This window comes from Diadema antillarum, unplaced genomic scaffold (assembly GCF_040938485.1).
Source record: "Diadema antillarum isolate AM-2024a unplaced genomic scaffold, OU_Dant_1.0 seq00001528_RagTag, whole genome shotgun sequence".
In the NCBI taxonomy this organism is placed as follows: domain Eukaryota; kingdom Metazoa; phylum Echinodermata; class Echinoidea; order Diadematoida; family Diadematidae; genus Diadema; species Diadema antillarum.
In genome coordinates, this window is record NW_027272260.1 from 83107 (window position 1) to 215000 (window position 131894).

At 37.9% G+C, this 131894-nt stretch overlaps 2 protein-coding genes across 4 annotated transcripts; both read right to left on the reverse strand.

Moving 5' to 3' along the window:
• Positions 1-48019: 48019 nt before the first annotated feature.
• Positions 48020-85677, reverse strand: LOC139710394 (uncharacterized). Of its 3 annotated transcripts, none has more exons than XM_071622308.1 (3): positions 85464-85677; positions 52262-52343; positions 48020-50420 (listed from the first exon to the last, which is right to left on the reverse strand). In XM_071622308.1, exon 3 carries the CDS (start codon positions 50288-50290, stop codon positions 48896-48898), a length of 1395 nt encoding a protein of 464 aa, XP_071478409.1. In that variant the 5' UTR covers positions 50291-50420; positions 52262-52343; positions 85464-85677; the 3' UTR covers positions 48020-48895. The 3 variants fall into 3 exon arrangements, with proteins under 3 accessions (XP_071478409.1, XP_071478411.1, XP_071478410.1); XM_071622310.1 differs by lacking the exon at positions 85464-85677 and adding an exon at positions 69133-69726; XM_071622309.1 differs by lacking the exon at positions 85464-85677 and adding an exon at positions 52813-52889.
• Positions 85678-89905: 4228 nt separating this feature from the next.
• LOC139710392 (uncharacterized) lies at positions 89906-119790 on the reverse strand. Its single transcript, XM_071622306.1, has 26 exons — positions 119572-119790; positions 118200-118358; positions 117446-117535; positions 113817-113947; positions 112540-112684; positions 111169-111279; positions 110571-110718; positions 108759-108881; positions 107589-107761; positions 106608-106689; positions 104934-104987; positions 103612-103831; positions 103102-103129; positions 102306-102398; positions 101520-101624; positions 100584-100787; positions 99110-99400; positions 97837-98244; positions 96634-97546; positions 95232-95540; positions 94629-94742; positions 93250-94076; positions 92615-92904; positions 91714-91952; positions 90790-90963; positions 89906-89934 (listed from the first exon to the last, which is right to left on the reverse strand). Exons 1-26 carry the CDS (start codon positions 119788-119790, stop codon positions 89906-89908), a joined length of 5679 nt encoding a protein of 1892 aa, XP_071478407.1.
• Positions 119791-131894: the final 12104 nt, after the last annotated feature.

Below are 131894 nucleotides of genomic sequence, written 5' to 3' on the forward strand. Positions count from 1 at the left end.
ATACCACGAATTACTTCAAACACTTCTTCATAAGTGACATGTTGCAATGAGAACGAAATCAACCGGTTCATACACATTGTCTTGTAAAATGTCATGAACATTCAGGATGTTTGCGGCCAAATCTCTACCAACATTGGCGAAGAATGTATCAAATTCATCGGATTTATCTTGATCTCAACTACCTGTAACTGATTAACACATGTCCGAAGCATCTTTCGGCAACACTGTTTTTATGATATTCCACATCTCACCAGATGTGTTAGCTACTGAGAATTTTTCAGCGAAAAAAGATCTCTTTCAAAGTAACAGCATTGACAAATTTCTTATACTCATTCAACAAATCATTCAATCATTTTCCTATGATATTACTTTATTTCCATCAGATTCAATCAATATCATCCTTTTAAGCTTATCCACTTTATCCTTGAGTTTATCTCTTTTATAAATAAGATTGATAATTTCACTACATATCCAAAAGGAAAAAAGATTTTTTAACTCGTTTCTCACGAATAGGCTACGATTATCAATCACAGACAATAACAATTTTTCAAAATGAAAAACTGCTTCATTTATATATTCTATATCATACATTTCGAACCATGGTTGAGACTGTAGGCTAGGAATGAATGAATTGTTGTAAGAATATGTCATACTTCTGTAATTAACAATACGGGCACATTATCTTGATCGTGACATTTCAGAACCATAAAGCATAATGAGTGATCACTTATGCCAGTATGTTTTACTCCATATTTATACAAATACAGTATTAGGAGCATTTGATAACATGATCAATGAAGGTAGACAAATTATTTGTTATTCTAGTACATATGTCACCATTTATTTGTTGTAATGAATACAAACTATTTATTTCATTATGATGTTTAGTTTCATTAGTTACACTCTTTTTCAAAATATCACAATTCAAATCACCCACAATGATAATATTTTTGTTAAGGCTGTCTAAAAAAGACACCAATTGCTCATTATAATTAAAAATACAAACTGAAGTGTTTGGGGGTCCGTACCATGATACAAAGATGAAATATTTCGGACATCTTTCTCCAACTATGATGGGTATAGCCTCTAAATGCCTCAAGGAACCATGCTGTAAAATTGAATAATTCAAATTCATTTTTATCTACATTGTATTGGTTTTCAACCGAATCGCAACATCATGTAATTAATTTATCATTGTTTAGCGAATTGAAATGAGTCTGAATGACAGGAAAATAAAATAGAATCCTCAGCCATCAAAACAAAGCAAAGTTTCCGTGCAGAATGTTGAATATCATTAAAGGGATGGTACAGTATTGGTTGAGATGAGAATGTGGCTTTTAACTTTTTATGAGATACCAAGAAAACACTTATGATATAGTACAGAGCATACCATTTTAAGAGGAATTCAAAGTTCATTTGATGAAAATCGGGTTTGGAATGACTGAAACATCCAAAAACAAAGGAAAACAAAGCGATAGAATCGCTCTTTTTTTTTGAAATATCAGTTATTTCAAACAAATTTTCATCAAATAAACATTGAATTCCTCATGACATTATGCATGCTCTTTCACATTTCATAAGAGGTTTCTCATTATCTTACCCAAAAATATTAGAAACCTGAAATTAGGTCTCAACCAAAACTGTACAATCCTTTCAATGTATGATGAGATTAGTAATGGGCCAGGGAGACTTCCTCGGGTTATTCGACATGAAAGATTGCGTGCTCATGAAATATTATCATTCAAGTAAACGTATCGTGGTTTTTTTTTTAACTACTGAATCCTGAATCTCTCCAAGGTCCTTCCTCTTACACCACAGTGACAAAACTTTGGTAAGAGTATAGGATTGTTATGATCAATATTGTCAAAGGCCTTGGAGAGGTACAGAAGGAATCCAAGACTTTGATGATGATTATCAATTGATATAGTTACTTCATGTATATCAGTATGACATGTGTAACAGTTGTGATGAGCCTCTCACGGAATCGGAGTCGGGTTTTATCAAGAAATACAGGAAAGAGTTTTGAGTTCGGGGAACATTTTGAGCCACCTCGGATGCCATCACGGATGCAATTTTAGAAAGACATAAGTTAAGTATTTTCAGATATCTGTTTATAATCAGTTACAATGTCATCGTTAAAGATATTGGCTTATTTCATACATCACTCTTTACTTTCCATGTCTTCGCGTATCACAATTTAATAAAGGAAAATGCTTTGAATAATATTACATTTTAATAAAAGTGTTAACATAGACAACTTTATAATGTAGATTTGTCTAAGTTTCAGACATGAAATATCGCTCAGTTTTGTATTAAATACTATGATGTCAGATCTTTTGTACCCCTTATAACTAAACCATCTCGAGTAACTAATCATTCAGCAACTCTTATGGACAATATATTTTTAATGTGAACACTTTACCCACTTCTGGAATTGTTTTATCGGATTTGTCCGACCATTACGCCATATTTACTCATATTCCTTTTAAATCGCAAACGTCTAACAAAATAAGTTCTTCTGTAGCGTATTTCTGACAAGTAAGACCTGATAATGTAGCTAAGTTGCAAGATGGTTTCAATGAAGTGGACTGGTCTGATGTATATGATACTGAGGACCCAAATGATACTTATGATTCATTAATGTAGATTAAAAAAACGTAAAAAAAAATGTTCTTTCTCAAATATTCCGCTGTGAAAAGTGAAAATTTTTCAGCAATCAGTGGTGTTTTTTTTTTCATGATATCCAAAATACTCGGAAAGTTATTGATATTGTCATTAATACAAACAAGGAAACAACCCCCTATGACTACAATCGAACATAATGGATTTAAATTTCCAATACAAGGTCTATAGCTGATATCTTTAACACTGTTTAATCAGTATTTTTCACAAATAGGAAATAATCGCCGAAAAGAAGTTTGTAGATATTTTTACAAACCCCTTTACGACTCCCTCGCTTTTGCTCCCACACAAAGAAATGAATTAATTGATATGCATGTAATTCGAAATTAAAAGAGTGAGAATGTGCTGGTCATTATGATATTGACAATGTTCTTTAAAAAAAAAAAAAAAAAATTAATTTTATTGTTGACCCCTGGTACATGTGTCTGATTTGTATCGAAGTGACGGTATTGCCCCCGAGGCCTTGTAAGTATCTAAGGATAGGGAAGACGTCTGTAATTATAGACCAATATCTTGGTTCTCCACTATCTCGAAAAAGTTGTTAACGTTATTTCTGATAATCAATTTGGTTTTCAGCAAAAGCACAACTCATGTCATACTGTCCCCATCGTTCTTGAAAAAGTCCCCAAAGCTATTCATGAATTTTATCTGATACCATATGTGCATTCCGGTACTTCTCCACGGCCTTCGATACCATGGACCACAAAATATTTCTTTACAAATTATCCCTTTATGGTATTCCACGTACATACTGCCTTGGAGTAGAGTGGCCATACATCTTTTATGCCCAATATCACTTGTGGTGTAACCTCATGGAAGCTAACTTGGACCACTTTTGTTTGTTCTCTATATGAAAGATAGAGAAAAGTCATCAAGTATGATTTCTTCTCTTTTTTTGGTCATACGCTGATGATTCAAATGTTGTTGTTTTTTTTTTTAACTCGGATCCAGAACTATTGACTCATACTTTGAATAGAATGACTCTAGTGGATAAGAGCTAACAAATTGCCAATTAATCTTAAAAAAAACTAAATGCATGCTTTTTAGTGAAACTTTGGAAAAATTACCCCGGAATATTTTCCTGGACAACACAGCCATAGAAGAAGTTTCCTCATTTAATTTTTTAGGTTGTGTCTCAATAATAAGCTCACCTAGATTTTAGATATTGAATCAATTTATAGTACAATTTCTAGAAATATAAGTGTAATCAATAAAGTCAAATTTGTTTTCCCAAAAAAAAATGTTTAATTAATGTTATACTCATTCTTTGAATGTCCCCTATTTGAATTATGGCATTCTCGACTGGGGTAACACTAATTTAGAAAAAAAAAATATCATTACTGCAAGAAAAAAAAATCTTCGTATTATTTGTTGGGACTCGTGGGGATATCATAATAATGACTTATTTTGCAAAAAGATATTTTTAAATATTCATAATTTGTATTGTTTACATTTAGGACAGTATATATGTCGCAGTTCCCTCCATTTCGGACGTATTTTCCTTGACATACGACTCCGTTACAGTTTGCCTTCGCACTTCCTTAAACTGCATGTATTTTGTTTTATTGTTAAAAAAATGATCTGCAGTGATTTTGCTTTAATATGAAAAAGTCACATTGTACTCTATTTTTTTGTATGGAAATGTCATATTGTATTATAAACTTATGTCGGAAATAAAATAAAATGAAATAAAAATGAAATAGGCTACTTTTGTAGAACCCAAAATGTAGAACCCAAATTGGATTGAGATATCCATAAAACGTTATTCCTGAAGAAATTTTTCATGTTTGTGAATTTATTGTTTTTGAATTTCTACGTGTTCCATTATTCGAAAAGTAAAATTACCATAATGTACTTCAAAGTCAACTGAATCAAACACATTAGCCCAACCTTCATTGCACAAGGATTTTGCACAAATTTTTAGATCTATTAAAAATAAAGTGTTTTACGTTGAATATGGTAAGTAACTTTGTTTTCCATATGAGGGCATGGCAAATGAGAAAAAAAAGGAAGATGATAAGTGACATAACAATAGTTTCTGATATGAGATGGACTTTGGTTAGGCCTACATATATATATTTTTTTATTAGTGTAGCAGAGTTTTACAAGATGTAAGGAGCAAAAAATACGGCTAAAGGGATCTTTCTTTTTCATGGTTGGGTATTGGAGTTAGCGCTACTCAACATGTTAATCTTGAAATCACTCATAATAAAACAAGTCTTATTATACGTAAATGACCATGAAGAACATTTCTTACATCTTACAAACAAGAATGTACATTCGATTATTTACACCAGTATTAATATTCTTGTGTATATTTTGATTTCTACTGTAAGGACTCTCGTACATCAGTCATAACAGAAGGACAGTATATTGAATGATATTTTTTGTATCCGACGCCATCTCCATTTAATCTATTTTTTTTTTTCAGTGAAGTCCACATTGCAACCACGAAAAGATAAAAACAAATCAAATCATAAGTAGTGGTCCAGGTTTCACTGAGGCCAGTCACTGAAGGTAAGATAAGGTAAGATACTAAAGATCATTGGGATCAAATTCAAATTTAAAATCTTCGGTTTGCTCTTTGATTTCATAAATGGCATTTTTATGACATATATTATATACTACCATAGCACCAGTGCTGCACGGGTGAACTCTAAATACAAGTTTGTGGGGATGGTTCAACTCTCCTGCATCCTCCCTACATACTATTCCTTTACGAATCATATTTCCATGAGCAGTTCCAAAAAAAAAAAATGATATCGATTATTTTCCGCCTAAACACGGTTAGCATGACTTCTACCACCTGCCTTCCTAAATAGTCGGACCCATGGAGACGGTTGTCATCACCGAGAATTACGTAATAGAATGAATGTCTCAGTCACATAATGGTCTGCGTCCGGCGTTGCGTCAAAAAAAAAAATGGACTTGAGGTAAAAATTTTCCCTGATGGTCCGAGTCCAAGCCACGGATAGTTACGTTTAGTTATCATTACTTGCGTATTAAGTAATCATTATGACAGACAGTTTCCCAACCTGTGCTACCAGCATATGCCTATAACGTGATTGAAACTTGAGGTTCATGAATGTGGGTTGTAAAATCCGGTTGTTGACTAAGCCGCCATTCCATTTCCTCTCGTATGCTGCCATCGAGGGGGAAAAATGTAGTCGCTATTAGCATCCTTTAGGGCTTTTGTTTTTCCCCATTCGAGTGACTTGAAGTGCATTTTCTAGAAGGGCAGTGATAAAAACCAAATAACAATTGAACCGAGAAAACTGGTGTGGTAACGACTTGTAACTAGATCCGATTTTAGCAATTTGTCACCCTCAGTGTGATTTTTTGAACTTTTTCCCGTTGGCAACTTTTGTAGGGTATCTATTTGAAACCCAAGAAAAAGCGCCGAATTTGTTGGCGTCATGCAGGACTTAATTTCACTGTTAACGACAAAGCCCAAATGTGACAAAAGATGAAAAACATAGTCTGTGTGCTAAATGCTCTCTCGACGTGAGTGAAAAGGAATTAAAATGTCGTCCAGGTAAATAAAGATTCTAATTCCTCTGCTGCGAATACCAGCAATCACACATTTCGTTACCTTGGTTAAAACACACACACACACACACACACACACACACACACACACACACGGGGCGCTGTACTGAGACCGAAGACATTGGAAGGAATAAGATTTTCCTTCCCAGAAAAAAAAGGAATAAATATCTCCAGTGATAAGGATGGATTCGGATCAAAAAGTAGGAGTCCTTTCAATCGAGAGAAGTGGGAAAAATCATTATTCTGAACCAAGTCTTTAGCAATTGTAGTATCTTCCATTTTAAAATGGTTGTAGTTGACAAAGACGCTCAGGTTATTAAGATTGATAACTGGTCTCGAACCTCCCGCTTTCTTTCGAATTGTGAAGATGGTTGAAACAAATTTGCAGACTTTTTGTTGACATTTTGCAATATTGTCCTTTTTTTCCCAGGAGCGGTTGATCTGAGCTATAAAAGCTTTATTTAAGCGGTAAATTATGTGGTAGGAAAGTTGGACAAGGTGTTCTCACAAAATCGATTTTGTAACTTGAAATATTATGTAAAGTCCATGCATCGGTTTTCATGAGCGACAATTTATCAACAAAAAAAAAAAACTTATGGGGTATTGACTCATACTCTTATGCTTTTGTTTGTTTGTTTGTTTGTTTTTGCTTTGTTTTTGTTTTGTTTTTTTTGGGGGGGGTGTTGTGTTTTTTTTTTTGTGTTTTTTTTTTTGCGCCAGGTTTGGCTGTGGTGTGGTTATACGCGGCCCTGTAGGTATGACTTGGAGGGGGGTCAACAGTAGGCTGGATCCTGGTGACTAGCTGGAGGCGTCCGATGTAGGTGAAGTAGGGAATTATGTCCGTCCGAAGAAACAGTCCAAGGAACCAAATCTCCATGTCCGATATTAGGATATTATGTCATAGGATCGAATATTCTGTTCACCGCTGAGGGGACCGAATCAGCGGGCTTACGAAAGAGCATTATGCTAACCCTCTGAAATATTTGTACGAGCGTAATGTAATGGAGTAATTCTTACTAATCTCTTTTGAATCTCTTCTGACTTTATTGGTTTGTTAGTTACAGTGGGTGGAGGTCACGAGACCGAAACCCATGAGTTATACAGCCCACAAGTTTTACAACTCACGAGTCATACAACACATGAGTTCGACACTAAGCAAACAAGGCCCACGAGACCGACACATGTGGTACTGTCAAACTCGTGAGCTGTTTTTACCTCCGTAGTTTCGAGCCCATTGGCTTTATTTGCCTAGTGTCGAACTCGTACTGGGCTGTATGATCCGTGGTCTGTATGACTCGTGGACCATTTTTCCATGTCGAACTTGTGAGCTGTATAAGCTTGTGGGTGTCGGTCTCGTGAGATGACCCGCCTCACCAGTGTTACTGCCGATCTACACAAACCTTCTTAAAAAATAAAATAAAATAAAAAGAGACTTGGAAATTTGTCAATTCTGACAAATTAGGTGATCCGATACGTCCGGAAAAGAATGTTTTGAGCTCCGAACCCGATTATGATTATATACTGAAATCAATTATTTGAGTCCTGGTCACTATAGGCAATTCGCATGACCATATCGGTTTTACATGTGTTTAGGGGCCTTTGGCCATGTGATGTTTGGATTCTCATTTAAAAAAGGGAGTCGGACCTCATCTTTGGTACTAAATTCCGTGTACACAAACGAAGATACAGAATGAAGTATATTTGACCTTTGACTCCACTTTGCACATCCATGCAAGATGGCATCTAAGCAAAAAGTGGTTATTTTATAAAGTGATTCATCCCACATGATCAATACGTGTACAAAATATGGCAAAGATAGGACAAGTATTTACCAAGATACAGGACGAAACATTTGTATGACCTTTCACCCTAATTTACCTGCACAAGTCGGTGTCTGATGAAATAGTTGTTCCTGTATTAAGCGATGTAAGTGACATGGACCAAACATGTGCAAAATATAGGAGTGAATGGGCTTGTTTTTCTTGAGCTATTGCAAAGAAAGTCCAGAAAGAAGACATATCTCCCAACATTGAAGCCAAGCGTCAATTTCAATCAGATTTTTGACGTGATTCCGACGTCCAATTAATAAACTGAGGGCACATTGACAATAACCGAAAATCTCAGCTACACGATTATAACATTTGGGAGAAATTCACCGAAGGGTAAGTGAGCTATTGCTCGATAAAGACAGTCATGTCAATTTTCATTTCCAGAAAAATGCACTCTCATAGTGAAAACACGTAATCTGATCAAATTTGACAAGGTTCCTTTTAATTGATTTTTTCTAGAAGATGACGTCATCAAACCAAATTTTGCGATTATAAGTCTGAAAGACCATTCAACAAGCTAAAACATACTGAAATCTGGGTGAAAATTGGCCTAGGATAAGTGAAATACGCACGAGTGAACTTGAAATTTGATAACGTCATTTTGAAAATGTACTTGTTTTATTTCATTGAGGAATTTGAAACTTTTTAATCATCTTGATAGCATCGGGCACCAATGAAATGATATGTACAGCTCACCAACGTGCAGAATATGTAAAGCAAATGGGGGGGGGGGTCACCATCCATCCTGACGAGTTAAATCGGATTTGAAATTGGCTGTTTGGGGGTATATATGCACTGTATATCGGCATTGACGCACGCTCGGAATTTTACCTTTGACTGGCCCGTATGACTTCATATTGACTTAATTGGACTTGAAAATTGGTAGGATTATTCCTTGACATTTTAGACATCTCATCAATGTGAAAAAAAAGTGTGAAAAAAAATGCATACGAGCTGCGCGTGCGTATATTTTCATTTTTTTTAATATAAAATTCTCCAAATGACCTGAAACGTGTGCACAACAATTTTGAGCTCGAATGGAGCATGTCAACATTTCAAGTGTAGAGATAAATTTTGAGAGTATGAGTAGAGAGAACTTAACTCGAGCTATATGAGATGTAAATTTCATTGAGAAGAATGAGAATGAGTTATAAGATAATGACGTCATAATGACGGTATGGTTGACCAATCACAATGATACATTGGATCTGTCCTCTTTGGGACATGAAACATATATCGTATAAGTTTGAAATTGATAGTGAAAGAACTTTTTGAGTAAATCTCTGCACAAGATTTGAGGACAAATAAAGAAGAAAGAAGAAGAAAGAATCAGTACAGATACAGTAGGTGGTCCGGGAGGATACCGGGATCACCTAACAAGAGGATAGTCGGATCACCGAAAAAAAAAAAATGCGAGCGCATTGTTAGCAATGACGTCGCATCTAGTGTCTATGCATAAACTTGCATGTCGGCCGATTGCTCATCCCGGCACGCGATTTGTTTTATCCCGTAACCTTCACGCCTAAGAGTAATCGATGGGAAGCGCGGTTCAATTATTTACAATCTCGCGCTCGATGACGAAAGTGCACTCTGCGGTATTTTATATACCCCTTTTATGTCATTCATTTATTTCCACATAAAGGAAGAAGGAAACACAGACATTACAATATTTGCAACTAACATAATGAAAGATACAATAAATATATTAAACGTGGAGGAATCAATATTAGTCCCGACGGCCTGTAGTGCCCACTTACGTCAAAATCGACCACTAATGTCATAGCACGTCGACCACGAATGTCATTAACGACCACTAATGTCATGACACGTCGACCACAAATGTCAAAATCGGATTAACCACAAATGTCATAACACGTCATCACAAATGTCAAAATTTCCAAATTTACTGCGAATATCATAACGCGTCACAGGGGTGGATCCAGGAATTCCGTAAAGGGGAGGCGCCTTCACAAAATCAAATGGTGGCGCAACCCCCCTTCACCTTTTTTCCCCTTTTTATTATACCCATGTAGTACTTATTACAACACTAATAGCGTTTTCAATGAAACACTTGTTTTACATTTTGGCAAAATACTTGATAAATATGAATATGCGCAAGTACAGGTAACAAATTGCTTAATTTCATTTTTAAACAAGGGCTCTGTCGGGGTTTGAGGCTGAGAGTGGGGGGGGGGGGGGAGTTAATTGCACATTTTTTTTTAAATGTGAATACGGTTTAGCACAGTTCCCCCAAATGATATTGCAATACATGAAATCGGGAAGGGTGATGGTGTGATGTACACTTAAAATTATATTACAAGGAACTATTGCACTTATTCTAATTATTGCTCAAATCTCCCTAGATACTTTGAAATTTATTTCCTCCAAATGATATTTTTCTATGTTAAGTGATCGTCAAAGTTACTCCTGAAAATTTTGCTACATTTCCAATTGGAAGGTTGACAATTGCAATACAGATATTGATCTCATTGACATCTATTACTTTATTTCTTACCAAATAAGTTGATAAGGATGGTTGATAAATATAGATAAGAGTTCTCTAGACACATCCAAAGTTGTATTTACCTGTGACAATTTCGACGATGGGCTGTCATCTTTCTCAAACGTTGCCTAATCATTATCAGGTGTGTGTGTGTGTGTGTGTGTGTGTATGTGTGTGCGCGCGTGTGTGTGGGGGGGGGGGGTCAGGATAAGTAGCGAAAGAGAAAACCCTCACAAAATGAACTGGGATGTGGGGTTGCTTACCGAACATGTCACCTACGCTAAATTTTGCTACATTGAGTGCAGCAATAAAGAATTGTACTGAAAAAGTGCGAAATTGGCCGGGAAAACCTATATCAAATTTGTCAAAGTGTTGTGATGCGCGACAAAACCGTAAAATGTACCCATCTGCTCACTGCCAATGCTCTGGGCGTCATGAATAACATGAATACCACCTGTATAAGACTTTATAAGGACTATAGTCGTACGGGAGATGGAAGACCTTGATCGGGAAAAAAATGAGCCGCAGATGAGACTGATTTTTGTGGTTTCCCAATTCAGTAAAATCCACTTGTTTAGCAATCTCCGTATGAGAGTAAAGTTTGTCACGTATCGATGTAAGCAAGAATAGATAAGAATTTCCGGGGTTTGGTTTGCCATTTTGGGGGCCATCATGAATATCTCAAAGCCCTCGAGGATGCAAGATTTGCATCTTCCAGATTCGGATTCAGCACCCTCATAATAGGGTTTTGGCACCCAGACTAATATCCTTCATCACAGACAGCTCATAGCTTTCCACAACCATGGCAACGCTCATCACTTTAGCAGATACTGCGACACACCAGAACTGCATGAACATTTGTGTAAGTAATTTAAACATTAATGCACTCTATTGCACTTTAATACTGGAGCATTTCACAGTAGAACACTTAAGATCCAGGATTTATATCATTTTAATATCGGGTCATTTATGTATCAATTAAACTCAGGTGATCTCCCTGATGTGTTTTCTTCGATGTTTGTCAAAAATACTGAAGTTCATTCTTACCCTATACTAGACAAAAAGATTCTTTTCATCTTTCTCCAGTACGAACCGTATCTGCTTTAAAAACAATAACCACTACAGGACCTAAATTTTGGAATGAGTTGGATAGAGAAATAATCCAATCTCAGTCTCTTTATTCATTTAAACATAAACTTAAACTAGTTTTTCTGAATTCATATCTATAGCTATTCTTCAATCCTCCTCGATATTCTCTGTTCATACTTCACATTACTGACATTATCGATTATGTAACATGTGCCTCGCTCGTGACTTCTGTATTATCTCCTGAACTTCCTTTGTACACATTTGGTATCTCTGCTATTGTACACTGCATCTGACTTGTACCTCGCTCGGGTGATCACGCAACACTCAAGAAGTCTGTGCCGCGGACATTGTTTTCATTGTTTTCTTTTTTCTTTTTCTTTTTACTTTTTGGCGTTTATATTTCTCCAATTCAGAAATTGTCATTCCTTTAATTACATACCCAAGTAAGAAATAATCTCACATCCGCATCTGGGAATCTACACCCTACAAGCAATGCTTCTATGTAGATTCCTCATATTTCACATGTTTTATTGTCTTATAAGCTGTACGTGACAATTCATCCAGGCTTTTGTATTGTGATGTTTATGTTTTATGTATTTGTTGAAATGTGGAATATGGAACAATAAAAAACAAACAAACAAACAAACAAACAGCTTTAAGAATGTTCATACACTAGAGGTAAATGGGACTTCTGCATGAAAGAAAAAGAAAGTTATTCTTACAGCTTAAAGGGGATGGCTAGTAACTGATCAATGGGAATCAGTGGGAATGCAGGGGATGATTGTTCCAATCCTTGTGAGATTCATTTAAGAGTACATTGTATATATTTTGTTGTGTGAAAATTATTAACTTTAGAATGGTCTCATATTCAAGTAATGTGCAGTTTAATGTTAACGATCGCCCAGTCACCCGGGCCAGTGGCGTACCGTGGGTCAAGACATGGGGGGAGGGGGGCACCTCGTGGAAAAGTAATTTTGAGGGTGTGTATGCTTGTGAGTTCATGCGTGTGTATGTGTGTGTGCGCATGTGTGCGTGCGCTGTCAGTCTGCAAACTTAATGGGGACTACAATACTTAAAGAAATGTGCTTCACAGCGCAGTCATTGAGCAATATTGTAAGTTTTCCTTACATGGATTATGGTATGACGGTGTGAAACGACAAATTACTGGCAGCAACATCAGGAGAATGGCCTAACTATTATATGCGAGCGAGCGAAGCGAGCAAACTTGAAAATGTTGACATTTTACAGTCCCCAAACTGCCGTTTGTAGGTATATTTTTTCGCTTTGGAAATTAAGAGGGGGGAGCACCGGGCGCAACTGCTGGCAATTACTGGCAGCAGCATCAGGAGAATGGCATAACGATTAGATGCGAACGAGCTTGAAAATTTTGACATTTTTACAGTCCCCAAACTGCCGTTTGTAGCTACATTATTTTTTCCGCTTTGGAAATTAAGTGGCGCACCAGGCACAACTGCTGGCAATTACTGGCAGCAACATCAGGAGAATGGCATAACGATTAAATGCGAGCGAGCGGAGCGAGCGAGCTTGAAATTTTTGACATTTTAAAGTCCCCACACTGCCGTTTGTAGCTATCTTTTCGCTTTGGAAATCAAGGGGGCGCACCGGTCGCAACCGCTGGCAATTACTGGCAGCAACATCAGGAGAATGGCATAACGATTAAATGCGAGCAAGCTTGAAAAGTTTGACATTTTACAGTCCAAAACTGCCGTTTGTAGCTATATATTTTCGCTTTGGAAATTAAGGGGGGCGCACTGGGCGCAACTGCTGGTAATTACTGGAAGTAACACCAGGAGAATGGCATAACGATTAAATGCGAGTGAGCGGAGCGAGCGAGCTTGAAAATGTTGACATTTTACAGTCCAACTACTGCCGTTTGTAGCTACATTTTTTTCGCTTTGGAGATTAAGAGGGGGGAGTAGCGGGCGCAACTGCTGGCAATTACTGGCAGCAACATCAGGAGAATGGCATAACGATTAGATGCGAACGAGCTTGAAAATTTTGACATTTTTACAGTCCCCAAACTGCCGTTTGTAGCTACATTTTTTCACTTTGGAAATTAAGGGGGCGCACCAGGCACAACTGGTGGCAATTACTGGCAGCAACATCAGGAGAATGGCATAACGATTGAATACGAGCGAGCGGAGCGAGCGAGCTTGAAATTTTTGACACTTTACAGTCCAAAACTGCCGTTTGTAGCTATATCTTTTCGCTTTGGAAATTAAGGGAGGCGCACTGGGCGCAACTGCTGGTAATTACTGGCAGTAACATCAGGAGAATGGCATAACGATTAAATGCGAGGGAGCGGAATCGAGCGAGCTTGAAAATGTTGACATTTTACAGTCCAAATACTGCCGCTTGTAGCTATATTTTGTTTTCGCTTTGGAAATTAAGAGGGGGGAGCACCGGGCGCAACTGCTGGCAATTACTGGCAGCAACATCAGGAGAATGGCATAACGATTAGATGCGAGCGAGCTTGAAAATGTTGACATTTTTACAGTCCCCAAACTGCCGTTTGTAGCTACATTTTTTCGCTTTTGAAATTAAGGGGGCGCATGAGGCACAACTGCTGGCAATTACTGGCAGCAACATCAGGAGAATGGCATAATGCGAGCGAGCGGAGCGAGCGAGCTTGAAATTTTTGACATTTTAAAGTCCCCAAACTGCCGTTTGTAGCTATCTTTTCGCTTTGGAAATTAAGGGGGCGCACCGGTCGCAACTGCTGGCAATTACTGGCAGCAACATCAGGAGAATGGCATACGATTAAATGCGAGCAAGCTTGAAAAAATTGACATTTTACAGTCCCAAACTGCCGTTTGTAGCTATATCTTTTCGCGTTGGAAATTAAGGGGGGCGCACCGGGCGCAACTGCTGGTAATTGCTGGCAGTAACATCAGGAGAATGGCATAACGATTAAATGCGAGTGAGCGGAGCGAGTGAGCTTGAAAATGTTGACATTTTACAGTCCAAATACTGCCGTTTGTAGCTATATGTTTTTTTTAGCCTTGGAAAGGAAGAGGGGGGTGCCGCGGTGCGCCCGCCCCCCCCCCCCCCCCCCCCCCATCCGCCACTGGTAGTCAAGGGTGTCGGTTTATGTTCATGACTGGGGAGGTATGATCAGCGAGGGGGCGGCGAAGTGACCAAGCGGAGGAAGGATGTCCAAATTCTGCACATTAGAGCATCCTCTATATTGTTTGTATTTGTGTGTGTGTCTGTGTCTGTGTGTGTGTGTATGTGTGTGTGTGTGTGTGTGTGTGTGTGTGTGTGTTTGATATACATGGAAAAGTTAGGAAATATCCCAGGTCAAGTCTTATTATTGGTAATGCAAGGCATTTTAAATATAGACTAGTATGTAAAGCAACACTGCAAAATCAATGACCTAGCTTTGATATAACGGTGCGTAAGGTACAAAGGTGTACATTCTACATCACATGGCGCAACATTGCAGCGACTCTTTTTGCCGTTCGGATATTCTGAGTACACTGCGCACATCCTGCTTTCAGTATATTCAGAATGCCAACCAGGAATCACGCTGAATCACAATCTTTTGTCGGCTCCGGGCTTTTTGAACAATGTTTCACAATATATGTATACCTCTTTAATTATGGGTAAAAGAAATCTTAGAAAAATATCTTATTTCTTGATCACCCTTTCATGGTAAAAGAAATCTTAGAAAAAATATCTTATATTTTTGATCACCCTATCATGTCGATTTAAAAAGCAGTTTACTAACCCTTGAATCACCATTTTGGTAAGTGTGTTTGTTTGTTTTTTGTTTAACCAGCGAATGGTGTCCCCCCCCCCCCCCCCCATAGTTACGCCACTACACATCACTGTACAAGCATGCTAACCTGGAAACAGTAAACTGCACATTACTTGAATATGATACCATTCTGAAGCAAATAATTTTCACACAATAGATATATAATGTACTCTTAAATGAATCCCACAAGGATAGGAACAATCATCCCCCAGCATTCCCACTGATCAGTAACTAGCCATCCCCTTTAAGCATGTCTTAGAACTCTACATCTCAAAAGCCGAAACCATTTCTTTGAGTGTTACTTTGCGTGATTGAATTTCCTGGTTGTGAGCTCTCGTAACCTGAAGCGCGTTTTCTATGTTTTGGGTTTTGTTATGTTTTTGTCGGAGAATTGAACAGAAACTTGGTTAGTGTATCAATAGATATTAACAACTAAGTCAATTATGGTAAGGGGATTTCGATGCATGTAAATTTCGATATTGCGAAATACAACTACCGAGACTGACTCTCTTCTGTTGTAATGTTGTCAACGTACGAAGAAGATAATTTACAAACGTTTCCCAACCAAACTACTGTAAAAGTGGTTTCTTTCGCGTACAGAAACTTTCGCGGTTTCCATCGGTGCCGACTTTTTCGCGTGTGTTTAAATTCGCGGTCGGTAATGATAGCTTTGTAACAAGCGACGAGTTCAAAACATTTTCGAAACCACTTTTACAGTATTGAATAGAAACCCCTGAAGACATATATATAATGTATTATATATATATATATATATATATATATATATATATATATATATATAAACCCTTCAAAAAAATTTGGAAATATGAGTTTGATCAATCATTCATTTCTCATCTTTTCTTAAAAATGATTCATTTGTGCTTAGTACCACAGAAAGATTGTTTAATTCTCTTTAAAATGATACCATACTTGTTATGACTATCGTATACATGTAGGTGCAATGCTTACAAAATGAGGTAAAGTCAGAATTGAAAAGCTGCAAAATGGCCCAATTTTTGACGTCCGTAATGCAGTTTCCTCGTAATGAGTGAGTTCCCCATTTTTTCTTTGGTGTTCATTTACTGTAACATCAGCATTTTTATGGAGTGAAACATGTATGCGTTCAACCAAACAGATAAACGCACACACACACACACACACACAAACACACAAACGATCATGACTCGAACCATTTCATCTCAAAGAACCTCGCCACATTAACCGCAACAAAGACATAAAGAGGTGAAATGGCAAGGTCTTGATTTTACTGGAATTTCATCTTTATTTTGTCTTCATTTTGTCGTTATTTTGTATTTACTTTATGCTTACTTTGTCTTTAAATCGTCAATGAACATGATCGGGGCTCAGCATCTGGTGGACGAGCCAAGTGCTTGCACCACCGCCTGGCACCGTGTCCTCATGCTGTTGATTGGCGTCAACCAGTATCTGACGAAGTCCTGCCTGTATGTCGTTGCATTTGTGACCCTCTTCCCCACAGCTCGACCAAGTTGATCCCAAAAATAATGTTCTATGGGGTTGAGGTCGGGGCTGCATGCAGGCCAGTCCATTTCTAATGATGCCCTCTCTCTCTCTCGAGAAAGTTGCGCACATGTCTTGCTTTATGTGATTTTTCGTTGTCATCTTTTTGAAGCATCTCAGCTTAAATTTGCCTTATGGCGCGGGGTTTTTGAACATTGCTTACAAGTGGCATGATGTACAACCATAAAACTTGATGAGCTATCAAAATTGCCTGGCATCCTTCCACTGAAAATTTGAATGTGAAGTTAAGATGTCTATTTAAATTTGCCTTCATGGCTGACCAGTTGAGAACAAAAGACATAACACAAAAGAACATGTTCTTTTTGTACTCTTCACGACCATTCTCATTCATAAGGACAGTTCTTGTTCGTATTGCAACTTTTCAATGCAGACCTTATCAGACACTTTTGAGTACAATTCTTTACTTGATAGCATAATCATAATTAGTAGGATATCATTTTAAAGAGAATTTAATACTCTTTCCATTGATATCAAGCATGTATTGTATAGTGCTTACAAACTGGAGGAATTTACAACTGAAGTCAGATTTCCAAACTTTTTTGAAGGGTTTATATATATATATATATATATATATATATATATATATATATATATATATATGTTGTAATAGCTCCATCTTATATGGTTTATTTCTATCATCTGCAAAGACCCAACATGCTTAGATAAAAGCTCCGCGGATGCCATCACTGATTGCCTGGTCAAAGAGGAAGCAACATGTTATAAGCTTCTACAGATGTTACACGCTAGTGCTCACAGACGCAACACACGACTGTGCATTTTACAAACTAATGAGTATCAACTCCAACATGGAATGTTAGTTCCTGATTGTGAGAAATTCGGTTACATTTCAATTTCAGAATCCACGTGATAGAAAGGGAATTTTTTTTAAGACGGTGTGGGGGTAGACAAAATTGAAATGTTTTTTTTTTAAATAGAGTTACATAAGAAGCAACCTCACGTGTTGTTCATAATAGCTGATATTCATAATCTCAGGACACTCCCATTGAAATACCCCTCAGTATAACAAACGGTAATTATCCACAAGTTGGTATTGTACATCAATGGTTTTTACTTGCTAAACCATGGCAACTTGTATGCACAAACCAATGGCAAAGTTATGGGTTAATGACAACACCTTCATCAACATTACTTTAAAATTCGACAGTATGGATTTTTTTTTTTTGGAAATACATGCCATTCGTGAGGTTCGTCGTGGAGATGAAGTGACGTGAGGAGGTAACATCTTCCATACAAAAGAAAATAAACTGTAGCTATCATTTCAGCTCCGCTTTCGGTTTGATGTGATACCGTGCCTATTGAATGCATGTGTGTCTGTGCGTGTGCGTGTGATTGTGATTGTGTGTGTTGAAATATACTAATGATGACAGGAAGATATATTATCATCTTCTTTTTAGTTGTCATGTTATGCAAGTATATACCTATCTTTTCAATCTTGAAGCGCCAGGAGCACTGAAAGGTGGACCTGCATGAGCGCTATACAAGTGGCCACCAGTATTATTATTATCATCTTTATTATGATTATTATTATTATTATGATATTCATGAAGTTTATCGGAACATCTGGTCAACTTGACTTACTTGTCGTGGAGTAGCGACGTTTCACGTGCTCTCCTGGTCAACAACCAATTGCGTCAAAGATCAGTCGCCCTGATGAAGCGCTCCGGAGATGACGAGAAACGTCGCTACTCCAAATTAAAAGTAAGTCCAATCGACCAGATTTACCGATATAGTTCATGAGACACTTTACCTGGACGACTGAGAACATTCACAGACATTATCAAAGGCGTAACTACGGGGGAGGGGGGGGGGGGGGGGGGGGGCAGGGGGGGGGGGGCAGGGGGGCACTCTCCCCCCCCCCCCCCCCCATCCGCTGGCCGACAACAAAAAAATACCAAAATGGTAATTCAAGGGGTTAGTAAACTGCTTTTTGAAATCGACATGGAAGGATGATCAAGAAAAAAAAAGTATTTTTCTAAGACTTCTTTTATTTAACCATACTAAAACAGGTATATAGTGTGAAACATTATTCAAAAAGCCCGGAGCCGGCAACAGATTGTGATTCAGCGTGATTCCTGGTAGGCATTCTGAACATAAGCAGGATGTGCGCAGTGTACTCAGAACATCCCAACGGCAAAAAAAAAAAAGAATTTTTGGACTGTAAAATTTCAAAATTTTAACCTCGCTCGCTCCGCTCGCTCGCATTTAATCGTTATGCCATTCTCCAGTAATTGCCAGCAGTTGCGCCCGGTGCGCCCCCCCCCCCCCCCCCTGAAAAGATATAGCTACAAACTGCAGTTCTGGGACTGTAAAATGTCAAAATCTTAATCTCGCTCGCTTCGCTCGCTCGCATTTAATCGTTATGCCATTCTCCTGATGTTGCTGCGAGTAAGTGCCAGCCTTTGCGCCCTGGTGCGCCCCCCTCCTTAATTTCCAGAGCAAAAAAAAAAAAAAAAAGATATCTACAAACGGCAGTTTGGGGACTATAGAATGTCAAAATTTTCAAGCTCGCTCGCATTTAATCGTTTTGCCATTTCCTGATGTTGCTTCGAGTAATTGCCAGCCTTTGCGCCCTGGTGCACATATTTGAAATTAGTAAAGTATCAAATTGTTTAAAGTCTAATAAACTTTCTTTGAATATAAAATAGATTCATTTCATTTATTTTAAACTTCATTCTCATAATGTAGATACGCTGATACATATCAACATTGATGATATCCTATTAGAAAAGAAAACAAGTTCAAAATTTCTGGGAGTATATATAGATGAAAGTTTGACTTGGAATGAGCATTTGCATCATGTTACAATGTGTATTTCTAAAAATATAGGGATTATTTCCAAGCTGAAGTTCTTTCTTCCTCGTTCAACTTTATTTCTATTATATAATTCCGTAATTCTCCCATATATAAGTTATTGCAATGTTGTATGGGGAACTTACGGCTCTACCAAAATAGATTCTATTTTTAGATTACAAAAGAAAGTTATACGTATTTGTACAGGATAGCATTTTCTGGCTCATACTGATCCTTTATTTCATGAACTTAAAACATTGAAGGTTTTTGATTTGAATATTATTCAAGTAGCAGTAATTATGCTTAAATGTATACATGATCAACTTCCATCATCGTTCAATAACACGTTTAGGTTTAATTCTTCTGTCCATTCGTACCCTACTCGTATATGTAGAAATTTCCATCTTTTGAATCCCAAATTATTAGTGACACATAAATCTATAAGACATTCGGGTCCGGACATTTGGAATAATCTTCCGGACAATAATAAAGTCCTGCTCAAGTATTTATTCTATGAAAGCTTCACTAAAACGATATTTGATACAATCATATTCTTCAAACTAATCAAGATAACAAATGTTTATGGTAAATGATTGTCGGGTTCGTGTTTTTTTTTTGTCAATCTCTATTTTCTTCCTTCAACTGCATCTTGCACTCACACCTCCAACTGCACTGCACCCACCTGATCACTTGCCTCCAAGAGAGTTGTGTCGTTGGATAGTCATTTTATGAGGCCTCCATCCATTTCAAGCTTAATCGCTTACGATGGTGGTCTCCTGCATTCAATGATCTCTGTTGTTTACTGAAAAATACTGTATATTTCATTTTATGTTTCTGTGTATCTATACATTGCTCAATGCAATCACCTATGTGGATCTATTTGTGTACTGTTATCGATTTATTTCACTGCACTTGCTATTCTTTGTCTTTGTACTTTTTGAAATTTGTATTCAAATTGTATTTGATTGAATGCAGAAATAGAAACAAACACATTATCATTGTTGTTATCAGTATTATTATTATTATTATTATTATTATTATTATCATTATTATTATCATTATTATTATTATCATTATTTCTATCATCATTATCATACATTAACATCGAACTCGAAAAGAAAATCCAACCGAGAAGAAATCAAAGCATGAATAAGTATCTCAGCTGCAGATTTAGACAAAGATTTCCTTATGAAACTTAAATTACGCAACTGATATCTAACATACCGCTAAATATGAGTTAATTTTAGTAAAATTGACTTCGAAATTACATTTCCTGATCAAATATAACACCTAAATTACGGCTATTTTTGACTGAGTAATACAAGTGATACTGATGTTGATATGACATGATTTGTAATCGACTTAACTTGACATATGCTTGGAACCCAATAACAAAAACTCAGATTTATCTTCAGTCACTTTTTAAAAGACCATTGCATGTAAGGCAAATGTTCAGGTTTTCAAGTTTTGCAATGGCGGATGACAATGAAGACACAGTAAGATTAAAAGACAAATAAAGTTGTATATCACCTGCATAACAATGATAACCAATACAATGCTTACGAAATGCTTTACTGATTGATTGTACATACAGGGCGTATAAAAAAAAAAAACACGTTACATTTTGAAAAAAAAAATGTCTATATTACATTTCAAAATATTTGGAAGATTTTTTTCATATTTATGGATGCCCAATAGTCTCATCTATCAATTGCAATCAACAAAACAAATATTTGTTCACGTTTGGTTGTACACTGACGCTCTTTGACCAGAGTGTGAAAAATGACTTGCGCCAAATTGAAAGAAGATGGAAAATTCAGCCAGCAGTCCAAATAAGTGCTCCCATTCAAACAAATTGCTCTTTTGCGTAAAGCTTTGATTATGTTATGATAGTCTGAGATTTTTTTGTCGGTTTTATCGTAATTCTAATGATTTCATTTCTAAATTAATTGGTGAGAATCAGAGTGTGTAATTACTTGAAGATCTTTAAAGCAGAGTTTTCACAATACACGGACACATTAATTGATTGATTCAATGAATGATTGATTGCTTGCTTACTTGGATTGATTGAATGATCTGAGGATGCATTTCTTCTTGACTGAGTGGGCATGTGGGTTCGATATGTCTGTGCATGATCTGTGATACCTGTGCTTAAAAGATCTTAAAGTTGTTAATCAACCTTCCAGAACACAATGGAATCATTTAAAACGTTACAGAAAATCGTCAGTGTTCATCCAAGCATGAACAAAAATTTGTTTTGTTGATTGCACTTGATAGATGAGACTATTGGGCATCCATGAATATGAAAAAATCTTCCAAATATTTTGAAATGTAAATTAGATCATTTTCTTTTAAAGTGTAAAGTGTTTTTTTTTTATACGCCCTGTATAGAGAAAAAAAAGCAGCGGGCGCGGGCCTCCAACAGGACCCTGAGGTACATCAAACTTTGTAATAGTTTAACAAGAGGTGGAATCACCAATTCTGACATGAGGAGATCGTTCTCATAAGTCAAATATAAACCAATCAAGGACAGTTCCTTTGACGCCAAAATATCTCAACCTTTGAATCAGAATTGTGTGATTGACTGAGTCAAAATCTGAGCTCATATCAAGTGCAATAAGAGCAGTGATGTTACCACCGTCTAATTATGGCTTCATTCTTCTTGTTTTCTCAATATCAACACTTGAGAAAAAGCGAATCGCTCGGAAAATTGTGTGCCGAAAAAAAAAAAATGTTGGTGAATACAGCATGAACTTTGATTTAGTTTTGTTTTGATGATACTATCACGCCAACACTTGGACAACTTTTATATTTATATGCATATTATATATATATATATATATATATATATATATATATATATATCAGTCTGAGTGTGTGTGAATGTGTGTGTGTGTGTGTGTGTGTGTGTGTGGCCATTGTTATGAATATAATGTGTGCTTGTGTGAGAGAATGCACCATAGCAAGTGACAAATGCCGTACTGTGTTAACGGTTCTGTGGGTGGAAGTTCTCCTGATTTTGATTGGCCAGAACCAGCAACGCCTCCTACTTCCTGCTGTGCAAATGCTGTAACACCACCTAGGCGCGGCTCGAAGCGATGTCAGTAACAACGATGTTCGTCAATTCAGTCGGTGCAAATATCGTTTCCGAACAGCGATGATAACACACGTGTCTCTGCTATTCCTGCTTATTCATTTCGCCGCGATGTTCATCTAGAGTACCCGTAGAAAACGTCAGGTATGTTGGAACACTCTTTGTTGCTTTACTTCATTACCTTTTTTGATAATATCAGGGCAATGATGCCTTATGTTCCTTCTTTATGGCCCAAACTTTTTTTACCGTCCACACAATTTGTATAATAGTTTTGCCTTATTTCGGCGATGTTGAGTTCGAATCAGGATGACGCAACTCTTGCATCCTGCAGAGTTTTGAGATGTTCAAGATGGTCGCCAAAATGGCAGTCAAAAGCGGATATCCCCATGTGTTTCCTTTTAAATGGTGAACAGCTGAAAACAATTGATGGGTTTTACCCTATTTCGAGTGTGCTGAATCCAATTCTGGATGATGCATTGCTTTCATCCTTGAGGTTTTTGAGATACACAAAATGAACGCCAAAAATGTCCGCAAAAATAACCGCCGAAGAGGGATATTCCTATTTATTTCCTTTAAAGGGTAAGAATTGAAAACAATGATTTTGTAATATTTCAAGGATGCTGACTCCGAATGTGGATGATGCAGCTCTTGCATCCTTGAGGGTCGAGATATCTAAGATGGCCGTCAAACTTGTCGCCAAAACGGAAATTCCCATGTATTCCCTTTTTAAATGGTGAAAATTAAAAGATAATATTTAAAAAAAAGTATGCAGTTTAATCACCCCGTCACTGTACAGGCACGATAACCTGGAAACATTAAACTGCACATTACTTGAATATGAGACCATTCTGAAGCAAATAATTATCACACAACAGTAGATATATATAGTGTACTCTTAAATGAATCCCACAAGGATTGGAACGACCATCCCCCAGCATTCCCACTGATTCCCATTCACGCAGAACTTTCGCTGGGTTCGAGCTGCGGTCGAGCTACAGATTCAGCCCCGTACGGGTGACGAGCGTACTCTGTACTCCGTACTGACTTGCGCGCACACGTTAGAACATACGTGAGCAGCACGTGTAAGTACGTCCCCGGTACGACAACGTGGCAATCGCATGGAAATCGTACGTTGTAACACGTTGTAAAGACTTACAACTTACTTGCCACGTGCACAACGTATGATGGACGCGACCGATCATGACATGTACTTAAAGCGAGTTTCCCACTTGTTTCTTACCTACTAGACGCGTGCTACTTATCTCTACTTGCGAGTATTCCGTGTGACCTGCGTGATAGCTTTGAAACCGATCCGTTTCCTGTTACGAGCGATTTACGGGTACTGAGAAGTAACTTGCGTTGGAGTTGCCTGCGAGGTGCTGCCGGTATAAAGGGTCTCCAACTGGTGTTCTGCGCATTCCTCTGCGAGCGAACACCCACGATTCACTCGGGACAAGTTTTGAGCATGCTCAAGGCCTTGTCATACCGTAGGCCTATCTGGGGAAGTTTTTGCGACTTGACTTGCTGGGAAACAAATTTGCTACCAGGAGCTCTCCGCAGTTGGTCCGCGCCTGACAGTACCTAGCGCGTATCTCGCCTGTAGTTGCCCGGAGATGCGCACGCGTGTCAGATTTAACCGCAGCCAAATTTTGAGCATGACCAAAACTTTTTCCGGGTGAGTCGCGGGGATTGCACGTAGAGGTCCATGCAGAACGCTAGTAGGAGGCCCTTAGAGGCAGCACTTCACAGACAACTCTCACACAGGTACTTCGCAGTCCCCGTATGCGGCCAAGATAATGACATTCTGTGGGACTTCTGCCAGTCCTTCCGATGAATTCTTTCACTGAGTTGTAAGCCCCAACGCGACTGGTATACAGGGCACACAGTATACCCGCCAGTAGAATTTAAGTAGAACGTGTCCAGCAAGTTATACACATGCACTGACTCGCCCAAATCCTTGTCCGCCCTCAGAAATTGTCCAGTGTGCTGGAAAATTCCTACACGCAACAAGCCGGCGTAGCTTGCCCGGAAAGATGAGACAGGGCCTAAACATGGTTGCGGGTAAAAAGATTTGCGTTTTTGGCGGCCGTTTTGGTGGCCATCTTGAATTTCCCTTAACCCTCAAGGATGCAAGAGTTGCATAATCCAATTTCGGATACAGCACCCACGATATAGGGTAAAACCATAAAAAAAAAAAAAAAACATTGGGTGGACGGTAAAAAGAAAAAAAAACTCAGACTCTGTCACAAAGACTAAAAGTAGTGTGCAACATCTAGATAATGGAAACATTTTTTACTGATTTTAACACTAGATGCAAAGTAGTTAAACTTCCAACTGAAGTTTCATCTAATGTATATTTGGTGACAAGAAAAAAATGCTAATTAGCATTTTATCCCGTGTATAATGTAACAAAATAATCCTAAAAGATTGTACAATAATGAATTGTTAAATGTAAAATAAATAATGAATTGAGGTCAAAATCGAAATCTCAAAAAACCTGTGACGATCTAAGGTGCTTTAAAAGGCTGAAAGCCAAAATGAACGCAACAGTGATGAATCTGGCAATAATGATAATGTCACTAATCAAAACTCGAAAACAATGAGGAAGCCAAAAATGCTTGTTAGTTAAACTACCTGTCTGCGCTGGTGTCGAAAGCTATGATTTTGTACGAAAAGCATTCTACCCACTGCTCACATCGTCGCTGTACTTTTTTGTTGATTCTACACACAGATTGGTCTTCTGACATGATGAGTAACCGGATTTCTAACGACCCACTTGAAAACACACCAAAATGATTCCTTGGATTATCCTGTTTCTCGGCGTATTTTTTCCGAAAGCGGTAGTGTCAACTGATATTAACATACCGTTGGAGCTGCGGGAAGAACTTTCTTTCATTTACACCGAATCGTGTCAACATATTCAGTACACGCTCTACCATGACACTATCGAAGTAGCCCAAGGTACCGTAAGAGAGGGGACACATGAAGTCCACAACTGGAAGAATCGACGGGTTCATACTTTGAAAGATTCCGCCGCGATCCAGCTGACTCTGGCCTTCGAGCCAGTGTCTCTTACTCATAAGGGGAATTATAATTGTTCCTTTACTTGCATTTCTCCAGAGAAAGAGCTTATTTCGCACGTTTACGACGTGAATGTGCTTTTCCCTCCTGGAGCAGCTGAGTGTAGATGGGTAAACTCTTTTTATAAAGACTCGACATATGCTGCTTTGGAGTGTAGTGCGAGAGTGGGAAATCCGTCGGGACACATAGCTTGTAATTCACACACTACATCTTTCGGTCCACTCAAGGAAAGTACGAGTCGCGATAAAATCACATCATTGTTCTGGCTCCCGAAAAATGTGACGATTGGCTGTTGTTCAGTTAACGAAATTAAGAATAGAGCAAGGCGTCACTGCCAGGAATCAGTGAAAAAATTCGTTGAAACATCCGTCCAGTCCATTTCGACAGACGAAGACAGTGCAACAAGTGCGAGTCAAGTACATGCGGCTCACAGAAAAGAACCTGTTATTTCCCTATCCTTCAATTCAAATACTCACGAATTCAACTCAGCTGGAAACCTCAGAGACTGCTGTTTGCTGAATGTAATCATTGCTGTTGTCGTACTACTGCATACATTCTTTCAATCCTGCTGTTGGTTTTAATGAAAATGATTCCATGACACATCAAGATCTGACTGACGTTCAGTTACTCAATTTGGAAATGACCACACTTGCATTCAAGACAAGTAACACACAAGTTTACGGGCTTTCTAAAGTGTGAACGGACAGATAGTCTATGCAATATACGTCATAATTGTGAGATTCCAAACGTCTACGCCACACTGTGAAAAATAATTCGACCGAGTAAGTATCAAGTCAATCATTTTCACAGCCCTCTCTCCCTATCTATCTCTCTCTCACACACACTCTCTCCCTCTCTCTCTCTCTCTCGTCATGTACTGTTGTATATATATATATAATTGTGTGTGTGTGTGTGTGTGTGTGTGCGTGCGTGTGTGCGTGTGTAGTGTTCTTCCCCAAAAGATGCTAGAATTTTGATAGTAAAGGGAAACTCCCCGGTTCTATGTCCTATGATTCTAAGTGCTTCATGCAATGGCTTCCTGTCCCATAATAGTACCCATTGGGAAAATGAAACTTTGATAATTCTACACGACTATCTATGTGGATTTAAGCACCTTTCGGAACAAGAATTTTAGTATGGTAATATACAAAACGTAGGTCCCTAGGTGTTGGTTTAGTCACTATGTATTTTATCTGAAAGACTTTGTTGGACTATATTATACAACACGTAAGTGTTGTTTCAGTCACAATCTTAGGTAATACTTTGTGTAGGCTTACTTTTCTGGGATGAGTTGTTATCTCTACACGTTCTCCTTCTATTGCCTCCAAATCTCCAAAGAATTTCCATACATAAAACGTTTACCATTCCAATTTGATGAAAATGGATCTAGCACCTTTTGGAAGTGAACACTTCATGAAAATGTACATCATTTTTAACATCATTCCAACAAGAGATTGGTGTAAATGTGAATTACCGAGAACTTCGATGCATATTTAACCATACCAAATTCAACGCATTCTAAAAAGCATTGAACAAGAAACACAGCTGCAGAGAAGACAAAAAACTGTTTTTGTTATTTTGTTTTGTCAGGGCACAGGGAAAGGGAATTTGAGTGCGTTTTGTGATTTATTCACGAGGGGTGATGTTCGTAAATTCGAAGGTTCGTCAAAAATCGTCTGAAAAACAAATAAGTTTCTTGGATGATTTGTTTTTCGGCACAACACTAATTCCGTACACCTAAACGTTATAGGTACTAAGAAAATTCAATGATGTTCGTAAAGCTGAAACACGACACTTTCTGTAAAACAAAACAAGACAAACAACAGTGCGTACTATACGAATGTTCGAAATTCCGTACCTAATTACATTTTCGGATTAACGAACCTTCAGAATAAAGAAGCTTATTTCATTTAAGAAAAAAGAAAATTAAACTACATATTTCTGGTACCACATGACAGTACCAGAGGGAGAAGATTCTCATTTTTGAGACACCAATTGTTAAAATGGCTCTCTCTCTCTCTCTCTCTCTCTCTCTTTAGGAAAGTCCCATTTTCAACAATACGGTTTCTGAGTTTAGATGGCTGGGATTCTTCAGGGCACCATGGTGCACTTTTTTTTTGTCACACTGCATCAAATACCCCGTAAAATTCCTCGGATGTTGTGAGTGAGGACACGTTTAAAAGGAGATTTTCAAGTAAGAGGGGCATTCCAGACGATTTCATAATTTCACATCATGTATGCATAAATCGACATCTCCATGTATAGATTTCTGGAATTCATTGTGGTCCTTGAGCAAAGAAATAGTACTTTGAAAAACCTAAAACAAATACACTGAAAAAAGATGATGACATAGGAGACTCACATATTTCAGAAATATAGCAGTGTAATTTCAATACAATACTGCTATCTTGCAAGTTCACCTGTGTAGAATCTTTGCCTGCCTTCTTTTTTTTTTCTTTTTGTTCTGCTTCCTTGAGTTCCAACTCATGCATCCTTATGACGAGGCTTCAATGTCAGCATCCTTGCTCATAGCAATATGTTATAAATTTTGACAACATTCTAATTCTTCATCCCAATCATTATTTATTTTGAAATTTCAGTATAACAATAAAGTTGTTTGAATGTAAAAAACTTAAAATAATTCGGAGGTCTCCTCTTAACAAAAATGACATGATTAGTAGAATAGTACATTAGGATTTTTTTTCATCATTAGTGCTTCATTCATTTTCATGTGCATGTGTGTGTAATGATCTTTTTTTTATTTCATTACTCACTCTTCCTACTCTCCTTGAGCACGTTAGTTATGATAAATTGACGTATTATAAGTACCCTGTATTACTATTATCATTATTTTTATTATTACATAGCTCAAACTTACTACAAAATAACTTTATCCAATGGGGTGTTCCTAACAAAATTAAATGATTGTAAAGAAGTCAATGATTGTATTTCAAATAAAGAGACTTCCATAAAGTAAATCAGTTTGTAGCTTAAATAAAACAAATGAATGAGTTTGTAACATGATTATGTAAGTTTTGGAGTGAATCTCAGTGTGATAAAAAGTCAAAACAAAGGACTGTTCAGTAAATCAAATAAATCTATGTAAACCGAGCAGCAAATGACTTTGAAGGAGACAACAATGAATTACCACATGTTTGAGAGGAACATATTTTTTTTTAACGATGTTAATGTCTTTAGCAGTAGTGACGTTTTGAGGACACAACTTTGCAAAAGTCATACAAACCACATGTTATACACACAAAGTATAACAGACAAAAACGAATCACTTTAGGCTGTAGTCTTATCATAATACCCTGAGTTATTGGTATCTCGGTGAACCCTTATAATGAACTCATCTACTTGAATAGTTACGGGTTTCTTTTCTTTTTATTATTGTACTTTTATTTACACACAGAACGAAAGATTGCCACTATGACGATAGTTTCCGAATCTACCCCCACTACTAGCAGGGATGGGTATGGGCACGCCGTAGATTAACGCTGACATGGGTCGTATTGGTCAGGATTAGCGTCAAAGGACTGTTGCGCCTCCATTCACGGAATTGCGTTCATGAGGAACTACCTATGAGGTCTGAAATGAATCCCTCTTGAACGAGTGGGATCTGATTAATTGTTTGCCTTAAGAGAAGCTTTGATATGCATTTGAACAACGATGGTACGCCTTCCAGACATAGTGCTCTTACTGTTAATTTTGAATCACGTGATCTGCGAGCCTCACTATGTCGCCGTAGGTGACGACGTCCAGCTCTTGTTCACTGCATTATATACCCCTCAAGTTATTTTCACTGTCACTCGCGGCTCTTCACGGGGACCGGTGTACTATACGAATGGCTCGATCGCTGCTTGTAACAACGAGCCATGCCGTTACACGGCACACAAGACTTTACTTGGAAATAACCTGACGTTGATTTTCAATATCAAGAACGTAACATTAGCAGATGGCGGAACTTACATATGTACCGTATCCAATGGAACAGCTCATCAGAGCACGAAGACCAAGATAACTGTTGTTGAACATCCCGGCTATCCCTTGTGCCAATTTTCCTCCAATTACATTGATAAACTTAAACGGCCTCATTGGGGGGCTGTCCTTTGTGCATGCACACCAGGCTCGTTTGATTGGACATTGGTTTATATAACTTGCTTTCAGGACACCATCGCCCTTCCCTCTTTAGAGGCAAAAACAAAAAATGATACTCACGTCTTGCAGAGAATGATGGCTAGATCCGATCTTCCTGTGACGTGCTGTTCATCGAGTGACCACTACCTTACTTGTGACAACTGCAACGACACATTTTATGAAGCACGTGAAAACGAAACACTTTCTGATTGTTTAGCCGCAGCCATTGTCAAGAATACGCCAAGGATCACCTTAACTGGAGAGGACAATTCGTCCTTATATGTTTACACTACTGTTTCTGCTTTAAATTTTACTGAGATGAATCAAAATAATACAAAGCAAGCGGATGATGAAATTCAAAAAACAATCATTTTGTCTGTGGTCATTCCATTTATAGTAGTCCTAATATTATTACTCGCATGTGTAATGTTCTGTTTTCGAAACAAACTAAGTACGCAGTGCAGACTTGCCGGCGGTAGAGAAGACATTAACTTGCCGGCCCGACGGTAATGTAAATATGTAAAAACTCTAGAAGTCGCATTTACATGCACAATTTGATTAATCCTAAAATACACTTTGATGACGATGCTACGAGATAAAAACAAATGTTCATTTGTTAATGTTAATGTGTCGGACTCGTGGGCGTTGCCCTAGGGCCTTTTTGGTAAGTGCCGAACTCATAGGTTGTAAGACTCGTGGACTGCGTGACTCGTGGGTGTCGAACTCGTGATGCTCCCCCTGTTAGACATCCGCTAATTATCATCATTAGCGGTTAAGCTATACGACATGTATTTAATCATTTAAGATTGTTTATACTCTGGTTATACGTAATACTGGTTATACATATCACTGAAAATTAATGGAAACGTGCATGCGGGAAGACGATAGTTGAACCATGAACACTTGGTGTTAATCGTGTTTTCTTGTTTCTTTTCTTTTTCCTTTTTTTGTGGGTTTTTAATTGTATCGGAGTAAGAGAAGTTGATGAGGATATCAAGAAGAAAGGAGAGGGGAACATCTATTGTCACCGACTGAAATGGGGTCAGCACCAGCACTATCACAAATGAAATGGTAGTAGTTCATGAAAGCGATAAGCGGTAATTATGGGGTGAGGGATGGGGTTGTTATTCTGCTACGTAGAAAGTCTTGAAGATTTCCTGACGTGTATTTTGGGATATTATCAACTTTTTAATCAAGGAAAAAGCTATATTTTCAATTTGGAATAAACGTGACCGACAACTCTTTACTAAATAAGGTATTAAAGTCCCTGAAAGTGACAGAGAGTGTGTTCTTTATTGCAAGGTGTGTATGAATAATATTATGATTTTGCTTGGTTCCGAAAAAGTGCATTGTGAGTTCATGTACATAGAAATCTCCAGTTTGCTTAATTAATGATATCTTTTATTGACAAACTCAATTTGTTAACTACGCTAGAATTCAGGTCATGAATAATTAGCATCATATCTTAAAGCAAATTTGGTTTCTGCTTGAATGGTTGGTTTCAATAAAGAATGTATTCACCATTATTTTTTTTTGCTTTTTAAGACATGAAATGCTCTATTCCTTTGTTCGACTTTATAGAATTTATGTTTTGCTTTATACATATTGCACAGAGAGAATGTCTTTATTGTAAAGTTTTCTATGAAGTTCTTTCACATAATATTTGTTTACTTCAAAAGAAATGTATTGTGGGATAATGTATGAAAGTCTACATCTGCTGTATTGACGAGATGTATAATATTTTATAAAAGAACTCCCGTGGTATAACCTTGGTCTTCAAAAGTTCAATCTGTTAACTGTGATAGAATTCAGGTCATGATCGGTTTGTGATAAAGGGGCTTAGAAAGCGTTTTAAAAAGGCAATCCAAATTTGGAGGGCTATTATTTCATAATTGTCAGTTATGGAGAGCACAATTTGGTCAGAGGAAAAGCAAACTATTCTTCTTTCCATTGATACCTAATTATGTTGCCAAATTCCATGTATGACAGAGCACAATATGAACTTAAAAGACAAAGTGCACTTTTTTCAAAGTTTGAGTATCACATGAAAGAACAATGGATGCTGATATGTCAATGAAAGTGGCCAGCCTGTAAAAATACAGGTTGGTGTTTTCTTCGGACATTTTATGATCCATAACGTTTAACATGGTCACGTTGTCGATGACTTTATCACTCCCACACAGGCCAACCCACTCTCATTGTACGTATATTTTTTTTTTGAAAAGAAATAAAGAAAATAGAAAAACTCTATGGTTACGAAGGACTTCAAACACTCAATTTCTTAACTGTGATAGATTTCAAGTTATGGATTTTATGTAATATACTTAAAAGCAACTTCAACTTGTTCACTTCACAGGGTTATAAAATAGTTAGGCTTGTCGGTTTCAGTATAAAATGTAACAGCAAATAATTTTGGTGCCTCTTTGATAGCTGAGCTGAATGCTCTACCCTTGTCTTTTTTTTCAGATTTCATACTAATTGGTTTTGCTTTATACACATTGCACTGAGAGAATGTTCTCTATCTCAAAGGTGTGCATGAAGTCATTTACATAACATTTTCCCGTTTCAAAAGAAATGTATCGTAGAAAATGTACGAAAATCTACTGCTGCTGTAGTTGATTGTATATATTTTATATCATTATTAATATTTTTGTGGTAGCCTTAATCTTTAAACGCTCAATATGATATCTGTGGTAGATAATCATGGTCCCATGAGTGGCATGTAGCATAATTTTAAGACAAGTTTTACTTGTGCGTGTGTTCTTTTCTTGTTGTTAAGAGCTGAAATGCTCTATTCTTTTGTTAGATTTGATAGAGTTTGTTTTATACACTAGCACTTTCACCATGCATGACTATTTGAGGAGTTAGGTCGCAGTGCCGGAATCTATTTTTGCCGGATTGAGGGGTTTCCGATTAATGTTGCTGAAAGCGACAGAACATACTATTTTTCCTCATTATTTCACAATTTTTCATTTATGCGCTGTGTTGTGGATGAGTAAGATATCATCTGACAAACTTGATTGGACAATTACATTCATGTGGGGCTTCTAGCCCAGTATGTGCAGGTTATTAAAGTATTTTCTGTTTTTTTATTCGCAGAGTACACCAATGTCTTTAGAAGCTCTTCTTTGTGTTATTCATTTCCTGTTGTTGTTTTGATGTTGTTTTGGGGAGTTTATGTTGAATTTGGTTTTGAGAGGTTCGACCCGCTTGTCTGGAGCAAGAGGAGTTTGTCTCCACTCCAATGATTTGTATGCTATGAGATTGCTAAAACATGTGATAGGAAATATCCCTAGTAAGTTGTAAGCAAAAATGTTGAATATATGTTTCATCCAAAGAGTGCTCCACATCGACGTGCAAAATTTCATTTCTGGAGAAAAATGTAAAAAAAAAAAAATCCTTCGAGTGGGACAGGGTATAATATCGTCCATCTTCCTCCATACCTCCCCAGCTTAGTCTCCTTCCATCATAGACCTATAGTAAGGAGACCTTAAGGGTTTGGCAATTTCATGAATATTCCATCAAAGTGTAGTTTTTCCCCCTTTTTTCTCTTTTTTCTCCTTTTTTTCCCCTTTTCTTCCTTTTTCCCTTCCCAATCATCTTGATGTCAGTTGACATCGGTTCGTTTTATTTTGTTTTATATTGCTGTCTTGTGTATTTTCTGAGGGTCCCATATCGTACAAGCTCTGCTTCTTAGTGGGACCCTCACTTCCATCCTCATCCGTAGTTGACTTGTATTATACGCTTTATGTATATATTAACAAAGATGTAATTGCATCTACTTCTCATTTTCATATGTACCTTGTCAATTATGTTCTGCAAGTATTACAAAAATCCTGTACATATGCAATGTATATCATTTCTTTGTTACTTCATGGAAGTGAAAATAAAGTTGAATCATTGAATCATTGAAAGTGTGCCACCAGGGGCCTGTTCCATAATGCTTTAAAAAAAGAAAAACTTTGGTTAGAAATTAAAAACACACACAAAAAAAAAAACATGAAGGACACTTTTTAATGACAAATTTCCAATATTATCCAACAAAAATGTGTATGAGACTATTTCCTTTCAGTGTAATCCAAAAAAAAAAAAAATATATATATATATACTTTGTATAGGAGGGTACAGTGTAGCAACAACCTTCCCTTGCCCCCGCCCCACGGAATAACTACACTCTGGGATCGAAAAACTTTCCGAAAGATTGGCTAAAAAGTATGTATCGGATTGTTACATTTCAATTCTAAAAATGCGGGAAGATAATCATGATGCCCCTTCCTCCCACACTCACTCCCCGCTCGGTCCAGTAAGTCGAGGGAACGACTTAGGAAAAATATTTCTTGTCATGTCCCGTTAAGGGCTCCGCACACGCATGACAAGCAGTGACAGTTATTGCTATTCCCATTCCGTGAAGATTTTAATTGTCTTATACTTTCTTGATGGAGAGAAAAATAACTGCGCACCACATCGGTTGATTCCGATTCTGAAAAATGCAATATCTACCTCGAGTGTGTGTATGTGTGTGTGTGTGTGTGTGTATGCGTGTGTCTGTGTGTGTGTATGCGTGTGTCTGTGTGAGTGTGTGTGTGTGTGTGTGTTTGTGTGTGTGTATGTTTGTAAGCGTGTGTGTGAGAGTGCGTGGACATGTATGCTCATGACTGTGTATGCTGAATTGCGTATTATTCCTATTGACAAGTGTGACATGATGCCGGCATTAATGCCAACATGTTTTCTGATGCTAGTTTCAGTGTGTGTTTTTTTTTCTGTGTCTTTCTCTGCTGCAGCAGTCTTCTAGTTAAAGGATTTACAAAAATAAACCTGAAAATATGAACTTTAGTTGTTGATAATTAGATATTTATCTGATTTATCATTTCAATTTCTGCAGCTGATTTGGATTTTTTATACCGATGACAATTCATTGTAATGGTTGAAGTTTTGTTGGCATTCTTATGTTTTATCTCAGGAACTTGATGAAAAACAGCTCATGCTGATCAAGCAATCCTGAATAAATATGTTTAAATAAAATAAAATAAGATAAAATAAAATAAACAAACATGCCCGTTTTCGTGCCTGCATAAAAGATGATTTTATGCGCCATGAATACTACAATTAAAGCACATATTGTCTGCAGTTGCGTACATTATTGAAGGCAAATAGCAGTATAAAGGAAAACGAAATGAAATAAAAGGTGAAATTGAGCATTGAAGCCTAACCAGAGCTACCTGATTAGTTAATATGCATCTCTTTTTTTTTTCTTTTTGACTTTCTAGATGAAAGCAAGGTGTGTGAAGCAGTTGCTGGTGATGGTACATTTTATCTTTCAACCAAGACAAGATCTATACTGATTAATATTTAAGGGGCCCTGAAATCCAAATGCATGTTGATCTGTGTTGATTTATGATACCCTCAACATCACTTTTGCGGTGAAACGAATATCTAGAAACATTACATATATTTTTAATGATTTTTTTCTTCTATTTTTCTTCAGATTACTTGGGAACGCCCACAAAAAAAAAAAAAAAAAATCCTTCCAAACCAATCAATATTCATATTCTTGAGATGACATCATCTGTCAATCATTGCCAAAGTGCTGAAATGTTTAACAAAAGACATTGGAATGCACCTTCCCCTCGACTCAGCATAATTTGCATGTTTCTCTCATATTAATGTGACTAACAAAAGACATGGCTATGCATGACTTTCAGGTTAGTTTTCAGGTTTCATGAATAAAGTTCAAAGACTTGACGTGTAAAGCAGGCTAAATAGTGAACTTCGAACGTCTAAAAACGTGACAATCAACACGAGATGGCGCCCGACCACATGGGAAGGCATATTCAATTTTGAAAGTGATGGGATATGTGGGAGTGTAGTGGGGTGGCAAAACCAGGACCACCAAGGTTCGAAGCAGGCCGGCATCGATCCACTCTCAAGATTGGGGTGGAGATGGAGGAGAGGTGAGGTGAGGCCAAAGATTATTATGTGCGAGCGAGTGGGTGTGTGTGGAGGTGTCCCCATCCCACACGTGGAAGACTATTTGAAATTTCATAAATCCCGAAAGTGTACTAAGAAAATGCTTTTGCACTTATAGAAAAGAGGGGGATACCCGCTTCCACACTAGGGACGGGTTTTCCGTTCTTAGAATAACTGAAATTCAACAAGCTGGTGCATACTTGTAGTTGAATAACTAAAAAAAAAGGAAAAAAATGTCAATCCCAGAGAGTACTGAGTCATTGGAGGGAGACCGATCAAAAGGAGGATGAGGGAGGGGGAATGGCTAATTTGATTAAAATGAAATTATTTCGTGCACATTTTTGATGGATCGTTTGGGAAATTAAAGACCTGAATATAAAAACGACCCAAGTCCAATTTTTGGCCGAATTCAGTTTGACATGGGAAATTGTAGCTTATGCATGGACTCATCTTGACTTTGTGTATAAATGATAAATCCTAATTACCTCCGGAAGTGCCTGAAATAAATGAGTTAAATCATATATGAATGTAAGAATGAAGGACTTGGGTCATTCTTACATTCATGTTATAGCGCCCTCTCTCATCCTTCTCTCATCTCTATAGCAGAATATCATGTATATGATTCAAAGAACGACCCAAGTCCATCATACAAAATGGCCTCTCCACAATTAATGTAAATTTTAATTGTCATAATAATATATGTTATGATTTGTATACTAGTATACGATGTTGTCTTCCCATCACAGTTAAATAGAATATTATTGGACAAATAAAAAAGATATGAAGTTTTTCTAAGTTTACTCGAAATGGTCTTCCATGGACTTCGGTCGTTCTTATATTCAGATACTCAATTGTAAGCAACAACAACAACAACAACACACCTGTCCAAATCTAGGGGTGCGGGGGGGGGGGGGTGGGAGGCATACCCCTCCGCCCTAACCCTATAAAATGAATAAATGGGTTAGGAACTGGTTGTTTCATGAATTTGCTAGGTAAGCGCGGGGAGAATGCTGTCAAAATGATAAATCTTTTTTTTTTTCAGTGTTGTTAAGCTTACTCTAAGCATTCTCCTATCTTCTTATAGAAGGCTACACCAAGACACAGACAATGAAAAGCATCGGGTCTTAGTTTCAACTTCATCGTGTCACCGCTAAATGGAAACACTGCCCTCAGTTGTTATGCCGCTGTTCAATTATAAGGGGTATTTGATAGATTCATATCTTAACTAAGATGTTCATGTCTTTTTCAATGAATTTAGTCTAGACACACTTTTGTCGAACATGCCATCTCCCATGCGGGGATAAGGGCCTATGAACCAAAAAAATAAAATAAAATAAAATAAAATCTTTCACCACACTTCAAACAAGATGAAAATCTCTTCACCATGTGACTATATCATACATTTACACTTGAAGAGTTTGTTTGCAAAAACCGATTAGTCCATATTTGCTAAATGGAGATATTTGCGATTAAAGATCAAGAAAAATAAAGAGAATAATCAGAAAATTGTTGCTTCTTTTGACCATAACTTCAAAAATGTACCTTTATATGTAGTGACCAATATATCATTTAAAGGGTATTATTTTGTACTTTATGACAGAGACCGTACTTCAAAATCTTCAAAAATGGACTTTTCGGTTTTTGCAAACAAACTCTTCACTTGTTATGGGAAAACAAAAAACAAAAAAAAAGTTATGCACATGCGAACACTGAAATAAATTAACAGTTGCTCTTTCGAGAGGTAACTCTCTTCAGAATTTGATAATACGTCATAGCTGCTGTCATTGATGACATCTCGTGTCAGAACCTATTGCTGACTTCGATGACCTATCTTATCGGTAGTATTGTAGTATCGATAGTTAACCAGCTTGCTGCACTCCCTGCGTCAAGAACAAAGAGCGCCCTCAGTTTTCTAAATCAATACAACCCAGACTCGAGACTATGATTGACGCCCCAGGACCGGACCACAGGTCTGGAGAGAAGATGTCGAGAACGCGCGACTGAGAACAAAGTCCCTCCAAGTCCCCCACCCCCCCCCCCCCCCCTCCCTTCTTTTTTTTTCATTGTTGTTATTGTCCTTCTTGCTATGAATGATTTGCAGATCACCTCTTATGGATGGATACTGCGTCTATTGGGAAGACGGACTGTAACCCAACACTTTCTACACTGGTATAATAAATTATGGTACATTTGTATGATATTGGTTGAAGAGAGAATTCAGCTTTTAAATTTTTGCGAGATAGTACTTAGAAACCACGTTATGAAATGCTAAAAAAATGTTAAAAAGCACACGATTCTATGATGAATTCAATGTTTATTTGGTGAAGTCCCTTTTTTGAAATTGCTGACTTATCAAAAAACATAATAAAACAAAGAAATCCTTTAAAAAGTGGGTCCCACCTTTTATTTGGGTCGCTTTGTTAGGTCATCTCAACCGTTTCAAAACCAATTTTCATTTTGATTTTTTTTTTTAATATCAAAAGAATTACCGTACTAGTATATTATTGTCTTTTAAAGTAACTTAAACAATGTTATCTATCACCCCCGTTGACTCCATTTTATTACATTTTTGATAGATTTTTTAAAATTGATATTCTTAAAGGGTAAGCCGAATAAATAAAATGGTTCCATTATCTTCCCTAAAGTGTAGAACAATGCCAGACTTCTCTTCCGTAAGATAGGAGCTCTCGTGGAACCAGATCGTCTTTATTCTACTATTATAGGACTACGGTTGCTTTGTGATATTCAACTCGATAATTTGGCCTATGCAGTGATTTTTTTCTTTTTAAGTTAAAAAAGAAAGAAAGATGTTTTATGCTTAGATCGTTGCTCGATTTCAAGACGGGAAGGTGATTCTACAGACGTTGAAATTACCTGAACACCTTGAATTCCAATAAAGATAGAGAATATTACCCGATTTAAATTGACCTGCCTCTTTTTGGCGCTATAATCATCATGATCATTGCAATTGAAGACCTGAATATACAACAACCCAAGTCCATTTTTTGGCCCAATTAAGTTTGACATGGGAAATTGTAGCTTATGCATGGACTCATCTTGTGTATAAAATTAATGATAAATCCTAATTACCCCCGGAAGTGCCTGAAATGAATGAGTTAAATTTTATGTTAATGTAAAAATGAAGGACTTGGGTTATTCTTACATTCATATTATAGCGCCCTCTATCATCCTTCTCTCATCTCTATAGCAGAATATCATGTATAGGAATCAAAGAACGACCCAAGTCCATCACACAAAATGGCCTCTCCACAATCAATGTAAATGTTAATTGTCATAATATTATGTTCTAATCTGTATATACAATGTTGCCTTCCCATCACAGTTTGATAGAACCTTATTGGACAAGTAAAAAAGATATGAAGTTTTTTTAAGTTTACTCGAAATGGTCTTCCATGGACTTGGGTCGTTCTTATATTAAGATACTCAATTTACAAAATGTCAGAAATCTTTGCCCAGTATCATTTTCCTTTCATTTTGCTTTGCTTTGTTACGTGTTGTCCCGTCTTGTGTTTGCATTGTGATTCTACCGACACCTAATAATCTTTTGTAGGAAAAAAAAAATGGCCTGCAGCTTTGCATTGTGTTCTGTTGTGGTATTTCGTTTGTGTCTGTATTTTGGACTTTTCTCATACACCTTGGCTTTGTACTTTGCACGAATTCATAGGGAATTTCTTGGATTTTTTTTTCTTCTAATACAAAAGTAATTTATATCGTAAGGGAATGTTCTCTACTTCGTTTGTACCTTTTATGATTTGATTGATGGTATTATCAGGTCTTTTTAATTTTGATTACAGTCGTATAACATAAGATTACTAGTTTAGATTTGATCGGCGCGTCTCTCCCTGATTTTGATTATATTGAGTTGAGTTGATTTCACTCCTACAGAAACAGCGCGATATGAAGTTACACTAACTGTTATTGCTATCATCTGTTATACAGTGTATCTCTAGCGAAAAGCAACGGGGGTATACCTTTCTGGAACATTTATTGGCGGATTCAAAACAGATGTTATACCACTTCACTGTTCATGGATAACTGCATTGTTGTTCCTGTTTACAAATAAAGTAAAGCATGAAAGACACCACACCAAATAATGACAACAAGATCAAGACATGACATCATTCAAATTGAAGCATTAATGCTTTCTGGAGAAAAAAAAAATATCTTTATTACGAAAATTCATTGTTTCTTTGTGAATCTGTTCACAAACACGAACAAGAGTACATGATCTTTGTCTTTAATAGGAATGATTATACTTCGTAGTCTAAATTATCCCAACAATTTTTACATCGCCTTGCTAGGGTATTAATTAGTACACAGGAAACTAAAGAAAAATGTCAATCCAGCAGTGACTACTTCATTAACAGTCGCATATCAAGTGATGATAATGATTTTCTCAATATGATGAGAAAAAAAAAGAACAATAACAATGCAACATGAATACATATGCACAGTCCATGTCGAAAGGAAACTTGTATCTAGACGATAATCTACTTACACTGGGAATACGGGTATTAAATACAGAGTGAAGAACATTGAATTGAGACCCAATGTAATTGATTCTGTATTTCAATAAAAAAATACATGTACTGCATTCTATATTATGTAATATACTTTATTATAAGTATGCTCCACCTTTGCAATACCTCTCACTTAAATTCATTAATAGATGTTAAAGACATAACACATGTATACAAACACTTCCCCTGTCTTGTTATACCTTGGTAGTTCTTGGGTGGTTGTCATGGTTACTATATATTGCCATGAAATCTACAAGATATACAGAAGGGAGGTCATGGCAGTCAAAAAATGCAATCCTTGCTATCTTCTTGTTTGTGTGTGTGGACATCTTACAAGAATTTTATCTAAAATACTTTAGACAGAAACATAATGGTTTGAATTTAGATGATACGATGTATTCTCATTTATATTCTAAAAATAAATTTTAGGACTTGGAACACTACTTTTGAAAGGCATATGTATTTGGTTTTCCAATGCATATGTTTTGAAGACTGGAAGTTAAAAAGTAAAGAAAGGTTATGCATTGCAAAATGTGAAGAGGGGAAATTTACTTTGAAATGTAACATGAAAATATTACATCATGGGTACATGCAGAAATTTTAAGCGAATACTGATTGAATCCATTTCTGACTATTTTGAAGATGTTTACATATGTAGTATATCTGGCGTAAAATGGCAAAATCGGACATTTATGCCTACATTGTATTTCGCCATTAATACATAATTTATACTACTAATAGCATCATTGTTTTCATCATGTTCACTGACATCCAACATTCATTCAGCCAAGAAAAGCTTTACCATCCTAGCATTGCCCAGCAAATCTACCATGCTTGAACATTCTAGATTTCACACTAAATAGGTGGGGGACAGTATTGCCCGACCGAATTTTGCAGGGTCCGTGTATCGTAAAACAAAACAACACCAACAGCAACACAACATATTTACCTACTTAACATTCCTGGGTGTATGAGTGTCAGGAAGCTAGGGCTCACATTCCACTGCGAAACTATTATTTTTGTTTTTCAATTGTATTTCCCCTCCAGTACAACAATTGTCAAAATGAAGAGAATTCAAGGACTATACCACTGATGCAAAAACAACCTTTGACATAAGAATCTACATGTACATACAGGGTGGAATTTGTTTACACTATTGTGAAAGTCTCTAGTATGTTCAATTTGATATTTTTAAAATATGGCAAGCTATTTGTTGTTCCTCTTTTTTTTTTCTCTCTCTCTCATTGTTCTCTGAACATGAAGAAAGGGAGAAGAAAAAAAAATATATGCCCAGTCCCCATGGCATGGTGACAGCAAGACAATACAAGAAATCATGTAACACACAGCAACAAGACATACCAGTATGTCAAATCTAGACATGTCAGATCACGTTTAGACTACCGACTGTATTACTATGACATGGTTTGTCCATCACAGCTGCTGTAAATCGATGTGGCTTGACACCATGACAACTTTTAATATAGGCAGTCATTGACCTGCTTTCAACATTTTCAACATTCTACGCTTTCAAAACGACATAAAATATGCCTTCTCTTCGGTTAAGGGCATATCAACCATTAAAGTGTAAATAGCTATTTTTTTTTTCTAAATTTGAAATGGAAGCTTACATAAAAGTTTCTGAACTCATCATGACAGTCTAACACAATTATAGCAGCTAGACTCAAAACGATATATATTTTATTCAAGATATTTTTAGGCTTTCAAATTCATAAAGGCGGTGAATTGTCAAACTTATCAACTTTTTAATGGATTTATCTTTTCATAAAAATACTTAATTATGCATTTTCATTTTCTCCAATATCAGAAACATGTAAGGAAAACTTATGGTACAGAGTATAATTCTCAACAACCCAAGGAATCACCTTAACTTGTTAATAATGTCCCAGCAGAAATTAGGTTTGATGAATACACATTACAATAAATGTTGTACGTCAATTCAACAATTTGATTATCATATGCATGGTGACTGCCTATCCATGGTCAAATCATACAGTCTTTACTTGAACCCAAGAATCCATACAATAAATGAATAATGATAATAATAATGATAATAATAATAATAACAAATACAATGTTTGCAAAGGTATTGAATGTAAAGTCACTTAAACAACTTTGTCAAGGTCCATTTATGTAGTAGACCCTTATCGTACATAGTCATTCCAATCTCATGCATTATACTAATCTTGCGGTACAAATATTACCCAATTCAAAAGCTAGCTATAGGTATGCGTGGCCTAGCCAGAACCAATACACCCTACATGAATTCCCAGGGATTAAGATAGCTTAAAAATGAATGTGTAACAGGTCAGAAAGGTAGTACATGTACTTAAGTAGGTTGTCAAGATGAAACAAGGCATAAATTTAGATACTTCATTAACTTATGAATTGCTAGTACGCATGTCAAATATCATTCAATGGATCTTTTCAACCATTTTCTCCCAAAGCATATAACAAACAGAACATACTCCATAACTTAAATTGAACCTGGTACACACATGGCTGAAAACCAAAATCCTTAAAATACACATCTGCACATCAAAATCTTGGAGTTGTATAAAATATGCAAGTATTACAATAGATACACATTTCGACACGACTCGTTTCAAAAAACTTGACACAACAAACGTCAATGTTTTCATCTATGATAAGGAATAGTACGAACACACATCGTTGTGACCAAAAAAAAAGAGAGAGATTCTAAATAAAATGTATGTACTGGCAACTCCCATAATAACAAAATCTTCGAGACTGGCAGTTTTCTGTCATTTCACTGACATTCTGTTGTAGCCCAACAGTCATAAAGATATACACTGTCATTTTGAAACCTGAATTTTTACTTCATTGTAACAAGATTTTCGATGTAGCCGTTGTTCAATATAAATTGCGGGAGTGCACTTTTTATCATTAACATTCACAATCAGGTGAGATTCTTGGGATTTGACATGTGAAAGTGCATTGACCTCTGTAACTCTGCCCCTACACGTCGTATCCTTGGCAACTCTAGGTCAACATAAAGTTTATTGAAACGAGTCAGCGCCTGTTTGTTGATGAGATGTCATAAATATATAGATGTCACAGATATAATGTCATACATTGAATGCACATTTCTTTCCAGGAAATAGACACACATCAATAGCACACTGGTTGCATGGAAATGGTAAAGCATTATGAAAAAAAAAGAAAAAAGATGCTAAACATCTGATTAAAAACAAATGATATACACACACTAAATGAATACATAATGACACTCATAGTAAAATACTTGTACAAGTATTCCAATACAGCAGAAAATATGAACACTGGAGTAGATATATCTTTCTCATTTCTTTCTGTTCTGGGTATATATGAATATATATTCTCCATACTGTATGTGACTGTCCTCAAAATCTCAGTTGGGGTAACCACCACATGGCAGATGGGACACACATGTCCAGAGCTGTGGCTACAAAATGGCTGTTTTCCAGCCTACAAGTCACAAACAAACCACCACCCTTTCTTCCAACTCAATAGGCCAGCCTTAATACATGTACTGATGGAGACAGCGTACAGCAGTAAATTAATACACATTTCATCCCTCTGTGAGGCAATAACTGTTGGACGTTACCACTCTAAAAGTACTGTAAACAAATATACAGTGTTACAGACAAAATGTTACTTTAATTTTTGATAAAAAGCAAGGTATGACTGATCTGATCAGTTGGGTACTTGGAATGCATTCAGCTATAGCTTCACTTAAGTACTTTTGACAAGACAAATAAAAGTGTTCATGACATTTACAAAACATGAACTAGAAAGGATATGGAAATATACTGCATGTCTGCTGACACACTGGTTTGGTCCAGGGAGGTGGGAGAGATCTATTTCCACTTCCCTGTTTGGTCAAATAAAACTGGAATTATCACACTATATCCTTCAGTGCGTAGCTTGTAACAGGGCACTCAGATTACAAATCCCCCCATGACTCTTGAAATTGGCAACTTCAATTATATGACATCATCACAAAAGTGTGGGTGACCTTTGAACCCTGAAAGCTCCCTACTCATAAACATGACTTGTCACTTACCTCTCATGGTGAAAAAAAAATGTGCAATAAAAACTGCTTTGCATCACATGACAGCTCACATTGTAGACAATTCAATGCTTATTGAACTTTGCTACCCAATCTTGAAATGCGATCCCAAGATATAAATTCTCACAGCATTGTTTCTTCAATTCCTTCTTTCTTTTTGTCTCCTCTCCACATTTTATTACCAGCATTCAATAATATTCTACCAAAACTTGCTCCCCCCCCACAAAAAAAAACAAAAAAAATGCAGAGGCTTGAGAGAAAATCTTTGCACAAACACATTTGCACTGATTCACTTCAAACATACTAAATTCCTCAAATCTGTTGTCTGTCCCTTCTGCATGACAATCTGAATCAGGTTTTATTAAGATAAAATGTACACTGCAGAATTTCCTTTCAAGTTGCCAACACATTCACACATACATTTGTAAGAGGTGAGGGGAGGAGGGTTCAAAGAACTTTGTTTTTCAGGGAATATTTGTGTGCATTACATACACTACCATAGGCCACGACTCACAAACCATGGAGCCTCTTAAAACATTTTTCTGTCAGGACATCCAAAAAAAAAAAAAAAGGCCCTTCCTGCGAAACCTGGGGTAAATGGCATGTACGCCTTCTCCTTTTCCATAACGAATGCCTTCAGTTTGCATCAAGTTCAACTGTTTGTGAAAATGAATGCGCTTAATTACCCACAACCAACTTTGTCTCTAATTCCACATATTGTGATGTCTTGTACGCAGTCCTACCCAGCTTCAACTACAACGGCTTTGAATAATGAACTATCACCGTTGCTTACAAGATCCTAATCTGCACAATTCTTTGCATTTGTTGTCCTAGCAAATCACTGTTCATTTTATATAAAACATAAATGTTTCTGCATCTTTGCTCACTTCCCTTTCACAAGGAAGGCAGTGGTCTTCAGGTGTCTTCAGAAATAGCTCTCATAATTATGTTTGCTATAGAGCAGAATACAAAAACATACAGCTTTTGAGTCCCTACATGCATCACAGCAAGTTCATAGATATCACACTGAATACAGAACAGACAGCCCTACTGGATCATTTAGGTAACTAGATCAATGTGGATACATACAGATACAAGCATGAATACAAACATGTATGACATATGGAATAAATAACACTGATATGGCTATATTACACAATTCATTATACTGTATATATTCTTTCATCATCATCTTTCATAAACATTTATACTTAGCTCTTCAAAAAGAAAATATGCTGGCAAAAAAAAAAAAAGAGTATCAGTCCAAAGTACAAAAATGCTTTCTCACAAAATATAAGAGGATACCTCTATATATCTTCTACCTGATATTAGGTGGGCATTTGTGGAAAACACTAAGAAGTGGTGGATCATGAAAATTGTGAGAAAATGCTACCCTACCGTAATCACACATTTTGCTGTAATCCAAGGGAACACTAATACTTCATATTCAAAGACGCTTCTACTGGAGTTGAGCCCATGCCCACACCGTGTCTAAGCTTACTTCGTTGAACGGAGTCAAGTCAATTATGCAGGATGGTACATGTTCATTTGATACAAGATTTTCACACAGTTACCGTAAAATCATAAATTTTTGCATGCATTTAATTTGTGAAATGTTGAAAATTACAATGCACATGGATGCTCTCATCTACACTACAGTGTATATCCATGCAGCGAATGCCAGTGGAATTGGCATAAAATTTCATGCCACAAAAATGTCTTGCTTCAGAGTAATGGTTTTATAAGTGTCTCAAACACGTATATTATGTAGAGGCAATGCTGTTTTGTTTGTTTTGTTTCGCTTTATTTCCTTTAGTTACGATGTAATTTCCAAATCGACTGTACAAGTGTACGTGTCCTTTAATACTAATCTGAATATCAGCTGCACATTTCCTGGAATCTTGCAATTCTACTATAGGAAAAAAAAAAATATTTGAGGCCATGTCTTTTAGACAGGTGACTGTTGAGACCAGACAAGTTACAGGAATCATTATTATATCTGTAGTCTGGTCCTGTATAATAATTCTTTTCATAATTCTTTACAATTCATTGTTAGCTTTTTACAATCAAAGGTAGAGCAAAAATGACAGATATTTCCCTTTACACTCAAATTGTTGCTACTGACAATTTGAACATTTCTGCAGAAAACAGGGGAAAAAATGGGAAAGTTACAGGGAAGTGAGTGTATAGAGCCTATTTATTTGTACATCTCTGTTAGTTTGTCTGTTCCTAGGATCCGACACGTAGCAGGACTCCTATTTTGTCCAAAATCTGAAACAGTCTTCAAGTTGATCTAAAATGCTGATTACACAAATGCTGATCATTTGACACAAAACTCATTCCCAATAAAACGAAATGCAATTATATGCTGGTGGTATTATTTTTTTTTTTCATGACACATTCATAAGATTGTTTACATTGATAGAAACTATAAACATGGATTACAAATCTATGCCACATAACACATAGATTTCCCATGATTCTGTAAACACTGTTTATATAAAAAAATTGTGTATCAATTGAATGCTGATTATTAATTTCATAAGAGCTCAGAAGCTCTTCAATAATGCAATTTTTGCCATTTCAAATAAGAAAGGAGGGAAAACAAACATCAAATCTCAAATGAGTCTAGATGTTCTTATTATACAAGTGTAAGACATAAACTGCAGCGCAGCTGAATACGATGCTTTTGAATTTCCAACAATTTTGTAATCAAGGGAGGGATAGTACTGATTCAGGGTTTATAGGGATGGCACAGTATTGGTGGAGATGAGAATTGGGCTTTTAACGAGATACCAAGAAAACACTTATGAAATAGTACAGAGCATACCATTTTAAGAGGAATTCAAAGTTTATTTGATGAAAATTGAGTTTGGAATGACTGAAACATCCAAAAACAAAGTAAAACAAAGCGATTGTAATAAAGTGTGGGTTGCACATTTACTAGAATCGCTCTGTTTCGGATATCTCTGCCATTTCAAAACCAATTTTCATCAAATAAACATTGAATTCCTCATGGAATTATATGCTCTTTCATATTTCATAAGAAGTTTCTCATTACGTTATTCACCCAAAAATTTTAGAAATTTGAAATTAGGTCTCAACCAAAACCATACGATCCCTTTTAAAAGTGTGGCAGTCCATCAACATGAATACCTCAATAAAAATGAGAGACAAACTAGATGTCTTCACTGGCAGTTCCTTCATGGCAGTTGAAAAAATTCTTCAGATGGGAAATGGGTGCAATTTACATTCCATGTCTCACAAGCACACCCACTTGATTACATGGACATTAACCCTGACAAGACCAACGTGTCAAGGCCCCAATCCTCTTGCACACCGTAATCTTCACCTCGGGTATGTAAAGGTTAATGCAACAACAGCAGCAACAAAATGTTTTGTCATAAAGATTCAAGTGTTTATACTGTCAATTACCAGTAAATGTGCGTGATGGTAAAGGCTTTATTAACCCGTTGAGAACGAGTCCCAAGTATATTCGGGCAAGTGACTATGGGAAATGCATGTTAAATCAAAATCAGTCATTCCTGAACGGGTTAAGCTATAAAAGCAGTCTACTGCCAAAAAGTTCAAAACAACACAAGTCCGCATGCCCCCTACTTTACTAACACAATTATGGGTCACAAATCTGATAGCAGCTAATGTAGTCAATTATGGTAACCCCATATTCTCAGCACTAATTGACTGTTACAGAAAAGTAATCGCAACTCTACTTTCTATCAAAGGCATACCAGAGCTAGAACTATTATGTAGTTGATATTCAAGGACACATTCCTCAAAATACTATTAAACAGATTCAGCAAGTACACTTTCTCCCACTCAGAATTCTTTATCCATACACATATTAATAGCACTACCGATATCATTTCTGTATTGGAACAAGAGCACATTATGCATTTGGTATTGTTGAACTTGAGGTATCTTTCATGGCATCTTCAAAGAACTGTACGTCCTGCACTGATCTCAACATGTGGGCCAGAATGGAAAAGCTGACGTGTGGTAGGGAATGTTACGTATACTCCCAACCCACAAGTGCAATGGGCCTTGCACACCACAGCTGTTGCCACCTCAGCACCCTGGCCTTGCTACCTATATCGCATTTCAATTGAAGTTCTACGGATAGCATTTTGGGGTTTTATGTTTTTTTGTTTTCCCGGAGCTCATTTGCTCAGGGACAGCTGCAGTTCTGCCCGTATCTCCTCTAGGATCTGCGAGTTAGGAGGTACCCGCTGACTATCATCCAATGGCAAGCTGGTTTGCTGACTGAGGCTACGTCTTAGCGGCGGAGGGGGCGGCCTCGGGCCGATGCCCTCTAGCTCCGGAAGGATGGCCGACTGCCGCTTCCAGGCAGGCTCCGCCGTCGAGGCACGCGTCTGCTCATTGTAGATCTTTACCAAGTTCTTCACTCCGTGACCGCGCGACGCCACACCGCTCCCGTTGCTCGACGCACTGTTCGAGGCACTGCTGTCGGAGAATATCCCTGTATCTATACTGGCAGTGCTGTCCCTATTGCTCAGGTTCCTCTCGAGGAGGTATCCTGTGCTGTACCTATTCCTGTGCTTCATTTCCAGCGGATTTGGCAAATCCTCCGTCTCCACTCGGTAGCTCATAACAGAGTTGTGTTGGTTGGCCCTCGCGGCCGCGCTGTGAGGGCTCATAAAGTTAGCATCAGGGAGATACATGGATGTCCTGATGACGTTGATGCCACCGCGTGAAGGGGCGTCACCGTTGGCTTTGTGATGCTGCTTCTCACTCTGCGTCCGCTCCAGCATCACACCAGGAACAGGCTTATCGAGGTTGCGCCTTCTGATTTCGGCCTTCATGAATGACTCTGAGCCCATCGACCAGTTGCCGTCCTCTGTGACCTTCCGTGCCGGCGCCTCCTTCACATCATCATCGAGGTCCATGCTCTCTGAGATGATGGAGTCGAGGAAGTCTAGTGCTTGCTTCTCCTCACTGTCAATACTGTCTGGTGGTGGCGACACGGTCCTTGGCATATCAGCACCGCTCGTCGGGGATTCTACTGGCGACTTGCTGGAATTCAAGGGTGTTGGCATAACTGGTGTTGCTGAAACCGACGTCAATCTATTAGAGTTCTCCTCGTCTATACTTGCTGATGCTTGATGCCCACTGTCTTCCTGCTCCTCGGGAATCGGCCGCGCCTGGGCCATCTTCTGCCGCACCTGGTTCCGGATGTCCTGCATGGACTCCTTCTGTTCAAGATTCCGCATCTCCTGGGCGGTGTCCGTTCCCGGCAGCAGACTCCGCGGGACGCCGCCGTCCGTCATGTCGTGGTAGCGGTCGGTCGCCACGTACTCGCGGCCGAACTCGCTCCAAAACGGGTGGACGTCAATGGAGTTCTGGAGGTGGGACGGCGGCCCCGTGTACGACATCTCGGTTTTCATCTTGTTCGGAAATTTGGACTCGACAAAGTCCAGTGTGTGCACTGTCTTGCTGAAGTAGCCCGGGGTGTCACTAACGCTCCCCATGAACGCTTCAGTGTTGAGGATGGACTTCTTGTAGAGGTCCTCTGACCTGGAGTATGTGCAGCCCATGGTTGCCTCGTTGCTTCCCTGCCTCAGCGCTCGGTGGAAGAATTCGTTGTCCTGATGGACGGCCTCTCGTTGTTGCTCATTCACTCAGTCCCGTCTCCAAGTGAGAAATGTGCTCATTTCATTTTCATTTCTGACAGATGAAAAGACAAAAGGAAACCAGATTTAAACACAAGAATGAAACATTTTACATGATTGCATGCACCAAGCTTCCCTTATCTGCCATCAAAGAAAGCACCCAGCAGATTTATAATAACAAAACACGGAATGGGGGGGGGGGGGTTCCTTTGGCAAAGACAGACTACACAAAAGAAAAATGAAATGCAGAAAAAAGGGATAGTCCACTTGTAATGTCACCAGCTCAAGAAAGCACCTGAACTAAACCTCCACTGTGCTGACAATATTGGCTCATCTGATTTGGATTGTCACCAGCATGACTGCTTCTTACATTTAACTTTAAATGCATAATTTACTATTTGCACATGAAACAAAAACCCAGCATTAGTGCTTTAAAATAGTTCTAAAGTGTGAGTTAGGGATAGGACAACCACTGTAAAATTTTGAATCCGTATTATAATCAATATCAAGTATTGTTAAATACATACAATTTGAACAATAGCTATAATAAAAATGTTTCCAGACTAAACCATCTACAGTTATGGTTTATTGAGAAAAATAATGGTATCTCCTTATATTTTTCGCTTTATTGCAAAAATGTTTGATATGGTAGGATGTTCTGTGATACAACAGACCTACACATTATGCGTCAAATGTGATATCTTGAACATCTTTTAAATCCCTGCTCCCAAAGGTAAACTGGACCTTTAACTCATTACCGATGATCTAAATTCCATAACTTCAGTCTCTTTGTCCAATATGCAAAAAGAAAAGAAATAAAAAAATGTTTGTCCTTCACTTCATACTGGCCTATGACCAGAGTCAGCTTGAGCACTAAAGCCTCAATTTTTCCCTATGACTATTTGGCATAAATGGTCCCATAGATGGAAAATCTTTGTCAGGTTAAACATACACATTTTCAAAAGCTATCTCACACTTCACACTGTTACACACATTCTGTAAAACTGAAGGATAATCTTTAATGATGAATGTCAATTGATAGAATGTTTGCTTGGAGGTGGAGAAATGGGGGAAAAATATTTTTGCCATAAATCACAGTACACCTTCCCATGAAAACACAAACTGCAAAGAAATGGTGCTGAGTACTGCCTGGTTTTGAATGTGGTTTTGCAGGTCGGTTTGATATCAGTGGTTGATTAACCGCATCTTTGAAATCAATCATTGGAATCAAATTAAAATATTGACCCTGCTGAACAAATATGTGACTTTTGATATGATTTTCTCAAAGACACAGTCCTTTATCAAAAACCAGAAAGATTAATGCTGTTTGTTCTTTCACACAGACAGACAAAGAGACAGCCAGACAGCCACATACAAAACAATGCTAATAACCATGTAGTCAAAAGTACTAAATATGTCCACATTGTTACAGTAGTTTGTATCATGCATAGCTTGCATTGATATCATCCAAAATTATATTCCACTCCACTTGTCCAAGCGAAAATTAGTATTTTTTTCCACTTTACAACAAGAAATCTTTTTTTTTTTTTTTTTTGTAACAGGCATTTCATTATAACTGCATTCGTTGGAGCACATTGTATATTATGAATATGAAATGCTATGAATGGAAATATTACGAATAAGTCAGCTAATCTAAGAGTAAGATAAATAAAATTATATTATAAAGGTAATAATTGAGATTGGGGAAGGAAAATTAGGAAATTAGTTTTAGAAGAAAGGCAAGAGAGTAATTGACATTTATTCCTTAATCTACAGATTTAAAGCATCCTAGTGTGCGAGGTCTTCCATAAGTCCTAATTTTGACGAAATGAAAAAGATTTCCCCTCTTTCAGAACATCTGTGCACATAAAGTCTGACTCGTACATGTGTACTTACTTTTAATACTTGTGTTGCCAGTAGCAGTGTCTTCAAGAAATGCTAGGCCATGGTTATCCTAGATCCTCCTCTCCATCCAGTCCTGTTTAGCAAAGAAATAAAGCAGAAAGAAAGGCACCACAAGTTTAGAGTGGGACTGCAACATATAGATTTATTGGTGATTATGAATCACAAGTAATGCACAGCTTATCACTTCATACAGTCCTCTATATTGTGTACACATGTATAATCACAAGGAGAAAATAGACAATATGGCATAAGAAACACTGTTTTCCAGCTATAAAAACCTTTAGTACCTGTGCACAAAAGTCATCCTTGGATGTCTGTGTGTGTGTGTCCATTTGTGTGTTGCGAAACCAGAAATATATTCTTAACCTTGGTAATATCATCCTATATTCCATCTTGTACGTATTTACCTACATGTACTGTACACTGCTTTGCCAAAATCTGCAAATCAATTTGTCCTTCCACACCAATGTAAAAAAAATAAAAACTAATGAAAAAGAAAGAAATCAAATAAAGAAATCAAAATAAAAGAATGGGGGATTCACTCCTTCCATGTGCACACAATACTGTCAGCAGATACATGTATGTCTGTCATTGCAAGGAATCTCAGCTGATATTTAAGGGTCAAGCTTCCACAGGCAGGTCGGAAAATACACGTAATTCTTCATCGCTGGCAGAGAAAACACTACAGCTGTATATAATCTTTACATGCGGGTGCACTGTCTTGCCTCCGTACATGGACCTTTTACCGTGCTACCCAAATGAATGCACAGGTGTTACGAGAACACGAGGTGGGGCTTGCAAACAACAGAGAGCTGTTCAAACACTGGCAGAAATTTGCCAAACATGTGAAATGTCAATTGCAAAAAGACTGCCCGTTTACCCAGTTTCTCTGTCAACAATTTTATCGGCGCGTCCCCTGTTCCAAAAGCGGACAAACAGCGGCCTGCAATATAGGCTCGTTTACAGAACATCAATCAAATATTTCTTTTATGGTAAATTCCAGACTTGACAGCCATTTTTTTATAAAGAAAGAAGAAAATGATACATATGAATAGAAGCATTAAAACTGTGTATATGAATACACTAATGTATTGGAGCAGGTTATAATGCATTTAATGCATGAATACACATTGATTCACTTTGCCTGGAATACCATGACATCACAAAATAAGATAACTCAGAGAGAACAAAAAGACAACAACAACAGTATTTCTGTTTTCTTGGAAAAAATATACTGATTTCATTGTATTGTCAACTTTAAGGCAGAGTATTAAGTACTGTTTAGAATTGATTTATTGAGAGGAAAGAGGGACAATGTCCCAAGCGTATAGAAGAGGAAGAATGGAGCTAGTCAAAAAGGGGTAAAGAGGTATGAAAAGCATGCAGGAAAGAAATCTACCTATATTTATAAGACCTACGAAGGACCGACTGGAAAATATGCAATGGAAGCTGAACAAGCGGAAGAGTTGAAGGCAGGGAATAATTTTTCTGGTATGGTATACAGTGTATAGCATTTGCTCTATGCATTTCCACTATGACTGCAATGACACAACATGTGATTTGTGTAGCAATTTCATTACAGAGAACACAATTTCGTCCATTGCCTCGAACTGATATTTTGAGGAGATTCCCCATGGGAAGGCGAGTGGAAAATGAATTGGATGAGAGGCAGGCTGGAAGAAGAAGGGTGATGAAGAATGCATGGAGGGGTTAAAGAGACTGCACAGTACTGGTTAAGAGGTGAGGATTCAGCTTGTAACGTTTCACGAGATATTTAGAAACTACTCTATGAAGTGTCAAAGAGCATACAATTCTCAGGGGAATCAAAGGTATGTTTGATGAAAATTGGATTTGAAATAACTGAGATATCCAAAAAACTAGGTAAACACAAAGAGATCCTAATATTCAATCATAAAAAGCTGTGGCCTGTAGATTTTATTAGGATCGCTGTTTTGGATATCTCAGCAATTCCAAGCCCAATTTTCATCAAATAAACATTGAATCCTTCTTGGATTTACATGCTCTTTCTTATTCAATATTAAGAGATGTTATAAACAAAATAAAAGATGTTATAAACCCGAAGATAAGTCTCAGGCAAATCTATACGGTCCCTTTGAGAACAAGAAGAGGAAGAAGGAAAGAGACTGGGAAAATAGATGGTATATGATGAACCAAAGAGGAGGGGAGGTCAAAAAAAAAAGTCCTGGAGGAAAATGAGGAGGAGATGGAAGAAGAGCAGGATGAGAAGGGAGAAACTGAAGGACGTTCAGGAAAAAGGGAAGGGGTACAAAACTGTAAGGCAGGGCTGCACACTAACCCATTCTTTCTTCCAGTCCGACCTGTCTGTCAGACTTGTAGGCACCCAGTTTTTCAATTTTGTACTGGGCCCTTCCTGAAAAAGTTACTGGTCTGACAGTGATTTTTACTGGTCATGGACAATTGGAGTTGGACCAGTGCAAGTGTGCAGCGTTGGGTCAGACACAGGGTAAGATGAAGGGGAGAGGGTGGGGGGGGGGGAGTGGGGCAGGGAAGAAGCACAAAAGAAATAAAGAAGGGATGGAAAGTTCAAGGAAGTTCAGGAAAAAAGGGAAAGGGTAAAGAGAAAGGGTTAAGAAGAAGAGGAGAGGGCAGGGGAGGGAGGGGAATGGAGTGGGGTATGGAAGGGACAGTAGAGAAAGAATTATAAGAAGGAATGAAAAAGACAAAAAATGGGGGAAGGGTATAGAGGAATGAGGGTGGGGGTCCATGGGAAGAAAGAATGGGAGAGGGTAGTGATTTAATATCAAGTCTGTACAATTCATTGACTTTGGCATACCAAGTTTATCCCTCTCATTGCACAAAAGCAGGTCTCTTTGAACCATTGACAAATTTACAATAGGAAGCTTGAAATGCGCCGTTGATAATCAGGAATTACCTTCATAGGTCGGTAGGGGAGATCATTCTTACATTCATTCACCTAGTCAAGGCACTCACAGTCTGCATTGTATGAGTGATAGCTAGCCTACCTTCCAGGCTGTGTTAATAATTTTCCACAACGGTAACAAATCTTATTATCACAAATGACTCAAACATGTATCATCAGAGGAGAGATTGCATACATAACTATGACAAACTGCATACACTGTATGCAATCAAAGTTTTATGATCAAACTTAATTGTATGTCATCATCTAGATCCTTGTCGAAGACTAATGACATGCAAGTCTAAACACTCTTCCTAGAAGTCATTTTGGCAGCCTTGTTGAAAGGCTACAAGTAGGAGCCACCTGCGTTTAACAGTAAAGTCAACATTCATCTGCAGGAAGAGTTGTGATGTCATGGATCTGAGAAAATCCACTGACAATAGCTGTTTTCACTGTGACTGATGGTGATTGGCATCATTTTGTAAATTGAATCATATTGGGGACTTCATGCAATAACATCAGCTGCATTCTGGTCATTCATTGATATTCAAAGTTAAATTCCAATTCTTAAAACATCCCCCCTCCCCCCCCCCCCCCCCCAAAAAAAAAAAAGTGAATTGGAGCCAACAGTCTTTTTTGCAGCATGAAAATTTCATGAATTGCCACCAGTTGGCATTCAATGCATGGAGTGTAGATCAGAACTTTTGCGTGCAATTATAATTTCGTGAATTTTGGCTCTTGCGAATTTTGCGGAATTAAAATGCACGCGAACATTCCTCGTTTTACAGTAATGCACATGTATGCATTGATGTACACAAGCCTATACTAGGTAGCCCTACATGTGTACAAATAATGCATGATAAACACATTTATGTAGACAATGATAAAATGCAATTTATCTTTATAAATTTAACAAGAACATAAATCAGGGAGATGTTGTTAATTCTTGTACTCTGTAGAAAGATTCAACCTGTATGTACATGTACACATTTAAGTCAAAGTCAGAATAGTATAGTACCATGGACCTACACAGTCGTACAGGTCTACTTTATACAATACGTGTAAATGAGAGAGAATCGTTTTGTAAAAATTAATGATCTAGAAACTGCTATTATTTCTGAAATCCCATGAGACCCATTAACACTGTCTTGCAATAGCTGGTGAATACAGCAAACATTCACATTACCTGCTGAACAATTACAACGACAAATACAAATCTGTAACTTCCAAAACTCAAGATTACATCCCAAATGCAAACAACCCACAGAAGACAGAGTCAGTATTACAGCAACTCAGCAAATAATAAAAGGGCAGGGGTTGACTGGAGTTGAAACAACAATGAAAAACATGCCTTGACTATCTAAACTTTACTCTACAATTTGGATGCCAAAGAATGTGAAATATTTTACTGTATGGGCTAGAGCAAACACAAGGGGGCAATTTCAGCCTGTTACAGAGAGTGAAAATTTAAGAAAAGTGAGTCTATAACCCAGTTTGAAAGTACAAACACATATATGAACACCACTTTCAGTTACAATTTTGGGAGACAATTACCCTTTTGGGAGATCATTTTAAAGGAGAATTGAAAAATTCCTGTACATCTCGGATTTATGTCAAAAGGATCCCATGCGTGCATTTGTCAAAAGGACTGTTTTCAAAACAAATCACGCTTGTAAATGTCTCCTTAGCTCAAAGCTATACTATCTGAAGGCAATGTTATGCAGCTCTGCAAAATGGATCAAGCTACAACCAGACTGATTTACTGCCATCGAGGAACATTTTGAAATTATATAAATTTACCACTTCTACGGTACATTGTACACAGTTTACCCTCCATGATTCCATCTTTTCACTGCAAAGGAACACTAGGGGGCAAATAGGTCACAAAATTATTAAATAAGATCTCAGCATTCTGTTCATAGTAAACAAATTTGCCATCCACAAACTTGAGGGTCGACTTTACTTTGTGATAAAATATTTCTGTATGTTTACATTTCTCTTCACCCCAGAGGAGAACTGACAATTTTATTCTTTGACAAACAAAATAAAATGATAAAATACTTCTTTTCCTTTTATTCCAAGCAAAGCGGATGCTAATCAAACTTGTGATGCACTTTAACCAGCACAATGTGCTAGCTTTTATCCTCTACAAGTCAATTTTTCTAGATGGAGCTGCTTTTATGGAGGGGGGCCTTGAATAATGCATTCTTTAAATGCTTTTCCCCTTCAGAAATTCATATCCTTGCAAAGGACAGACAATCAACAATCTACAATTGTTTAATTCCATGTAGTTGACAGAGAATGCTCCCTTTTCTTTTATCAGACACCTAGACAGACACACAAACAAAAAGAAAAAAGAAATGTTGAAATAGATGCCAAAGTGGGAGATAATATGTCTGTATTATTGGGGTACACAAGATGTTTGTGACATTGCTGTAAGGTACATTGTACTTTGCATCTCTTGGATGTACCACACAACATGTAGTTCCAGGCTCAACACAGTGATGCATTTACATGTATATTAATCAAAGTCTTCAACCACAGTGATTTACAGATTTCTACCAAAGGTAGACTTTAGTACGAGAATGAAACATCGGCAGTAGATACTTTTCAACCTTTTGCAGATTGGTATAGCCTCATTCCTATTAGCTGGCATCCCAACAGGGATTTTAAGTAGTCATGGACAACTACTATGTATATATTAAAAGCAAGTGGGTCTGTAGCTTCCCATAGTTCAAGTAAACTGCACATGTTGTCAAGAGAACACACTGCACCATAAAGGTGCTAACTATATAACACCACAGATATAAATTCTCTTCTTTTTGATATACCGCATACATTCATATTTACAGTAAAATGATTTTAAAAGTAATGGCATGGAAAATTTCCTTTGTACTGAACATACATGTAACTGTGTTTCTTTAACTTCAATTTTGACTGCAATATTTGTCAGGTACTGCTTTGTTTTGCTTTGTTTTTGTTTTATAACTTATGAAGAAAATAACTAATTCTGTGTTTAAATTCTGAACAGGTGTTAATACTCAGCAAGTCTGCTACATGTAGGCCTATATTTATAACAACACACATTCATTAGCAGGTCATCATGACACAATTGTTAATGTAATACATGATGTAACACATTAAATTCTTTCAAGGGGTAGAGCCAATTCATTCAAAATATGTACAATAAAGAAGTTTCTGCTCTTATTCCATATTCATGAGCAGAGTATATTATAATGCGGGCTTCTACTACCCTTAAAAGATCTGCACTGTACACTGTATTTGGGCAAACCTGTGTCCATGGGAGATACGTTATATAACAAAATCAGCTCATCCCTATGGGTTAATGTGTTCCCTAAGGACACAATTCTAGTCTGGGTATAAAATGGCAAATTTTGCATTGAACAGTGAAGGCTGATAGCCTCATTTTGTAACATTCATTGTATTGTCAGAAACATTGTGAAGAAAAAAAAAAACATTGGGTGTGTCATACTCATCCACGTCAGGCAAATGGTCTATTTTATGCAAAGAAAGGGGCTAGAAGGATATTTTTCTCCAACATGTAGATAAATCACTTGAAGTGAGCAAAAGCTAAGAAGACCATGTATTTATTGAACAACATCAAAATATCAAATCTGCTTGAATCCTCTTTCATTCTATTTATTAAATTGCTTGCAAAATTATGTGTTCACTTTCAACAGTATTTGTGTTAGTCTTTGTACCAACACATCCATTTAAAGACACTACAAAGTACAACATCATTCTCAGAGAAGCACATCTATTTTCTTCTACTTGATCGCTATTCAGCACAAACAGCCTAATATTTGCTTCAAATATGCATAAACGACTATTATAAGTACTACAACTATCATTTGAACAAGATCAGGTATGACAATTGTACCTGCAAAGAAAAATTGGGCCATAACTTGGAATTATTTCATGGAAAGTACATGATTACAAGTTCACATGTTGAAAATCTGAATAAATGTTTGTAACACAATGTTCAGCATAATAATGGGTTAGTCTGCAAAGCCCTTGTAATCGGTTTGGTTTTTTGTTTGTTTGGTTGTTGTCATTTTTTTTTTTGTCTTGAACATTTCTAATCTTGCATTAAAGAAAAGAATGTATAACAATTCATCATGATCAACGCAGGTTAAGTATCTGAGCTGCTATGCTGAACACTTCATTCCCATTTTATGGCTGGCCTGATGGTCTTTAATGAGTTAGGAGAGATAGCATAATTACATTTTACAGGGACATGGTTGCAGTGCCCTACAGTATCTACCAGTCATTAGCACACTGTGCAGTGGATGTTTCAAGAGTTAAAGGAGAATCTAATGTCCTTAATTAGAGGAAGCTTAATTTGTGGAGCAAAGATCCCTTGTTGAAAATCACCAGGGTGCAGTCTTCACCAGAGGGTACCTAACTCGGGGTACTACATAACTTTCTTTTTTTACCACTTGCCCGGTTGGGCAAGCAGATTTTCAAATTGCTGCAGAACATTTGCCCAAACATGAATTTTACTTGAAAGTGCAGGAATATAAGAAAATTATTTACAGAAAATCACTTGTTAGTCAAAGGGCTTGATAAAACACAAGCATTTGAATAAACAGAACACGTTGATTGACAAGCTTGAACACGTGTAGATCTAAAACTTGGTTTGATTGATTGTTGGTGTTGCATTGCATGGGGGTTTCTTCACATAAGTGTTGGAAAGTTGTTGAAATGAAATTACAGTGCATTTGTATCAATGAACTCTCATTATCTTTGGGTTTCTGTATGGTTGACTTTGTGAATTTTTTTTTAAGGCAAACTTACCTGACTTTGATTTTCACTTGCCCCAGGAAATTGGGCAAGCACCTACAAGGTAATTAGCATCTTGCCTCACTGCCAAAGTTAGTTTAAAAAAGGTCTCTTTCTTATGCCATTTTTGTGTGTCCATCCATTGTGCAAGCTGTCTCCTCAAGATGCATTAACATTCATTGTAGAACAGGCCACCGTTGTTTTGAATTAAAGGGCAGTGGCATAAAATAATTCACAAGGTACGTCATATGGGCTACACCATAACTTTCAAAAAGTGTATCCTTTAAAAACCATGAATTTCTATTTAATCAAGATGTATAATGTTCTATGAATTCTGAGAAAAGCATTAAAGCACTCAAATGTTATCAATAAGAACCTTTAACCAGGGAACATCAAGTTGGGCTGAGATGTACAGGCAAGCAAATAGTGTGACCGACACGTTCGTGATCAGTCCGAGGAACGCCTATCGCGAGTCAACAGCCTTGTTTGTCTTGCCTCGTGTCAAACAGCCATAATCAATTCTTGCAGGTAACCACCTTCATATTAAAGGCATTATAAAACCATTTGGAGATGAAACAAAAAACCAGCTTTAGTGCTCCAAAATAGTTCTAAAATGTGAGTTAGGGATAGAAACAACCAATGTAAAAATTTTGACCAGTATAAGCAATCTAAAATGAATACTAACATTTCATACAAAATGTAAATAATTGTCATGAAAAAAAAAATGTTTCTAGACTAAACTGTCTTCATTTATGGTTTATTGAGAAAAACAGTGATATTTATCTCCTTATACTGTATTTTAGGCTTGATTGTGAATTGCTTTAATGGTAGTACAAGGTTTTGTGATACACCTGACCTACACACATGAATCAAATGTGGTATCTTGAACATTTCTTTAAAATCACTGCTCCCAGTGGTAAACGGTACCTTTAAGAGCAATGTGGCAGCCATGGTATAACTACAGTGTACTCTGTGGAGGCAAGGCTTTCCAGGACACACACATCATTAGCAAATTATTGCCATGCAGGAACCCCCCCCCCTAAAAAAAAAAGAGCAAAATGCTTAAATAGAGTATTGAAATGGGCCTGTATGATTATGTCTGGTCTAAAATTAGATCTGAATGAAGGAGTGTAGAACAAATGAATAGCAATCAAATCAACTGGTATTTGATAATTGTCACAAATCATTGAAGTAAACTGCAAACCTTGTGCCAGAAGAAAAAAAAAGGGACACCAGAAGCTGTTAAATTGTAAGCAATCAGATGCATTCGAGAAAGATTCAAAGGCTTCTTCCCTATTCACCAAACACAATTTTTTAAAACTTTGAAAGTAGGGGGAAAAAAAGAAACATTTGTAAGAAATACATGGTAAAGGTTCATAACATTTCAAATCACAAGTTTGTAGGTAAATGTTAATCTAAATGAGTTCATGATATTCTACAGTACCCTCCAGAATAATAGTGTTCCTCTTAATACACACCGTACTACAGTAATCAATGCACCCCATTATTAAGTGTGCTTAACATGCTAAGGTTAGAGAGTATTCACGGGTTTGTTCTTTATTTTATTTTATTTTCAGATTTCCTCAGCTACCTTGAAAAAAAAAAAGAGCTACTGTCAATAGGAAGGAGTAATCTAATCCTCCTAATCCCTTTTGTTTCAATACGGCCTTCATGCAAGTATAGGCTCGATCACACACAAAGAAAATCAACATTACAATCGTGATCCAAATTTCGATTTTTTTTTTCTCGACCGTTCATACAGAGGGAAAAATCGCACTTCGCAGCAAGGTAACGATCAGTAGCCAAAATTGCGCATGCGCGAAACCTGCATGACCGAAGACTGACCCCGCGGTCCCAATAGAGTTTCGCACGCGCTACGATCGATGGGATTAAAAATACCGATTTCCGAATCTCGATCGCGCTCACACACACGGCGCTTGGCAAAATAATCACGATTTTTCTGAAAAATAGATCGCGATTAGGATCGCAAAAATTATTGTAGTGAGATTTTTCTGTCCACACAGGAAAAAATTTCCAAATTTTGATCGCGATAAGAAAATCGATTCTTAAATCTCACTTTTTCACTTGTGTGTGAACAGGCCTTATGTGTGGTCTGTTTGGGCTTACTACAGAAAATAATTTCCTCCTATTACTTCTCCTTTATAGGGTGTTGATGTTGTTGTCTAATTTTGTTTTTGTTTTGATTGTTTTTAAAGGAGCAGAAATTAACAAATGCTGCCTAAATCTTTCAACGGCACTTCAAAACTTGAGAAGTACGATGCCGAAACTTGAGGCTTACAAAATAGATGAAAATCTCCATATTTAAGGCTGTGTACAGTTCTGGTTGAGGTGAGGATTTACATACAATGTAGCTTTACGTTTTGCGAGATATTCAGAAACCACTCTATGAGATGTAAAAGAGCATGCAATTCTAAGGGGCAGCAAAAGTTTATTCGATTAAAATCGGTTTTGAAATGGCTGAGATATCCAAAAACAAGGTGACACAAAGGGATCCTAATAAAAAGCGTGGCCTGTCGCCTTTTATTATTATCACTTTTTTTTTTGATATCTCAGCCATTTGAAAACTAATTTTCATCAAATAAACATTGAATCCTTCTTAAAATTACATGCTCTTTCATATTTCATACAAGGTTTCTCATTATGTATCTCACTTAGGAATGTTCAAAACATGAATCCCCACCTCAACCAGTACTGTACAGTCACTTTGAGACAAGACAAGGCTTTAATCTTTTTGATAATCCCTTACAGTGTTTTCAATACTTGAAGGACACTACTAAAACCCAGAAACACCTTGAGATCCTCTTTTTTTTTATGCCAACCTCTGAGGCTCTTGGGAAGGGGAGGGGCAATCCACAGGGGTTTTCCCATTTTTGCGCAATCTTTGTTTTAGGTGCCATAGTACAAACACAAGACAAAGATGATAAACTAATTTCCCTTGGCTTATCAATCACGTCATATCTGTATGGCCTTTTTTACGATCAGTGGTGTAACTTTTGTACTCGGAGGGTCAAAATTTCAAACAAAATATTTTTTCATTATTCTGTTTGATTCCTATTTGAAAGTATTCAAATTTTTGAAAAAATAACATTTCAGACCTTAAAGCTGAAGGGTTATTGGTGTAATTTAAGGAAAACCCTGGCACCTGAAGTAAATTTAAGCAAAATTTTGCTTTCATGAATTGCGCCATATTGACAAAACTCTGCAGTCAAACTTCACCATGCAAAGTTTATATGGTTAACAACAATATATAGTTTGTGAATCAAAACTATTCGGGGGTTGAATATAAAGTGAATTAAAAAAAAATACATGAGATTTATAAATTTTTGCTAAAAAATACCAATTGACATGTAATTTTTAAGATTTTAACTATTTATTGGAGGGCAGGCCAGGTCAAACTCTTACTATAGCAAGTCTTTAAGAAGGGCTACCTTCCTATGTAGGTTAAATGAAATTCCAGTCATTTCTTTAAAACTTGGATTTTTCACACATGGATGTTTCGGAGGTGACAGTTAACATATTAGAATGTTTCGGAGGTGACATTAATATTAATACTCACTTATTTTGAGAATAAGTGACAATAACACAAAAACTTCTTCTTTTTATCAATGTTTTCAATAATTATAACTCGAGAACAAGAAATTAACTCCTGTTTCAAGCAGATAAACCACACAGAACAAGTGTTTTTTTACACTTCATTAATTAGCATGGGTACCGGTAGTTTGCACTTCCATTTGGACGAAGGATGTAAGCTAAATATTGTAATCTGAAGAAACATGGCATTCCATTTTCTACCTTAACTTGAGATGAGGGTGTGAGATCATTTTAGTAATGTTTCTTTGCTCTCTGAACATTTTATTCCACAACACCAGGGAAGAATCACTTCGTTTCGGAGGTGACATTCAATGTTAACATTGTGTTAAAATATTAATTTACAGTAAGAATATGATGGACATAGGCTAGATATTGTAACCTGAAGAAACATGGCATTCCATTTTCTACCTTAAATTGAAATGAGGGTGTTAAGATCATTTCAGTAATGTTTCTTTACTCTCAGAATATTTTATTCCACAACACCAGGGAAGAATAACTTTGTTTCGGCGGTGACATTCAATGTTAACATTGTGTTCATGTATTCATAGTATGTCCCCCCCCCCCCCCCCCAAAAAAAAAAAAAAAAAAAAAAAAAAAATTTACAATTAGACTTTTGCATTGATACATGTAGCACCCAATATGATTAAATCAACTAAATTCTACTTTGGGGTCTTAAATTATAACATCTTAGCCCTATTTTGCAGAAAGCCCCAGTCAATTTGGTTAAGTGATCTCAAAGAAATGTGGATTGTTATAAAGGATGTCAGGAGTCTGATTCTTCCAAGTTCAGCACTTGGATGCTCTTGGAAATGCATATTAATTTGTAAACACATGCAGAACTTGGAGGGAAGGGATTCCTCACATGCTCTACAAAAATCCTCAAGTCTCTTTGACCTCTGAAGCAAATTGAATGGGGTTTTCTGTAAGGCGTAGGCAATAAGTTATAGTTTCAATCCCTTACATTGTATTTTAGATTGATTCACTATCTTTAAAGTTATTGTTGCGGAGGGAACCACTGTAATTTTTTTGGCGGGGACATACGGTATGAATACCAAAAGCAAAAATTCTTATTTGACTTGTGTACGTTTTTGTTTGCACATAGTTTTATAAATAGATTAATTTAAGGATGTTCATGAATTCTTCATCATCTTTGATAGCCACCATACAAATGTTATAATACTGGTGAAAGGTGTTTGGTTCATCTGGGATAAATTTTCTATACACCAGATTCATTTAAACTGTTGACATTACTAAAATATATTTTACATATCATTTTGAATTGATTGAAAATTACCTGCAAATCATGCATATTTAACAGTCACTTTTGAGAGTAAAAAGTATATGATAAGAAAAAACATTTTATTGTTTTTGAGGTGACACAACATAGAGACACCCCAACTTCTCAGGTGTTAACTATTTAGTGAACATTCATGTCTTTCCTCATGGCTTTAATTTTCAAATAAGCTCTTTCTTTCAGTTCTTACTTGTTATTTTGTTTTGTTATTCTCTTTCATGATAATGGATACCAGCTCATATTTTGTTTGAGATTGTAATTCATACTAATCTTTAACAGGTTTTTACAGTTTGGTTAAGACAACAGTTTGTGTTTCCCAGCTGAAGAGAGCAGCGTAATGATTTTCTGTGAACTTGAGGGGAAAATTTGTTTTTGTTCAGTAATTTTCCCCATCAACTTCACAGAAGGTCCCGGACACAAACTGGTCTCAAATAAACCTATAAGGGAACGAAACTGGAAAAGGCCAAGTTCACCTCAGTAGACATGAGGGTTGAGTAAATATAGCAATATTAGTAAAACACATCAGTGAGAGTTTGAGGAAAGTTAGGCAATCCGTTCCAGAGTTATGGATTTTTAAAGTTTCTGCTCAGTCAAAGCTGAATGAGAAGACTTCTATAGCTTGTGATGTCACATGTGTACAAGAATATAGAGAAAGTATCAAGAAAATTCAACATTCTGTATTTTCACTTTTCTTGCATAACAAAAGAACACATGACTTCTCTCTTTTGGACTGCAGGGTGAATAATATTGCCCTAAAATACAGTACATCAGAAGCAAGTTGAAGAAATGTGTACTTTTTTCAAAAAGTAAAGTTTTGTGAAATTCACTTACATTTTCCTTATATCGTTGTATCCATGTGACATCATACACTGTCGTAGTCTTCTCATCCTGCAGTGATTGCGCAGATACTTAAAAAACCCAAAACTTTTGAATGGATTGTCCAATTTCCCCCAAACTTTCAATGATATGTTTTACTGTTGAACATTTGCATTCACTCAATCCACATGTATATGAAAGTGGACTTGTCCTTTAAGAAACCATTTTTTCCTTAAAATTCCAGTACTTAAAGCCAAATTCTAAGATAAAACATAATAACAAAACAAGGTAAACACCTCATCAAAAGTACTGAAATAGAACTACAAATGTTGTTTTTTTATCTTTCCCTTTCCAGTCCTTGGGACTTGTTCCTCTGTTCACTTTAGTTGTCACATAACTTCAATAATCTTAAAAAATACAATGTCATAAACAGTTGGTTCAACTTGGAAAATGTAATAATTGTCATATTAACAAAAAATCACATAATTTTGTTTATGATTACCACATTGCACATGGAAAAACAACAACTATGAATTCAAGAACAAGTTGTGCACCAGCTATAGGCATGTGGCCTTTTTGTGGAGTTTGATCATTTGATGATTTTTTTTTTAAACATTCTTTTTTTTAAAAGATTGTGGACTAGGGCATGCATGAACTGCCACATGTATTACCTTGGTATCAAGGGAATTCTGGTGAGCTATGTATACAAAAGTCACTTCTGTTGTGATGATTTTGTAGATGTTAAATGTATTAGAAAATAGTAATAGATAGTGAAAAGGAACTGAAGTCTTGCCTTTCACTATCACATAACAATATGGTGTTAACAGACAATGTCACCTCCGAAACACAGGAAAAAGCAACCTACATGGAAAGCTGTGATTGGTAAATCTTCACAACTAAATTGCTTGTTGGAAATCAAGCTTCTACGATGAAAGCATCTATATGTTTACTTAACTAAAGCAGGAGAAATGATCTTGATTAAAATATTATATATACAACAGATGGGTGTATTTTGTGCATTCTCATTGTTAAAAAAAGTGAAAAAATGTAAATTTGCCCTAAAACGTACAGTCTAGTAATAAAAAAAAAGAGTGAGAGTGTGGTAGTTGATTTCTCCACTTTGAGACTTATGTTACTAAAATAAATGAAACCATTGGTGTACATGATATGATTTCTCTTCAACAGAAATGAACAAAAAATCTTGTTAACAGTGTTTTGTCACCTCCGAAACAGTAATTTTTAGTTTTTATTGAATCTTTTATTAATCCCTAGAAAATTCTCACTTCCTGTTGCCATATTACTATTGTCATCCAAAAGAGATTCCTGTCAATTGGACAGAATCAAACAAAATTGCTTTGTCTTCGAGAAATTATCAAATATAATATGCCTGTTGTTTCGGAGGTGACAAGTGTTTCGGAGGTGACAAGTGTTAACGGAAAATTGTAAATTGCTCCGAAATGAAAACAACAGGCTATATTTCTACTACCTTCCTTCAGAGATAATGTGAGGGGTTATGTTACATTTTTGCAAATGTAATGTATAACTGATGTCAAGAATAAAAAAATTAAATACATAAATCTGTTGTCTCGGAGGTGACAGAAATGTTAACGGAAAAGTTACATAAATTTATAAACGCTCACCACATAATGATAAGTTATTTGAATTAAATAATCTTTGGATCAAAGTTAAGTCAGATTGATTACTATTCTGTTTTGATGGAAATTAGCAAAGTTGAATTTTATAATTGTGAACAAGAGCTAACTCAAAAGAGGGGTTAATTGTTAACGGAAAATGTCACCTCCGAAACATAAAGTTTGGACAATTTCAGTATTTAAAGAAGACAAAGCAGAACCTGGTAAACATAATAGTTCTTAAAGTTGGATACCTGTCTATCACAACAGCAACAAAAATAATGAAAAGGAATAAACAATTTAATATGCTAGCTCTGACAAAAATACTATGTCAGAGTGAGTACACCAAAAGTGTTGGATTTCAAGCATGTAAGTGCCTGCCACATCTGAAAGAAAAAGAGAGGAAAGTTCATTAAGGTACCCAAGGTAGACACTGTGGGTGGTAAGTTTATGAGAAAAAATAATGCATATCTGTCAGTGTATAAGAAAGTTATACACCAATTAGTGCCAATACTGCATTTTACACCACTGATTGTAAAAATGGCCGTATACAAAGTCTGCAGAGTTGATAATCTTTTCATCATTAAAGGCAAAATGCTATACATGCTGCTGTTAATAATTCACATCAGCACATTGCAATCGTGGGGGGAAGGGGTTATGTTGTATTGAATAATGACAGACTTAAACTTGAAAAAAAAAAATGACTCATCTTCTACTGATGCCCTGAGTGTACCCTCTATGAGTATAATACGGAGTCTTTGATTATTTAAACTCTTGTGTTTCGTCACCAAGGGCAAATATCAACTCGGTCTTATCACCACAAAACTGTTTGAACATCCAGAGAACAACACCCTTCTTCGACTACAGAGCAAACTACAGTGTACAGTGTACAGGTATTTGAGTACGCCCTTACGGCGGTCCTCCCATGTGCAAAGTCACACATCATGTAGTAATACACTATTTCATGTAATCGGTCTACTTTTGTAGGCAGAAACTCTGTGCACTCAAGATGGCACCGGTCGGTCAATACTGTACGAGCTGAAATTTTCGCGTACAGATATTTTCGCGAATTGCTACTTGGAGAACATTTTCGCGTGTTGTTAATTTAGCGGTTGCGAGGCTCTAACTGAACTTAGTTATTCGCGCATTGTTATTTTCGCGTGTTGTTATTTTCGCGGTTCAAGGGCGATTCGCGAAATTCGTGAAAATAACACCACCGCGAAAATTTCAGCTCGTACAAATGTTTTAAACTAACCTGTTACCAACCAGCTCATGTGATGACCATGGTCTTTACAAGATGTACTAATTAGCAGTTACCTCATCTTTTGGTTCCAACAGCCAATGGGTTAAAAACAATGCCCTGTACCTTTTAACACTATGCCTGCAAGCAGTGTAATGGGGACAGGAGTATGAATGCATATAACGTACGTACTGTGAAAGTGGAAATTTTCACGGTGTTAAAGTTTTCGCACATTTCTCACAACCAGAAGCTAGCACAAAAATAAAGGCACGCAAATATTTTTGCTTGCCATGTGTTCCAGTAGTTGAAGTCTTGATTCCGCGGAATTAAAAACATGTGAAACTCGACTGAGTCAGGTGTGCAAACTTGGCACATAAAGAGTTAAAATCAGACAGAGTTTGGCATTCTGTAGTATCAAAGAGCATGACAAGATATATTCATACTTTCAGAGACAATCTGGCAAAATCACAAAAACTTGGCAGGTCTAATAAAACTGAAGACATACAATGTATTATTCCAAGTTTTGAAAAAAAAAGTTCAAGACAAAAGCAATGCATAACTCACAAAGTATTCAATAAAGTAATCAAGACCATGCTGTTCTTCAAATCTGCGGTGCATCGTGGGCCGTCTCACTATACCTGCATATCATGTGTATACGATAGGTCTCCGAGATCAATAGACCTATTGCCGGCCATTAAAAGGCACCTCCATTCATTAATGGCCACAGTGCACAAAGCACTTGTCATGCCACACACTCAGAAAAAAGACCCCAAAACCCGCAGACTGCGAGACAAATCAATAATATAAAGGCCTGAGTAATATCGTGACACATCAATTTCACCTAATCGAGCGAAGCAGGTAGCCCGGTGCGGTGCCTCCCTATCAACGTCTAGGGCATGCGACGAAGGCGCCTTTTCAGTCGTGTCCAAACCCTTTGCTAACTTGTGAAAATAACTAGCAGAGATTTAAGTCAACTCTTCAATGTTTTCTCTTCCCCTCTTGAAAAAACTAATTCAAGACCGATTTGCTCTCATCCTTTTGTTGCTATTGTGTGCCGCTAGTCTCGCTACACAGACCCTGTGCTTCTTTGGGTCATGATGCCACACAGTCAATGGAAACTATCACCCATTGAGGACGAGTCTCGAGTAAACTCGGGCAGGTGTTGTAGCAAATCAGTCTGTCCTCAACAGGTTAATGTGAATGTGTAAACACAAAACCAGCGACCAATGCTCTGAGAGCATCATAAAGAAAGAAAAGCAAAAAATCTTTAACACCTCTGGTCCAATGCCCCTCTGGTCCAATGGGCAGAGAGCAAAAGCCAAGGTAACTATACATGTATCTCTACAAGCATCTCCTCAGAAGAAAAGAGAATGTTTGAAAAGAAGAGGGAGATTCCATGCTGCTTTGCCTCGAAAGTGCCGACTTTTCATACTAAACAAAAATTTTGTGAAAGAAATTTTATTTGAAGATAGAATTTGACAATTGGTGCCATCAAATGAGTGAATAAATTGTGTTTTCACAATATCTTGCTGTAACTTTTTTAATCCTAGTTCTCCCTATGAGCTCATACGTGTAGCTGCTCTATATGATCTAATATTGCATGTTACTTGAGTTTGTTTCTTCAAACTTAACAAAATATCAAAACAATGAATTAGTTATCAAACTGTACATGATGAAACACTTGTAGACCCCTATTTAAACCAAACTGGTGTCATAATGAACAAACTATCATTATTGTAAGGCACTGTCTTGTCATTTATAAGTGTGTCTGTTTACCCATACCTTGCTCTTTAATCTTGCAAAGAAAGTGGTACATTGTATCCCTCACCCCCCCCCCAAAAAAAAAAAGGTAAAATAAAAACAAGTGCAATCGTGTAGTATGTTTCTTACATGTACTTTTCACTTTCTTTGTTTTATCTTAATTTTAATTCTTTTTTGATAGTAAATAGTTGAATATTGTGTGTATTCTCACCAGACAAAGTTTGGAGGGAAAAAACAAAAAGGTAATACAACGTAAGGCCAGAAAATACGAGACTAGACATTTGAAGAGTATGCCCTCAGTGGCATGCGGATTACAGAGTGTGAATTACTGCCCCCAAAAGTGAGAGCCCCCTAGCCTTGTCTGCGCCAAAGTCCCATTCAGCATTCGGACAGAGAGGGGAACCAGACCCTCCGGCCAAACACTGGGCTCGCAGCGCAGCTACGCAGATAATGCAAATCCACTCAAGGGGAGCTGGGGTTGTTGAATTGTTCCGCTTTCTTTCTTTCCATATAACGGCCAGGATTGTTTAAGGAGGACACCCAAAAGGAAAAAAAAATGCATATGCACAAAAAAGAGAGGTGTCACTGCATACTGTAGTGACTCATTTGCCCTGACAAACGGGAGTATAAATGCCTCTGTGTAGTGGATGTGGTTTTTTTTTAAACCCACTGTACACTTTGGAATGTACACTTTGGAATGCATACAATGCAGGGCTTCCACATCCTCACCCTTCAAAATCAGGACGACTCCAGCCCAAGGAGCAGTCAGGGATGAACTTCAATAATAAGGGAGTTCATGGTTAGTGCATGTCTCACTTGACCCCTACACCACAGACTTTGAAATACATACCTTGTAGTGTTGTGATCAAGAATTCCTTCTTGAAGCATGTCATCTTGTATTAAATCAATGCTGAGAAAGTGCAAGGAGAGATTTTGCTATTAAACAGTGTTGATGAATGACTTTAACACCTGTATGTTCCAATTTAGTCTGACACACATACATTGTACTGACATAATTCAGATTCTCATAGTTGCTCGAGACTTATACGCTTTAAAGTCAGTGGCAAATACACATACATTCTCATTTGACCTTTGTTCTGCACATGTGCAAATCACAACCGTGAACTCCCTTATACACCACAAATATCATTCAATGGACAAACCAATTCATACAAAGTGTACATCAGGGAGATTTCTATATTCTCCATTACAATATCTTATAACGTATCAAGAGATGGGATATGGAAGTTTCCAAGAAGTCTCCTCCAGAATTAGGGAAAGTTTTAAAGTTGGCCATCAGAATGCCATGTCTGATGTAGAATTGACTATAGTACATCAGACTTTATTACAATAAATTAGCAGATTTGAATGTTCAGTGCCTGTTTGTATCATTTTTCAGAACAAAGATCTGTCATTCTTACTAGAACTTTCTCCTATGTCTACACTCAGGGTACTAAGCCTACATGTGTCTATATAGATCTACTAAATCTACCTCTTTTTAATAGGCCTACTTTCTACCTTTCAGTTGATTGTCAATCAATATATTCATTTACCATTCATATAGAGACATCTAGAATAAAAACACATGAATACTGTGTATGCATCTACATTGCATGTTTCTACTGTATCTTCCCATCCACATATTATAGCTATCTACACATGTGTACTACAAGTGTGATCTCACATCAGTATCACTATAATCCTACGCCTATTACATTTATATGCATTGCTATCAAAATATCAGTGATATACGTGTAGAATGGGGTCACCTAAATCACCAAAATTACAACACAGGGACACTTCCCACAAAGAACGACCACAACATAATCAGCTTAATGTATCAGAAATTCCACACAGATCCTGTCACATTAAAGACTGTTTTCTTCCTTTCCCTTTTCACTATACAGCACCTTTGCCGATCCCCCCCCCCCCCAAGAAGTATGCATGTCCGATTCACAAGTCTAATCTCAATAACCTCTTCAACACTGGTCTACCTGTTATGTATGTGGACAACGCAAACTGTGTTTTCAAGATAACATCATTTGCATTGGTGATTAATACCCAACAATTGAGGTACTTGTTGCTGTTATTTTTCTGTGTTTCACTTTATACAAAAGCTTTGTGTCACACTCCATTACAGTTCATTTCCCTCTGGAATGCGATCTGGCTTCCAAGCGGAGTGAGTTCTTTTACAAACGACGAAATCGTAGGGGTATAGAAAGAATTGTACGTGCCGACAACTCCATAGCACAAGCGGACCCATTATTGTTTGCTCATGGCCTACCACGGCAAGAAGTTAAAGGACAAGTTCACCTTCATAAACATAAGGATTGAGAGAATGTAGCAATATTAGTAGAACACATCATTGAAAGTTTGAGGAAAATCAGACAATCCGTTCAAAAGTTATGAATTTTTGAAGTTTTTGTGCAGTACCCGCTGGATGAGAAGACTACTGCAGTGTATGAATAACTTAGATGTCACATGCGTACAACAATATAAGGAAAATATAAAGGGAATTTCACAAAATTCCATCTTTTGAAAAAAGTACACATTCCCCTGACTCGTTACCGACAAATGTTATGGGTAATATTATTCCCCCTGCCTTTAGAAAGAGGCAAGTCAAGTGCTCTTTTATTATGCTAAAAAAGTGAAAATATGTTGAATTTCTTTTACATTTTCTTTATATTGTTGTACGCATATGACTCACAAGCTGTAGTAGTCTCCCCATCCAGCGGTTCCAACACAAAAATTAAAAAAAATTCATAACTTTTGCATCGATTGTCCAATTTTCCTCAAACTTTCACTGATGTGTTCTACTAATATTGTTGCATTTTCTCAATCCTTATGTTTATGAAGGTGAACTTGTCCTTTAATACAAATGTGATGGTGGGAGTAATCTCAAGGCACTATTGTTGCGCAATGCACCACAAGTTTGGCCTGAGTTCGACAATGATTGACAGGGAACTTCTCAGCTTTTGTTTCAGGACATTGCATGTACAGTGTATGTGATACTTCATAAAAAATGTACTCATGCATGTAAAACAAATAAACAGAAAAAGAAAAAATAGTGTTAACAAAACAATATGACTGCACTTGCAATCATATGATTAATTTCAACAAAACATTATGACAAATATGTTATACTCTACGCGTGGTCATGTATGGGTTTGGGGCATATTGAAGAAAGGCAGACGTCCAGTGAGAAATCTAGACTACAAAATACATCATTTGTCAACATTTCCATGTTGTGATTGTTAGAAAGTATTTTAAGACAGTAGAAACAGACCTTTTCTTCTACCTTTTTTCAGTAGAAACATATATTTGTCCTCTCAAGTAAAAAATAAATAAAAAAAACCCTTTTTTGTACTTTGTTCGTATGGTTTCATCCAAAATACACCACTTTTCTTTCACACAATAGACAGTATCAAAACTGGAGTACTAACAATGGTGAAAGTTGCTTTATAATATCCTAAAGTTTCAAAAAACTTAAAGAACCCAACACAAAAGTAAAAAGGAAAACAAAAAAAACTAAAAGATCCCAACATAGAAGTAGAAAGAAAACAAAATCAAACTAGTGATAATCTCCAACCCTTATCACAACCATCACACAACATATTTATAACTCTAGGCAATTTGTAAATTTGATCTTACCTTCCTTACAACTCCATGATTCTATTTATCACTTCACTCAAGGAATCAGTCGTGGTATGTTGTAGGTCTGTATTCTCCACAAAAGGACATTAACCCTGTCACAGAGACAAAATGCACTATTTTCTTTGCCTAGATGGAGATGCCGCTATTAACCCGCACGTTTCATTTTCATACAGTAACGTCCCCCTTCCAATCACCTCTGCAGCATGAAAGACACAGCATGGATTGACTCCCAGCGTGAACTTTTACACTGCCGAGCTGACAAGTCGTTACTGCCGGAGAACAATCGCGTCTCCACGTTAGGTGTTCATCCCCGAACTAGGCACAAATGGAACAGAACAATCGTATTCTCCTCTTTTCTTTTCTTTTTTGCCTGCGAGCATGGTGACACGCGGAGATAGCATTAATCTTCACTCAGCCGCGGAACATCGCAGATTGACAAAAGCTGAATAAGACCCTGCGATAAAAAGAACGAGGGGCAAAGAGTCCTATTGTGGAAAAATTATGATAATGTGTATGAGCCACTGTGCCCACATTAAAAGAAAAAGAAAAAAATAAACAAAATGGTTGGCATTCCTGACATATTTCCCACAGTGTACACTCAGTAATCAAATGGTATGCAGACAGCTCACCGCAGTATTAACGGTCACAGCACTACGAACTACTTTTTTTTTGTGAGGTCACAATTCACTGATTACAACATTGTGTTTAATAGTAGAAACATGTACACACACAAGGTGCTTTATAGTACAGGGTAGAACATGCACTTTAAGTCCATCTATAGTCAAAATATCTGTTGTTTTGATTTTGGGTTGTTGTTCTCTCTCTCTCTCCCTCTCTCTCTCTCTCTCTCTCTCTCTCTCAGTCTAAACTCTATGCAAAGTACAGTAGCCCCGCTTTAACAAGGTGTACTGTAGCTTCATCTCATGGGGAAAAAATATGGGGAAAAAAATGACTATTTCCTCGGATTGGAAATTACATACAAGTAGCATTCTTGGGATACTGTAAAAGTGTAAAGTTTCGCGGTGTTGAAATTTTCGTGCATTTCGCGCAACCAGACAATAGTGCAAAAATAAAAGAACATGAATATTTTTGCTTGTCATAGATGTTCCCGTGCGTGATGTCTTGATTCCGCGGAATTAAAAACACGCGAAACTCTTCTTACCCGTCCAAGCGCGAAAAATTAGTCACGCGAAAATATCCACTTTTACAGTACAATGAATTCTACAATGTAACATCCTGGATGAAAAGCTACACAGTAAGTTTGATAAGGAATATGTCATGTTATAAAGAAAAAAAACATTCAAGGTGTGTTATTATCAGAATTTGTTGAAAACAACAACAACAATAATAAAGATCAGCTTCTTATGTACACCAAGCAATGCCCAGGTATAAACTCAAAATACCGCTGCTTTCAACAACTTTCCACGTGTTGTATTAACAACTGAAGTATAGTTATTTAGATCAATGGCATTTGTACATAAAGTTAATTAAATTCTGTCAACACTCAGTTCTTACAATTTCACTTCATCGCTCAATAATTCAGACAGGCTCCAGTGGAGCTTTTAAAGGACAAGTTCACCTTCATAAACATAAGGATTGAGAGAATGTAGCAATATTAGTAGAACACATCATTGAAAGTTTGAGGAAAATCAGACAATCCGTTCAAAAGTTATGAATTTTTGAAGTTTTTGTGCAGTACCCGCTGGATGAGAAGACTACTGCAGTGTATGAATAACTTAGATGTCACATGCGTACAACAATATAAGGAAAATATAAAGAGAATTTCACAAAATTCCATCTTTTGAAAAAAAGTACACATTCCCCTGACTCGTTACCGATAAATGTTATGGGTAATATTATTCCCCCTGCCTTTAGAAAGAGGCAAGTCAATTGCTCTTTTATTATGCGAAAAAAGTGAAAATATGTTGAATTTTCTTTTATATTTTCTTTATACTGTTGTACGCATATGACTCACAAGCTGTAGTAGTCTCCTCATCCAGCGGTTCCAACACAAAAATTTAAAAAATTCATAACTTTTGCATCGATTGTCCAATTTTCCTCAAACTTTCACTGATGTGTTCTACTAATATTGTTGCATTTTCTCAATCCTTATGTTTATGAAGGTGAACTTGTCCTTTAAATAGCCTTTGGGGTCAAACTTAATATCATACCAAAACTTTTATCAAAATTTTGGAAGCATTTTCAAAAGATGAATAATGCAATACAAACCACAAATATGTCAAATAATTAGTTCACGGTCATTCTGGGGGGAAAAAATGAGGAGACTCAACGCAATGTGTTGGTGGTAAATTTCTAATTTAAAACTTTCTGTGAAAGAAATACAATTTTCACCTTTTGGTTTATCAGTACTTCTAGCAATAACGATGTGCCAATGAAGACGCAAGTACTGTTCTAAAACTTTCGAACTTATAGACCTACATTGTACAAAGTGTAGGGCCTACAATGTATGCAGAACGTCACCTACATCCATCGTTCCATGGGAATCTGGGAAAACTGCTTTGTGGAATCTTACAGGGAAACAGACCCTTGATTCTCATAAAACAGTCACAAAGTACAGCACAGTTTCAGTACCAGAATGTATACACATCAGTGCACGAAATAATGCAATACATTGGCACACAGTCTCCCTCCGATACCACCATGATAAACCCCTCCCACACCAGTACCCTCCCCTACCCCTTCCGCCACCCCCCCCCCCCCCCCCTCCCCCTTCAACCAAGCAACAGTAGCTTGTTTATCCCTCACATGGTATCCAGACACATTCGAGACCGAAGATGTTCTCCGATTACCACCAACAGTACCAAATCTCATTGCAGGGTTGCATGTCGGTGGGTGGAGGTGCATGATGGGATCAAGGTCAAAGGTCATATCACCCTGTACTGACAATGCACGGTAGACCTACATTGTGTAGCGTAGGAAGTGACATACGATGCCCAGGTATGCTGCAGACATGATTAATGCACATGTGTCAAGATTTCATGAAAACATGTGACTATAAAAACGACTATTGAATATCAACAGGGAAAAGGTATTGTTGCCCAGGACGACATGTGCATGACGTTTGAAACATGGCAATTTGGGGAAAATCTACGCTCGCATGAAAGGAAATTTGAGAGAGAATACATGTATGACTACCACAATAGCAATGTACAATTATAATGATATCATTGATGCTCACGATTACAATGATGAAAACAGTACAATAAAAGAAAAAGTTCTTTAAATCTGCTACATCTTGCATATCGCTGGTTGAAAACTAGCACATTCAGTGTACCTTGACATGTGCCTCATCATTATACATTGTATGTGACACAAATATTTTTATTTTTCTTTTCTTCCGGTTCTCATTGCCTAGAAATGAAGACTGACAGAGTGTGGATACACGTGTAGTTGCCAGCATGAGGCATAGGGCGGCTCGTCAAATGTCATTCTTTTCCATTCACATTAGGTTATTATCATTATTGCAATTATACACACAGAGTTTGTGGACACTTCGACTTAAGACCCAAACACCCAGAAAGCAGCCATCACACACATGGCTGGACGCATTATGAACGATTCTTTGGCAACGATGTTGACAAACTTTGGCAATTGATACTTTCACAGCTTGCTAGGATGACTTGTGTCAAGGTCCAATGAAAAAATACAATGCGAAATGACAAAATTTAATTCCAAAAATTTCTCTTGGGGTAACCAACCCCTGAACATAAAAGAACAATGTATATTTCAGCATTCCAATGGTTAGATCAATCATTTTCCCACAGTTTGCCTAAATTCAGACAAATTTTACTCTTAGATCTGGTGTTGGTTTCTGCAATTTTATGATATCACATTGTATTAGATTTCTAACATGTGTACAAGGTGTTGTAGTCAGCTCTATAACAATTTATCTGGCAGAAGTAGAAACAGAATTTAACTACAGGTAATAAAAATCTGACAATTCTATTGAGGTACAGTGTACAAGAACATTGTACACTTGTAGTACACGTCATGAAACCTCTGTATGTAAAGACCATCTCATTTTGTGTCCAGCTTCCACCAAAGTTTTCTATTGTATTTCTTTGAAAGATGTTCTCCCTTCACACCCCATCACATTTTATGGGCAAACATAATAGTCATGGTACTACATCCTCCATCAACTTGCAAACATCATATATCATCAGCATTTTATTGTGTATACCTGCAATGAAGCAGATTATTACAGAGAAGTAGGCCATGCACCCTGCTAACACTAAAATGTGCCACATCATCGATTGGTGTCAGAGGAGAAAAAACAGATTCCCCCCTACCCCCCCCCCCCCCAAGAAAAAAGGGGGGAGAGGAAAATTATTTCAAGGCATTATTTACCGATTGCAGATGAAACAAACATTAAGCTTTATTGCTTCAAAATAGTTCTAGACTGTGGAATGTGAGTTAGGGATGGAAACAACCAATGTTAAAATGTTAATCAGTATAAAGTTTTGTTAAATGTACAAAATGTAAGCAAAAGTTATGATATTTGTTTCTAGAATAAACTGTTTACAGTTGTGGTTTATTGAGAAAAATAGCACAATATCTCCTCATATTTTAGGATTTCTTGTGGTGATCTGGTAAACAACACCTCTAACCTCCTCAATCACAATTGTTCAACTTTGTGATTGAATAATGCATTGACATATGTACATTGTACAGTACCTCCTTGGCTACTATGACTGCTGCCAGTATCCAGCACGGTAAACTGGACAACAAACTGACGCTCACAGGAACTAATTACCAATCAGTGAAATATTTTCACCTCTCTCGCCCATAGGAAAAATAAATGGTTTTGGACCAGATTCCAAGAAGACAGGCTGGCTTGCAATTTGACACATTTTTTTTTTTAGATTGCCAAGTGCTCAAATGCCATTCTCATTAATATATTTGTCATCAGAAGCCGATGCATTCAACTGGTGCAAATCATCCATGAGTTCCACAGACTCCCACTGTTGTAAACAGCTCCGTATCCCCTTTGTACAAAACTATTCCTCCACACGAAAACAATGGGTACATTGAATTGGCTGGAATGCATCCTGGGGAGAAAAAAAAAATCACAATTAATGAATCCCTAAGGGTACAAATCCAGACAAATACAGCTCTAGAAGTCAAGAAATTACATACTAACAGATGCATATATTTCACAGAATTTATCTCTTCCTCCTACAGAAATATCATCTTTGTTCCTTCCGGCCAGATAGCAGGAAGTCTACAAAAGGAGGCAGTCAACTTTACCAGAAGGCATACTGATTGTAAAATTCACTCAATCATTCTGAAATGCCCTCGGGAACATTTGCTCACAGGGAGAAGTATTTGGTAATGTCTGGACACTTGCGTTCTATCCCAAAATGTATGGACAGACTTTGTGCAGATTGTTAAAAACACTTTTCAATCTCTGATTTCCTAGATTCAACCTTGTTTCTTTTCACGCTCGAAACTTATAAAGCCTAGATTCATTCTTGAGCGGCCGTCCTTTTCTATTGAACATCAAAGAAGAAGGTCACATTAATACAACTTAATACAATAAGTGACAGAAACACAAAGTTGAGACAACACAGGTACATTGTACACCACTCCTACCAAAAGAAAAAGAAAAGAAAATTGTCCAAAACAGATTCTTTTTCACCATCTCGGGAAGAACAAGGATTGCAGAGAAGTAAACATCAGGGTACGACTGCGAACAAGTACCAAGTACATTTTAATAGTACATTGTGCGATGGATAAACATTGGAGAAAGTTCAAGTGGATGTGGGGATGTTTATCCACGCCAAGTTCCACTTCATATCACACCCTAAAAATTCTTCACCCCTGCTACACACAGTCACGTACACCTTGTGTTTATGAAAGGCCCATGTACCCACTTTTAAAGATATTATTTTCTTTAATATGAAAAGACCTCTAAAGCAGTCTCTTGAGCACTTCTGCATACCAGACATGAAATATATTGTTAAAGATGTATGAATTTGATGGGCTCCCATCTAGACTCTTAGTACTGTCTGGCAGTATATATCACACCATATTTTATACTGTAACATCCCTAGGGTAACATGACACAAACACACAAACAAACACAACAACGGGGTATCAAATCCCAAGTGTAGTATGACACACACACACACACACACACACACACACACACACAGACACAGACACACACACACACACACAAAGGTTGCCTTGCTAACACACAAAATCATACTTATCTACACAAACACAATAAACACGCACATCATTTGAACTACACACAATACTAATTTTACATGTTTTATGTGCACTGTGAAGAGCTATGAAAAGCAAGGAAACATAAAAAGAACTTACTGTAATTGTCACACCTCCTTGCTTCCATACAGTCTTTCAGGCACATACCTAGGCAATTTATTCAAAGTACTTTAACCCTTTGCATGCCACAATGAATCAGTCCATACAAAAAAAAAAAAAAAAAATGTTGGTTTGTGTATGAAATTTGTGCACATTTGACTCACTGGCAAAGAAAGGGTTTTGATTTTTAAAGCAAACCCAATGTGCGTCAAATGACTTTGTCATTGTTTAATTCAATTGAGTTCATGGCTTTCTACAGTTGAACAGCTCATAGAAGAAACAATGTCTATTATTCTATGGAAGAATGAACCTGAATAATCTCCTCAAACTGGTTTAAGTGTTTTAACTGTTTTGGTTTTTATTCTTTCCAGAACTTCAACTGCATCTAAGTTGGCAGTGCATTTGATTATGGCACTATGATTTAAGGGCTTTTTACACTTGTGTTTCTTAACCCCGGACTTTCTCTGACCCAGGACTATCGTTAGTCCCGTACCAATTTTTTCAGCTTTTTACACTCGCCAATTAGTCCCGTACTATCTCTTGTCCGGGGCTAAGGAGAAAACTGACCTTTTTACACTTGTATTTCTTAGCCCCGGACTTTCCAAACCACATGAATATTCATAATTACGCTGTGTACTGTACACGTACACGCACGCACCGGCAGTACTTGATTACCTCGTTTCTGATTGGTCAGTGAAGGTCGGACTTCGTCTCCGTCGCTTAGCCCAGGATTATTTTTTCGTTCTGTTTACACTCACTTGCTTGGCACCGCAATTGCGGTGCTAACCCCTGCTATTTTGCAGGGCCAGATAGTACCGTACTATAGGTGGGGCTAGCCCACTTTGGCAAAAACGTGTGTAAACAGAAAGTGGGCTAAGGATAGTCCCGTACCAACGGTGGGGCTAAGGCCCCCCCTTAGCCCCACCGTTGGTCCGGGGCTAAGCAAAAATTTACAAGTGTAAAAAGCCCAAAAACCAAATCAAAATCAAATCAACACACACACACATGCACACACACACACATTCAAATATATACACAGTAATACATGCTCATTCAAGCACCACAATGTAGTTGTTTCAACGCTGAAAATTGCAAATTACATTTGGTTGACTTCCAGTAAATTTCTTAATACAAGATCTAAGAAACAAAATAAACACTACTGGTACTACTGATCTATAAAGACACGTTCAAAACAAACACATGCTATTACTACAAACATCTTTGAACTTCATGCAGTTTCAAATCAGATGCTTTCCTCCATGTTTCGTTTATATTGTCTTTTTGTCTGTGTGTGGGTACAATGTGGGATTACTTTTGCCCAGTTGCAGAATACAAATTAAACCAATTGTGACTGGACATCAATGCTTCATACATTGTACGTCGCTTCCGGACTGGTCAGCCAGAATTGATAGGGGATTATTCTGGCGTGTTATTGTGATAACTTACAAGAGTGTGCAAAGCGCACATAAACAGCCCTGGGAACGAGCGCATAAATAACAACATGCACTATTATATCAGGGGGTTTCTAAAAACACCAAAAGACGGTCAGATCTACAAACTGTATCACACTCTGTAGCATCTCTTTCAGTTCTTCCTATCCCTCATTCAAATGTGTACACACACACACACACACACACACACACACACGCACACACACTGTACTTTGTATGCCATTCATCTCTTGTTTGAAAGTCGCTGAAATCCTCTTCAGAAGTCGGAAAACTCTCCCTATGGGACAACAATCCCAACAGTTGGAACACAATGCGAGGAATAACAGAGTTTGGCACGGATAGCCGCCCACAAAGAGGTTCTCACCCGTCTCTCAACTTTCTTTTTCTCCCCCTCTCTCTGCTTTGGGACCCCTTGCACCACGACACCCATTACGAAGCCAAATAAAGGTCCTGACTTTCTTATTTGCTGACATAGGATTCTTCCACATCAGCAAATGTAAGGCATGCATAAACAAGGAGGCGGGTGTCAAAAGGACAGAATTTCTTGAATACGGTACAAGACAGACCTGAAGAGGACAAAATGAACTCCCCCCCCCCCCACCCAACAAAATAGATAAATGAATAAATAAATGAATGAATAAATAAATAAATAATAATGACAATGAATAGAAACAAACAAATAAATAAGTTAATACATTTCTTGAATACAAGACAGACCTGAATAGGACAAAACAAACTCTCCCCTCTCCCCCCCCCCCAAAAAAAAGAATTATGATATAAATCAATATATACCTAAATACATTAATCAAGTTATAAACACAGTTGAATAAACAAAACAAATCAACAGGTATAAAACATGAAAACACAATAAGGTAGCTTACTATTCACAGACTTGCCTTTTTGTCAAAAATATTAAAAGACACAGAAAAATATACTATAATTTGCTAGTCTGAGCATTAAATATTTTTGTGTACCAGTGATGCAGACTTTACACAAGAATCGTTGTTGTGGTCGTTCGGCCGTGAATACGGTGGGTAAATACGACATTAGTAAACATGTTCAGAGAAGTGTACAAGAATTGTGATGGCTGTTATGCATGGAAGACAAGCATTCGTCCTTTTGTTGTACGTATCAGAATTCAAGTTTGGTTCCCACAACTGTTTTAAATATTGTAAACACTATTTAAACAAGAATTAATGGAGACTTCTTACTGATGATTGAAATTTCTACAGTCAATAAAGTTTAGCAATAAAACCTCAATTTCTATTTTCTTTTTTTCCCCCTTTTTGGGGGCAAAGACTGCACATGAAGACTTACAATACATGTATGTACAATATATATTCTGTGACCTTTAGTAACTCAGTAAACATGAAATTTTGATATTTGATGCTGCAAGAATTCAGCACTTTCTTCATCGTTCATATAAAAGTAAAAAAGAAAAACATCTTCTTGGTGCATCTTAACTTATAATAGAAAACTGTCCTCATTCAAAGTCATACAATGTAGCTTGGAGAACAACTTTTATTTACATGTTTGTCCAATACAAGGTTGTACGCATGCATGACCAAATGTGCTACGCAGATGTGCAGTGCAGTGATCACTTGTGTGTGCACACAACTAATCTCTACAGAGATCAATGGCATGCGCTGTTTGACTGTACCGCCGCAGAGCTACCAAGTCTCACGCATTCTGAGTGAGACTCAAGCATTTAGGGGTCGTCTCACGCATGGCACCCATTTTACTCACGCATCGGGCAAAGTCTGCAATTTGGGCCCATAATAAGGAGCATAGCTCAGAGGATTAAAGTGATAGTTACAATTGAAGGTATATTTTCCTTTTGTCTTTCAAAATAAGTAAAAAATAGTCACTTAAGTATGCACCTGTAGCTGATCGCACCATTAAGAGCTAAAAATTGAAAAAGCTCCCTACCGTGGGAGGCCACGGGGCCGGGGGAACCCCTCCCAGGCTCCCACATCCTCGCTTGCGCGCACATTCGTTCGCTGAGATGCCGAGTCATGAAAATCTCACTCATAAAAAAAATTTTTAACTTGGCATCCCTGCTGCCGCAGTGTGACCTTTTGAAAAGTACAGAGCAATATCCATAATATGGAGAAAGGCGATCTACAGTGTGCAGATGATGCATTAAATCTTTGTTTTTAGTAAGTTACAGTACCGGTACATTGTGTGGAAAACCCGCACCAAGGTTCCACCTTCCGTGCTAAAATTCCACTGCATGCAATTATGCATAGGTTTCTACAGTAGCCAGAGGTTAAATTTTGGACGGTGTTTTGGTCGAATTATGCCTAGAGACTACTAGCCTAGACTGTTATGGGTGGTTTGTAAATGTCAATATAACACCAATTGGTAGAGCTCTACAAATTCATCATATCGCAAAATGGGACTGAGGTATTACAAACAAACATAATGTGATGAATTCAAAATAATCTGTGTGATCGTGCTGGGTAGGCTGGTGTTTGGACAAGGATTGGTACAGCAAGCAGTACATAGGTGTCCACACATCGACACTGTGCATAGAAACCGACCACCCTCTATTTATGACATTGCGCTTACAGAACGAAAATGTACGCATGGGACTATGCGCCATGGTGTTCGATTCTTCACTGGGCTATGCTACCGAGTGAAATTAAGCGAAAACATGTAAGAATTCGCTCTAAATTACCTAAATTTAGCAAAATCGAATTCATGTGCACTTTATATGTACCAGGGGTATTGTCGGAGGTGGTCGATCTCAATGTAAAAAAAAAGGGCAAAGCAACTGAATGCGAAAAAAAAATCACACCCCACACGTTTGAAGCCACCATCTACATGTAGAGCGCATAGCAATATGCAATAGGCCTTCCTTAGATTGCATTTTCAGTGTGCGCTTGTAATTCCAGAGTATTTTCTCCACATGTGAGTAAAATTTCAGGCAAATTGTGAGATTATTCACATTTCTATTGATAGAAAAATGTTACTGTAATTGTTAGGGTGTCAATGTGTTGGACACCCAACCATACAGCCCCAGCGCGACTTTGGGGTGGGTCGGTATAAAATTTACACTCGACTACAGCAACACTGGTTAGGCATAAGGGCCAGGGCTGTTTACTACACAACAGTACAGTTTATCATGTCATTTGCGCAGTATGTAAAATAATATAGCTCTAGGTCTAAGGTCATGACGTAAGGAAAATACACTAGATGTATGATCAATAATAGTCTATAGAAAGAGAATTTCACTTTTTTTTCTTTTCTGCCTGCAAAGTACATTAAATCTACCCGATTACTGGCGACAATGCAATGCCAATGGTCATAAAACATTCCTCAAGCTCAACATAGATAGGCCTAAAACGTTAGATCTACATTGTTAAAATTACGTAAGCACAGCACCATGTAGTGCCGAAAACACAGTGTCTTTAGGAGATGGCTTGCAGCTGAGCTAGAGCTCTATCATTAACGTACTAAAAACCGTTAGATGTAGACTTTAGACAATCTAGAGCGTTCTATTGTCATGATTGCATTGTGCAGTCCCACGCAGTGAGAGTAGTGTTGTTTACACACATCACCTCCTCCTCGGTCAGGCTTCGTTTTTTCATCTCACGCGATGGTACCGGGTAATGCGGATTTTTGTACAAACATACCTCACGAAAATACTCATAAAAATGCCATGAGATTACTTACCTACTTCTGCACTTTTCTCTGGCTTATCTGCCAAATCGTTGCATTGATAATGCTTCTCATAAATCATTGGATTTTTCTCTCGTACTTGGGTGTAAGATAGTGGGGTGCTCTTCGTCGCAGCGATGCATCTGGTGTAAGCACAAGCCAATGTGCGGTGCAAGAATGTACCATGAATGCACGGTGTACGGACGGAGCGGCAGCTGAGCGGTGCACACCGGGGGTTATCAATCGAAGTGGCGATGGTATCTCGCTAGCGCAGCTATCATCTCATCCACAGCGACGCCTGTTCAAAGTGCTTACCAATGAAGATAAGCAGGCGCATTCATCGGATACGATTCCTTGTGTATGGCTTCTTTGACTCTGTACGCCACGAGCACTCTCGTGCCGTGCAGCGCCTCGTTTCAAGGTATCTGATATATGACGGGTACTTAAAAGGGCGGAACGTGACGTCATTTATGAGATAGATTGTTAATTGACTAAGTACTGTAGTACCTTTCGAAGAAAATGGTGGGCGTGGTGGTTATATTTTATTTAATGACCCCTAAGATGAGAATGTTCTTCACAGGTTAACTTCAAACGAAGTCAAATATCAAAAAGGGAAGGAATGATATGCAAGAATCTTCACGATTTATCCGAAATATATTATGCAGATATGAAGAAAAAGAATTGTGTATAGTACGTATCCGTGGTATGTTTAGTTATGAAGAAAACAAGAAACTTACGGGAAATATGCGGTGTTCTCTGGCAAGCATACAACTGTGTGTGCATAGAATTTTCAAAACTGGAGCCAGGGGGCTGTGGGGGGGGGGGGGGGGGTTGTAGGCCTATCATACAAATGAGGTTCAATGTTTTTGTCAATTTTGTTTGTTTGTTTGCTCGCCTGTTTTGTTGTTCTATTTCTTTGTAAGCTTATAATTATTTGGGGAGAAAAAAAAATCATTTGCGTTAAAAAGTGCACAAGCTAATCTTTACAGGGGAATGAACAAACAAATAAAACAAACAAAATGATGGTCACGCATTGGCTGTTTATACCCGTCATTGTTGATTAAGCATTCTTGTGCAGCTAGCATGTATAGGATCGATGTCAAATATGAATGAGTATCATTAGTATGACAATTGTAATAGCTAAAGCGTTCAGATATGTCTCTACAGAGATATCCAAAATGATGATACACCAGATTTGATTTTTTTTTTAGATGCATGCATTATACAATGATATATACAGGATACTTTAATTGATATTTGAGGAGAGACACAAGTGACAACAACTTTAAGAAACATGCTAACAATTAGCTAAAGAAACTCAATCTAAGAAATGAAGAAATAAAAGAAAATACGGAGAAGATCCCAGATATCTATATTTTGTTTTCATGTACAGTGTATGTATTTATGTTTGTATGCATGTATGCTGTATGCACTTATTTATTTGTGTGTGTATTCATGTATTTATGTATTTATTCATTCATTTATTCATTTATTTATTTATTCATTCATTCATTTAGTTAGTTAGTTATCAATTTATTTATTTATTTATTTATTCATTTATTTATTCATTTATCTATTTATTCATTCATAATATGCTATCTGTCCTCCTTGGTTAGGCTTTCTTAAATACAACTTTTTTTTTCTGTTCTTTTTTTAACCAGGTAGATCTAAAATGTTGATATAGGGCTTACCAGCAGCCATATTTTCTAGCCCACAATTTGCTGTTTAATACCCAAATAAGACAAGAAAATTAGGCAAAGTAATACATAAAAAACAACTAGAACACTGACAGCCTTATAGATCTCATGAAAACAAGTAATCATTTATGTTCTTTTTGTATGTACCTTTTAAAAAAATGTCATTCAAATAACAGCAAACTCATTACGGTAGTCATTTTTGTTTTAATCACTAGATATGGACTGTAATGATACAAATTTGTGGCTACTGTTTTCTATTGGATAGGCATTAATACTATGAATCATTTTTCTTTTGTAATCTTCTCTCTTGCCATAAATAAATAAATAGATAAATAACTGAATGAATAAATACACACAAACATACATACATACATACATACATATTCTGGCATTTTATCAGTATATTCCTTTATTCTGTTGCTTGAATATTCCTTTATTTCTTCCTTTCTTGGACTGGGTTTCTTTGTTTAGCATGTTTCCAGGAGTTGTTTTCTCTTGTGTCTCTGCTCACATATACGTGTATATCATTGTATGATATGTTTTATCTATCTATCCATCTATCTACCCGTATCTATCTATCTATCTATCTATCTATCTATTTATACATCAAATCAGAAAAAAAAAAGTTTCTAATAAAATTTTTTAACTGCTCTGCAAAGTTTAATTTCATTGAGCCATATCACAGTGGTATTTCCACCTATTGATTGTTTAAATCTGTGATAAATGACGAGTCCAACTTCATATTCATAAGGATTGAGAGAATGCAGCAATATCAGTAGAACATATCAGTGAAAGTTTTAGGAAAATCAGACAATTCATTCAAAAGTTATGAATTTTTGAAATTTCTGCACAGTCACTGTTATATGTGAAGACCACTACTACAATGTATGATGTCACATGCGTAGAACGATATAAGGAAAATATAAAGACAATTCCACAAACTTCTTCTTTCTCTTTTTTTTTTTGGAAAAAAAAAAAGTATACATTTCCTGGACTTGCTATTGACTTATGTTAAGGGTAGTACTATTTCCCCTGCCTTCTGAAGAAGCAAGTCAAGTGCTCTATTATTATGTGAGAAAAGTGAAAATATCTTGAATTTTCTTTATAATTTCCTTATAATTATATCCCTCTACTACACACATGGCACCACAATCTGTAGAAGTCATCTCATTCAGCGATGGCAGCAATGAAACTTCCAAAATTCTTAGCTTTTAAATGGATTGTCCAATTTTCCTCAAACTTTCACTGATGTGTTCTAATGATATTGCTGCATTCTCTCAATCCTTATATGAAGGAGGACTTGTCTTTTAACTTTGAAGCAAATTTCAAAAATAACTTTGAAAGAAACATTCTCCAAAGGGACTTGTTTGATTTGTGTACAATTAACTTCCCCCAACAAAGAATGCTGAACTTCACTTACACACACACACACACACACACACACACACACACACACAAACACACACACAAGGAAAGATAGATTTGAAGAAGTATAATTCTGTATATCAGACAGAGATACAGCAAGATTAAGACAGATATCTAGATATATAAATATATGAAAATCTTGTTCATTAAACAGGTGAAATGACATTTTAAACATTTTAAAGTAAGTCCATCATCAGATGGGGCTAAATAAAACTACAATTCCAGCAATACCTCACTCGTTGCATATCAAGGAATATTCTTGATGTTTTAACTAAAAATAATCTACATTTTCCATTTTCTTCGTTTTTTAGCAGCTTTAATCGCAAGTATCTCCCATTAACAAGAATGGAGTTAACTCATTCTGCTATCAAACTCTTCATATTGACAGACAAAGAGAGAAAGAGCCAGATAGACACTATTTAATGTTATATTTCAAAGAGATGTCTTTGAAAGGAAAACATGGACACAGAAGAACAGTAAATATATAGATGCACAAACACACACTCTTCCTTTTGGATTCATAGACTTCTTTTTATTGCAAATGATAATATAAACCTGTTGCACTGAATATAAGGTTTGACCTTTAAATGTTTGATTTATATAATGTTAAATGATAAAATATAAAACCTGCTGCACTGAAGAAGGTTTGACCTTTAAAAGTTTGCTTTGTAATATGTTTGTGATATGTCTGTGGTACATCTAAATGCAATTATCCTGTGCTTTTCTTTGTAAAAAAAAAAAGAAGCAAATTCAGCCTTTGAATATTCTCCATAACCATCTCTTTGTGTTTTCTTTTAAAGCATATTATCATTATTGCACTATGATTTTTTCCCCTCATACTTGTGGGCTAAACAAATGTTTCATACAATTCGGGCAAAAATATGATAACAAAGATTCCACTCTTTCACAATGTTCCTATTCTCAGGAAGACAGAATACTCCTCGTTCATGATTCCGATGATCAAACTATTTGATGATGGTCGCATGACTTTGAGAAGAAATTACATTCAGGTATAGCACGTGATCATCTCCTATAACCAGTTTCAGAGCTACAAGACATGATTGCATCCAGTTGCTGTGAAAAATAATTGTTTCTAGGAAACTGCGGTTGAAATAGTTGGGACAGGCCTGCAGGCATCAAAGATTTCTCGCTGACTTTTGCTGACACGCAGAACTCTGCTTTCATCATTCCTCCGGACTTCGTTTACATGTTTACTCTGCTTCCCATTTGAAAGTGGGCGGTTGCTACTATCTGCTTCACAATTTTGAGTCACTTTAACATGCTTTTCATCCTAACCTATAATGCCCGAGTCTTTATATAAAAATATTGCCAGATTTATTCCTCTGGTCTCGCCTGATCATCACCTGGAGAGGGAAGACAGAAGAAAACAAAAAGAAGAAAGTTAAACTTCAAAAGGAAATGGCATCATACTCTGCAATGATAATGATAGTAGCAAGCTTTCAATTTCGGGACAATCGGCAAAGAAGATGTTAGGTGGAGCATAAAATTGATCAATATATGCATGAAACCGAGCATCTCTCTGTCCTATTGAATTTCAAGATGGCTCTTGGTGGAAATAGCATTCAGTCAGTAAAGAGGACAGAGTTGCTAGCTGCTATATGTTTAGGTAAAAATAGTAATAACACTTTTTGGGAATATAGCATTAATAATTGCTAGGAGAGTTTACCCTTTACCCTTTTCATTTTTTTTTTTTTTTTTGGGGGGGGTCATTTTGTTTCACTTTGTAGATTACTCATTAAAAAATGAATAAAAAAGATATCTACTTGTTACTCAATGGCGTCCATCTTGAATGTCCTTCTTGCAATATGTTTCGTACAATCAATGAAATTATTTTGCTCTTATATTTCATACATAATACAGACCTCTAAACCTTTCTGACTGGAAAATAGGGATGATTTGGCTCAAAAGTAGGAAAGAAGGAGTAACTCTCGTAGGAGTGTGTATTAAAATTATCAAGAAAAATAGGAAACTCCTGCATTAAAAAGAGCTTGGAATAGTTAAAAATTCAGATTCTTTTCTCCAAATTCAGAATGGTTGGGAGGTCTGAATCTCTCTGGTCACTGCCATTTAGTATCAGTGACATGAGACAGTATAAGGTGAGACAGTATAAGAAAATGAATCAAACTTGAACTCCAGCTATATCTGACTTGGCTCAAAAATGCCGAAAAAATCTACAGGAGATACAGCCAGGAACTCACCAAGCATTGCTTGCCCGCCCTCTGGAGGCTGCTTCTCTACAGTTGCTTCTGTGCCTGGTCCAGGATGGGAGCCAGATTTGTCTGATGGCTTGGGCCTATCAGGAGGTCGCGGGGTCAGGGGCTTCTTGATTGGAGGCATGGGGGCTGCAGCTCTCTCTGGCTGAGGGACTTCACCTGGGGGTACAAATGGCATCGACACAAAGAGAAAGCCAGGGAAAGTATGCAACAATTAGATAAGATGGGATAATAATGCATTTAAAAAGAAAAAAAAAAAAGAATTCATAACAGAGAGCACAATTATGAATTCCGAGGGTTTCAACATTTTAAAATTCATTTTACTTTGTCTCATTATATTTTTGTCTTATTGTTGTGACTCTCAAGAAACACTAAGACTACATGTGTAATGTGTATTTTGATAGAGCTAGTGAAAAAAGGGGGACCCCGCCTGAGATTTAAACTTCTGTTGTTGTTGTTGTTGTTGTTTTCATTTAGTCTTTTACAGATTGAATATCAAGTGTCACTTAGGGAGAGGGACGATACAAAAACATCAATGCCGAAGGGTCATGTATACATTAGATTAGTATCAAACTCTTTATGTGAAAGTTGTGCAGTCTTCACTTCTGGAATCACTGGCATTATATTTCTGGAACATTAATCTACACACAGCTAGAGCTCCCTTCCATATGTTATTGACAGCTAAACAGTGCAGATCTTTTCTGGCTTTCAACCACTGAAGCAAAACATGTTAGTGTTTATTGGCAGGCCTTCTTGCTCTTCAGTAGGATCTGTAAGAAGCCTTACGGACTTTCTGGCTCTGAATAAGCAAGATCATCTCGTAGTAGCTTTGAAGCATGACTACAAGATATTTGATTGGCTTACTATCTCCAGGCCAAGAGGAAATGATCAGACAAAACCTTTAGTCACCTTCTTCCTCTGCCGGTGGCTCACTTGAGGCCTTCTTCTCCACCTTCTCCTGGCTCGACCGTTTCCTCGTCACGTTTTCCGTCGACAACCTCTCCATCCTGTTCTCCTTCTCCAGAGACGGTCGCCGCGGCAACAGCCTCTCGGAGGAGGACCGGTGGTGGATGAGGACAGAGGAACCCCCCTTGGTGGTTGCCAGGGCGGGGTTGGAAGATGGCTGGGATCCAGGCTGCTCCACACCAGTGACTGATCATGTCCAACAAAACATGTATGCACAGTTGTTTATCAAAATCCACTTTAACAATTAGAAATTTTGTCATTCAGATTAATTTCAGTAGCAAAAGGGTACGATGATGGGACCATATACAGTGCATTCCCGTTATAGCAAACACGGTTACAACCAAATGAAAATTCAGTCGGCAACAATATCTGGTCTATATTTTGATTGTTTATTTGTTCAATTATAATGAAATTTCGATATAACAAAAGAAAACTGTTGGGCTGAGGACTTCGTTATAATGGCAGTCCACTGTACTACTTTTAAAGGGAAAGATAAATTTTACTTTCCAATGAACTCTATGTCACATAATGAACAATATTTGTGACACAGCATCATAAACATGGCAAAAAAAAAACAACAACTCTGGCTGATTTTCTAAGCAGCCAAGAATATCAGTTTTGAGTGGACTCGGCTAATTTGAGGTGTTTGCCATGTTGTCAGATCGATTTCCTTCGGCAGAAAAAAATCGCCCAAACTTCTCACTCATGCTATTATGACACATGTCTGTTATTATTGTCAGCTGAAGAAAGTAAATTTTTACAGATTATTGTAACCACATCTACAGGAGACAACCAAATTAGACCAAAACACTGACCTCCTGGGCCCGTGATCTGTCGTCCGGGTCGGTGACTGGACTGCGAGGACACGGCCGGCCTCGCCCCCTGGGGTGGGTGTGGCATCAGAACAGATGTCCCGCTGCCCCCTTTGCTGCCCTTGCTACCGCGACGCTGGAGGTTAGAGCTGCGGCTGCTCCCCCGCGAGACGAGATCCGTGGCGCTGACGAGGGTGTTCTGTGTCCGCGATGACCGTCGGCCACCAGACTGCATCCTCGAGAGATTGGCGGTCAAGATCTGGCTGCCCGTCACGCACAGGGCTGCTGGCTTCAAGCTGTTAGTCCCATATGCACTCATGACCTGTTTTATTAATATGCCAGGATTTTAAACAGACAAACATGGTGATATACCTGTTTATGTGGTTCTTATTTGGTGGTTACTAAAATCAACCAAGCAAATTATATAACATTTATGAAGCTTTAAAATACTTCTCTTTGCTTGTTTGATATTCAAGGAGGGAGTTTTTGAATGTGTGAAGCATACACATAAGGGACGAAAATCAAAAGTACAATTACATCAGCAAAATATTTTACCTTCCTTGTACTCCAGCAGATTACCTTCTAAAGAAGATATCAAGAAATGCCCCATCCGATACAATACATGTGGTCACTATAGCTTGCTAATCATAAACAACAGAACCCTAACCTTGCTTGCCGACTGGCTCGTCACAGATGATCCTTTCTTTGGTGATGTTGCCCTGCTGTGCTGCGAGCGAAGATTCTCGCTGCGACGAGTGGAAGGCAAGGACGATCTCTGGCCGATGTCGGATCTAACGTGACTCGGCGAGTTCCTCCCCGAGCTGGTCTTCTGCCTGCCAGTGGTGGACGATGCCGCAAGTTTTGCCTTGGACTTGGAGTTGATGGGAGTCAGGCCGCGGCCAGTGATGCTGATGGAAGGAGACGGACCGGTGTTGGATGTTTTGCTCCCCGCCTGGAGGAGAGGGACCTTGGGAGCTCCGCTGGACGTCCGGCTGCCGGAGCGGGCTGCTGCCGCTGTGGTACCACTGCCAGACGGAGTGGCGGCTCCCTTCTTGCTGCGGTTCGAAGTCCTGCTCGAGGAGGATGACGACGCAGCGCCGGTTCGGAGCTGGCTCGTCTGGATCGACGGAAGACGGCTCGGAGGCTTGCTGCCAGATTGACTGGCGCCCTCAGTGTTGGCATTGTTACTGTCATTCTCAGCCGGTGCCGCCTCGAGCAAGTTCTCCGGTGCTGCCGGCGCACTCTCTGTGACCTCTGGTGCAGTGTTGGCGGTGCCAGGTGCAGTGTTGGCGGTGCCAGGTTCAGTGTTAACGGCCTCAGGAGAAGCCTCGGTAACCTCCGGTGCGACACCATTAGTCTCGGAAGCAACCTTGGCAGCAGCAACAGAGAGGGCACTGGTCTTTGGATCTTGGTCTGAGGTCATATCCTCATCTTCTTCTTTAGGGTCAGGCTTCTCTCTTCCTTCACCATCACCAGTGTTCTCACTAGCATCATCTGTTGCCATAGAAACAATGCAGGTATCATTTTAATCAAAGCTAAAACTAAATAACAAGGTTTAGGTGAAGATGAGGAACATACAGAGTATTTGATGTTGAAATTCTTGGTGACAGCCAAAATAGATCAAATCAGCCATTAATCTTCTGTTTTTGTTTATCACTGCATAATGTGTCAATGTGTCAATGGATGAAACTTATTTTGTCATTTGTCCACGAAAATTGTAGAAGCTGGGATGCTGCAAGCTGCTATAATATCAACTAAAATAGATGAAATATTCTAACATGATCTGTAAACATTAATACCTTCTTTACTATCACTGTGGCAAAAGCATGGCAAGTTTCCACAACTTCACAAGATCTAAGCTCAACAACAATTACTCAGGAGAAAAATCAAGAACAAAAACAAAACCAAAACACAAACTGCCTAAGTCTGTAATTTTTTTTTTTTAATGGTAACTGTACAATTACTACAAAAGATAATTTGGTGGTGATTAAAGTAGTCATCAAGTATATCTCCTATCGGCAAAATCAACAATGTTCTCTGCCTCACCATCAGCAGGTGGTTTCTTGGCCTCCTCTTCATTGGCAGTTTCTGTCTCCTTGGCAACCGCATCCATGGGATTATCTGTGAATGAGATGGCATCATCATCATCATCAGCTTTGCCTGCATGGAGTGCACTGGTTGGACTTATCTTGAGTTATTTGGGGCTGTTCTTGGGTGCACGAGAGGTCTTTTATTACCATGAGCGTATTCACCGTGTAAGATTCCAGTGGCATTTGAAGTCAAGGTCTCGAAAAGTTAAACATTTTTTGTAACATCTAAACAGCTTTCAAATGTAATGTATCCATTTATAGCTTTATTAGGAGTGATGAATACGACATAAATGCATGAAATATGTCGCACGGTTCCTATCAGTAAGAATACATAAACCAAACGAATATATTTCCTTGTGCCAGTAGATGGCCAATGAACTTTAATTTCATTTCATTTAATTCATTTCCTTTATTTAGTCATCTATTATTTAAAAAAATATATAAATAACTTAGACTCCCATAGCTAAATGTGATTTGTATATAACTAATTTGTATATCCCATCAATATAACACATTAAGATAGCCAGCTTGGCATGTTATTCCGCCAATTACACCATACCTCCTAAATCCAATCCCACACCACTGGCCACATCTATAGAGAAGACAGGAACTTGGATAGCATCAGCAACGACGGCGACATCGCCGCTCTCCCCCTTCTCCTCCTTATCATCATCCACCCCATTCTCCTCTTCCTCTTCTTCCTCCTCGCTGGAGAGGGGTCTCCCCAAGAGGTGGGCTGCCACGGGGGTCTGGGGTCGCACCGACGCATAGATGCTCGTCTTCTTTTCGGGCGCATCAACCGAGATGGAAGCGAAGCGGACGCTGGCACCCCGGTGGACCTCTGCGATCCCGAGACCTCCCTGCTGATCTGGAATTTTTTATCGTAGCAGTCAGAGAGAACACCATGTCAGAGTAATTAATTTACAAGTTGGAAAAACCCCCACCCAAACAAACAACGACAATAAAATACAAACAAGTAAGACAAAACAAATCTCTAATTCCAGACTTCTAATTAATCAAACTTTCATCATTTGAATATGAAAGGCATATCACATCCAACAACATCAAAAACATAAATGCAAACTGAAATGTATGAAGCCTGTGCAAGGTACTCCTCTTTCACGCTAATTTCAAGTCAATGAACTTAATTCAAATCATGGATTTCATTTGAAATGTCTTCGTGAATTCGGCCCCATATCCTTGGAAATGCTTCAAGGTAAAGGAATTATAGGAAAGATCCTACAGGTCAGGTTTGATACAAAGTTTGCACAAACTTCTACATACAGTCTCTGCTTACTTTACAGTGTAATTAAACATGAATGCGCGGCCACACAAGCATTGGAAGGTGTTTAAAATCTTTATTTGCACTTAAATTAGCTGTCACTTGTAGAATTATTAACATTACCATTCTCTAAACAGTCCTCTCTGAAAATTAGGTCAGAAGGAGGGGAAGTCACACCATTCAAGTGCAACACTGAAATATTGCTACACAAAGGCCCCTGGGATGCAGTAAAAATAAATGGGATACCTTCGTTTCCTTTGTGATTGGTTCAGTTCAAGATGTCTGCAGTACAAAGATTAGATTTATCCCAAAGTTGAATTATCCTTCGGGTTTATGCCAGGTTCAAGTGTGTCCGTGTGTGTCACACACAAACACACTTCTATAGCTTCTGACCATTCGAGCATAGAGAATTTAGGGTTTCTGGGAAGAACACTGAACTAGGGCCTTTAGCTCAGTTGGTAGAACACCGTACTAGCATCCAGAGGTCTCGGGTTAGAATCCCGATGGAATCCCATTTTCTTTGTCCAATTTTCCCCTAATAAATAATATTCATTTCTGGTCAGTTTCTCTATTTCCCTTTGCTTCAGTATAAAGATTGACAGAGAAGCAAGACAGGTTTAGAGTTAAAGAGGAGGCAAAATTACTGTGAGAGGTAAAAGTATCTATTCATCATACACACCATGCTTCTCATTCTCCATCTCTGGTACTTCAGAGGAAGCCACGCCCGCAGGATCAACTGCCACCTTCTGGTTGGTGGCGGCAGAGCTGGTGTCGATGCTCTTCTTGGAGATCTGCCGGCTGGCTGGCTCCGAGGTGCTCTCGTGGGAGGGGCAGCTGGTGTTAGACTGCCTCCGTGTGGACGAGAAGACATGGCTGAGCCGCGACATCACGCCGCTGATGAGGCTGGAGGAGCGCGTCACCTTCTTGGAGTGCCGGCTGCCGCGCTTCTTGGAGCCGGAGTCCTCCCCCGAGCTACTACCACAGGAGGAGGGGCCCCCGTCCTCGCTGTTGCCCTGGGAGACAGCAAGGTTTGGTGAGGCATCCACCGACTGCACCGAGAATTCCTGCTTGGCGGGAGAATTCCCCCTGGAAGAGGCCCGGTCTCTCGCAGACGAAGCTGACATTGATTTTTTGACAGGTGCTTCTCCTCCCATATCTGTTTTGCTCTCATCAGCTAGTTTGTCTGCTGAGACGACCATATCATCATCCCTTGTTGCTATGACAACCTTGGTCTCCACACCATCATCATCCTTAGGTCCTCCAGGCATGGCATCACTCGCTGAAGCAACAGCTGGCACCGAGCTGCCACTACCAGCCTCCAGTGGGCCCTGATTATCCACCACAGGACCCTCTTCCTTGGCATCTACTTTCTCCTTGATCTCATGCTTGCTTCCATTCTCCTCGGGGGTGTTGCTAGGCGACCCCTCCGGTTGAGCAAGGGCCGAGATAGTTGATGACACAGCAGTGTTGGCAGGCGTGGTTGGACCGGCAGCGGATAATGAAGGGATCTTTCTCTTCTTTGGGAGGTAGCAGAGGCCAGAAGTTTCCTCCGTGGCAACAAGCGCCTCATCTGAGTGTTTCTCCATGATGTCCTGGGATGAACAGAAAGAAACGTTGTAACCCGTTGAGGACGGTTTGACTTCCCATTGATGTTTGCCCGAGTATACTCGGGACTCGTCCTAAATGGGTTAAACTAGCGATATTTGCAGCACGTTCACTAATCAACATCACACACAAAATTTTTCCCAGGAACACTACAACAAAACCAACAAAGAACTCCTTCTGTGCTAATACCTTCAGACAATGTGCACAACACTATTGGGTTTTCCGGCCTGATTGGCACTCGATACATACATCTGGTAGGGAAACAAGTACAACATACCTGCTCCTCTTTCTCCAGAACCTCGCAGATTGATTCCACAGCGGCCGTCCGACCGCCCGTGGTGCACCGGCTGGAGATGTCGCGCACCAGCGTGTCGCGCAGCGCCCTCGCCGAGCCCTGGCAGTACGTCATGTCCGGCCGGAAGAGGCTGCGGAAGGAGTTACGCGCCCCGCACTTGCCCGCCCCCGGAAAGCTGCCGCTCGCGTCGGGCTTCTGCGAGATGGCCGTCAGGTTGCACTCGATGACGTCGCTGCCGATGTTCAGCATGTTCTTCTGGTACATCGGGATGATGGAGAATGATGTTGGTTCCTTGGAGGAGCCGGACGAAGTGTTGATGACCTCCTCTTCCTCTCCGGAGCTACTGCTGAGATCACTCCTAGCGACCGTGGCATCTCGGTGTCCTCCATCCTTTAAGCAATACATTCAATGTCAAGCACAAGATCTAATCATCCATCACATCCCCAAAACAACATTTGCGTGGTTTGGTGCTGTGTCATAATTTTTACTGTTCATTGCTAGTGTTTCGTAAAGTGCCGAGTTGAAATATTCTTCCTCACTTCTCTTGTTCATACACAATTGTTTTGGAGGCAGGATGCGTAAAAGTCACTTATTATCTAAATCAAAATTTATTCTGCAATTGCCAACACAATTACAAGGAGAGATGAAATCTCATTTATTTTTCTTCTTCAAATTGGCAATATTCTTTTTGAAGTGTACACATTTAATGAACTTAATTTATTACATCTACTCTTCCTAATCATGTAATGTACGCAAAGAGATTTAGAGCTGCAATTTGATGAAGATGAGACAATAATTTCATCTTAGTTTGGAAGGTTTTCTGTGAGCATATCCTATATGCCCCATATCAATAGCGAGTCTTAATTTTTGGTGAATCCGGACTCCCCAACAATCTCGCGAGTGGTTAAATTCGTGATTTTGGAGTACAATAATGAAGCGAGACTTGTATGCGTTCCTTTCACATACATGTCAGGATCTGAGTTGGTATTTTCAGTTCATATGTTTTTAAACTTGCGAAGAGCACCCAACTCACAAAATTCACAAAAATAAAAACCTCACGAAAAATGGTAGACAAATCATTATAACATACACTGTACCTAATAAGATATTTATTTGGCCACACAGGTGAACATCGGGGTATCATAAATCCATACATGGCAAAATACTTATGTACTGCACGGATAATTTAGGCTAAAGTTGACGTTCGTGCATTGAATCTTGAAATAAGCGCACGAATTTGAGCAAGAACTCTTGCCTGCTTGTCGGAGAGGGTCCCCGAGCTTCGGTCCAAGTCGACGCCGGACATGATTCTTCCCGTCACGGTATCCTCGCCCGAGAGTATTGCAGAGTGCGAACTGGTCACGACTACAGCGCCCTCTATGCTCAGCAAGCCCCCTTCCAGCAGTGCCTGCCCGGACTCTGCGGCCCCCTCTCCTCCGCCCGAATTGTCCAGAATTGCGATCACCGAGTCGTCCGCCTCCTCCTCGCTCTCGCTGTCTTCTGACGCAAGTGTGTGACTGATGGATGGAACGCTCTCAGCTGGGTCCTGATATACAGCATGTTAAAAGAACATAATAATTTTTTTAAGCCCCGGCTTGAAATACCATTTTTTTTTCTATGGTAGTCCCCGGTTTGAGTCACTTGTGTCTTTAAATATAAAATTTTGTGGCCCACACAAGAAATGAGGTGGTCCCAAATAAAACAACACAAAAACATCCCTTTTAATCCTAGTTGTCCAATCGGGCCACCAAAAGACAACCTTTTAGTTTGGTAGCCTGACAATCTTTTTTTTCTTCCTTTTTAAAGTACTACATGTACATCTAATGTCAAGCCCTGCATAAGCAATACTTGCTGCAGCAATTACTTTTAAATCTACCGCTAATCATCTTTTTCTTGGCTACCCAAACAAAAGCTGCAATTACTGAAATATGCAATAACTTCAAACCTACCTATGTTGCAAAATCAGGATTATGGTTGCTTACCAGAAACACCAAGAAACCTATGGCATAATTATTACCAAATGCTGGATATCTGAAGAGTTTAATTGCAACGCTGGTCAAGTTTTATAGCATTTTCAAACATTCAAATTAAGTCAAACATACCGTAAACGCCATATTTTTGCGCGATTAATTCTTTTTTTTTACTTTCTTCTTTCTTTTTTTTGCCAAGCAGCTCGAAAACAAATTTGCGGGTTCTTGAATTCACACTGCACAATTGTCAATCCATTGAAATGTGCAGAGAAAATTGTGAAGATATTTTCGCTGGTTACAGAATCTGCGCTAGCCAAAAGTAGCACAAAATGCCCCAAAATTTATGCATCGCGAAAATTGTTGCATTTACAGTAGAGCAAAATAAATCCATTCCAACGACAACCCCCACTAGTTGCACAAGAAATATCCCCGGAGTTTTGACTAAAAATGTCCCATTTTTCCTTCTCATTTTCTGTGATTTTCAGCATGTTCAACTGCAAATGCAATCTACCTAGCCTAAGATGAATCTGTTCGGACTGAAGAAATAGCTTTTACTTACAGAAAATCCAGCTTATGAGGGATTAAAATCATTTCAATATAAAGAGAAAAGGACTAGAAAAGACCTTCGACTTAGACGACTACTCAACTTAGGTGAGGTCGACGTAAACAAGGATGACTATTATCTCAGTTTGACAAGAATGGAATAATAGCTCTATTGGAAGTCAAACTCCTCTCACGGTTCACGTGATGGTCACTCACCTGAAAGACATCAATGATGGAGTTTATGCCCTTCTCTGACCTGACCTCTGACCCGACCTCTGACCCTTGACAACACTGCGATGGTTGCACCTCGGCCTTTGGCTGCCCACGGGGCTCCTCCACAGACTCTGCCTGGAGTCGCATGATTGCGCCCTCTATTGCTCCAGATGTTATAGCTAAAGCTTGTTGGCTAACAGTCTGGGCCTGGGACAAAAACATCAATTGAATGTTGTAATATCACCGTAAATGTGACCCACTACAGCAAAACGATCCACAAGTCGAGGGAGGTTGATTTTCTGAAAATGACATGACATTATTCCCACACTCTTCCGCCTTAATTTCATGATGTATAACACGACTCATAGAAATTCTCGGTTGTACAGATATTGATGATTTCATGAGGCCATGTCGAGTGGTCTAGGAATTCAGTATTTTGAAAAAACTGCCTTCAAAGGACTCTTTCCGATGCAATCCTGATCAAGGAGAGGTAAGACAGTTTTCACCTCTTGACAATAGAAGGTTTGCTCCTAGCAACCTCCGCGATGTTCATTCAAACTTAGTGCAAGCGGTATACGTACGACAAGTCAGTACCTACATGTAGGACGCCACGCACTGAACAATAAGATCACATCCTCGTTTATGCGCAGCACCATTAAATCCAAATCTCCGGACATGCTTCTGTTCCGCTGAAAGTCAGAAAATCATGGCCGTGATCATTTAGCTTCGAAATTTTGACAATTTTGCAGGCGTACCATAACTATGTTCAGCCTTTAATAATAATGATTTGAATTCATTAATCATGTTTTGCTGAAACATATCACAACAATCAACGGCAATGACGCTAATAAATACAATCTTACCAGGCTATGGAAGATGGGAGGAATGTTATCTTTGAATGGACAAATATACTGATGTGTTATGTCAACCTTCTCTCACCTCCTTCTGTTCAGCATGAAAGCTTGGCTCTGGGCGCAGGATTTTCAGGGCGCCCTCTATAGCTGATGACACAATACTGGCTGCTCTCTCCTCAACAGTTGGTTCCTAGAAAAAAAATAATAATAATAACAAATAAACGGACGTACTGTAAAGGAGGATATTTTCGGGAGATAATTTTCCGCACTTGGCCGGGTGAGATGAATTTCTTGTGTTTTTAAACCTGCAGAATCAAAATATGAAATAGCACAACATACTGTATACACCGTTATTTTCGCGAGGGTTTAATTTTCGCGAATTTCGCGAATTGCAGTTGGATCGCGAATTCAACAACACGCGAAATTGTCTCCATGCGCTTTGTTGATAGAGCATTAACGTAAGCGTCGGCGTCAATTCGCGAAAACAACACCTCGCGAAAATGTCTATGACCTCGTCATTCGCGAAAATATCTGTACGCGAAAATAACAGCGTATACAGTAATTTACGACAACCAAATAATTTGTTTGCTTTTTTAATATTCATGTGCTAGTTTCATGTCCCGAAAAGTGTGAAAATTCCACACTGCATATAAATTACTCTTTGAGAGTATATTGTTGGTGATTTGGAGGCGAAAAGGAGAAGCGCAATGAAAGAGCTATCTTTCATTTCACTTGGTATTATCTCAAGATAATGAAAACATGAAGCAATTCTACCAGCCTCAGAGGTTTCTGCAGAAAAACATGTTACTTCAAACTGTACTATGAATGATGAGTTCTACACAGATATGTGGTTCATCCATTTTGCAGTTACCTTGACAACAGCATCAGACTGCTGAATGCTGGCAAGTGCTTTGTTGATGGCATTGGCCACCAGCAGACTTGCATGGCGGCTTAAATTTTCAAGCTGCAAGTAAAGAAAGAACAATCAAACGTGAATCCTACCAAGCACAGTGACAACTTAACCCATTGAGGACTGCCTGATTTTGCTGTAACACGTTTCCCCAAGAAAACCGCCCAAGTATTCCCAGAATTAGTCTTCAACAGATTAAGGAAATAGATGTGTCCATTATATACTAATAGGTTATCATAACCTTCATCATTTGTTCATGTTTAAATGGCATATGACATGAAAATATTGACAAAGTGTTTTTTGGGGGGGGGGATAATATATTGATAAACTTTCGTCTAGTGGCAACTTAAATACCTTTGTGATTGTAGATAATACAAAATATACTTGCTTAAGTTTGCATACATGTATATATATTTTCATGATACTTTAAAACTACTTTTTTTTCAACATCACTTCCTGTAAATGTGCAATAAATTGCACATCCAACTTAGCAAGTGTGAACATAGTGTCTAAGGAGCACTTTTGGGAGATATTATGATGAAAAAGTACTCTCAAAAAATCAAAAGAAAAACGCTTACGATCATGAAGAGTTTACTCAAATTGGGCCCCTGAGAAGAAATAATCTCACTGTAAGTTTCCAAATTTACAGTACTTGCTCATATAAATCAGTCAATACCAATATTAAAGGAAGACAGTACGTATGTGTACAGTAAAGCAGGCATGAAAGTAAATTCATTTTAAAATGTAATGAACTTACATCAACATAGCTGTCTTGGCTGGACGGGCTGTGAGGGAGGGGGGAGAAACATGCCAATTAAAAAAAAAACAACAACAACAACCAATATTCAGATCTACAGTTTTGGGGGTTTTTGTAAGTCTTATGGTAATATAAAGTTACTTCAATATACATGTACATACAGATGTAGCATCTCATACACAGAATCAAACTGTCAACAACATAATTGATAAAAAAATAAACGATGGAAATGATAACGAATAACACCGAACTAAGTTGAGGTCATTAATGTCGTAATGATTCCTCTATGAAAATGACTGTCACTCCACAGACAAGTAACAGAGTAGTAGTAAGAAGAAGAAGAAGAGGATGAAGAAGAAGAAGAAGAAGAAGAAGAAGAAGACGAAGAGGACAAAGAAGAAAAAGACAGAAGAAGAAGAAAAAGAAGAAGAAGACAAAGAAGAAGACGAAGAAGACGAAGAAGAAGAAGAAGACGAAGAAGAAGAAGAAGAAGAAGAAGAGGAGCCATACCCTTCTACAGCCTGAGCCTCCAAGCCTGTCTCCCCCTGGCTTTCTTTCACCTTCCCCTCCTCCTCATCCTCCCCGTCTCTCGTCCAATCGACGTCCGCAAACTCTGGGTCTTCCTTGAGCTCGTCTAACAGCGAAAGGACCATCTGCCGAGCCAGTCTGGAGAAGGGATCGATGCCGTCTTCGGTTGCCGAGGTAGTGTCGCCCATAGCAAGGCCGGAGCCTGGAATCACAGCGCATACAGACAATGCACACAAGATGAAAAGCAGTCTCAGCATAATTAATGACCTCTGGCTTGCTTTGTTTGACTTCCTTTTGTTTTGTTTTGTTTTTTTTTATGTTGGTGGTGTTTTGTTTTCTTTTGTTTGTTTTTTTTACCTCTGCCAAGAAGGTTGAGTGTTTGTCGGCGTTGGTTTGTCTGTTTGCAAAGTAAGTCAAAAAGTTTGAAAACGGATATGGATGAAACTTACAGGAAAAGTATATGATAATGACACAAGAAACAGATGAATGAAGTTTCGTAGTGATCTGTGAATTTTTATAAATTTTTGAAGGGTTTTTTATCTTTTACAAATAGGGTCAATGAACTTTGGAGCTAAAGCTGCGCATATTTGAGGTTTGCATGCGCACTAAAGTAGATGTTCTGCTCGATGTGACACGCAGCAGGAAGCTGATGAGGTAAACCCAGGGCTTCTTTATCATTGGGAAATTGGGCGATCCTCAGCATGTGTGTATGGGTGGAAATGAGCTGCTTGGCAGAGGTCTGCACTCTCCGAGAGTTTTTCTAGAGCTATGTGTTGTTTTATTGTTGTTATGCACATCAAGAGTTATCTGTACTGTAATAGGTGAACAAACTTTAATGTGCACACATGCAATGACAATCGAGACCTCATTCCATCTTTTCAACGAAGAACTCAAATCATTTTTGTTCCGGTAACTCATGTCTTTCATTCACTTATGGCTCTTCTTAATGAAGGTCTCCCTTTCATGCACCAGGAGTGTAACAGTGTGACAAACACAGCGCATTAAACGACTCCATCGTGATTATATACATGATAACTATGGCATGCATAGGTAATGCAAATCTGTAATTTCATCTACATCTTTAGAAAACTAAATTTTGGTGTTAATGTGTCGAACAAGACAAGGTCTTTTTCACAATAAATGCATCCATAAACAAGGTGTTGCTAATTATCGTAAACAATTTGACAAATACGATAAAAAGGGAATCCCTAAATTGCGCCAAGATATCTAAAATGTTTCTCTCTCTAATCTCAGCAGAATTTTGATGGGCAAACCACAAGCATTATGAAGTCAGTCCACCTTACTTTCTTCAGATAAATCCAGCTCTTCCACTGTAGTCAAGATCTCTTTGGAAAATTCTACGAAACAAGAAAGACACCCTTAAATGAAAGCAAGACATTATACAGAGGGGTGAGGGTTCCAGGTGTGAGTGTCTTCAAATGAAATGAAATTTGTTAAGATCGCAACTGCTGATCTGTAAATTAAAAACATGTTTGTTAATTTACAGATCAGCAGTTGCGATCTCAAATTTCATTTGTAGAGGGAGACAAATTGGAGACACTCACACCTGAAAGATATCCTTTTTCAATAACTCAAATCAGTGTTTTTACTACATCTGTGCATTTGGAATTCAAAAATGAGAATCAAAATGAGAATCTAAATTGTTGTGGTATATGGCAAGCCATCTACAAATATGCAAACAATGAAGTCGTACAAAATGGCTTGCCATATGCTACAAATATTGCTGTAGTTTGAGGTTTTCTTTTATAATAATAATGATATGAAGAGTTTTATCGCAAAACAAGCATAACGAACTCCATTCTTGTTAAGTTAAGATATTTGTGATTAAAGGTTGTAAAAAAAAAAGAAGAAAATATGGAATATTTTTAATCATAACTTTTAGAATATTCCTTGTTATGTCACAAGTGAGGTATTACTGGAAAGGTTTTATTTTGCTCTATCTGATGATGGACTTCCTTTGAAATGTTTATAAATGGTGCTTAGCTCATTTTGAAATTAAATTCTTCTTATATAGCCTGTGCAAACCTGAAGGGTAATGTAGATGTCTACGGAGAAATACAGATTTTGTGAGGGGAAATTAAAAAAGAATTAATCTGCATGAATGAGCCTGATTCAGGAACAAAACAGTTCTGAGATGTCTTGAATTGCCCACCAAATGTCATCATATAAAGCAAACTGAGTGAGAATAGGATTGGAAACGATGAAGAATTGGCATTTCAAAACTATGGCCACAGGCCAGACAAATGCCACATACCAGGGCCCCCTATCATAAAAGATATTAGGATAGCAATTCTTGCTAGAATACCAAATTCCTGTGACAACAGCCAGTCAGGGAGCTTGAATCTTGTCATTACCATGACAACTGCCATTCCAGCAAGAGCTGTATCATTACAACTTCCTATGAAATGGGGCCCAGATCCCCATGCACTGGACGACACGGACACCACTACCAAGGCAGAAGTTCAAATGGTCAACTCAGGCGAGACGGGCTCCAAGAGAGAATGGGCATAATAGTACTAAATGGATGGCATAGTTTTGGTTGAGATGGGGCTTCAGATTTTTGAACTGTTTTGTGTATAATGACAAACCTCTGATGAAAAATGAAAGAGCATACAATTCTAAGAAGAAGAAGAAGAAGAAGAAGAAGAAGTGTCTTTGTTGGACAACTGGTTTTGAAATAGCTGCGATATCCAAAAACAAAGTGGTCCTATTCAAAGTTGGGGCCTACATTTTAGTAGGACCATCTTTTTTTCTTCTTTTTTTCTGTTTGGGGGGAGGGGATAACTTTAAAAACAACGCTTTTCATAAAAGAAATGTTGAAATCTTCTTGAAATTGTATGCTCTTTCATATTTCATAAGTGGTTCCTTATTATCTCACCAAGAAAATAAAATCTGAAGTCCCATTTCGATCAAAACTACACAATGTACCATACGATCCCTTTAATCCCTCCACTTACCTGATGATGTCACCGTTGGCAGGGAGGAAGTGTTAAAGATGGCCAAGCTTGGAGGACCGCTGCGTTTCCTATCCACTTCACTCTCTGGGAGAAAAGAATATGAAAGAAAAAGAGATAGATAGAGAGAGAGAGAGAGAGAGAGATACAGTACATTTAAACAAATTACATATATGTGTTTGAAGATAGAGAAAAGTAGTAGTAGAAGAGAGAGATATATGCAGAGTCTATATGCAGAGTCTGAATGCAAAAACAGATGCTATTTTCAAAGTATTTTACAGAAGGCCATCAACAAAATGATACCGCACTCGTTACTTAATAAGAAGTACGTTTGAAGATGTATACATCTAAGATCATCACATATATCTTAATTATTATCTTTGTTTTTCAGCAGTTCTAATATAAATAACTTCAGTTGATACATATCCAGAAACAAGAGATCCTTAATATAAAAAGTACCACTTTTTATTAGGAAACCTTGTTTTACTGTGTGTTTTCACATCCAAGCCATTTCAAAATCAATTTTCATTAAATAAACTTTGAATTCCTCTAGAACTGTATGCTCTTTCATAATCTATATAAGTCAGAGGTTTCAAATCATCTCATAAAAAGTTAAAACCTGAATCACCATCTCAACCAAAATGATACCATTCCTTTAATGTTTATGTCCCACATTCACTTCAAGAACAAAATCATAGTAACCTAACAAAACAGGAAGCACATACTGTATATGCCATATATTTAGTGAGTCTAAATTTTTGTGAATCGGGACTTCCTGACGACTACGCGAGTGATTAAATTCGCGACCGTGGAGTGCAGCACTGAACGAAGAAATGTATACGTGCACGTCACATTCATATCGGGATCACAGTTAATATTTTCGGGTGTTTTTAAATTCACAAATAGCATTCGACTCGCAAAATTCGCGAAAATTAAAACCTTGTGAAATATTTGCCGTATACAGTAGATTTCACTGCAAATTGCTTCACCTGATGTGATAATCGGTGGCAGCCTGTCAGCACTCTGCTCAGCACCCCCCGCCAGCGCCTCCCCCTTGGGTAGGCCATCCTGAAGCTGCCTCTGGCGCTCCTCAATGTTCCAGGTCGTCATGTTAGTCGTCACCTTGGGGTTGATAGGGGGAAAACACCGCCTACCTCCTGGGGGTTGCCATGGTGATCGAGGGGCGGGGCAAATGACAGACAGGTGTCAAGAGAGATATGGAAGAGGGGAGGAGTGATGTGGATAACTTTCAGGAGAAAGCCCCCAATCAATCAACATGCATAAAATGCAATTTACTAAAGCATTCATATTTTGATGGGTGGGTACAGCCTTATATTATCATGTATTTCAAAAGCGTAAAATCCAATTATAGACACATGAAATCATCTTGTACATACACTAATGTCATGTTGATAATATGTCGAGTGTGATATATTAGCACATATCCCATGAAAAGAGATATGCTGAAGAAATGGGGCTGGAATACAGGCTAGCATGTCAGTCCAAACTACCCATGTTAGGCTAGTTTTCTCACGTATTCAACTCCATATGTACAAATCATTGTACAGGTACATTATAACATATATGGCCACCCCCTGCCCACTTCCCCCCCCCCCCCCCCTCATGAACTACTGTAAAATGAGGAATTTTTGCATGCATTTTAATTTCGCGAATTTCGCGAGCGCCAAAATTCACGAAATTAAAATGCACGCGAAAGCTTTTGTCTACACTACATGCATTGAATGCCAGTAGCAATTCGCGAAAATTTCATGCCATGAAAAAGGCTGTCGGCTCCAATTCGCGAAAATTTCATGCCGCGAATATATCATGTTTTACAGTAATCAACATGTTTCCAATGAAAATATTTTCACACAAGGAGTCCAGGCTCCAGGCATCGGTTGTCGCATTGCTATATCAGGCAAGCCATCAGAATGTTTCTTGACCTCCTTTGATACTCATGAATGGAAATAAAGAATCTTTGTATTGGACAGGCGTTTCAGACTTGACAAGCATTCATGCTATTTTCTGGTGATTTTTATCCTGTATTCATGCCTGTATCTTATGTTACGTATTACGCCTTGTCAACATGTCAATATGGATAACAATAAATTTCCAACTTCCGACTTTAAAACTGTCACTTGGTTATTCACTCACGTTTTGGGGCAGCCGTGTATTTGCGACAGACGCTGGCCAGTTTCTTCTCTAGCTTGGCCGAGATCATCACCTCCCTCTCCAGCTGTGACTTCTGCCTCTCCTCACGGATCTTAGCCCGCAGGTCTGGAAGAGGACGGATGGAAACATTACATTACTATACATTACATTACATTACATTACACATTACACATTGCACATTACACATTACACATTACACATTACACATTACACATAGCACATTACACATTACACATAATTTACACATTAAACATTACACATTACAAATTACACTGTATACCATGTACATTACTTTACATCACTCGACATTACATTACATTACATTACATTACATTACATTACATTACATTACATTACATTATATTACATTACATTACATTGCATTGCATTACATTTGATTTGATTTGATTTGATTTTGAAGCGCATTTTTTTATTCATACATGAATGTAACAGAAAGTCAATTGAACAAAGTTACTGAGTGTTGTTTGAATCAATTTGAAACAATTAAAACAGATAAATTGATCTTAACTGGCCGAGGATGGACTGATTTTGCTACAACACACATATCCCTTAGACACTTGCCGGGTATACTCGGGACTCATCCTCAATGGGTTAAACAACTGACAAACTAATCTTGAAGCCTAATAACTGGGCTGCACACTAACCCATGTTTTCTCCTGGTTCAACCTGTCTGTTGGAATAGTAGGTACCAAGTTTTTCAATATTTTGCTGCTCCATTCCGGAAAAAGTTACTGGTGAGACAGTGATTCTTACTGGTCCTCGATCGTTGGACCAGTGCCAGTGTGCAGCGTTTATATAACGAACATCTGGGAATGAATATCTAATTGACATGGGGGCTCGGTATCTGAAGTCTGTACACCATAAACCAGTCTCTGACCCCTGCACCATATGCCCATCAGTTTGTATACATAAGTAATGTATATGCCATATATTTCGCAAGTCTAAATTTTCGCGAATTAGGAATTCCCGATGTTTTTGCGAGTGGTTAAATTCGCAATCGTGGAGTCCTGTACTGAACGGAGAAATGTACTTGCCTACGTCACACCCACATTGGGATCAGCGTCAATATTTTCATGAGTCTTTAATTTCGCGAATAGTGTAGCACCTGACTCATGAAATTCGCGAAAATAAAAACCTCGCAAAACCCCCTCTTTTCACCATCCACCTTTATCTCATCAATCATCAATCGTTAACCGCATCCCCCTCAACCTTGTGCATCTATTCATCCCTTCATTTCTCCATCTTGTCTTGAAATAATTGGTTCCTGATGTGAATATTTTTGCTTGCTTTATGTTCCAGGAGTTCATGTCTTGATGCCATGGAATTGAAGCTTGCGAAACTCATCTGGACTTACACCGCCGAGCGTGGAAAATAACTAGTGCGGAAATATCTACTTTTTCAGTGTTGGTTCTTTCTTGCATCTTTCTATCAATCAATCTACTCTTTTCAAATCTTCCTCTAACCACTCATTTCTAATTCACTCACCCAATCCCCTAATCATTTACACAACATCCATTTTATTCCATCCCTCCCTCCATGGTCCTCCATCCCTCTTCCAATTCGATCCTCCTCCTTTCTCCATCTTTTCATGAAATATTGGTTCCTCTTGACTTCTCTTATTAATCAATCTACCCTTTCTTCCATGAATCTTACTCTAGCAATTTATCCATCCTTCACCCCATCCCCTAATCATTAACACATCATCCATTCTACTCCATCCCTCCCTCCACCAAATCCATCCTCTTCCTCCTTCATCTTCCTCCCTCTCCTTACCTTGTTGCTTCTCCCGATGCTTAGCCACCCTATGCTCCCGCCTCTCCGCCTTCTCATACATCTCGTCCCTCCGCTTGGCAAACTTCCGGGCCTCCTCCAGAAGACGTTTGGCTCTGGCCTTCTCCCGCCGGTTCCACTGGTCCTCCAGCTGGAGACGGTCACCATAGCAACAAGGTTAGGACAAAGATGTTTACTGTCCAAGCAAAACTGTTGTACCACCAGACCAAAACTACGTTTCACTTGAAGTGAAGTTTGTTGTCTGTTTGAGGTTGTTTTGTTTTGTTTTATTTTGTTTTTGCTTCCATTTAGTTTTTTTTTTTCTAATTTTGTGTTGTATTCCACATCCTCTTCTTTAGTTCACCTTCAGAAGGCAATTTGGCAATAAAGGAATTAAAATTGTTCAAAAAGGTTTGACAACAAAGACTGAAACACAGGTACAGCAAAAGTATAAAATCAATATTGTTACACTGACTGAAGCTGAAATCCATTCAGACCCATGGTATATGATAAATCTGTCATAACCTTCAGAACTGAAAGAGGCAGAATAGTCCAGGACAAGAAGACCTAAACTGATTTTCTTCCCATCATGCTTGCTTACCTTCCTCTCCTGTTCCTCCTTCTCCTTCTTCCTCCACTCTGTCAGACGATCTGTCCGTCGCACCTCCCTCGCATTCCTCTTGGCTTGAATGATGGCTTTCTTCAGCTTGTCCTGGTATTTTGTTTGATTGTTTTTACGCAGAAAAAACAAAATTAGCAAAATTTATGTAAATGAGGAGACACCACTCTCACTGACTGAAAAGTGTTTCTTCACTCTTTTACAGAACACAATTCTTCAACTTTCCTTTCATTGTTGCAGAAGTTAGGATCACAACTCTCACTTTTGCTCATGTTTTGCACGCCATACTGTAAACCCAGAGGCCCGAATTCACAAAGGTGGTACAATTGAAACCACGGTTTAAACCATGGACAATTTGTATGGGGCGCCAAGTGTCGCATGGCCTATTTTGTTACAAAATCAGTCATTTGGTCGACGAAAGCTGAAATGATCATTTCAGTAACGAAATGATCATTTCAGTCTACAATGATTTCATAATGAAATAGGCCATGCGACACTTGACGCTCCATACAAATTGCTCGTGGTTTAAACCACGGTTTCAATTGTACCACCTTGGTAAATTCGGGCCAGAGCGTGCCACTATCACATTATACTGAGACTGCAAAGCTTCGGCCCATTTGGAAAACATTTTGTCTTTCAAAGTCATATAAGAAAGTGTTCATGCTAGAAATGCAGCACAGCAGAGTTGTATAGAAATTTGAAAAACAAAGATATATGGCCAAAACTCTTTCAATGTACTGTGGCATAGTGCAATTTGATCATTTGGTTTGTGCATAATTGTGCGTTTGAGCGAAATTTGCAATGTTGGCAAGTTGGCAACCGAGTCTGGTGTGCGAATGCAGCACACAAAAAGTCAGTAAGATCCAGTTTATGCAACAGGAAATGAAATCTGTGAGCGTTCTTTAATATCACTCTTTTTTTTTTATATTTCTTTTTCTGACGACCCCAACATCATCTTTACCATGATATATTCAGGAGCACATTCCTGTGATGGGTCTCAGGAAATATGTACCGTAGTGAAAACAACTCGTCTAAGGATAAATACACGAGTCAAGAATCAAAGTCAGGAGCTGCGCCAAATGAATGAAATTCTCGACCAACCATAGATTCCATGTTTACCAGTATCCTCATAAGAAAATAATAACATCATAATATCAAAAAAGAATGAAAAACAAAAGAATTAAAGGCTCTTTCAATTTCACCTTCGTAATGCTTCTTTCCACAGAAAACAATAACAACTTTAACGCCTCAAAACAATCCATAATTTACAGCAATCTTATGTTTCCCTTCGGGCGTGTCACTCTCCCCTCTCCCCCACCTGGGGGCACATTTGTACCCCCTAAAGATCCGTACCTCCACCTCAATGCTCATCCGCATGGCCTTATGCTTCTCCTCGTTCGCCTTCCTCCGTCGCTTCTGCATCGTCTGCTTCATGCGCCGCTGGTCCAGCAGTCGGATCATGGTCTTACGGCAGTCCACCTTGAGCTTGCGGGACAGCCTGGATTACAGGGATCATTCCGCAATTTTATGGAATTATTACGTTTTTGGATGCTCCAGCATTTTGAAGTAATGTAAAATGGTACATAAATGACTGAACTTATGCATATCTTGACTGATGATGTCTATGTTTTTTTTTCTCACGAGGACTCCCGCTTTCCCTTTCTTTGTCTTTCTCTCCCACCCTCATTTCTGCCTCTCTAACCCCCTATTAGTACCTCTGTCTATCTTCTCCTTCTCCCTTCGCTGAGGCTTCCTGTCGAGTCCATATCCTGGTTAAATATGATGTGTTTATAATGGAAATGTTTTTTGTAATTTTACAATTCTTTCATCCGCATTGTGTATGTACTATATTTTATTGTTTAAAATCGTGCAATTCAGTCTCTGACTGCAATACGATAGAAATAAGACCATTACTGAATTGAACTGAATTGAAATCCAGCACAAAGAATTATTTGTTTCAGTGAGATGTCACTATCCTTGATATATTGGGTAAGATGTCACTTTCCTTGATTTATTGGGAAAGGCAGCACGGTTATCTCAAATGGAATGTGACTTATTTGGCTTGAAACCAGAGTCAAGAGATGGTAGACAAAATAAAGTACCCACTTTATATGCTTGCAAAGTTAGATTACAATGTTACAAAATAACAGTAATAACAACAATTACTAGAAGAAAACAGTCCTGCACGGAAGAAAATAAAAAGACAATGAAAAAGAAGATGATGATGGAAAAGAGGAAGAAGAAGACAAATAAGAAGAAGAAAAGAAGAAGAAGGAAATGGAAGAACACAAGAAAAAGAACACAAGAAAGAAAGAAAGGAGGTAAAGGAGATGAAGATGAAAATATAAAAGTATACTCTCGAGAAGATGTAGAAGGAAAGAAATAAAGATGAGAAGAAACAAGGAACAAAAGGGTTAGGATGAGAAAGAAGAAATGAGAGAACACAAGGAAAGGAAATAAAACAATAAGGAAAGGAAAGGGGAAAAGAAGATGAAGATGAAAACGGAAAAGAAGATTTCGAAGAAGAAAGAAAAAAAAAAGAGAGGAAATGGGAGAATCAAACAATGACACAGACAAGAAGAGGACGGGAAGAAGGAAGGAAGAGAAGAAGAAAAAGAAGAGAAACCTACTTGGCCCTCTCGGCATCCAAGATTTTCTTCTGCTTGAAGAGCGACTCCTTGATGAGTCGGTCTCTCTCGCTCACGTCCTTCTGGATGGACTGCTTGCGCTCCCTCTCCATCCGCTCCTTCTCCATCGCCATCTTGACACGACGCGTCATTCAGACAGAATGGGGGGGGGGGCGAGGATTGACAGAAGGATGGACCCATGGATTGACAGAAGGGTGGATAGATGGATTGAAGAGAGAAATGGCAAAGTAATGAGGAAAAGCATGATGGTGCAAGTTAGGTGGGAGTGAAGATGTGTGAAAAAATCAGAGAGCACGATGTAAAGAGAGAGTTTATGAGACAGCAAAGAGCTTGGAAATTTGAATGGTTAAAGCTTTGATTGAAAAAGTTGAAAATGCATGATGGTGAGGAAAGCCACATTCTAGTTACTCGTCTAATGACGATGGTAAAAGGTTTATAAAATAAATGTGAAATGATTTGAAGGTAAGACACAACTGTATACAGTGGACTCCCATTATAATGAAGTCCTCAGGACCCGCAGTTTTCTTTCGTTATATCGAAATTTCGTTATAACCGAACAAAGAAACAATAAAAATACATGGAGCTGATAATGTTGTGGCCTGAATTTTTACTTCGTTGTAACCAGAATTTCGTTATAACTGTGTTCGTTATAACGGGAGTGCACTGTATTAAAGAGAATCCTGGGAAAAGTCAAGTGGAGTGGTACTAGGTGACAGAGTGCAACATTCGATGGTGTGAAGTGTAAAGGCCGAGACAAGTGGTAAGAGACTGAATCTAGCAGAGGAAGGGGCAGAGATGACAACTATTTAACTGATGCATCACTGTCGAATATTGAGACACACACAATGTGAAGATGATGAAAGGATGTTCAAAGTGTGCCCTGTATTTCACCAGGAAGGTGGGAGGGGGGAATGAAAGTCAGAGATGACGGAATAAGAAGATGAGGTCAAAAGAAGAATGTATCAAATGGAAAGGGAGAAATATGAAATATAATCATGATTAATACTGCACATCCTATGTCCAATTACACGAGTTGCAGAGGGTGTTGTCAGAAAGATGCCATCAACAGCAAATCCACAAAAGTTAATTACAAGTCTTGCGATTCATTGCAATTTGCAATTGCTTTCAGGTTACAATCGATTCTGTTGCAAAAAAAAATGCAATTGATATCAATTATAAGTCATGCAATCAATAATAACAAATTGCAAATTTGCGATGAACTTGGGCACATTCAATGTGCAAAATTTGTGGTTGATTTACAATCAATGGCAATTTGATTTTCTTGCAATGCCTCCATAGACTTGCAGTCATCTTTTTACTCGACTCTTTCAGTAGTGTCTGTCGCTCTCACTCGAAGATATGGGTAATTCCATAAAATAGGGACCCACTTTGTAACATGCCTATTTTGCCAATAAAATCAGAAAATCAGATTTTTGTTCAACATAACTTTAAAAAACATTCATGTTGAGTAAGTCCCTTGAAAACTGACTGAAAATTAACATTCTAAACTGAAATTGAAGGAAGTCAGCATACCAAATTGCAGTGTATGGGGAAAAACTGGTTCACCATGTAAAGGGGACACCATTGGTGTCCTCCTTATATGGTGAACCATCCATTTTGGCACCTTACCACATATTTCAAACTAGTTCTATGTTTGTTTCAATAGAAGTGATTATTTTGAAGTAAGAAATTAACTATACTATTGAAAAAATGACACAATCCCTATTTTTGGCCAGGAAAAAGATTCATCAATGTCTCTCGTGTAAAGGGGACACCAAATATTATTTTTGCTTTTTTTTTTTTTTCAAATTAATAGAGTGGTCAATTTTTGATACCTGTTACAAAGAAACCACAGCTACATTGTAAAATATGCCAATGAGGAGCAATTATTGTTGTGATAAGACACAAAAAATTAGCTATCACTGTGCCCCGACGTAATATTTAGGGGGACACCAAAGCCACGTGTGTGAAAATTAAAATTTGGTCTTTTTTTCAAATTTATTTATTTTACCCCAATTTTCTCTTGAAATCTTTTAAACTATGTAATTGCTACCAAAATAACAACAAACAGTTAAACACTGGTCCTTAATATGGATTCCACACCCATAAATTATTAAGGTTTCTCGTGTAAGCAATTATGGGGAAACCAAAACTTACACGTGAAACGTCTTTCTTGGGATTTACGTGTGCAAATGTGTATAAATTGATGCATAAATTATATTTATAGCGTTCAAAATTTGCTTGTCTTTTTATCATTTTTGACCCCTTAACCCTAACTAGGCCGGGCTATTTAGGTAGTTGATAGAGCCGGGGGGGGGGGGGGGGGGGGGGGGGCCTCCCAGGCCCCCGCTCCAGATCTCGGCCGTCGACCGCGCGATCGCGACGAAAATTGGCACACACATTGCCTATGATGTAATCTAAAATATCTTGAAGTTAATTTTTCAAAAAATTATCGTTTATGCTAAATTATGCTAATGTATGCATAATGATGCATGAAATCAGACTATATGGTATAAATCACAAAATAAAGCTCAAAACACATTTTTTGTGTAAATATTTTTTTTAGTGTCCTTAGCAAATGCAATAAAAAAAATTGTGATATCAGAAAAATATCAGAAAGAAAGTATTTTATTGTTTTTTTGAATTTCTTATGTATTTCTTTGTTTTTTCGACTTTATGTTTTTCATTGTTTTTTCGATGAAATTTGTCCGCGACATCGCTCCGAACATGAAAATATGTTATTCATTGATTTTAATCAATAAAACACCAAAATAATCATGCTTTTATGAAATTTGCCTGTAAGCGCAGTTTGCATTGAAATTGTACACGAATTCACGTTTTTTGAGCAATTTTTGGTCTGACATGCATGTACATATTTACGCGTACCTTCGGAACCGCGCGCCCGGGCGTCGCAAATTTGGTGACAAAAGATGCGCGAGACTCGAAAGAAAAAAGACATGAAACGTCGCGGCCATAGCTTTTTGCGATTGCGATAACATCGCGCGGAACGTCGAGGAGGGGGGCCTCAGAGGCCCCCCCCCCCCCTGCCTAGTTAGGGTTAAAATAGAGTTTAATCCACAAACAAGCTTATGTAAATCTGTCTTACTGGTGTTACAGTAAAATGTCACACAATTTTGCCCAAAAATGTTGTGATTTTGCACTTTTTGTCAAAATTCATGTGGAACTTTGAAGAAGCAATTTCTATATTTTACTTTGAAAAGGAAGATATTTACCTGAATAAGAGTTTTCAGAAGTAAAATTGATTTAGGGTTTGTAATTTTTAAGCAATGACAATATGAAGCAAATAGAAGGGGCATTTAACTAGTGGGACCCTTTTTAATGGAATTACCCATATACACACCCTGGCTTCATAAACACTTGAGGAGGGTGGGGGCGGGGTTGTTAGAAATCTAGTTTTAAAAGAATGCAGGTTTTGGCAAGTAGGCAAGTATCCTGGACATTGACAGCCAAATGCTGGTATATTTCATTTGCCCGATAGTCACATTTTTGTTGCCCCAGCTAGGCACATGGGCAAGAAAGGGTTCAGAACAATGCCGACTGGGGCAGCTGCCACTCTATATCAGAAAAGAACCTCATCAAGATTTTCTTACATATCTCTTCCGGTCCTGTGTGAGCTTCTCGAGTCGCACCGACTTCAGGTACTGGTGGTATTCGTTGAACTCCTTCAGGGTACATCGCACCTGCAGGTAAAAATCACACCAGACTCAAAAGGTCAGAATTTCATTGTGAGTACATCAAACAGTACCTCCCTTTCAAAAAAAAAAATAGATGTTGAAATATTGTAATATGGTATATCAGAGAGTACCTCCCCTTCAAAGGAATAAAAATTTAGGTGTGGAAATATCTGGTATATATCAGACAATACTCAGTATCTCCCTTTCAAAGGAATGAAATATATATGAAAATGCACCTTTATCTCTAAGACTCCTAGTAAACATGTAATCTAATGCACGAAAAGACAGTGAACTTTTGAGTTTGTTGTTTGTTTGTGGGGGTTTTTTGGTGTCTTCGTGTGTTTGTTTGTTTGTTTGTTTTTTAAGCAATGGGCTACTGTGGCATAGCAGCCATCAGTTCGACCTGTTGCTGTGAGCAACTTGAATTATATGCCAACTCACTTTTACCTGCAAGTAAAAGGTACAAGGGTTGCAAAGATTAATGGAGCTAGCATCAGCCTTGAGGTAAGACTAGATCCATTTGTAATATATTATGTATCAGTGCAAAGGGAGATTAAAATGTACAACATGAAATACACAATAGTGTTCACTCCCATCTTTAGCACATTGAATTGCCCAAGGAATGAAGGTGTGGAAACAGGATAAGTCTGAAATTGAGGCTAGTCCATACCATTCCGTCCGCAGTGATGTGGCCAGACTTGACCAGTCGTTCGTAGGTGACCGGCCGTGTGTAGTGACTCTTGAGGTGGGGATCGTGGAGGCTCTTGTACTCGCAGCAAAGTCCAGCGGCCACGGGGTCAAACTCCAGACCATCAGGCTGCTGGTGCAGCTAGGGAAAAATCAAAAAAAGAAAAGACGATGCAAGACTGAAATCTAGAAAGCCATTAAGCAGTCTTCTGTGGAACAGCCTGGGCCTCATTTCACAAAAGATGTTGGATAGCAACTCTTCCTGGAATGGCAACTAACTTCCCATAGCAACAGCCAATCAGGAAGCTGGATTCTTGTTGTTACCGTGACAATTGTCATTCCAGCAAGAGTTGCTATTATATCAACTTTTTATGAAATGGGGCCCTGTTGAGGACGAGTCGGGGAAATAGCAAAATCAGTCCGTCCTCAATGGGTTAACAGACTTCCACACTGGCTCCTGGACTATAAAAATAATTCATATTCTACTTAATTATGATTCCATAAAGTCTGTGAGTTATACATCCACTCTCCCATTAATTGCCAGTGGCAACTGAGAATCTAGCAAGGCATTTTATAAACTAGATTAGAAATTTGCTGTGCTGGATAGTCACTGTAACGTACAAAACTCGCCTTGTTCATCTAAAAACATTCACAATATACAGTCATCACAAAGTGAACAATTAGACACTGACATATAGTGTGAATGTCTCCAGTTATCAACGAGGTGGCAAAAGCAGTCCATTAAAGACCTCTTTTCATATTTTTTTGTCTATCCTGTTTTTCCTATGGTATGGCATGATATGCTTCAGGGTGATGCTGTCCACTGACTTCTCTACTAGTCACCTGAAGTGAACCACATAGGGTTGGAATCACCTCAATTTCCCTAACATAAGGTGTACAGAAAAATAGACCACTTTTCCGAAAGTACACCTGACCACTTCACAAGGTACTGCCGATCATTTCACTAAATACATGAAACTCCTTGACTCAAACAAGGAAATTTTGGAGCCATATCATCATTTTTTTTTCATAATCTGCAGTTCTTATGCAAGAATTTATATTTTCTAATATCTGACAAGAAGTTACCCTAGCCTTCCCCCCCCCCCGAAAAAAAAGGGAATCAACATCGAGTGAATAACATATCAGTGATATCAGCTCGATTCATTCTATGAACGCAATCAGCAAAATTAAAATAAATGAGTGTGAAAGCTATGTTTTCACAGCAGTTTATAATCATCATCGTCATCATCATCATCATCATCACATCACCACCATCATCATTATCATCGTCATCATTCACTTATAGCACCAACACCACCACCATAATTGCTCCCACGGTGTAGTCTGATGCTCACCTTCTTACACAGGCTGGTAGTGAAGAGCTGGATCCTCCCCTTTGGGGCGGGGACCATCGGCAGCTTGCTGTACATGGGCGTGTCCAGCATCCAGATGGGCAGGTTTGGTAGCTGGATGACCAACCTCTCGTCCGCCATGTTGAACATCGTGCTGAGGTTCTCCAGATTTTCCACCGCCTCCATTTCCAGGAGGTCGACGCTTGAAGCCTCCAGTTCCATCTCGTGGGATGACCTCAATCTGCCTTTGTTTTGGGTTTGAGTTTTTGGTTGGTTGGTTGTTTTTTTATTATTTTTTTTATTCTCTTTCTTTGGTACGCGGCCAAAATTTCCTGAAATAATACTAAGTTAAGAATCAGGGAGAAATCAAAATGAGGAGAATTAAAGGAAGGATATTATAGGTTATCAATGCAATTATACAGTTAGAGACACCCTTTGCTTGAAATCTTCTCGGGGCTATGATTTGAATGAATGCTACATATGATTTTCTTACCCGGAATGCAGAGTTGTTCAGTTGTAAACGTTCTCCTTCCAAGCAATTTTGACCAACAGATTACATCATGTTGATATAAACTATAAAACCAGAACCTTTTAAGTGCATGAACGCTTCATGAATTTTGTGAGGAGGCAAGACTCGCAAAAGTAAAATGCAGGCAAAAGTTTTTCTTTCTTTCTTTCTTTCTTCCTTTCTTTCTTTCTTTCTTTCTTTCTTTCTTTCTTTCTCTCTCTCTCTCTCTTTCTTTCTTTCTTTAAGCAATGCATTGAATGCCAGTGCTGTGGCAATTCGTGAAAGTTTCATGCCATGATACAGGCCGTCGGCTCCAATTTGCGAAAGTTTAATGTCATACAAAAGTTTCCTGTCTTACAGTAGGTCTAATAAGCTCTAGGGCCTACTGCAGGTATAGAATCATTTACTTCTTGTTGTTCATCCTCTCCTTATTTCTCCTCTACACCTACTATACAGTTTATCGTCTTCTTTCTCTTTCAACCATTCTTTTTTCTTTTGATCCTTTTCTTGATCATTAGGGCTTATTCCCATATATTGATCAGCCATTATATCATGTCCATACACCATTACAGGCATTAGCATTTTATTATGAATCATTATTTGATTATCATCCTTTTTCCTTCTATGGCCAATACCTTCACTTAGCACCACTGGTGACCATTGCACAGTGCATCTTTCAGGAGCCAGACAACTAACCCCAACGCGGGATGCAGGCTGTAAGCGTACGTACGTGTTGGGGTCACTGTTGCGGTTACCAGACACGGCCAAATCATAAGTCACTTCTTTTCCTTCGCAGACAATGAACCTTATATTAGTATTCTTTTTTTCTTTTTTTTAAATGGAGGCATGCATGCTAGTGACTCTTGAGCTGTCAACTTTAAGGTAAAATTAGAGCATGTTTTCACCATGTAAAATTATGCACTGTCATTACAGAGGAGTAGGCCTACCTTGACCGACATTAAGCATGTCTAATTCCGCGAAAAACTTCTCATTTATAACAGTATAATCATGACATTTGCTGGGTCAAACTGACCCAGCAAATGTCATTATCATAAATGAGAAGTTTTTCGCGGAATTAGACATATTTGTCGGTCAAAGGCCTACCATATACTATAGACTCCTTCTATTGACTGTTCCTATACTGCCTGATTCACACACACACACACACAAATGCACACACACACCACATGGGTACAGACAGTGGAGTACACCCCTGTAGACCTACCCAGTACCCCCTTGCCTGAACCAGATGACGTCTACAATACAACGTATTTTCACAGGTTCTGATCAGTTTTTCTTTCACTTAGACTTTATATACTAACAGTAACACTGTAACGTGTAACAATATCTTTAACCAGTTAGCTGCTATTCTTGTTTTTCCTTTTGTCCATTTCTTTTCTACTTGGCGCACTGCCGACAAAAGTCACAAATTCACTTCTCAGTTTGTGCAAATATATTAAGTGACCCTAAAGGGCGGCAACATGAATGACAAAAAGGTAAGCTCAGAGGCTGGAAAATACACAATCCAAGACGCGATTACCAACAGCAACAGAAGGCACAACAAGCACACCGGTGCACCGCTCGCCTGTCTCACACCACCGGTTACTCATGGCTGTTTAGCGGGAGAGTACCGGCCTGAGCGAACGCGGTAAATGGCAAAACGAGGAGACAAGACGAACGATTGTGAGAACAATTTGCGGCTCGAAAACTTCTTTTACCTACCTCTAATTATTTTGACCGCTTACTCCTTCCTTGTCTAATACATTTTACTAACCCTTGGATGTATTCAGGATTGACATCTTGTCAAAATTACGAGAAATCCTGCGATGAGGTTGACCCTATGTAGTGCTTCCCCCGCCCAGACCCATAATCAAATGTCCACTGTGTTTACATGCGCTCAATACAGAACGCATGTGTTATGACGTCATACGCTTGACTGGGGCGCAAAGTAATGTACGTAATCAATTAAAACTTTAAATGAATATTCATTAGATAATGATTTGTTGTGTTTTCTTGTCGTTCTTCTTTTCTTGTCGTTTTTCTTTTCTTTTTCTTTTCTTTTTTTGCTGTATCATTTTCTCCTTCTTCTTTTCTTCATTTTCTTCTCAGTTCCCTTATTTTCATATTTCTTGATTCTTCTATCAATTTTTCCGACTGAGGGCAACAAGTTTTACCAAAGCATGAAAGAAGTAAAAGTAATGTTGTGAATAAATGTAATCACAATATGTTTTCTTGTAAGCAAGCAACCAAACTAACTAAAGCCCGAATACAAATTAATGTAGATTGAGTGAAAGCAGCAATATTAGCAGAACACGTCTGTCTATACATTTGAGGGAAATAGGACAATTAATCTTTGCAAAAGTGATGATTTTTTTGAAATTTTAGAGCTACCATTGCTGGACAATAGAAGACGACTGTAATTCATGACATCATTCTGCGGGACAACACAAGAAAGAAGATATAAGGAGAATTCTACACATTTCATTTTCATGAAAAGTACACCTTCCCTCAATAGCCTCTAATTTCTGAAAGACGTAAGTTAAGAGCTCTTTATTACACTAGAAAATGAGAATAGGGCCTATTCGTTTGATTTTTTTTCTATAATTTGTTATTTCTTGTATTGTTGTCTTTACTGACGTGAGAACGTGTATCATTCTCTTTATCCAGTCAAGCGGTACCGAAACTGTAAAAAAAAATAATAATAATAATAACAGTAATAATAATAAAGGTCTTCAGTGCAAAAACTTCTCACACTTCTAGGTTTCTATCAACATTTTATTTGTTTATAGTGCCACTTACGCACCGGGGTAACAAAAAAAAAAAAAAATGGGGACCCAGAGTGGTGGCACTTTATGTATTCCTTGGTTTGGGAGTAGGGGAGCCCAAACTCCCTCCCTCCTCCCCCTCCCCTCCCCCCCCCCCCCGCCTCCGGTTCCGCCGGCCCACCTTTGCAGGTACAGCTATAAGCCAGTTCGTAGTTCTACTTTGCGCATGAGCAGCAAAATGTCATTCGTACCAAGACGCATGATGGTTTGTAAATTAGCATCGGGGCAGTATATAGCGTAGACAAGTTCTCAGATCAATATCTTTAGGTATAATTTGCGGCCAAGAGAGACGATCTCAATGTATTGCGGCCAAGAAAGGCTATTAATGTATCTATGCCGTTCAAACCCCCTCCCCCCCCCCCCCAAGTGAACATGTAAGGTGATTGCGACAAACATCACGATTGTGTTGATAAGATGATAATAATACTAAGAAGAAGAGTGTAATAAATTTCATTTATTTACTTCAGCACACATGCATGCATGATTCAGCCAAAAGCAGGGACGGCGGAACGGTGGGGGGAGGGGGGCTTCGTCCCCACTTTTTTTTTTTTTTTGCACCGTACAACGGAATATTTCAGGTTTGACCACTTTGCCCCACCCCCCAATTTTTTTTTTTTTTACCTCGGAAATGGGTAAATGGCATTAAAGAAAGAAAAAGATAGAAACCTTGTGAGAGCGGTAAGGCTTTGTTTCGTTTTTTGTTCGTTTGTTTGTTTGTTTGTTTGTTTTGTTTTGCTTGTCTACTGAAGAAATCCGGAAGTGGCGCCACCCTTTGGAACTACCGAAGTTGCGCTGAAGTTTTTTTTTTTTTTTTTTCTGGTTGTTTTTGATTTGTTGTTGTTGTTGTGGTTGTTGTTGTTGCTTCTTTGCTGGTGAAACCCGGAAGTGGCAACAGCTGAGTCTGAAGTGGCCCCCATCACTTTTGAAAACGTGGCGCCGGCCATGAAAGGGCTGTTCTTATGTCAATGCATCATAACAATACATATTTATCTATGTATTTTTTTATTTTTTTATTTTTTTTAAATCTATCTATCTATTCATTTATTTATTTATTTATTCATTTATTCATTTATTCATTCATTTATTTATTTATCTATCTATTTATCTATTTATCTATTTATTTATCTATTTATTCATTTATTCATTAACTTATTTATCTATTTCTTTATTTATTCATTTATTCAGTTTTCTTTACCCAGGGTAGCCCCATCAGTGGTTTACACACTGTTATCCTAGGGGGCCCTGCAAAATGACAAAATATAACAGTTCAACAAACACAAAATAACAAATCAAGGACATTCCTTTTTACATCATAACATCAACACAATATCAATACTCTATATAAATGAAGAAATGCAAAATTAATCTTTGGCGATTAATACACAAACTCACATTATTTGAAAAAAAAATAGTACCTTAACATTAAGCAGGAATATCAAAGGTACCCGAATTCTACCCCAAGTGAGATATGTATACGGTTACGAACGCTTGAATGATAAACATAAACAAAATAAAGACAATACCACTCATTAATTTGGTCCATGTTAATACAAATTCGGATTCGAAATAAAATATTATTTCCAAAATTAGGCATGCGCGTCGTTGAAATATACACAGCTACCCAGGAATAATAACAAGGTCATGTCTATTATAGGTACAATAAAGGAATACTATTCATAAATCTTAAAGTTCAACGCAGTCACAAAGATCACATGTATTGTATCAAGAGGCTTGCAAAAAAAAAAATAGCAATAACTAACTTTGCTGACCCCAAAAGAAGAAATGAAATCATTAGTGTTCTGGAGCTTTTCTGTAAATGACTGTAAAGACGGGATAATTTCATTGACCGCCTACAATGATTTCTATTGGTTGTTCTAGGGAAAATCATGACATACTTAGTATAAGCTTAAATCGTTAACCGAGAGAAGAGAAGTTGAGAGAGCGAGAGAGGGCTCTGAAGCTGTGAGCACCCTCATGTGTATCAAACACCATGGTTTAGGCAGGGCTCCACACTAACTTTTTTTTTTGTGGCCCGATGGGGCCACCAAAATCATCAATTTCAAATTTTTGGTGCCCGAGAGAAAAATTTGGTGGCCCGAAAAAAAAACAATAAAAAACATTAAAAGTCCTGTTTTTTTTTTTTTTTTTTTTAAATGAGTCACACACTCACTGCATGCATTTATGCATTTCCGGCACAAAAAGTTACGAATTTATTGACATAGGCCCCTACTTTTCAAAAAATTTTGGTGGCCCGACTTTCATTTTTGGTGGCCCCGGGCCACCGGGCCACCGGGCCACCGTTAGTGTCGAGCCCTGGCTTAGGTATACTCCTCTCATTAAGTCATTAGTTAGCTCGAATTTGAGGGACTACAGACTAGTAATGTAAGGGTATTTCTTCATTTATATTTCGTTCTTCGGCAGGAATGATACTCCTTAATGCCGTAATGAGATCCAAAAACACTTCTTTACCCTGTACTCGGTATGCCCCAGGCAATTCAGAATTCTTTCCATGTTATTGTGTCCGGACATTGAACGTGTATGTCCCGATTACAAAATTTAACAAAACACCAATAGTGTTCAAAACACCATCAAGAAAATTAATGGATTATGATTCAATATTGATAATATTTAAGATACATTTATGCAATGGTAAAAGTCCTATCGCTATCACATTTTCTTGAATTTGTTCAGCACTCGAAAGTTTAATAGCCAAATTTCTCAGTTACACATGAATTTGATAAAAAAATATAAAACAAAATAATATACGTGATCTTTGGCAGAAAAAAAAATCTTGTGAGAATCATCAGAGTTGTTAAAAAGAAAAAAAGAAAAAGAAGCGAATAAATCGATTATGATCATGGTGCTAAGGAACCGAATTGAGCTTTCCTTCTTCTTCTTTTTTCCTTTGTGTAATGGTGTGTGGTTGTGTGTATTTCTAGGGTAGAATTGACCAGTGGGATTGATTTATAGCCGAGTATTATTATCCATTCTGAAGAAAGAGGTTATTTCATGGGTAATTATATTCAAATGATTTGATTGTGCTTTTAAATTGCATTTGCATTGCTCTTGAATCGGTTTAAGGTCTTGTTTACCTTTAGGAGCAGCGATCTGAAGAATGTTCAAGATATCGCATTTGACGCATACTATAGTACGTGTACAATTAGTGTCTGTTGTATCACAAAACATCATAACATATAACATTTGCGAAGTACAGCCTAAAGTATAAGGAGACATCAGTATTTTTCTTTTTAAAAAAAACATAACTGTAGATGGCTTAATCTGGCAACGTTTTTATTATAACTTTGTTCACATTTTGTCTAATGAACAGTACTTAACACAGAAGTGAAATGTTGTGAATAAATCACAATTTGTTTTCTTGTAAGCAAGCAACCACACTAACCAAAGCCCAAATTAATACAATGTGGATTGAGTGAAAGCAGCAATATTAGTAGAACACGTCTGTCTCTAAGTTTGAGGAAAATAGCACGATATCTACAGAACGACTTTCATCGCTCGTTGATTAATATTCATGCACCTGTTTCTGTCAAAAGTGGTATAATACAAAAACATTTTAAACATGCTTTCCAGCCCTGCTTTGATCTTACCATCATCGCCGACAGCCAGCCTGGATGAAAACATGACGACGCTTTGAGAAATCTGAAACCTAAATTCGCAGAAGATAGTAATTCTCTTAAATCAAGAAAAATGCATGTGCGGTTGCAGTGTACATTAAAAAATTACCCCTCTAATAATAATTCACTTGCGAAATGCGCGTACTTTACCAGAGAAAGCGATTATTTTGGCAGTTTGCGTGTGACTTGTAAACTAATTTCCCCATTTTTCGCACATTATTCCAGAGCAAACATGGACAGTAACCGTAGATGACATGCATGTCCTATCATAAAACCATGTTACATGCTTGTCCACATGTGTCCACTTCAGTAATTTTTCAATTTTGTGACAGGAAAACTGTTTCGGGCTTGCTGCTCCCTTTCATTGGTGTTTATACAAAGGCAGTTGAGTCTGAAAGGGCACCTCAGCAAAATAAGACTGCAATGAGGGAAACTGTTCTTTTGTCAGAGTGCGATGCACGATTACACAATCGTCATTGTCCAAACATCTGAATGTAGTCATTAAGATGCACATAATCAGGTGGCGGCGGTGATGATGGGATCAAAGAAAGACCTTCGTTTCTGGTCCATGTGTAGTAGGCCCACGGTCTGGTGCAAAATGGGAATCTCGAGCGATTTCATGTAGAGCGCCATCTTCTGACTGACTTACACAATTGTAACAATCATGTCGTATGAAATGCTAGTGATAAAATCCAGCATACTTTCTTCTTCTTCTTCTTCTTCTTCTTCTTTTCAAAGCGGATTTTGAATGCTGTATTTAGAGGGGTAAAATGAAAGTTATTGATAATGTTATTATTTGCATTATATCCTGTGAGTGTTATAACTCTCTCCCTTGACAAAGACATTTTCAAGATAGCAAACATTGTCATACTAACTGAAATAATGCTATGTTTTCCCACCATTTTCGCACTTTTGTCATTCAATTTCAAAAACTTATTATTCGATTTCGTCCCGAGAAGCACGTGGAACATAAATCCGAACTTCAATTTCGTCAATTGTCATTGTATTTTGTTTTTCGCCAAACATTTTGCGAAGGCATAGCACTCAAAATCGTCAATTGTCATTCAAATTCATCCCTCCCGCTGACGGATGTCAGAATGTGAAGATCAAATTCGTTTTTGTTCACACAATTTCATGAATTTTTCATTCAAATTAGCCAGATGTTGTATGCGAGACGGTACGTCTGTTTGTATCAGTGTGTACTCGGATTGTTTGTGTGTGTGTGTGTCTGTATGTGTGGTTCTGTGTGTGTGTGTGGGGGGGGGGGGGGGCACTTGTGTGTATATTAACTCCTGAATGTAAAATGTGAACGGTTCCATAAAGAAAAAAAAAATGAATGAGTGGGAAATCACACAGGATAGAGATATGAGACGAATATGAATGAAAATCTAACGAAAATGATTGACAAAAGACGAAATCGATCCTGCTGTTTTGAGTGCTGCGAGTGAGACTGACGAATTTGAACTGTAAATGACGAAAATGTATGCCAAATGACGAACTTGGATGGACTTTCTTTGACAATGAACGACGAAAGCCGAATTTGAAAGTAAGATGGCCTATTCCCGACATCCCGCGACGAAATTGAAGTAAAACTTTTTGAAATTGAATGAAAAAAAAAGGTTTGAAAATGAATGGGGAAACCATGCACTAAGGAAACGAGTCACAGTAATACTCCACGATTAATCCATTAAAGCTGTATTAGACTAGCAATGCACAAACTAAATCGCATTGTTGTAGGCCTAAATATTTGGTGATAATATGTCAAATTTGCCGTATAAACTTCTACTGGAAAATGTGTTGTGTGTGTTGTCTTTATTATATCAATGATGGGAATAGTAATGCCTTACACATTAATCAAAGCATTTTTTATTGGGGTGCAATTTTAGACTGTCTTTGTTTGAGAGAATGTTAGTGATTCATTATAACCTTTGTAAACATAGTATACATCTTGCTTATCAATTATTGTCGCACTAGCACATTAATAAACACGTAAAAATACAGTGCACGTCCTTTGAAGCTGAAGCTTGAGTTACATGCAGTGTGTGTGTGTGCGTACAAGTTTTCTTTCGTTGGAGGGAAATTTCGTTATAACCGAACAAATAAACAATATTTTTACCTCACTAATGAAGCTTGAGTTACACGCAGTGTGTGTGTGTGCGTACAAGTGTAATCACACCTTGTGGGTGCTTGTGATGTGTGTGGGAGGGATGGGGTTCATCTTTTTGTGCGTGTACACTGCAAAAAGTCCGGTGTTAAATAATAACTATGAAGCACCGAGTTGGTGTTAAATTTCCAGTGCTCATTTGTGGTCTTAGATGATATATGAAATATAAAAATTTTTCTTTTTTTAATAGTTTCTTATACTGTTTTTCTTGTTGATTTTGAACTTCAACAAGGCGATCAAGAATACATTTATTATCATAACCGAGCTGCATTAGTGAGATATACATTGTCAGAAATTTGTGATTTGTTCATCATAATCGTACAACAATTGTGTTGCATTATAGAAGTTCAAGAATTGATAATTAGTATTGGAAACAAAAATCTCTAGATGTTTATATCCGATGGATGGATGGATGGATATTGGATTGATGAATTGATGGATATTGGATGGATGGATGGATGGATGGATGGATAGATGGATGGATAGATGGATGGATAGATGGATGGATTGATGGATGGTTGGATGGATTGATGGATGGATGGATGGATGGATGGATGGATGGATAGATGGATGGATAGATGGATGGATGGATGGATGGATGGATGAATGGATAGATGGACGGATAGATGGATGGATTGATGGATGGATGGATGGATTGATGGATGGATTGATGGATGGATGGATGGATGGATAGATGGATGGATAGATGGATGGATAGATGGATAGATGGATGGATGGATGGATGGATGGATTGATGGATTGATGGATGGATGGATTGATGGATTGATTGATGGATGGATGGATAGATGGATGGATAGATGGATGGATAGATGGATGGATAGATTGATGGATTGATGGATGGATGGGTGGATAGATGGATGGATAGATGGATGGATAGATGGATGGATTGATCGGTGGATGGATGGATTGATGGATGGATGGATAGATAGATGGATGGATAGATGGATGCATGGATGGATGGATGGATTGATGGATGGATTGATGGATGGATGGATTGATGGATTGATTGATTGATGGATGGATTGATTGATTGATTGATTGACTCCTGCTCGTCTGATTTATTATACAAATTGTACTTATTTGTGTGTGTGTGTAAAATTTGGCATGCGTGTCGTTGAAATATACACATACAGCTACCTAGGAATATCAACAAGTTCATGTCTATGATAAGTACAATAAAGAAACATAATTCATACATCTTTAAGTTCAACACAGTCAAAAAGATCACATGTATCAAGAGGTTTGCATTAGCCAATCCATAGACCCACCACCCCCAAAAGTAATAGAGATAACTAACCTTGGTGACTCCAAAAGAAGAAACAGAATAAGTGTTCTGCAGCTTTTCTGTCTAGACTGCATAGAAAGGATAATTTCATTGACCGCCTACAATGATTTCTATTGGTTGTTCTAGGGAAAATCATGGCATAGAACAAGCTTAAATCGTTAACCGAGAGAAGAGAAGTTGAGAGAGAGGGAGAGAGAAATTGAGGGAGAGAGGGCTCTGAAGCTGTGGGCACCCTTATGCGTATCAAACCACATGGCTTAGGCATACTCCCTCTCATTTGGTCATTAGTTAGCTCGAATTTTGAGGGACTACAGACCGGTATGAAAGGATATTTCTTCATTTATATTTCGTTCTTCGGCAGGATTGTAAATGCCGTAATGAGGTCCAAAACACTTCTTTAGCCTGTATGCCTCCCTAAAACAATATATTAGCAGAGAATGAGAGGAGGGCAGATACCTCTCCTCAATGCAGGGTGACTTACAACGCCCGCAGTCGATCACTTTGCTTCCTTAAAACGGCGTCGGATCTACTGCTACGCATAGTCCTACGTGGCACCGCGTGCATACCTATATACCATTCTTTGATACTAGTATGTTGTGTCGGGACACACAACTTCAATTTTTTGTTACATAAATTGTATGGAACACTATTACATGTTCGAATTACCATCGAAAATACAGTTGATTCAGTATAAATAGTATTTAAAACACATTTATGCAATGGTTGTATCACATCACTATTATATTTTCTTGATAGCTGAAATCTCTTAGGTACACATGAATTTAATGAAAATATAAAACAAATAATATCCGTGATTTGTTCAGAAACAAATCTGGTGAGAATCATCATAGTTGTTTTAAAAAAAAGAAGAAAAAGAAGCGAATAAATCGATCAAGATCGTGGCGTTAAGGAACGGAATCGATCTTTCTTTTTCTTTTGTGTAATGGTGTGTAGTTGTGTGTTGTTTCAGGGATAATTTTTTTTCCATAACCTTCCATTGATTCCATATTCAAAACAAATTCAAAACAAATCAAATCACATGTATTACAAAATCCACAATTCAGCGTAACACAATTGTAGTGGAATCAAGCCAAGCTGTATTTGGACCAGTAGGATCGATATAGTATAACCGAGCGATATTACTAGTATCCGTTCTGAAGTGGGATCGATTTATAACCAAGCAATATTATCCGTTCTGGGCCCCGTTCTATCAAAAGATAAAACAAATTTTAAATTTCCTTATCACACAGACTGCCATAGACTTACAGTTGAAATCAAGTATATAATTGATTTCAACTCTTCATAAAACAGGGCCTAGAAGAGAGAGGTCATTTGCTGTATATACTAGTATTCAAATGATTTGTTTGGGCTGTTAGATTGTATTTGTATTGCTCTTAAATTATTAAGGTCCTGTTTACCTTTGTGATCTAAAGAATGGTCAAGATATCGCATTTGACGCATACGAGTATGTGTGTGTCTGTTGTATCACAAAACATCCTACCATATGAACTTTGCGAAGTACAGCCTAAAATATTGGGAGACATCAGTATTTTTCTATAAAAAAACAATAACAAAACTGTAGATGCCTTAATCTGACAACGTTCTTATCATAGACGAGGTTCCAATTAATGAATTAATAAATGACGTCACCAAGTTCTATTAAACAGTATTTAAATGTACAGTTTACCTTTGGGAGCAGCGATTTTGAAAATGTTCAAGATATCACATATGTGCTAAATGTGTGGGTCAGTTGTATCACCAAACATCCTTCCATATGACAATTTTGCAATAAAGCCTAAAATATATGGAGATATCACTATTTTTCTCATTAAACCATAACTGTAGACGTTTAGTTTGGAAACATTTTTAGATATTACAACTACTGTTCATA

Excerpts from the sequence above, each read along its gene's own strand:
- LOC139710394 (XM_071622308.1), bottom strand. The coding sequence starts at position 50,290 with ATGGGCTGCACATACTCCAGGTCAGAGGACCTCTACAAGAAGTCCATC.
- LOC139710392 (XM_071622306.1), bottom strand. The coding sequence starts at position 119,790 with ATGGAACTGGAGGCTTCAAGCGTCGACCTCCTGGAAATGGAGGCGGTG. Across the intron at positions 117,536-118,199 it reads ACATCACTGCGGACGGAATG|GTGCGATGTACCCTGAAGGA; the intron begins GTATGGACTAGC and ends TTTTACCTGCAG. Across the intron at positions 98,245-99,109 it reads GGACCCTCTCCGACAAGCAG|GATGGAGGACACCGAGATGC; the intron begins GCAAGAGTTCTT and ends TATTGCTTAAAG.